At 38.3% G+C, this 144113-nt stretch overlaps 4 protein-coding genes across 8 annotated transcripts in view; 1 reads left to right on the forward strand and 3 right to left on the reverse strand.

The window, feature by feature from the left end:
* ctnnd2a (catenin (cadherin-associated protein), delta 2a) overlaps positions 1-38870 on the reverse strand; it is a 219696-nt gene extending 180826 nt beyond the window's left edge. For all 3 annotated transcript variants that reach the window (XM_046833632.1, XM_046833631.1, XM_046833630.1), the window contains exons 1-2: positions 38628-38870; positions 12309-12418 (exon numbers count right to left, since the gene is read on the reverse strand). In XM_046833632.1, coding sequence (XP_046689588.1) covers positions 12309-12410 — 102 coding nt within the window. In that variant the 5' untranslated portion in view covers positions 12411-12418; positions 38628-38870. The remainder of the gene's footprint in view (positions 1-12308; positions 12419-38627) is intronic.
* A 33210-nt stretch (positions 38871-72080) lies between these two features.
* LOC124403694 (flavin-containing monooxygenase 5-like) lies at positions 72081-85307 on the reverse strand. Its single transcript, XM_046877404.1, has 9 exons — positions 85176-85307; positions 84224-84412; positions 83969-84134; positions 83730-83872; positions 82718-82917; positions 82088-82443; positions 81070-81142; positions 80687-80958; positions 72081-72082 (listed from the first exon to the last, which is right to left on the reverse strand). Coding segments are annotated over exons 1-9 (1533 nt in total).
* Positions 85308-87840: 2533 nt separating this feature from the next.
* Positions 87841-96756, reverse strand: pkia (cAMP-dependent protein kinase inhibitor alpha). 3 transcript variants are annotated; one of them, XM_046877705.1, is made up of 3 exons: positions 96653-96756; positions 89009-89186; positions 87841-88517 (listed from the first exon to the last, which is right to left on the reverse strand). In XM_046877705.1, exons 2-3 carry the CDS (start codon positions 89157-89159, stop codon positions 88435-88437), a joined length of 234 nt encoding a protein of 77 aa, XP_046733661.1. In that variant the 5' UTR covers positions 89160-89186; positions 96653-96756; the 3' UTR covers positions 87841-88434. The 3 variants fall into 3 exon arrangements, with proteins under 3 accessions (XP_046733661.1, XP_046733662.1, XP_046733663.1); XM_046877706.1 differs by lacking the exon at positions 96653-96756 and adding an exon at positions 95197-95456; XM_046877707.1 differs by lacking the exon at positions 96653-96756 and adding an exon at positions 89393-89731.
* A 16-nt stretch (positions 96757-96772) lies between these two features.
* Positions 96773-104997, forward strand: zc2hc1a (zinc finger, C2HC-type containing 1A). The gene is made up of 9 exons (XM_046877704.1): positions 96773-96883; positions 99135-99205; positions 100319-100435; positions 101039-101180; positions 101279-101427; positions 101898-102003; positions 102848-102953; positions 103052-103156; positions 104106-104997. The coding sequence occupies exons 1-9, from the start codon at positions 96868-96870 to the stop codon at positions 104239-104241; spliced, it is 948 nt and encodes a 315-aa protein (XP_046733660.1). The 5' UTR covers positions 96773-96867; the 3' UTR covers positions 104242-104997.
* Positions 104998-144113: the final 39116 nt, after the last annotated feature.

Raw genomic sequence — 144113 nt, forward strand, 5'->3', positions numbered from 1 at the left:
TTGACATATCAATCCAAACCAGCGCTACGCTAATTCAGATGTACAAATAGACTCCTAATAAAAAGCCAGAAGGAATGAAGCCATGGGAAACTCTTTTTGAGAAGATCTGACGATCCACTCATGTGACATAGGCGTTAGACCATTTTAATGCTCTCTGCTTATTCAGGCTGTTATTCACCTCCATATCATGCATCCAGTAACGCTCACCTACATAGATGTGTATCATCACCTTACTTATTTTCAACTCTGTGAAACAGCAGTGATCTACAATCTTACAAATGGAAGCGTCCTGTATTTATTTACGGATGATGAGAATCACTGATTCGCATCGGAACAGTGTTATAAAAGTTAACGATGTGATGCAACGATTTAAAAAAGTGGTACCAGTTGGCATTTGTATCACAATGCGTCAGTAAAAAAAGCGTTCTCTCAGCACCGCTGCTGCTACGTGAATACGACGTATCGCAACACTACGGAGGCCGAGGCGTGTCCTGAGAGTCACGTAGAATACAGATTAACATGGCAGAGGTAGAGCTGTAACTTCCTGCACACACAACAGGAAAAGAACGTCTGTTTTTATCACTTTTTTTTTTTGCTCTACAAAGGCGTGTTTGTGAAAAGGGAAATGCGAAAGAAGTCAGAAGGCACTTAATAAAGTAAACTGATGATTTGCTGTATCTCCATATTAAATTGCAGAGCAATACATATTTTGCATTGTATCGTTTTGTGTTGAATGGAATCGTTATTGGACCGAACTGCATCGTAAAAGTGAATCGTATCGCATCTTATTGGTAGCTGCTTCATATGTAGCTTTAATGTATCGTATCAGTCGTGGACAGTAACAAATTAAATAAAATTCGTTACTGTACCTAAAAAGCTTTTTCACGTATCTGTACTTTACTGAAGTATTTCCATTTGGGGAAACTCTTACTTGAACTTCACAAGTCAAATTCCTCAATTTTTTTCTCAAATTTATTTAATGAAATCAGTCGTTTCTTTTAATTAATGAGGATAAAAACGTAACTGGTGAAACACGCAGCGAGTCACCAATCAGGATCGAGCGCACGCTCTGTTTTACACGTGTTCTGATCGGCGCTTGGTGCATCTACTGATCACCAACATACAGTTCAGCATCAGTTCAACATCAAGCAGAACATTTAGAGAGGAATAAATGATGAAGAAACTCCAGACTCGAACTCAACACCACACACGTGACCTCATTTACACGTTTTTTTTTTTTTTTTAAGTAATTGAAAAGAAGGTTTGGGTTCATGATCATTGTAATAGAAATCAATCAGTGTTTGAGTCATTAATATTAATATTCATTAATACATTCTATTAATAGATCAGTGTGCTGAGAGTCACATTCGAGTCTTTTCACATGAACTGAGGTGATTAAGTAAAGAGTATTGTGATAAAAATGCTAATAGGAACAATATAGTTATAATAAATCATAATATTTTGGATACTTAAGTACATTTGAAAGCAAAAACCTTTGTGCTTTTACTCAAGTGAAAGTTGAAAGCACTTTAACTGGAGTCATATTTTACAGAGTGCATCCCTACTGTACTTCTGACACGGTGATGGAGATCATCTACAGATAACGTCTACAGATGTATAAAATGTACTGCAATATGTATGTAATAGTTATTTGTATTACTGCTGCCATGTTTTTGCTTCTAAAACCATCGCCTAAAGAATTCACCAGCACACAGAGACGCAGAAGGGTGAGTGAACAGAGGACGACTGGACAAAGCCCAAAATCCTCTGTCTGTAAATGTGCTGACGATGTGGAAGTTTGAAAGGGCGTGTTGCAAAAGACTTTTAGCCCACACACACACAGACACAGACACACACACACACACACACACACACACACACACACACACACACACATTCAGGTGCAGTGTGGGAAGCTCTGGGAGGCAGCTCGGGTCGATTCAGTGCCTATTACAGTGTGCTCCATAACCTGGAGTACAGAAGCCAAGAAATTATGATGATGATGATGATGATGAATGATGATGATGATGATGATGAATGATGATGATGATGATGAGGTTGTTTCAAAAAGAAAAACGGAACGATTTGTCCTTCCTTAATCGACTGTGAAGGCAGGCAGGATGATTATACACCGTTTCGCTCTTTTAACTCGGTCAGTTTTAGGTTTCTGGAACACGCAGAGGCTGAAGAGACACAATAAAGCTTTGTCTGGAACGGTTTTGCCCATGTGATGTCTCATGTCCTCTATTAATCCAGGATAGTTATAGGATAAAAATAAATCAATAAATAAACAAAATCTTTACATTGTGTGAAGCCAGTAAATTATAGTGCGCAAAAAAATATGCAAAAGTGCAGCATTATAAAAAATAAATAAAAGGATAGAATTTGTGAAAAAAACTTTATCATACCATGTAAAGATGTACAGCGTTTTGCGTAAGTATTCACCATTCTTACTTTTTTTCACATTTTATACAACAGTGTTACAACCTGGAACTAAAATATGGAAAGCATGGTGGTGGTAGCATCACTCACTAATCATCTCTAGCCATCAAAAAGCCACAGAATATAGTACAGTACACAGTAAATAATCTCAGTTTAAACATTTCATATGGTTTTTTGGTTGTATTGTGAATAAAATACAAATTAATGAGATTTGTAAATCATTGCAATATGTTTTTGTTTACATTTTATACAGTGTCCCAATTTCTTATTTTATATTTTTTACTAAATACTAATGCAATTACAATCATAACAATTTATTGTATAAATTTTTGTTGTACATTTCTTCCTCCCGGTTTACTATTATGCAATAACTTGTGAAGGTTCATGGCATTAAATCCCATTAAAGTCTTTCATTTTCGTTTTAGTTTCATTTTTAGGCAGAAAAGTTCATGGAGGGTGAATATTTTTGCAGAGTAGGGATTTTTTACAGCATGATCCTCTGTAGATTCGGTTTCCTTCAGTACATCAAGATAAAAAAAACCTCAGCAGTTTGGGCGGGGTTTTCAACTCTCTTTTGAAATAAAACACGGCCATTAATATTCATTAGAGGAGTATTTCAATAAATAATGAAATAAATACGTAAGCAGCAGCAGCAGCAGCAGCAGGGGTTCGACTCGACTCGACAAAAGTGAAGGCCACATAAAATTTGAATGAGAAGAAAAAAAAACATGACAAAGTCACTCGCTTCCTCTTCGTTCCACAAACGTAAAGTTCTCGCTTACGCCGTAGCAGCTCCTTTACAGCTTCACTTTTGCCTGTTACACAGCGCTGAAACTGGAGACTCCTTACTTTCATGAAGACCAAACAATCAGCTCCTTTACACAAAACCTCCATACCGCACACCACAACGAGTCCCTGCGAACCAGCTGTTACCATGGCAACGAGAACCCATGGTTTTGAAATTGTGCAAAAAAATTGGAGAACATTATCAACCCGGGTCACATCCGAGAAAAATCGCAACCACAATCACAATATATACGATCCGACCAAAAGTATTAGGACGCCCGACTTTTCTTCCCCAAACTGTTACCACAAAGTGTAGTGTAAGACGTCTTTAGATGCTGGAGCATGCAATTTTTCCTTCACTTGAATGAAAAGATCCAAAACTGTTCCGGCATGACAATGCCCTCGTGTACAAAGCTGGCTCCATGAAGATCTGCTTTACATGGTTCGGAATAGAAGATCTCCTACTATAGAGTTCTAAAGCTATTGAATGTGAACGCTGACTGTACCCCAGGCCTCCTCACCTCCTCACATCAGTACCTGACTTTACTAACACCCTTGTAGATGAACGAATCTTCAAAAATCTCCACAAAACCTAAAGGAACATCTTCCCAGAAGAGTGGAGGTTCTTATAAGAACACATGGGGACTAATCTTGGAATGCAATCTTATCTTTGGGTGGCCACAAACATTTGGCTGTATGGAGTATCAATAATTGGATTATAGCTGTAGATGTCAAAATGCATCTTGACAAGTGTTTCTGGGAGAACGTCCAAATGGAAACGTGGAGGAGGTTCAGTGATGTGATTTGGGTCTGGTTTATTGCATGTGGTGTGGTGGGGAACCTTGAATCTGTGCTGGGATCAATGAAATCTGAAGACTAATAAGCCACTCTGGATCTCAGGAGTTGAGCTTCAGCTCAGGAGACCTTCAACAGGATAAAGACTCAAAACATAGAGCTAAAATACAGCACCAAAGATCAGCGAAGATCAGAACACTGGACTGAAGTGACCTTCTAGCTGTATCCAATCTTTTCACACTCCAACCCTGAGTGTTTTGTGTGTGTGTGTGTGTGTGTGTGTGTGTGTGTGTGTGTGTGTGTGTGTGCACGCTTTTGAAGAATGGAGACAGGTAAAAGAGGTCTCACTGAGGCCTACAGAGATATCACTGGGTTACACCAGGACGGATTTGCAGCCAAATATTCGTATCATTTCGTCTGTACCTTTTTCATTTGTTTTATTATTTTATTATACATTCTGTCAAAACAAAAATACGTAAATTAAATACACACACACACACATACACACACACAGACGAATACAAGAAACTTCTAGAAACTTATTGCTAGTAGAAAAAGAGGACTTGATGTACTCAGAAGGGAACACTGTGTGTGCACTGGGAAAATAGAGTGTGCATGTGTGTGTGTGTGTGTGTGTGTGTGTGTGTGTGTGTGTGTGTGTGTGAATTACAGCATGCTTCACAGGCAACTCTTTCTTCCTCTCTGTCTCTCTTTCTCTCTGTCTCTTTACACACACACACACACACACACACACACACACACACACACACACACATGCTCGCTTGTTTACATTCCCACCCCTGATTGATACCATAATCCATTAACCTCAGATGTGTGAGGTGTCAGAGGCATGCTGGGAGAGCAGAAGAGCAGAAGGCAGGACAGGAGACCAGGCTTCAGGTTCGACTTGCATAAATAACCTTCATGTCAGAGATACCCTCAAACCTGCCCCCCTCCCCAACACACACATTCGTCCCCTGAGTCTCCTGTCCTTCCTGTTCTTCCAGCATCCCCTCAGCTCTCCTGTCTCTGCCTCCAGCGCTGTTCCTGCACAGAAATCATTTCATATCGTCCCTGAGGAATCCCCCGTGCATCCTGCTGACTGATTCTTCTCTCAGCTGCCCGGGGGAGTGTGTGTGTCTGCGTTTGTGTGCGTTTGTGTGTGTGTGTGTGTGTGTGTGTGGTCCGTGTTGGGTTACCTGAGCCTCATTAGAGTCTGTGAGGATACACACCACGGGCGACTGGGCTGAAAAGCTCCCTGCATGCAGCGGTTTTTTTTACAACCTCACACATGCAATAATGCAGACAAGCAATGTGAAACTCATGATTTGTGTCTACGTGAGTATTAAAGTGCCCAAGTTTCGAATACCGTCTCTATATATTTTTTTTATTCGAAGCTGTGTTCCAAATTATTCTTCTTTACATTCGTCTTGCATTATAAAAAAAAACATTTAAATAATTATACGTTAACAAGTAATTTGTGTTCAAAACCTGAAACTATGTAGTCGTACATAAAACCAGGTTGTGTGTGTGTGTGTGTGTTGGGAAATAAAGTGGGTATCGTTTTATAATCGTTTGCCTGAGAAACGTAAAAATAAAATGTATAATTAGAGCTGGGATTAAATAAAGGTCTTGATGGTTTATTTGCCGGTCATTTTTATAAGGAAAAATTCCTCTCTTCAGCTCAGTCATCTTTCTAAAACATCACTACAAATACTAGTTTCGAGACTAGTTTTGTAACACACCAACAGATGGCAGCACAAGGCTGCACGCACAATCTCAAGGAGCACCGACCTTCATAGGTCAGGGTGCAAAAAGACATCGTCCTGTGTAGATCGAGAGCCGAACAACTGGTGCTGTTCTGACCACGTGCGTTACACCCTGTCACCAAACTCCTCACACGAGTTTCTCAACATGATCTCATTTCCGCACCCACCCTACTCGCCAGATTCGGCTCCTGCAGACTTCGCCCTCTTCCCAAAGAAGTAAGATCCAGTTTACTCTTTTCCTCCTGCCCGGTGGCTCCATCCTCAGCATTCTTCTACCGATATACCTGATATCCCTCCTCTGCACATGTCCAAACCATCTCAGTCACACCTCCCTCACCTCTTCTCCAAATATATAATATAACATATAAAAACATAATAGAAATCTCTAGAAATCTCAAATCTACAGAAGAACACAAAGAGAAAGATACAAACACAGAAGACCATCACAGGAGAGTTTCTGCTGTAATGCTCCTTGTGCCTGTCTGGATTTGAGTATTTCGTCATTTGTAGATACTCTCTTGCAATACTGTAGAAACGTGATCAGTGTGAATAGTGGATTGTGATTGGCTGGAAGGAGTTCAAGTGTGAATAGTGGATTGTGATTGGCTGGAAGGAGTTGAGGTGTGAATAGTGGATTGTGATTGGCTCTAAGGAGTTTACTCATGCTAAGGAGGCGGAGTTTGTGCAAGATTGAGGTCAAGTGTTAGCTTTTTTGAGGCTCTTTGGTGCTGCAGGATTCTTCTGATATCAAAGCTGTTCCACTTTCTCAAGTCCGCCATCTAGTGGTAAGTTTCCACCCTCTTTAAAAAAAGAGTCTTTTTTATGGTTAATGAGTTATTAGCACCTATACGATGTGCCACATTCAGTAGTGTAAGCGTTAACTAAACTCTGGATGTGTAAAATCCGCCCATAAACCGCTTTTATAGTGGTGTGTAAACGCGGCGTGTGAAAGAGAGAGATGTTTAATAGGGTTCCAGTTCGGTGCTAAAAATTTATTACATTGTATATTTAGTGTTGAGTGTTGAGCACTGAAGTGTCTGAGCTGGATGGAGCTGAGTGGAGCTAGATGGAGGTGGATGGAGGTGGGTGGAGCTGGATGGAGCTGGGTGGAGCATGAAGATAAATACCACTGTTCTTAAAACATGATTTAAAACACAACTCTCGCTGTCCATTACAGCACTATTTTAATTTTAGTGTGTGTGTGTGTGTGTGTGTGTGTGTGTGTGTGTGTGTGTTTGTGTGTGTGTTTGTATATTGATTGCCATTCTGCACTGTTTTACTGCATGACTCCAATCTATTGACTTTATTTCTGCACAATTTTCTCAGGTCTGTCATTATTACACACACACACACACACACACACACACACACACACACACACACACACACACACACACACACACACACACACAGGCAGGCAGGGACACTAACACACAGGCATGAACATGGACTTGAACACACACACACACACACACACACACACACACACGTGTGCTCACACACACAAACACAAAGGCATGGACACACAAATTTACACATATGCACACACACAGAGTGCACTCCATTCTCTCTAAAGCAAGTGTGTGTGTGTGTGTGTGTGTGTGTGTGTGTGTGTGTGTGTGTGTGTGTGTGTGTGTGTGCGTGTGTGTGTGTAGGAGGTGGCACAAGGAGTTCAGATTTAGCAGTAAATCATTACAACAGCAATGAATGTGCAGCTCATTTAATAAAAAACACTGCCTGAATCATATTTAATATACAACCACTGAGATTCCAGCTGTTTTATATAAACATTAAAATAGAGTTTGCAAAAACTCAACCAGTTGTTCTCGTGACCGACACGTGCACCTGAAATCCCTTTAACATTCGCTTCAGATTGGAAGGAAGCTATCTGAGAAAAGAGTCAGACATTTCACCTTGCCATGACCTTGATCCTTTTGGGCTTGATTCTACGCCAGTTACGGTTATCGATCCTACAACATCTGGATTGTACTTTCTCGGATGTGTGTCTGTTTTTTTCTACCAGCACTCGAAGTTACAGGATTTAAACACAGAACCTTCTGGACACTGAGCTGAGAAAAGCTTTCCTCGTGATGTCGCCTGTGTCGATTCATCTGTTTCAGCCGGAAAACACTTGAATTATTCACTGCTCGCGCTGACGGCTTTGTGACTCAGATGTTCCCAGGCTCTGATTTGTCACCTCGCTGATTTATTTTGCACTGAGACATATTGTATACTGCGTGTGAGCTCTGGAACACAATCTGGATGCTGCATGAGTGCATGTGGTCTTCGGAATACACTCGCTACACGATGTGGAGGTGAAGAAGGTCCCGAGGTAAAGCGGAGAAAATTAAAGTGATGTAAGTCCTCACACCTAGCCGTGGATTATCACCTTATTCCATGGTCACTTCAGAGTACTGAGAAGTTCAAACTAAATGGATCAAAATAACACCTAATTTTCTTAATTATTATAAATACGGCTTGTTACATATAGAACCCACTATTCACACCTGAACTCCTTCCAGCCAATCACCATCCACTATTCACACCTGAACTCCTTCCAGCCAATCACAATCCACTATTCACACCTGAACTCCTTCCAGCCAATCACCATCCACTACTCACACCTGAACTCCTTCCAGCAAATCACAATCCTCTATTCACACCTGAACTCCTTCCAGCAAATCACAATCCTCTATTCACACCTGAACTCCTTCCAGCCAATCACAATCCACTATTCACACCTGAACTCCTTCCAGCCAATCACCATCCACTATTCACACCTGAACTCCTTCCAGCGAATCACAATCCACTATTCACACCTGAACTCCTTCCAGCCAATCACAATCCACTATTCACACCTGAACTTCTTCCAGCCAATCACCATCCACTATTCACACCTGAACTCCTTCCAGCCAATCACAATCCACTATTCACACCTGAACTCCTTCCAGCCAATCACAATCCACTATTCACACCTGACTGTTTTTGTTCTGTTTTTTTGCTCATATTTACTATAAATGATATAAAAATAAAGACAAATTAAAATAATTTATTTTTAGAGCTGCTATGAGATATTCTGTGGGCGTTCCATAATGTTAAATATAACTAGAAATACATTTTAAATGTGTATAAAATATAATAAAAAATTTTTATCTGTAATTATTTTAATTTATTATTAATCTATTTTTTAACCATTTACAAATGAACTGGTAAAATATATATTTTTCTTTTACACTTAAACACTTAAAACTAATATAATAGGGTTTCTATATTAAATAAAAATTAAATATAAAAATAAAAATAGTAGTAAAAGTAAAAATTAAATATAAAAAACTTTTTTGCAGACATTATATAAATCATGAAGCAGTTTTCCTAAATGCTTCACTACGACTACAGTGTTCCTGTCAGTTTGTAAGAAAACCTGAATATATCGTGTAATGCACTAGTGATATGATATTTTTGCCGAATCACTCCACCTCTAACCCCATCTGGTCTGAGTTAGAGTCATGCAGATGATTTTTTCAAAGATCAAAAGCAAGCGGGACGAAAGAGGAAGCCGCCACCTGCATCCCATCAATATTTATAGCATGTGTCTTCATCTTTATTCATATTTAAAAATTCCCTGACCAGTTAGCTGGAGCGTGATGCCGCTGTGAGTTCACGGAAACTCCTGGGAAACACGCGACAACTGCGATTCATGAATCATGATTCAAACAGATGCTTGAAAGGTCCAGGATCAGCTCTTTGTAGGAGGACTATATGATAATAATGATGATGATGATAATGAGGCATTCTTGTCATTTGAACACAGGGAGGTCAGACAGGGGTCAAATCAGCAGTGTGTCCTAAATCTCAAGCATATTCATCCTAAGTCTCAAGACGTGTCTCATATCAAAACCTGCACACGATTTGGGTTACTGATCAGAAGGGTGTGGGTTCAAGCCCCAGCATCACAAACCTGCCACTGTTAGGCCTCTGAGCCAAAGTGGTAGCCCGATGGTTAAGACATTGGAACTCTGATTAAAAGGTTGCAAGTTTAAATCCCATCACCACCAAGGTCTGATCTGGCTTACTTAGATGGTTGTGGGTTCTAGACCCATCATCACTATGCTGCCATTGTTGGCTCTCTAAATCAAAGTGGTAGCCCAATAGTTAAGACATTGAACTTCTTCTCAGAAGGTTGCAAGTTTAAATCCTAGCACGACCAAGCTTCCAGTGAAGCGCCTTATGTGAAGAAAAGAATGAACATAATGATGAGGATGAGGATGATGATGAAGCCCCAGCATTACCAAGCTAAAACTGTTTAGCCCTCAGCTGAAAGTAATGGTTAAGATGTTGCATCAGAAGGTTTTAGGTTCATGTCCATGTCTATAGAAAATCTAATCTAAACCTGTTCTGTGACAGTACATCGGATTTCCAAACCAAGCTTAAATGCTGCGTGTGTTAAAAACGTGAGCTTGAAAATTTGAGAGTTTATTAATGATTTATTTAAAACTCAGCTCTCTGATTGCAGGCCGAATCCCAGAGCGAGTAAATCTGATTGTAGTCGCCTATGATAAAAGGCTTTCCAGAAAAAATGCATTACAGGTTTATTGATTGATTTTTTTGTGAAAGCCAAACACGTGCCTCAATTATAAAAGTGCTTTTTATTATAGAGCTCGACACGGTGTTGTGTGAGTCCGTGTAAAGGGCCCCCGAGAGCCCGAGAAACATGCTTTCATCCCGGTAATACGACCACACTTACCCAATAATAATGAGTTGTTTCACTCGATCAAAAACAAAAAAACAAAAAGTAAAGTGTTTTTGATGAAATGCTCACAATAAAAAAGAAACGACTGCCGCTTATATCAAGGACGAAACCTTTTCACTGCGTTGCGCTCCGTTGATTCGTTCGTTTTCTACGGGCGATAGAAAGCAAAAAAACGCCGCTATTTCTGTTGTGAACAATGGAAAAAAATCGAAGTGCGTGAATCAAGGACATTCAGCAGGGTGCGACGGTAGAACGTGAGCTCTATCATAGCTTACTCTAGGTGTACGGCAAATCTGCTGAATTTTACAGGTTTTAATGAAAATAATGAACTTTTTTATTACTTTCTTACCATTAACATGTGCACGGAAGCTTAAATGCCAGTCTGAATCGAGCGCATGAGACGAGAGACATCCATCTGCATTAATGAATGATATTAAATATTCGGTTTAACCATGCAGAACCATCCTCCTGCTGTCACGTCTCCGTCATTTATTATACCTTCGGAAAAAAATACTAAAATCCCTTCGCAATCTCTTATTGACCTTTTGCATGCAATCAGGGCCGAGCTTTTAATTAAAAACGGAAAAAGCCTCGAATATCACGTGTGCGTCGATCGAATCGCGGCAAAGTCATGACGGAGACGCCGCATCTGACGCCTCGTCTGCTTGAACGCTCGTCCTTATTAATGCTGCAGACTCAGCCATCTAACTGGCTAAATATATCTTCAGTGGTACCTGGTGCAGGAGGGCTTTTTTTGTGCGTGTGAGAATAAAACCAGCAGCTTGTGTTGTGAAGGAAGAGACGAAGTGTGATATGTAACAACCGGGTGTCGTAATAGAATAAAATCGGGTTGGCAGAGATTGAAACGAGAACGTGGCAGGAGATTAAGCTCGAACTTTTTAATCAGTCTTTCTCTGCTTCTCTGTTCTGGATAAATAAGTCGCTCTGCTGGATGAAGGAAACGATCTCCACTGCTACGATCTTTAATGCCAGTGCGAGTAGAGACGCCTTAAAAAAAAAATGAAATGCCAAGTTTGTGGACACCTGAGCATAAGATTTCTATGTGCTTCTTTTTGAACATCTCATTTCACATGGAGTTCCAGTTTGCTGTTATTATAAGCTCCACTCTTCTGGGAACATGTTCCACTAGATATTGTGGAGATTTTATGGAGATTCATTGAGCCACAGGGGTGAGGTGAGGAGGCCTGAGGTGCATTCAGCGTTCACATTCATCATGGTCGACAGAGTTGGAGCTGTACAGCAGGAGATCTTCATCATGCTGGAACAGGTTTGATAGGAAAAGAAACGAAAAAATTCATGCTTCAGCATCCAAAGACGTCCTGTATAAAGGTGTGTCTTCAATTTTGTGGTAACAGTTTGGGGAAGAAGAACATCTGGGAGAAAAATTTGGGTGTCCCAATACTTTTGTCTGCATAGTGTATTAATCTCAGTCACGTACTGCGTATAGAACCAAACCAATGTTCCTGTTTTAAGCAAGTCCATGCAGGGTTTTTTTCTCCAATGTTATCTCAGTTTATTAAACTGATCAAAGTAAAAGTTTCTTTCATCATTTTCTAATAATAATTTTTAAAAAAGATCAGAGCTTCAAGAACAGTCTTCTGCCCTCCATCATTACCCTTTAAATTTCTCTCTGTCTCTAAACTCTGACACTCATATTAAAACCAAGAACGTGCTCGGATCTCCTGCGTGACCTGCGAGCTGCTGACCCAGCTCAGAACCCGCTGATGAAAACCCTTGGTTCTTACCTGCTCCTTCACTGATGCCAGAATGGCTGAAGCAGCCTCTGATTCGGTTCGGTCCCCAGTGGAGGCGTTCTCGGATTCAGCAGGATGATCTGGAACTGGCATGTCTCAACCTTTAATGAAAATAGAATTACGTTTTATTAGTATATCGCTTCTATCCAATAACAGATGAAAAGCACTTTTACAGAAACCAGATGTACATTTGGATCTGTAATGAACAAATGGCACAAGGTGAGGAAACGTGAGAGGAACCATGAGAGGAACCGGACTCTGTGAATGTCCTAGCATGGTCCAGCCAAAGTCCTGGCTTTAACCCTATTGAACATCCCTGGATAGACCTAAAAGTGTTTGTCCAACTCTCCCCATTTAACCTGCCCCAGCTGGGGAGGATTTGCCCTGAAAAAAGGCAAAAAATCCCCCAGTCCAGGTGTGCAAAGCTTGTTACGTCAAACCCAAAAATCTTGAAGATGTAATTGCTGCAAAAGTTGCTTCAACTAAGTACTTAGTAACGTGTCTGAATACTTATAGATGTGATATTTCAGGATTGTATATTTAAAAAAGATTAACAGACATTTCTAGAATTCTGTTGTTACTTTGTCATCATGGGAGACTGAGTGTAGATCAATGAGAAGAAAAATCACACTGAATGATTTTAGTATCAAACTGAAACATTACATTAAAAAAAGTGAAGCGGATCTGAATACTTTCTGAATGCACTGTTACAATGAAGCACTTTATTTAGTTTCCTCACTATCACCTTCAAAATAGTCCCCTCGCACAGCAATACAGCAATCCCAGCGTTTTTCTGGAGCGTGTCCTGGAAGTCTACTTTTTAAAGCGTATCAAGCACCTACTAAGATTCACGCCGGATCTTAGCAACAGTGTCAAAACAGCGACCTTTGAGCTGCATCTTCATCTTTGGGAAGAAGGCAAAGTCCGCAGGAGCCAAATCTGGTGTATAGGGTGGCTGAGGAAGTGAGATGATGGAATCGCAGACGTGGTAACGCACGTGGTCAGGACAGCACCAGTTGCGCGGCTTCCGATGTACACAGGACGAGGTCTTATGATTCGGTGCTCCCTGTGACTGTGTGTGCAGCCTTGTGCTGCCATTTGTTGGAGTGTTACAAAACTAGTCAATCAAAACTGGTTTAAAATGTATAAAACTCTGTTCTGGACCAAACAGAATCCAGAATTCAACAGAAACGATTTTCAAAATACATTTTCCACAGTTTGCACTTTCAGATGAAAGGCTTTGTTTTTTTTAGCATTAATGTCCTTCATGTCACACATCCTCCATGTGTTTACGAAGATAACTGCAGGTCAATTATGGTGTATAAACAGACCGGTATACAAACAACTCTGCTATTAACTCTCTGCTGACCACAGCTTAAAAGCGTCCAGAGCCTCCGTGTTCTCCATCCATCGTCTTCCCTGTCTTTGTTTTTCTCCACAGCCCTCAACAGTGTGTTTATTACACCCGAACGTAGATGAGCAAGTGTCAGACTTTGTAAAATTATGATTGATAAAGGCAGAAGAGCATCTGTATCGATTAGACGCAAACTCCGCGTAATAAGGAAGGCATTAGCAGCACTCCCTCGACGTAAACACCGCACAGACCATGACAAATGGTCACGCAGGACGTTTCTGCACAGTTTTCCATCACGCTCGCCGGCTGAATCGGCTTCAGCCTGCCAACTTAGCGCCTCCCTTAATAAAGATGGCTTACCTCATCTCGCAGGTTGGTAGGCCTCCACCAAGCTCTGAGAAAAAAATCTAATTATCCCTACTTACAGTGCAATTTCCAAGGTGTTTATCCAGCACCATCCTCTCTTCCTGATAGAACTCCCCCTGCAGCCTTTCCACACACAGCAGAATTCAGCTCTGCTCTAATTCAACAGCTTCACCACCGTCCAGTTTGTAGTTTTTTTCTCTGATTACACACAAACACACACACCCCAGGAAATCATCTAACCCCGGTCTGAGATCGGGACCCTAAAGATCGAGGCATATGGGAAAAAAACTTTACGTACATAAATCTTTTTTGTTCATGAAATCAAGATAAAGGAATTCGCCTTCAAATATTCCATAACACATCACATCATGTATGACAAAAGTATTGAGACACCTGACTTTCCCACCAAGATGTGGTTCTTCCAACAAAAGTGGAGGCACACAATTGTGTAGGACGTCTTTGGATACTGAAGCAGGAAATTTTCCCTCCACTTCAACTTCAAACCTGTTCCAGCATGAAAAAGTCAGCTCTATGAAGCTATAGAGCTCTAAACCCTATTGAACCCCTTTGGGATGAATGTGAACGCTGACTGCAAACCAGGCCTCCTCACCTTCTCACCTACATCAGTACCTGACTTTACTCACACCCTTGTAGCTGAAAGAATCCCCTCAAAATCTAGTGGAACATCTTCCCAGAAGAGTGGAGCTCATTATAACAGCAAATGGAGATTAAATCTCATTAGAATGTTTTCTAATTTGAATATTCTATGAACAATGTACATCATTTACATAATTTATGCAAGTATTTACCAATAAATTGATTTGGCATCTTGTGTGATAAAGATTGAACCCTAACCCTAGAAAGGAAAAGTGGTGCAGGGCCATTATTTTCTTTATACCAACCTCATCATGGCCGAGACCCCTGAAGGCCCCGTGTCCTCTTTCTATCTTTGCGCTACAGATAATCTTCACATATACTCCTTTAAATACATTTGCGATATGTTGCGTACATTATCTCGTTTGCTTCTCTGTGACCTTTTCGGCGAAAGCGGCTTTAACGCACCGCTCATTTCTCCCTCGGGGACGTGCGCTTGTAAAGGTAAAGCGAGTAGCGGTGTCACGTGAACACACACGGCGGTGAAACAGAGCGTTCACGTCTCACAGGCCTTTATCAAGAACATTCATCTGTTTAAACCCCGGGCTTGGAAATCAGTCAGGAGAAAGGCGTCTGCTTGGACACATGATTTATGTAAGAGTTCCGAGGAACCGAGGGTCAGCAAGAAAACTCCTGAAAGGCTGATATTTGTTTTCTTTCAGAATAAATAGTCTACATGAGCTAATAATCCGGAGTAAATACTGGAGCTGGTGAGATTTATAACTTCAACAAAAAGCACAGGTAGATACCTGCCCGGTTTAATGCCAGACCAGGACCAAGGCCAAAGCTTGACACACCGCCTTGCCCTTCAGCTAGTAAACACATGAAGTGCACTTTTCTTTACATCTTTTTCTTCTTCTTCTACCCTTTTTAACCAGCACAGGTAACCAAGCAAGCCAAGAATGAAACAAAACACAAAATAGTAAACAAAAAAAATGAATCAGTCAAACAAATATCTCAATAAATCAGGGCCATGACCCAGAACATCCCAATAACACAGAAACAATATTAACAATTTCTTTTGCACATGATTTTATATCATTGTTCTACAGTGATGTAGAATTCTGGATGATAATAATATTAATAATAATAATAATAATAATAATAAAAGCTGACTGCAGTATTTTGGGGACAAGTACCCTTGTAGACCCTGTAAGCCATTTTGTTAATAATTAAACAAAATTTGTCTTTTCCAGCCATATTGGGTTCTTCCCCAAACTATTACCCCAATGTTGGAGACACACAGTTGTAAAGGACATCTTTGGATGCAGTAGCACGAAATTTCCTCTTTACTTGAACTAGCAGACCCAAACCCCTTCCAGCATGAAAGTCAGCTCCATGAAGATCTGCTTTACATGGGTTGGATTGAAAGATCTCGAGTTGGATAAATGTGACTGTTGACTGCACCCGAGGTCTCCTCACCTCATTATTATAACATTATTAACTATTTCAACTATTTCTTTTGCACATGATTTTATATCATTGTTCCACAGTGATGTAAAACTTTCTATTCTGATTGGCTAAAAAGGTGTTGATTAGGCAGTAGTTCTTCCCCAAACTGTAACACAAAGTACACAATTGTACAGGACGTCTTTGGATGCATTACATTTTATCTTCACTTGAACTTGGAGACCCAAACCTGTTCCAGCATGACAATGCCCCTGTGCAGATATGCTTTTTATGGGTTGGAGTGGAAGATCTCCTGCTATAAGGTCCTGACCTCAACCCTAATAAACACCTTTAGGGCAAATGTGACTGAACTCCAGGCCTCCTGACATCACCTTCATCAGTACCTCACTTTATAAATTCCTCTAATGTAAAATAATCCACAATTTCAGGGGTCTTGACTCGGCTTAACAGCTTTGACCCCTCCGTTGGTTGGTCCTCAAACAACAAACATCACTTGTTGACTCCGGAGTGGTGATTTGTATTTATTTATGCGTCCTGGAGTGTGAAGTGCAGGCGTGGTGTCTGGCTTGTCAGATAATAAGTTAATGTGATAAACAGTGCATTACATTTTAATGAGGCTACTGGGGAACTCTGCTTTGCATACTGACATGGTGAAGGATTGAACTCTGCACTTTTGCAATAACAAGTTTTCCTGCAGCACAGTTTGTGACATGACATTAAAAATTCCCAAAACAGATTTTTCTAATCCGTTATATTTATCTTCTTTTATTTGTATGTCATATATATGTTCTTCTTACATTATTATGAATACAAGGCCAAGCACCAGAGGTGTGCATTCACTTTATTGCTATTGTACCTTTTCTTATGTCTCTTATGTAATTTCTTATGTTATTTTTTTATGATTTTCATCCGGTGTTTCTTGTTGTGATTTATTACCTGCATTCAGGTTACAATAATTAGTTTTTTGTTATTTCTTTATTTCTTGTTTCTGTATTAAAAGAGTTCTGCATTTGCTCTTTCTTTGCATTACATCGTTTATAGAAAGATCTGGTAAAAAGTTGTAAAATTTAGTTTGGTGAGAAACTAAAAAACATCTTGACTAAATCTGGGCCAAGTTCTTTGAATGGGTGAAATTTGAACCTAATTTTGGAGGTACACTATATGGACAATAGCTTGTGGATGCCTGAGCTTTTTAAACATCCTATTTCACATTTGGTCCCCATTTGCTGCTATAAAAACGTTGACCCTTCTGGAAAGATGTTCCACTAGATTTTGTGAAGATTTATTCAACCAAATGGGTGATAGTAAAATCCGGTACTGATGTAGATGAGGTGAGGAGACCTGGGTTGCACAGTCATCCCAGTTGAGATCTTCCAATCCAACCCATGTAAAGCAGATCTTCATGGAGCTGACTTTCATGCTGGAAGGGGTTTGGGTCTGCTAGTTCAAGTGAAGGGCAAATTTTATGCTACTGCATCCAAAGACGTTCTTTACAACTGTGTGTCTCCAACATTGGGGTAATAGTTTGGGGAAGAACCCAATATGGCTGGAAAAGACAAATTTTGTTTAATTATTAACAAAATGGCTTACAGGGTCTACAAGGGTACTTGTCCCCAAAATACTGCAGTCAGCTTTAATTATTATTATTATTATTATTATTATTATTATTATTATTATTATCCAGAATTTTACATCACTGTAGAACAATGATATAAAATCATGTGCAAAGGAAATTGGTAATAATGTTTTTGTGTTATTGGGATGTTCTGGGTCTTGGCCCTGATTTATTGAGATATTTGTTTGATTGATTTTTATTTTTTTTTTCTATATTGGGTTTTGTTTTATTCTCGGCTTGCTTGGTTACCTGTGCTGGTTAAAAAGGCATGGTGAAGAACAAGAAGAAGAAGCTGTAAAGAAAAGTGCACTTCATGTGTTTACTAGCTGAAGAGCAAGACGGTGTGTTCCAGACACAACAATTACAGCAAAATGTTTGTCCATTTAACACTCGGGAAGCTTTGGCCTACTGATGTGATTCAATGCAATAAAATGAAATGGAAAAAAATATGATGCTCTGCAATTCAGTATGTTACAGATAGCTCACTTTTATTTCTTTGGTTCAGACCGACAACAAATAATCAATTTACTTAAGTGCCTTCTGACTTCTAACACTTGGCTCTTTCACAAGCACGCCTTTGTAGTGCAAAAAAAAAAAAGATGAAGTAAAACCAGACGTTCTTTTCCCGTTCTGTGTGCAGGAAGATGCAGCTCTACCTCTGCCATGTTAATCTGTATTCTATGTGACTCTTAGGACACGCCTCGGCCTAGGAGGACACGCCTCGGGACACGCCTCGGCCTAGGAGCTTTCAGGACACGCCTCGTAGTGTTGCGATACGTTATATTCATGTAGCAGAAGAAATCAATCTACATAGAAAACTTTAATCACAAACTATTGCTCACTTTCTTAATAGAGCCTCTAATAATAATTGTATATAAATAAATAGTTTTTTACCAATGCAAATATGTTAAAAATGATGCATCGTGATACAAATGCTAACTTGTATTTAATGCCATTATTTTTAATTGATGCATCACTTTTCTGCCAATGCACCAATGCGAATTGTTGAACCTTACAATCCTTAGTGCACTTCCCATACATTACATTGTGCACACAATTGGCTAAATGTGGTCATGTTTTTTTTTTTATAGAAAAGACAAGGATTTTATTTTAAAAATGCATACATGCCTTTTTTGCAAAAGAGTTCAAGCAAGTATTCACATCACAAAAATAACCTTTTATAAAAAAAAATAATATAAAAAAAATAATAACAATAATATATTTAATTTTCACAATAGCAGAAACAAGAAATTGCCAGGTAAGCCGAACACATTACTCTGCATAGGGTCCAGAGCGAGGATGGAGTGGACACCTGATTCGTGGTTCACAGTCAAGTTCAGGAAGACCAGGAAGTAAAAATTTTGACCAAACAGGGCCAGTCTTATATTATCACAGTAAATAAATTGGAGAAAAAAAATTAGAAACATGGTGGTGGGTGCATATGTTAGAAGCAACAATCGGTCTCAATGCTCCAAACCTTTTCCAAGGACTTGTTACACACACCACCTGTAGAAGCGCAGCAAGACTGCAACAGTAACGTCAGAATGAGAAATCTGAAAGCACTGTAGCACTACAGGTTTTATTGGCAAGCAGAGCTTTGGGGAGTTCCACCATGGCAATGCTACATCAGAGCAGAAATTTAACAAGACCTAAACTGGGCAGCATCGTGTCATGGCTACCATTCCTCGTGCACAGAGGAGATCCCGCTGTCTTGTCCAGAGCAGCCGTAACCTCATTGTCTTTGCCACAAAAAACAAAGCAAAACAAAGGAGCCAGCTAGCAGCATAGAAGAAGAGAATAGCATGGAGTGATTTCCCCACAGATTGCACATGTCGGAGCAGCGAATTGGAGAAGAAGGTCTGGCAAACATCGCTCTCCATCCTTCACTGAATGTCAGTTCCACCCCTGAGTTAATGCAGGGAGCCAGACGAGTGCCGGCTCACAACAATGCCGGGATAAATAAGTCAAGCAAGCCAAGCTGAACAAGGGCAGCTGATGCTGGAGAACATCGCTTAATACCCAGCTCTGTGAGGAGTCTGAGAGAACACACACACAGAGATTGAGAAAGAGAGAAATAAAGAGAGAAAGATACTGTAGTCAGCCTAAAGATTAATTGAAAATAAAGCGATGGCCACCTTGTTGCTTCTCCAGGGATCAAACGACTGATCTGGTGACACGAAGCATCGATGAACACCGATTTCACACCATGCAGACTTCTTTTTGTTCCAAGCGAAAGTCTAACGTAATTACTTTCGCTTTTGAAAAGCGAGCGGCGTATCGGTGCTGAGGCCTGACATTTCATTCCTGCAGCACAGATAAGACATGTAAAGCTCCGAAGCTCTCACAAACCTCGCATCGGAAGAAGTGAGCCAAATGTTTGGAGAATTACACCTCTGAATGCACGAGTAAACAAACAAACAAAAAATCTCCAATTTACTGAAATGCTTCAAAAAGCATGCAAGGATGTAACTGAGATAGAGACCATCTCAAAGAACAAGAGAGTAAAGGCCAGAGAGAAGAAAAAGTGTTAGCAATGCGTTTCAATTCAGCTGTAAAACCTGTAACACACTTCCAGGGTAGAAATGAAACCAAAGATCCAAAATCTCACAACTAACCTCTGCTGAAAGGAGAGATCTATACTGTATAACTATATTAATGGAAGGAGTCTCCAGTGTCAGAGGTAAAGCTGCAACTTATGTAATTCATCACGACAGAGATGTTTGTGGTTCTTTGCAAATTCTCAGGAAAAGCTGAGTTTTTTTTGTCTTATTATCTCATAGAAAGTAAATGTAATTTAAAGTACAGATACTTGAAAAAGTATCTGTACTTTAAATTACATTTACTAAATATTTTCATTTGAGGAGGCTTACTTAAACTTCACTACATTTTAAAGTCAAATATTTTACTTTTTACTCAACTACATTTAGTGAAATCAGTTGTTTCTTTTTATTTACGAGGGTAAAGATGTAACTGGTGAAACACGCAGCGAGTCACCAATCAGGGTCGAGCGCACGCTCTGTTTTAATTTTGATTGGCGCTTGGTGTATCTACTGATCACCAACATACAGTTCAGCATCAGTTCAACAGCAAGCAGAACATTTAAAAGAATGCACAATTGTTCTTCCTAAATCCTGGTGTAAGTCTACATGAACCGTCTGGACTAAGAAAGAAATCCTGCTCACTTTTCCTTTCAAAGTAAAAATAATGTCTAGGAGAAGCATTCGGCCAAAAGTCCACTGGCTGCAGTCTAGCCAGAGTGTCAGATCTGCCCTCTGCAGTGCCCTCAAGAGTTACACCAGACATTCTTCAGCCTGTCAATGAGCACAACTCCATAAATGTGACACCAGGTCGTGTTCCGAAATGCCTGCCTTCCTTCCTTCCTTCCTCTACTTTCTCCCGACTCCTGAGCCTAGCTGCAGGGAGGATAGGCTCTGATCCATGTCCGCCGTCCCTCCCCTGGAGCACTGAAGCGTCTCCTCCTCTTCATTCTGCAGGACCACTACAGAGCAGCTCTGCTGAACCAGTCCTGACATGGCTGTCAAACACTCACCCGCTGCACTCTCTCTCTCTCTCTCTCTCTCTCTCTCTCTCTCTCTCTGTGTCTCACTTTATACCTTTTTTTCCCCTTTTTTTGTATCATCATGCGCTCTCTTTCTCACGTCGTTTTTCTTACCCACATTCCAAAAATCCAATCCAAATTTGTCTTTGATAAATGTAATATAAAAAATTGGATAAACAGATGGAGAAAAAACAGTAATACCAAAGAGCTGCAGGAAATTTTCTAATCTGATTGGTCAGAATGGTTCCATAATCTTTTTATAACAAAACAGCGATCCTTATTTTTGTATACAGTTATAGCAGCTGTAAACACCCTTTTCTTCACTTTCCTTCTTTCTCTCGAAGTTATATCTGATAAAAAAAAAAAATCTGCTTTAAAATGCGATTACAACTATTTATGCCTCTCTAAACAAAATTAACTGTTGCTATAGAAACGATAACATTTTAGCATCTTCTGACCAATCAGCATTGAAAATACCTCAGCACTGTGGTATTACAGAAATAAATACTCCTCACTCTACAGAATATCTCTACATTCACTATATAGACAAAAGTAATGAGACACCTGACCTTTCCTGCCATATGTAGTTCTTCTCCAAACTGTTACCACAAAGTTGGAGGCACACAATTTTATCGGACGTATTTGGATGTGCTATAATAAAACTGTTTCACCATAGCAATGTGCCTGTGCACAAAGCAAGCTCCATGAAGATCTGCTTTACAAGGTTTGGTGAGGAAGATCTTGAGTGGCCTGCTATAGAGTGCTGAAATCTGCTATAGAGTGCTGAAACCTTAGGATGAATGTGAACGCTGACTGCACCCCAGGCCTCCTCACCTTCTCACCTTCTTCAGTACCTGACTTCACTTACACCTTTGTGGCTAAATACACACAAATGTCCGCAAGCACACTCCAAAATCTAGTAGAAGATTTTCCCAGAAGAGTTGAGGAAATTACGTGAGCAAACCGGGATTAATGCCGAATGCTTGAAAAGCACATACCATACTTATGCCCGGGTGTCCGCAAACTTTTGGAAAAATTCACATGAAAATAGAAATAAAAAAGTATTCCCAGAGAGAGAGCTGCCTGAGGGAAGAGGTTTTCCATCTGTGGTATGGACAAGACTCCGGCATCAGCTGGCATGAACAAAGGTGGAGGCGTTTGCTTTTAAATCAACAACAGATGGCATGCTGAAGTTAATGTGCTGTCTTAATCTTGGGCATAAAACTAGAATCTTCTTTTGACCACATGCAGCCATTTTCCCTCTGCATTACTTCATAAATGAATGACTGCGTACTAAAACTGTAGGCTGAAACAGAACTACTATACTTCTGATCCTGATTCACAGCTGCATGTTGGAGCATCACAGATTTGGGTTTTATTCAAATGTGGAGTACCTACTTTACATACTGTATAAGCTGTAAATCATACTACAGCATAGTGGAAGTGTTTATATATTATTAGCCTTTAACTATACTATACTTTTCCTACACTTTAATACACAATACTACAGTATGCAATGTTATAAGTATACTGTACTGCACTACTATACATAACTCTACTATATAACTTCACCACACAATACTTAACTATATACAATACTATATATTTTAATATTACAAGTCTACTACACTACACTCTACTACACAATACTGTACTATACAATACTGTACTACAGTATGCAATATACTACAATAAACTGTAATACACTATACAATACTTGTTTCAGTAATTTATTAGACCACGCTATGCTATACTAAAGCACACTTTACTACGCAATACAATAGTATATACAATACTATAAAATATGTGATACTATGAGTTTACTACACAATGCAAGACTACACTACACTACGATATACTATAGTACACAATACTGTACTACAATAAGATATACCATCATTATACTCAATTCAATTGAGTTCAATTTGTAAAGTGCTTTTAACATTGCACATAGGCAGCATTACAAAAATAAGCAAATTGCAAACAAACAGCATTGTAGCTTAGTCCCTACAGGTTTTTACCTAATGAGCAAGTATAAAACAAAATACTTCACTAAACCACACTATACTATACTACACAATAGTATACTACACTAACCTACTGTGTACTACACTATGCACTACTATAAGTACACTACATGATGCACTGCACTCTTTTTGATTTGATCAAATAAATGCAGGTTTGAATTATGAGCATCAAAAATTTGACCAGTACTTTAATTCTGTATGATTACAGAAAACTGGAAGCAAAAGGTAGAAGAAAGAGAAGAAAGCGCAGTACAGCTTGAGCTTGCAAGCCTCATAAATTGTCAATGAAATAGTGCTTACATTTAGACATTTTGGTATTTGCTAGTTAAACTTTAATACCATTGATAAAATATATTTCCCAAGTAATACCAAAATCTCTCACATAAATGGCACGGTGCCTGTAGGGGGCGTGGCCTCAGTAACCCTGCAGTACGTGTGCTGTGTGCATGTGATTGATGAATGTGCAGAAGAAAAATTCAATACAAATTTTTATTTTTAAACATACTTATGCTAAAAGATTTACTTTCAAGTTCCCCATTATGGGCTAACCTGCAATTCTGTAAATTCCCAGTTTATTCTTATTAATTACCTTCAATTCCCATATATTCCTGTTAATTCCTATGACTAGTTTTGAAAATTCCCAGAATTTTGCAACCCTAATACCCAAATTTTTCTGTAGCAACAACTCATTTACAGGGATTTGAAAGGAGGATGTGCCAAATAATCTAATAATAATAACAATAATAATATAAATAAGAGGGACATTGGAAAAAAAAAAAATTCTGTCAACAGAGTTTTATTTAACATTTACGGAATGAGTCTCCAGTTTCAGCTCTTTTTAAAAGTCAGATGTAAATCTGTGGGTTTTTTTTTTCAAAACAGATTTTCAAAGATAGATGTTATTAAATAATTACTTAATTATAGAAAGAAAGAAAGAAAGAAAGAAAGAAAGAAAGAAAAAGAAAGAAAGAAAGAAAGAAAGAAAGAAAGAAAGAAAGAAAGACACAGATATGAAAGGTTTTTACATCACTTTCTACAGCTTTTACATTCCAGAAATGCAGCTTTCAACACTCTATGGAGCAGATTTATCTTACCTCCTACAACATCACACACACACACACACACACACACACACACACACACACACACACACACACACGACAATTTTGTGGAGAAAACCCCACACTGTGTGCCTCACTGTGGAGCTTCAGTGATTTTTTTCTGTGAAATGATTCAGAACATGAGCATGTGTCTGGGTTTATGAATGAATTCGGCAAAGTGAAGATTTAATCGTATGCAATTTTGTCCAATTAATTATCTCTTTGCTCAGTGGAACTAACAACAGCAGCGTACAGAGCTGAGCTGTTTCATCACACCCATCATTAAAGTGATTAAATATGAACATTTTTTCTGAAAGGATGTTGTCAGTGCTGCAGATTTACTTAATAAATATCAAACTGTGACTTGATTTCTAAACGTTTCCCCACCACATATTTGACTAAGATCAATTATATCATGAGCCACGGGTCATGATTCAACACGGTACTGGATAAATATTACACAGGTAATAAAAAAAAACATTTCCCTTGATTAAAATCCAAAAAATAATTGCTGTCATTTATAAAAACCATCAAGCATCTAATTTGGTGTTCGGATCGCGCCTGACTGCTCGGCTTCTTAAAATTCAGCTCGAACGTCCGGCCGATCGCAGCTCCCTGACTGACTGATGACTCCAATTTACTTTAACCTAATGTCAAATATTAAATCCTGAATTATGCATTTTAGTCTCCTTCTATGGTGTGAAATAAAAACTGCAGAGGAACGAAAGATTTAAGAAATATTTATTTCTTTTTTCTGTCCTCAGTGATATTTGTATTTATGTACTTTACCTTTCTGAAAGTTGCTGTAAATGAATACTTAGTGCTAAATACTCCTGAATACTGAACACTAAGTACTGAATACTGAACACTAAGTACTGAATGCTGAACACTGAGCACTGAATAGTGAACACTTAGTACTGAATGAGGAACACTAAGCACCAAACACTAAGTACTGAATACTGAAAGTTTTGTATTGAACACTAAGTACTGGACATTGAATACTGAACACTATGTACATAAAAACTAACTCTGAGCATTAAATACTGAATACTAAACACTAAGTCCTGAATACTGAACACTAAGTACTAAATACTGAACACTAAGTACTGAATACTAAACACTAAGTCCTGAATACTGAACACTAAGTACTGAATACTGAACACTAAGTACTGAATGCTGAACATTGAGCACTGAATAGTGAACACTAAGCACCAAACACTAAGTACTGAATACTGAACACTAAGTACTGAATATTGAACACTAAGTACTGAATCCTGAACACTAAGTACTGAATACTAAAAGTTTTGTATTGAACACTGAGCACTGGACATTGGATACTGAACACTATGTACCTAATAACTCACTCTGAGCACTAAATACTGAACACTGATTCCTGAGTACTGAATACTGAGCACTCACTACTGAACACTGAAAACTGAGTTTTGAACACCATGCACTGGGCTTCACAATGAGAACTAATTACCGAGCACTGACTACTGAGACCTGAATGCTGAGCACTGAGTAGTTATTAATGAAAAATTGAGTATTGAACACAGAGCACTAAACAGCGACTACTGAGAACCTAATACTGAGTACTAAATACTGAAAACCGAGGACAGAGCACTAAACATTGAAACACTGAGTAGGTAATTAAATAGTGAAGTGCCTGGCAGACAGACGACTCGGGCTTCAGCCCAAACCCAGACGTCCCACGGCTCTCACTGCCGCCTCCGTTGATTTGTTTGTTTCAGAAAGAGCAGATGATTGTGATCTCCACATGCAGCCATTCAGGACTAAACGAGTAAAAAAATTATGCTGAAGCAAAGCCGAGCGGTGGCTAATAAAAAACGCACCGCTGAAGGTTCTGACAACTGACACTGAGAAACACCAGATAACTTCAAACCAACTGTCCTTTTTTACTCAATACATCACATCTCTACTGCTGCTGAGCACATGCGATCAGCTTCCTGTGGGAACAAATTTGTGTGTGTGTGTGTGTGTGTGTGTGTGTGTGTGTGTGTGTGTGTGTGTGTGTGTGTGTCAGAATGACAGAAGATGTTGTCTCAGTCTTCATCTGGAGGTACACAGTTGTATAAAATGTCTTTGAACTAGAAGATCCAAAACCTGTTTCAGCATGACAATGCCCTTGTGCACAAAGCCGGCTTTATGAAGATCTGCTTTCCATGTGTTTGGAAGTGTGTGGAAGATCTCCTGCTTAAAGAGCTCATCATTGACTGCACCTCAGGAACCTCCTCACCTCTTTGACTGAATGAATCTCCACAACATCTAGTGGAACATCTTCCCACAAGAGTAAAGCTTATTATAACAGCAAATAGGGACTACATGTGGAACGGAATGTTCAGGAAGAATCTTTTGTTCAGTTGTCCACAAACTTTAGGCCATATAGTGTATATGATCAAATGTATTTTTAAGGTGCAGGTAAAACACCAGCTCGAAAACTGACCTGTACATTTCAGATAAAATGTTCCTCATGGGAAAAATGTCTTCTTTTTAGCATCACAGAAGAACATTTTGAACGTACTTCATCCTGATGTTGCTAAGGATTTAAGAAAAGCTCCTCTGAGACAGTGAGGAAACGAAGACGTTTCTCATAACGAAGCACAGCTTCCCATCATCCACGCTATCTTAAGCAGCAGTAATTAGCCAAGAAGAGACGTGAAATCTCGGCGTTAGTTCCCCTGATTCTCACAGCGATTATTTTATTCCTCAGTGTTCCGAGTGTCGGCGCAAAACTGTCCATCGTGTGAAAGCTGTTGAGTAAACTTCGAGGTGAACTGTCAAGATCACAGCGTGCTGAAACTCAGTCAAGTAGGAAAGAAATATTTTTAAACATTTTGGGTTTAGATTTGTATTTTGTGTGTGTGTGTGTGTGTGTGTGTGTGTGTGTGTGTGTGTGTGTGTGTGTGTATCACCTCAAACATCATAGCATGTCTCGCATAGTATGCGAGATTAAATTACACATCCTAGATCATCTAATCCCAGTAATTATGTTCTGCCTAATTAGGTTCTTTGAACACAAGTGAGAACGTGATTAGTACAGCAGGATCTTTCGAGTTGTTCCAGATAATTGTGCGTTCACGTGTTGCTTGAAAAGACCATATAGTATATCCATGCTAGAAAATATGGGAGGTGGTAGATCAGTTATTCATTCAATGGACTTTAGATCTGAAGTTCAAATCCCAGACACACCAAGCTGCCACTCCTGGGCCCCTGAGCAAGGCCCCTAACCTCACAGTGCTGCCATCTGTTGCCGTGTTACAAAACTAATCTCGACAATTTTTGATACCACCTCATAAAGCCTGATCTAATCCAAAATGGTTCAGAATAAGCTCTGACGGCAAATCGGCTCGAAACCATGTCTTTTCCACGTAAGAACAGAACCGTAAACAGTCATGAGCAACAAACGCAGTACAAACAGTGAAAGAGTTTGCCACTCGTACATATGCTGATCAATTGTGAATGTGAAACAGGCGCAATGGTCATGTGGCTGGTGAGAAGGAAACTCTGGAAATTTCGCTAAACTGGAAAAAAATGTTTTCCTCTAAATATTTTTAGTGCATCTTAGTGGTAATATTTGTCAAATATTTACATAGGGCCAGCATCTTCTTTCTCTTCGCGAACTGTAAAACCTGCCTCATCACCGTTGGTCCCCTGTAGAACCCTACAGCGTGTCGTACAGCAGATATTCGGCATATGTGAGCTCCTGACTGAGTTTGATGGCGCCGTGGGCGAGAGGATGACAGCTCCAATATTCGGCCGAGCCTCTGGAGAATATAATCGGTTTGTCCTCGAATGTGACAAACAGGGACAAGGCCGTGTATTATCTCCAAGGTCGACCTGATTCCAGCACTGAAAAGAAGTGTCTCACCAAAGGAGCCTTTCTGCAGCTTATCGCTCCATGAACACACTCATTTAGACAAAGGCCACAAGAACAGTCCCAAATTTCGTTTCTCTGAGGCGCCGCAAAGGAGATAAATTCAATAATCGCGCCGTGCCGACCGTACAATATCACCACTCTGACAACAATAGTGCTTTCTTTCTCACATTCTCGGGAACACAGGAGGGGCAGAGGGGCGGGTCGCTGCTGGCAGGAGGCAGAAATTATTTTTTTTGTCATTTTTTTTTTTATCACACAATGAAATTAAGGGGCAAAGGTTAAATGCATTTTTTCTCCCCTGGTAATATCTTAATTTCACAGCTAAAAGGGTTTCACATTCTCATAAAAGCTTTGAAAGGAAGAAAATTAACACCAAACACCAACCTGAACCTGGTATTTAAAAAAACAACCTAATTTTAAAGTTCATCTATTTCTGCATCTGCGTGTCAGAGATGATTCGTCTTCTTGCTTTGTTTGTGAGGAACTCGTGGTCTTTATGACTTAAACCTGAAACATGATTTTATCTGAAACAATTACGATATAGGAGAATGTGTATTTTACAAAACAAAGATGATCAACTCAGAGTATAAGATAGATGGATGGCTGGATGGATGGATGGATATAATATTTATAAAAATGTCCCTGTCTCTATTGTTTCCCTTGTTTTAAATCAGTCCTATTCTTTTTCCAAACCATCATCCATGTTTGATCACACAGTGCTGGCTACGTCCATATCTTAGATATATATACAGGGAGTGCAGAATTATTAGGCAAGTTGTATTTTTGAGGATTAATTTTATTTGAGGATTTAATTTGAACAACAACCATGTTCTCAATGAACACAAAAAACTCATTAATATCAAAGCTGAATATTTTTGGAAGTAGTTTTTAGTTTTAGCTATTTTAGGGGGATATCTGTGTGTGCAGGTGACTATTACTGTGCATAATTATTAGGCAACTTAACAAAAAACAAATTCATACCCATTTCAATTATTTATTTTTACCAGTGAAACCAATATAACATCTCAACATTCACAAATATACATTTCTGACATTCAAAACCAAACAAAAACAAATCAGTGACCAATATAGCCACCTTTCTTTGCAAGGACACTCAAAAGCCTGCCATCCATGGATTCTGTCAGTGTTTTGATCTGTTCACCATCAACATTGCGTGCAGCAGCAACCACAGCCTCCCAGACACTGTTCAGAGAGGTGTACTGTTTTCCTCCTTGTAAATCGCACATTTGATGATGGACCACAGGTTCTCAATGGGGTTCAGATCAGGTGAACAAGGAGGCCATATCATTAGATTTTCTTCTTTTATACCCTTTCTTGCCAGCCACGCTGTGGAGTACTTGGACGTGTGTGATGGAGCATTGTCCTGCATGAAAATCATGTTTTTCTTGAAGGATGCAGACTTCTTCCTGTACCACTGCTTGAAGAAGGTGTCTTCCAGAAACTGGCAGTAGGACTGGGAGTTCAGCTTGACTCCATCCTCAACCCGAAAAGGCCCCACAAGCTCATCTTTGATGATACCAGCCCAAACCAGTACTCCACCTCCACCTTGCTGGCGTCTGAGTCGGACTGGAGCTCTCTGCCCTTTACCAATCCAGCCACGGGCCCATCCATCTGGCCCATCAAGACTCACTCTCATTTCATCAGTCCATAAAACCTTAGAAAATCAGTCTTGAGATATTTCTTGGCCCAGTCTTGACGTTTCAGCTTGTGTGTCTTGTTCAGTGGTGGTCGACTTTCTGCCTTTCTTACCTTGGCCATGTCTCTGAGTATTGCACACCTTGTGCTTTTGGGCACTCCAGTGATGTTGCAGCTCTGAAATATGGCCAAACTGGTGGCAAGTGGCATCTTGGCAGCTGCACGCTTGACTTTTCTCAGTTCACGGGCAGTTATTTTGCGCCTTGGTTTTCCACACGCTTCTTGCGACCCTGTCGACTATTTTGAATGAAACGCTTGATTGTTCGATGATCACGCTTCAGAAGCTTGGCTATTTTAAGACTGCTGCATCCCTCTGCAATATATCTCACTATTTTTGACTTTTCTGAGCCTGTCAAGTCCTTCTTTTGACCCATTTTGCCAAAGGAAAGGAAGTTGCCTAATAATTATGCACACCTGATATAGGGTGTTGATGTCATTAGACCACACCCCTTCTCATTACAGAGATGCACATCACCTAATATGCTTAATTGGTAGTAGGCTTTCCAGCCTATACAGCTTGGAGTAAGACAACATGCATAACGAGGATGATGTGGTCAAAATACTCATTTGCCTAATAATTCTGCACTCCCTGTATATATATATATATATATATATATATATATATATATATATATATATAAAAACTCTTACAATTCTTTGAAAGAGTTCAGTAAACACATTCTGAGAGAAAACCTTTCCTAGAAATCAGAATTTCAGCTCGGGTCACTGCCATATCCTTCAGATGTCCGTGTAAGGTTCCTCTTGGTTATCTGCTTTCCTGCAACCTTCCACAATCATGGTGGCAGAATAAAAGTATGTATGTTGTTCTTCCATGTTCTTCTTACTTCCTGATCGCTTCAGGAGTGGAAGAATCTGGAGTTCTGTAATGTGATCAAGATCACATCATCTGGAGATCTTTGATGGGATTGTGAACTGGCTAAAATATGGAAAAGGCTTTTATTTATTTATTTATTTATTTATTTATTTATTTATTATTATTTATTTTTTTTACTTATATCCTTTAGATAAAACTGCATTCTTTTTTGCACCAGTTTTGTCCTCGTCCTCGTCACCACGACGACGGCCACCCTCGACTCCCGGTGGAGCTCAGCAAGGAGCCCTGTAATCACAGACGGATCGATGTCATGGTAACGGCACTGCTAATGGTTGCCACAGTTTCGAGCTGCAGGGAGCCGGTGCTGTGATGCTCGAGCGGTGACCGTCACAGTGCTCCATGAAGCCTCCTTTAAAAAACTCAGCTGAGCTTCACCTGATCCGGGGTCAAACCTCCACACTGCTCCAGCGCTCGTTATTTACTCTGAACGAATTTCAGATTTTTTCTCTGTGGATCTCTTCTGTTGGTTTTACTTCTTTAAGCGAGTGTGGAAAAAAAACATCACTTTTCTCAGGTCTATGAAAATCCTCTCATGTTTTATGACATGAACATATTCTGAAAAAGTCAATATTTTAGGACTGGGCAAAGAAAAGATAATAAATTCCACAAATCTCATTTTCTTGGTCGTTTGGTTTTAATATATGCTTTTTTAACACAGAATGAATCTCAAAAAGCTTCTTATTACCTCTCCATGCTCACTACTGAGGTTGTAACCACCCTACATAGGGTTTCGGCTGGTGGTCTGCAAAAGTTTATGGACACTTCAGCATGAGATTAAATGTTTTATTTAAGAATGCTTGTTATGTCGTCACATATCAGAGTGATGTATAATGCTGGGGTCAGCCATGTTTCAATGCCCCTGAAGCACAAAGATTTAAGGGCCTTGCTCAAGGGTCCCAAAAGTGGCAGCTTGGCCATACCAGGGCTTGAGCGGCCAACCTTCTGATCACTGACCTAGAGCCTTAACCACGGAGTTACCACCTCTGGTTTTCGCATATCTTTAAAGAGCAGCGTCAGAAATGATACAGCACCTCCAGAGCAGATAGGGTGAAGTGCCTTGCTCAAGGGCCCAACAGTGGCAGCTTGACAGTGCTGGGACTTGAACCTACAACCTTCCAATCAGTAACACAGAGCCTTATCCATTGAACCACCATTGCTTATATGCCTCTTTTTGAACGCCCCATTCCACACTTAGTCCTCATTTGCTGTTATAATAAGCTTTATTCTTTTGGGGAGATGTTCTTCTGGAGATTCATTTAGCCACAAGGGTGTTAGTAAAGTCAGGTACTGATTACATTTATCTGAAAGGTGTTCAATAGGATTGGAGCTGGCTTTGTGCACAAGTGCATTGTCATGCTGAAACAGTTTCAGGTTTTCTAGTTTAAATTTAATGCTACCACACACAAAGTCGTTTGGAAAAGAACCGCATGTGGCAGGAAAAGTCGCAATACTTTTGTCCATTTATGTCAGCATACTGTTAATTGCACTCTGAAGCATTGCATTGCACTAGCAGGATGTGCTAATTTGACGATGTTCAACATGTTGCATGTCTCTTCCCTGAAGTCTTTTTCCCATGCAGACAGAAATAACCCAATCAGTGACCCCATGGGAGGAGGTGCTAAAAATAGACTCCTAAACATAGACAGGCTCGATACACATCTTTGTAATGTACCCGTATTTTCCCGAGGACACAGAATAGCACAAGGTTTAGTTGCGCACTGTAAAACTCAACGGCACAGGTCGAGTTATCTGACGCTTTATCTATAAAAAACAAATAAGAGAGAGCCGTCAAGTGAAAGGCAAAAAGAGAAGGGAAAGAGAAAAAAAAACACGTCCAGTATGATGGATCATGCATCTGTAATCAGTACATTTCCTGCATCGCTGCTCGTACAGCACACTGCTTATTCTTTAATTCTCATCTTTGTATCTCCTCATCGCACGCCACGAGTAAACACGGACAGACAGATGTGACTCAGCAGACGAGGATCAGACGCTTGGGTTCTGCCTTTTAACAGGCTGAAAATGGGATTAAAAAAAAAAAAAATCTTTTAAATGGGAACGAAAATACACGGCAATTCCAAAACGACTAAAGGTATTAAACTGTAACGGTAGATGTTTTTTGGGAGGTGCATCCGTAACGAACCAACCAGACACAAAACGCTGGGAGTCTGCTGAGAAAAAATACACTGAAGAACCGTGAGAGGAACCAGACGCAAGAAAGATCCGGGTCTGAAAATCATCTCCACTAAATGACTCTGCTTTCTCAGAAATCTCATCATTAGTTACATGGAGATGATCTGATCCGGCATGTGATATCTGGAAGGCCCCAGAGTTTATTCAAGAACATACTTAATTAAACATCATCATAAAGTGAGTAAGTTTAGTGAGTTCTTGAATGTAGAAAAGGGCAGACAGAGCTTTCCTAATCGTTTCTGTCTTGGAGAAAGAATGATAACATTCTCTCTGATTGGTAGATAGTTAATCTACAGTAACATCTACGTTACATTTACTATTAATCTGGATAAATTTGCGATTGCATCTTTTTCTCTAGGTTTTTGTTTTTCCCTCCACCCCAAGGTGGAATTTCTGGGCCAAAAAAAAAATGTAAATCTTTTTTCCAAAATGCTTATTCCAAAAACCTTCTTACAACCCCAATACCAAAAAAAGTTGGAACGCTGTGTAAAATGTACATTAAAACAGAATGCAATGAATTGCAAATCTCACATTTTATTGAACATAAAACAAAAAAACAAAAAAAACATATCAAATGTTTAAACTGAGGAAATGTACCATTTTAAGAAAAAAAATAAAGTAAATTCGATCTTGATGGCTGCAACACGTCTCAAAAGAGTTGGGACTGGGCAACGTTAGTCTGGAAAAAGAAATTGTTATTAAAATTTGATAGGTGAAGAAACATTCTTAGGTCAGTAGGATGATTGGGTATAAACAGTGTATCTTAGAGAGTCTCTAAAAAACGAATTAAATTTTAATTGAGTTTTGGAAACCATGGGCGCCAAGTCCTCCGGACTAAAGAGGAGAGGGACTATCTTGCTTGTTATCAGCACCCAGTTTAAAAAGCCGCATCTCTGGTGGTTGTTGTATTGTTGTAATTGTTAGTAGCTAAAGGAGATGAAACTATAATTCAGACTGAAGTAGACAACAGTGAGCTAAAAAGAAAAAAACTACAGATACTTGATACTTGTTGGATTAATCTAGAGCAATGGAAGCGATGAGATGACGGCTCTTAAACCAGATGCTGGTTGTGGGTCTGTATACAGTATCTGTCCACACAATCCTGAGTGTGCAAACTGAAGCATAAGCATCTGCATGTTGGCAAAGCAGGTTGGAAAGTCATAGAAAAATGAAATGTTGTCATAGTGATGTGCTATGAATATGATTTCCATTTCAAAGGGACTTTACACTAATAGCACCATGCCAACTCCCTGAAGCAAAACTTGGTAAACACCGGAGCAGTACTGGAGTCATAATTATGCTCTGAAAAAAAAAAAAAAACAGAGAGAGAGAAAGTTTCCTGTCTGAAAGTCAGGCGTATTACAGAACCAATTAGGTGCGAAGTAGATTATATAGCGTACGCTCTCGATACAGTGTATAAGCCCCAATTACGGCCGCTAATATAGCGGATTTACTCTTTGACTTTTCCAGTAACTGAATTAGATCGGGTTTGTCTCTCATCAAAGTTAATGAGATCGCAAAAGATGGTGCTAACGATCAAAAAAGATGGTTAGCGACGCTTAGGCGTGTTTGTCCCGGCCTTGAGGTCGGTTCTAACCTGCTCCTGTCGTTCGTCATGTCGAGATTGGCGCGTAAATTTCCCGAGCATGCATTCGGTGTCAAATTAACTGTCAAAAAAAATGGAGGCCGGGAAGAAAAGATATTACCAGTGGTTAGAAACGTGACATGACCTAAGATGAGATTAATCATGTGTAACAAAGAGGGGAGGGGCAGATGAGGACTGGTTTTAGAACAGCAGCTCTTTTATTTTATTCTTTATTTCTCCAATTTGATAGTCGGCTAATCGAGTCAGCTGATAAAATGCGAACAAAAATGTGTGGAATCTTCGTGGACACGCAGGTGAACAAGACGCAAGAGCATCACTCGTACTGTTTTTCATTTCAGTGTAGTTTGTTAAACACGAACGTTCTCCTGCCACTGCTTTACGCTGAGCGCAGACGAATGTACATGTAAACCAGGAGCTTGTTTGCATAAAGCATGCTTATTTGCATAAACCTCAGACCATTTGCATACAACATGAAATGCTTGTTTGGTTGTTTTTTTTTTCTTTTTCTTAACTTTACAAAATTTGCGTATTCAGAAAAATCTCGACCTAAAATATGCTCCTGTGCAAAAGTTTGTACAAGACAAAAAATCTTTAAGGTTTCTTAGTAAAGGCACAAATTGATACTGTTGTATATAATTTACGCTTTGTTGTATATGTTAAAATAAATAGCCCAGGATAAGATCCTTAGTTATATTATAAGCATAATAGATTTGATGATGACTTTCCTGATTAAGAAAACACAAAACTTTCTCTGGCATTTTCAGCTCATCAGGAAAGGGAATGCACTTTTTTTTATTTTTATGTGCAACATGTGTCATTTTGAAGCTCATCAGCATTACAGATACTAACAACCGACAATAAAAATTACAATTCAGTGCGAATGAGTTATCTTGTCTTCTAGCAGCATTGTGTACTCATGATGACCTGGCCACAAGTCGATTACTCTCCATCACAAACAGTCCTTGAGAAACATTCATAAAGTCCATCTGTTAAATTAGCACTGCTTCACAAACAAACCACCAAACAAACAAAAAAATCGCCTGTTCTGTTCTCTGCTATTAATCTTCGAACACATGGCATTATTCTAGCATGCTGCCTTGCAAAAAAAAAAAAAAAAAAAGGAATGGGAGAGAGAAAGAAAAGAAAGAAAGAAAGGAAGCAACAAAACAACGACAGTCTCAGAATGAACACGGGTGTGATGGCATGGAAGACAATCAAGAGAAATGCCTTCTGGCAGCTCGCTCTGCCGTACCAGAAGCTCCAGTGACAATTACCCAAAACACAATCTGACTGAATCATCTGATGGAAAACACACCAGAGAAAAGCACCATCCTGTGAGACACTGTGATTGAGGAAAGATGACTTTAAGTCTATTTTTTCAGTTGAAAATGATACCAAAGAAAAATTTGTACGTATTAGTTTGCTGCTGTTAGTACGTAAAAAAGGGGTGTGGTCACACTACGCTTTTCATTCTATTAACATTCATTAGACTGACACTGTTAGAATTTTAAAAAGGGGCGTGGTCATGCTACGTTTTTCGTTCTATTCACATTCATTAGACTGGTGGTGGTAGTACGTTGAAAAAGGGCGTGGTCACGCGACACTTGTCGTTTTATTGATGTTGAAGCGAACAATGGTGACAAAGACACGGAGCTGAGAAATTCTTCATTTAAGTTCAAGTTTGGTGACCTCTAAAGGCCAGAGAATTCGTCTCACTTGATCACAGAAAAGACCTTCAGAAAATACAAGATGGAGAAAGCACTGATGATGACGTATTGTCCTGTTTTACACAATCAGAATATAAACTCAGCATCTGAAAAGCAGCTGCCTGATTTGCTGTGTCTACAGGATCAGATGCTACATTTTACCATCAGGTTACCACCGTTTCAGCAGCAGGTGTCCGAAAAAGTCCTTGATTCGAAGTCTGAAATTCAGTTCAGAAACATGAAAAAAAAAAAAAAAAAAACTGACTCCAAGATCTGAGTATTACCTAAAAAACATGAGCTTGTTTTCTCTGGCTCAAAAGCAGATCTTGATATAATAATATCATCCGATGTAAAGATGGATGATATAAAACATGGTGACGTTAAAGTTTTCTCCTGGAAGTATTGTATTTCCAGGAGCAGCACATCCTGCAGTTTGGTATTCCTCCTATACTACTGCAATTTGGCCAACAATTACAATATTTATTAATGAAATTTATGATGCTCTGTAAGAAAGGTTACTCCTTATTTACATTATAGCAGCTGTAAACATCCTTTCCATCACCAGAAAAGTGCTGACATTTGCATAAATCAACCTCTTAGAGGAAACTCCACCCTATCAGCAATCACGTGTGTGTTCATCGTAATTGAACATATACATTTGTCATGAGGTTATGTGTTCGTCCACCACATAGGTCCCCGTGCACGAGCTGTCGCTATGGATACGATTACTTATTAGAACCAGCGCGATGGTATGAAACATGTCATCACACAGTCTGTTATAAACCTCGTTCGAGATATTATTAGGATCACGTCCTACGGCGAGTCATATTCGTAAAAAAGGCCGCTGAAACCTGGAACCATCCCGGGATGACCTTTGACCTGCATAGTCATTCACCGCAGCCGCCGAACTCCCACTCGAGCATGACTCATTAAACATTTAAGTGTTTGACTCGGTTTCAGCTGCAACACCAACAACTCATTAATCTCGTTTAGCTCAAAGAGCTGCAGGATGAACGTTCACGTCTTCAGTCTGATACCCATGTGAGAAACAGACAGAGCTTCGAAATATCGATGCACCACAAAGGATAAGCACTCGTGAGTCCCAGGTGAGACACTCCTGTGAGTCAACAACGTCCAGGAGATGCTTCCATGGCAGCAAACATGACCTGACACTGTAGTAATGTCAGCAAATTTTCACTGCTGACATACTGAACTTGAACTACTACTGTAACAAAGCGCTGGAGAGTTCAGCAGCATTTGCTGAATCCATGCTCAATCATGGAGTTTCCGGTGCCAGTGATCATGCTCACATCATGGGTGTAGTACCATTACATGTATCTCCTTTTACTTGTAATATGTACCTGCATGCACCTATATGGCATGTGACAGATGCAATTTATCATTCAAACATCTGAGCAGCTATGGGGTTGAAGGACTTGCTCCGATGTAAATGTAAACCACTATGTATACAGGAATGGTGCCTGTAGTATAATTTTCTCAGCTTGTACAAAGACCCAGTTATGTAGTAAATATATTATTAATGATATATATTATAGTCAATAGTGTGGTACACCTCATTATTGGTACCACCACAGGGACAAGGACGAGTACCTTTGATTATGCAAGTCTGTATTGCTCAGCTCTTTGGAATGAAACCTGGAATCTTCAAAAAATTCGGAAAGCAAAAAATTGCAGCAGCTCGCTTATCTAAATGATGGTACTTTTGGTACCTAGGCATCACCTGGGTGGTCCCATTCTCAAATGAAGGTTTATAAACTTTTTGATGCACGTTACATCAAAAGGACATCTGATGTACCTTTAAAGCTGGACTCCAAAAACCTGGACTTAAAATTACCCTTATTAAATTTATCAAAAACCTTGAGCTGGTTTAGATAAAAACAGATCTATCACGTGCGTGTGTGTGCGCGTGTGTGTGTGTGAGAGAGAGAGAAAGAGAGAGAGCGTGTGCGCTCATTTTGCTCCAAAACTCTCTAAGCGCATCGATCCAACATCGTTACATTGTTTCAAAAACACATTTTTCTCTTGCCAGAAATCCCAGACCGGAACATGCATCATGCAGTGAGTCTAGAAAGCCATGTAGCTTATCAGGCTCCCGACTTCCGCCCATCCACACTTCCTAGAGCATCAGATCATGATGCGAGCTGGAAGAAGAGGCGGAGAGAAGAAGCGGGATGGATGCTGCGCACTCACCAGACGAGGAGTAGAGGAAACGGCGCACTCCTCTCCGGTCCTCTCCTCCGCGCAGCTCTCTCCCTTCTTCCTCTTCTCCTCCTTCGCTCTAAGTCCTGGATTCACCAAAAGAAGGATGCTGTTCTCATTGGGGTGGATGGAGATGGATCAGTTTGGCCGGATAAGAGCGGAGAGAGCGCAGCGTGGATCACCGAGACGGAGGCAGAGCGAAGCGGCGGAGGCTTTTTCCCCCGTATCACACACACAAACGTCTCTCTCTCTCTCTCTCTCTCTCTCTCTCTCTCTCTCTCTCTGTCTCTCTCTCTTTTTCTTTCTCACTCACTCACTCACACACACGCGCGCATCCACAATTTGCAAGATCTTTGAGCGCCACCTGCTGTTGCTTGAAAAATGGATTTGCGCACTTGCTCTGGTGACGTGAGCGCAATTAAATGCCAGATTCCCTTCATCAACCTTGAGATTCTCCAAACGTAGATAAGAGTTTTGACATCTGTCATACACATGCTTTATTAGTCACTCCTAAAATGTGCCGTCACTTGGGGTTTTGTGCGATATTTCATGTCACATCGGGTTACACCACATTGTTGTTTTGTTGTGTTGTGTATCTGTGTGTGTGTCACTTCATACTGTACCATGTGTCTATATATCCTTATAAAATTGTGGGGGAACCATCAAGTCATCTTTATTAACAAGCGTTAATACGTACATGCTGGTTTGATGATCAGGTTAAACATTTGGCGCATTTCTGCTGAATCCTGGCACCTTCTCTGAGTCGCACCATCTGCTCCCGAGTCCAGGAAATGCCCAGAAAGTGTTAAGAAATGATTTTGGATGGAATTAAAACTGAAATTCCTGTGTGGTTAGAATTAAGGGTTGTCTTGTTAGTGTGCTGGTGAAGTGGGAAAGTTTCTGCTTGGGAGCTCTAATTAATAATCACAATATTTATACAAACCAGATTAAAATTTCCCAGAATCCTGGTCATGCAATGGAACACCTGATAATGATGTAAACATTCTGTGATATACCGAAGTCTTATTATGCTAATATTTAATATTCCGGACAAAAACATGAGGACTGAATGTTTCCCTGGGTTTTTACGGAAGTCCTAAAAGGCCATGCATTAGAATATATTTCTCTTTCTTGTGTTCTCGTGATCACAACTTAATTTCCCACGTGATCTTCACATAACAAACATTGTTTTGTTCAAGAGGAAGCAGCAGCATCACAGCATCATGGATTATAACCATAAACATTTATTTATAACATTTATTTATTATCCATGATGCTGCCTTTGGACATGATCTTATGCCAAATACACAGAAAAATCAAGATCGTGATCACGAGGAAACAATGTTTACGTAACGAAGAAACAACTTTTTGTTATGTTGAGATTTTATACATTTGTGCACCTCAACCTTTCTATTTGAAAACATTCAGAATAATATTTTTAAACGAATAATATTACGCATATGATGTTTTATAGATTACTAGTATAAACGAAGACAGGCGATTATAATAGGAAATTATAATCGAATTATAATAGAATTAATTATAAGAATTAAAGTGTGACAAACTGTTAAATATTCTATATGATGATTTACCTGCTGGCTTGCTGGAGCTTTGAATCCATGTTTGCAATGTTGAACTGCCTTCAGCAGCCTTCCTTTATTCTTCAGTCTCTCTCTCTCTCTCTCTCTCTCTCTCTCTCTCTCTATCCATCTTTTTTTTTGTAAACACTTTTTTTTTTTTATAAAAAAAACAAGTGTGAATAAAGAGAACGACAGTAAGAGGTGAGTGATGCTGGATGTGACGCTACACACCCTGCAGGTCAAAGGTCAGGTGTTGGTCTATGTGATTACACGTGATGATGAAAATCAGCAGAAGAATGAAATCGATATTCCAGAAACCAAAGGAGAAGCTTCTATTTTCTGGTATTATTGGTATTTTCTGTCTACAACATTTAGTTATATTAGATCTGATCAGATACAATAATTCAATCAATCAATTAGAAGACAGGGAGCAATGTAGTAGCGACAGAAATGCAAAAACAAACTACCAAATTTCTAAGTCAGCGGATAGGGTGACCATACGTCCTCTTTTTGGGATTGGGATTTCTAAATCTCCTAAAATGTCTGCGATTTGGCCTTTACTTTCTATAGGCATCATTAATTGTATAAGTTTTTGCATTGCTTTTACATTTCTCTTTAGGCCACGCCTTGTTGCACGCCACCATTTTTCGGTCACGTACGTACGCACACAGCGCATAGCTGGTACTTTTAACATGATCAAGGACTTGATTTTTAAACTGCACGATGTCTAAGTGATGCTTTAAAAAGACAATGAGGGTTTAAAGATATTTATGGTGAGTTTGAGACACTCTGACCTACTGAAGTCTTCTGACCTGAGAATCTTCACCAGATTTCTGATCACCATATGCATTGTGTGCTCAAATCATTCCTAGCAGTCAGCTCTGCATTTGTACTTGTGGTTGCACTTTATGCTTTTTAAACTCCTGGTTCACACACATGCATTAATTCATACATTTTTTTAAAAGCTTTTATACTGTGCATTTTTTCTCGGTTCCTTCTCAAGGTCTTGAGGTTCTTTCTTGATGCCATTTACTTTTGGCGATTTTCTAGACAAGGATTTTGTTTGGTTTTCACAAGTCTTTCGCTCGAGTTTTTCCATGAGGGCTTCTATTCTGGGTTTTTAAAGTTTTATCTGGGTCATGGTTTTAAGGTTCTTTCTCAGGGGCACTCGCTGGGTTTCTAATTAAAACACTTTCCATGGATTCCTATTTAAGGTTGTGGTTTGGTTTTTATAGGACTTTCTCTTGGGTTTCTAAAGTTGTGTTTGGGTTCCTCTTTACAGTATTAAGGTTCCTTCTAAAGAGCATTCTTTAGGATTCCCCTTGAGAGTCTGTCTCTGGACATTCATCCTCAAGGTTTTTGTTTGGTTATCATATGCCTTTCTCCTGGGTTTCTCCATGAAGACATTTTCAGTGTTTAAAAAGATGAATCATGCTTCTTATGGTTCCTTCTTAAGGGCATTCTCTAGGTTTTCACCATGAGACACTTTTTTCTAGACATTCTTCCTCATGGTTTTTCTCTTGGGTTCCTCTGTGAGGGTTCTTCACTGGGTTTCAAGGGTCTTGGTTCCTTTAAGAAAACTTTGAAGATACTCCTCTTAAAGATCTTCCTATAATTTTTTTTCCTGCCACTTGCTCATTAGTGTGCAATTTAATTTTCTGCTAGTTGGAGAGGTTTGACACACATTTGTTCCTACTCAGGTTCTCATAAAGAACTACCAAACTAGCATTGATCCTCAAAAAAATCTGGTTCAAACCATGAAATCACTGCACATCTGCACAGACATCAGTTTTTTTCAGACTTCTCCACTATTACATGTTCTTTACCTTGCTCCTTGACTTCTGTGCACATGCACACATTACAGAAGTGACCAGGTCTGACACTGGAGACTCCTTCTGCCAATGTCAAACAACTTCTAACAGATAAATGTTTATCGCTACAGAACTGATAATGTGTTAGAGGGAGCGTGTTTAATATAAACCTCTCTGCTTCTGCTATTGAAAATTAAATCTGACTTTGTGCTCAAACATGCAGCAGTGGTGTAACTGTATTTCTCAGTTCACTGATCAGTGAAGGAACGTCTTTATGGAGCTCCATGACTGAGGTAAATGTTTGCACTCAGTCAACAGCATGAGGCTCTGTGTCTGTCTGCTCCTCACAAAAACCTCAACACATCATTTTAAGCAGTTTTCTTTCTCTACTTTGCTTTTCACATCTCATCAGAGCAGTCTATAAGCACAAGCTCCGATGCACTCCGAGTCTGTCTGATCTGCAGCTCGGCTTCAGGGAACACGGCGTCGCTGAGACACGGCGCTCTGTAATAACAGAAATGAGGAAACTTGAAGCTGCAGTGGATGCTTTTTTTTTTGTGTAGCTCAGACGGTGAGCAGGAGATTGAAATTCATTTCTAGGCATCGTAATGAATTTTGGAAAATGTCAGCCTGATCTGATCAACTATAACGAGTTTTTGAAGATTTCGGTGAATAGAAATTAGTGTTTTTGTATCACACATCATACAAAAGCAATTACAGTAACACCTAAAAAATGTTCTTAAGTTTTGCTTGTTGTGTGTAATTTCATGCCTGAAACTTCTAGAAAAGAAATATTTTCTGACGGAATCTCCAGCACTTTTTTTGGAAGAACAATAAAATAAGTGTGTGTGTGTGTGTGTGTGTGTGTGTGTGTGTGTGTGTGTGTGTGTGAAGGAGGGAGAACTTTGATAAAAATTAAGGTTAGCAAGCAAATAAAGACATGCTGCGAAAAATATGGCAATAAATATAAAGCAAAACATGAATAATCCCTGCGCATCACATATCTAAAGCAGTAGACTGTCTACTGTACACTAACGTCCTCCATTCCAAACACACAGTTAGAAAGAAAACAAAACCTCTTTCTTCATTTGATTATAATCAAGTCATCAACTGTTAATCGTATCAAATCGTCTCGGATATAAAACATGCAGAGTAAACAGTTCGCATGCCTTCGGGGCCAAAACGGAAAAAAGATAAATGAATTTTTTAAGAAGGGACGTTTAGCGTTTCAGGTTTTGATGGATGTTCTTCGATTATCAGAGAAATTTGCATACCCTCAGGGATTAAAAAAATGAGTAAAAAAGATGACATACATTTCTAAAAGACATTTAATATCTTAGGTTTGATAGATTTCTCTTTATGATCATTCACACTGCCATAAAACATTTGTTTTCCTTTTTTGTGTATATAAGTAAAATAAATTAATGTACAAATTGCACATTGAGATGCAATTTCTCACACTGTTTATCCATGTTCAGATGTAGCTTGTCATTACATATGTGTATTTCTATAGTTTTCTGTAGTGAGAAATAAGAGTATCATTTCAAAAATGTCCCTGCGACAGTGCTGCCATGGAACGGCATGAAAAGCACCTCATCTGATCTTAAAAGCAAAGTATAAGACACGTAATTTCACCAGAAAAGGCTGTGGTCTGACGGGTCAGTTTTGTTAATAACAGGTTCATTGGGAATTGAGATTTTTTTTACTCGTTTGTAAATTTGGTGTTTTTTAGGAGCGATTCTGTGCCATTTGCTCTCCAACAATACTTCTGTTTCCTGTTGACAAAATTACCTTCATTTGACAAATCAGAGATCAGATCAGTAATCTAATCTGAGCACAAAAGAGTAAAATTACAAGCAATTTATGCTGGAAATGGCCAAAACAATATTGTCAAAAGTTTGCGGACACCTGGTCTTAAGTATGACGTGTTTTTTAAGCATCACATTCCACATTTAGTCCCAGTTTTCTCTGTGTGTTCATCAGCCACAAAGGTGTTAGTGAAGTCAGGTGCTGATGAGGGTGAGAAGGTGAGGAGGCCTGGGGTGCAGTCAGTGTTCACATTCATCCCAAATGTGTTCAGTAGGGTTTTGTGCACAAGTGCATTGCCATGCTGGAACAGTTTGGGTTTTCCAAGTTCAAGTGAACACAAAATTTTATATATATATATATATATATATATATATATATATATATATATATATATATATATATATATATATATACAGTATATACACACAAACATACTCACAGCGGGTAAAATAAGTATTGAACACGTCACAATTTTTCTCAGTAAATATATTTCTAAAGGTTTTATTAACATGAAATCTTTACCAGATGTTAGTAACAACCAATGCAATCCACAGATTTTCCCACTGTATATATATATATATATTGCAACTATATAAATATAAACTAAATGCCAACATCGAGGATGCATACAAAGCCACGCCCCTTCCCCCTCTCGACAAATCAGATCACATACTGATCTCTCTACATCCCAGGTACACACCCCTGGTGAGAAGAGAGCCTCCATCAACCAGAATAGTAAGGAGGTGGACACCAGAGGCGGAGGAGGAGCTTAGAGACTGTTTTGACAGCACAGACTGGAGCGTGCTATTGGACCACCACGGTGAGGACATCGAGCAGGCGTCACAGTGTCTGACAGACTATATCCATTTCTGTTTAGATATTGTGATGCCCACAAGGGCTGTGTGTTGTTATGTAAATAACAAACCTTGGATCACCAGAGAGACGAAGGAGGTCCTGAACAGGAAAAAAAGAGCCTACAAAGAAAAGAATCTGGAAAAGAAAAAGCTGTTCAAGCTGAGTTGAGGTGCTGTCTGAGAAGCTCTAGAGAAAACTACAAAGCTAAGATAGAGGGGAAATTGAAAACAAACAATATAAAAGAAGTGTGGGATGGAATGAAAACAATTACTGGGTGTAAAAAAGGGGCTGCATCGGGAGGAGACAGTGTGAGCGAGCCAATAATCTGAATGATCATTTCAATAGGTTTAATTCATCCGCAAAGCCCCACCCACCTCATCTCATTCCCTCTATTTCCTCCTTATTCTACAAATGAACCTGCACTGGTGGAATCAGCTCTCCCTCATTACACCTCTCTTACTGAACATCAGGTAAGGAGAGAGCTGAAGAAACTGAAGACCAGGAAAGCAGCAGGCCCAGATGGGTTGTGCCCCAGGCTCCTGAAGACATGTGCAGATGAGCTAGGAGGTCCTCTCCAGCACCTCTTTAACCTGAGCCTGCGCCTTGGAATAATACCAACACTCTGGAAGACCTCATGCATCATTCCTTTGCCCAAGGCCAAGCAGCCTAGGGACAATAAAGATTACAGACCAATTGCACTGACCTCTCACATAATGAAAACTTTGGAGAGGTTAGTGCTGCAGTTGCTGAAGCCCCAGGTGCAACATGCCCAGGATCCACTGCAGTTTGCGTATAGGGAGAGGGTGGGAGTGGAGGATGCTGTCCTGCATCTCCTCCACCGCACTTTGTCTTACCTTGATGAAGGGGGATGTGCAGTGAGAATGTTGTTTTTTGATTTCTCCAGCGCATTTGACACAATCCAACCCCCAATTCTGCAGGAAAAACTCAGGAGTATGGCAGTCGAGCCATACTTAATATCCTGGATCATGGACTATCTGAAGGACAGACCCCAGTTTGTCAGAATGGGGGCCAGCCTTTCCAGAACACTTTGCAGCAGTGTGGGAGTACCTCAAGGTACAGTTCTTTCTCCAATGTTGTTTGCTCTGTACGACCGACTTCCAACACAACACAGAGGCTTGCCACATACAGAAATTCTCAGATGATACCGTCATTGTGGCCTGCATTAAGGAAGACAAGGAGGTGGAGTACAGGCAGCTGGTGCAGGATTTTGTTCTTTGGTCCAAGCAGAACCAGCTACTGCTAAATATTAGAAAAACGAAAGAACTAATTCTGGACTTCAGAAGACAACCCCCCCTCTCCCAGCCAATATGCATTAATGGTGACCTGGTGGAGACGGTCACGTCTTATAAATATTTGGGAGTGGTGTTGGACAAGAAACTGGACTGGAACGAGAACACCACCCTGCTCAGTAAAAAATGTCAAACCAGGATGTACTTCCTGCGAAGGCTGGCATCTTTTAATATTTCCACCAAGCTTCTTAGTATGTTTTATCAATCAGTCATTGAAAGTGCTCTGCTGTACGCTGTGGTGTGCTGGTGCGGCACAAGCAAGAAAAACCTGACCCGACTAAATAAGATCATCAGGAGGGCTAGCTCTGTTGTGGGACTGAAGCTGGCCTCAGTGGAGGAGGTGGCCGAACAACGGACATTGTTGAGACTTCAGGCAATCATGGACAATGTGACACACCCTATGCATGAGGCCTTCAGTAAGAGGAAGAGCAGCTTCAGCAGCAGACTTTTATCCCAACGCTGCACCACAGACAGACTTAGGAAGTCTTTTGTCCCACGAGCCATCAGACTGCACAACACTCTGTGTTGAGAGCTTTTACTTTATCTTTTTGATTAGGCTGGAATTCTGGGAAACTTGGCTTGATTTTGATTTTGGGTGATTGTTTATGTTTATATTTGCTTGTACCTTTTTATCATTTTATTTTTTATCTATTTATTGTGTTTTATTTTATTTTTTTAGGAATGATTGTGTTTTTATGTGTGGGCAGCTGGCCACTTAAAAATTTCCTTCGGGATCATTAAAGTTTATCTTATCTTATCTTATCTTATCTTATCTTAAAAGGTTTAAAGTAAACTAATTGCATACATTTACTGTTGTTGATGAATTTTTCCCCTCTGTCACCACATGCACACATTACAAAAGTCACCAGGAGCTGGAGGACACGGGAGACTCCCTCTGATAATGTGTTAGAGGGAGCGTGTTTAATATAAACCTCTCGGCTTCTGCTATTGAAAATTAAATCTGACTTTGTGCTCAAACATGCAGCAGTGGTGTAACTGTATTTTAGTTCACTGATCAGTGAAGGAACGTCTTTATGGAGCTCCATGACTGAGGTAAATGTTTGCACTCAGTCAACAGCATGAGGCTCGGTGTCTGTCTGCTCCTCACAAAAACCTCAACACATCATTTTAAGCAGTTTTCTTTCTACTTTGCTTCACGCATCTCATCAGAGCAGTTTATAAACACAATTCCGATGCACTCCGAGTCTGTCTGATCTGCAGCTCGGCTTCAGGGAACACGGCGTCGCTGAGACACGGCGCTCGGTTTTTCTTCTAAATGGTTGATGTAGAAATCTGCCACACTGTGTTTCTCTCAGAATCCTTTATTATCTAAAAACACTTTCCCCATATGTATTGTATTGATCTATTGTATTGCCGTCTTATGTGCCAGTCATACAGAAAAATAATTGTATATATTCGCATGTATGCTGTGAAATTTTCTATTTACTGCTCAGAAGCTGCAATGGAAAAGGAAAGAACCTGCTCAAGAACTAGTGACATTTTATTTTACTGAAAACGTGTATTAAATTACGTAACATAACATCTTATTAGGGCTGTCAAATTAATTAATAACTTTATAATAACATGCATTTAATGCAGCGCCTTTCTGTTTGAGTAATTTTTGTATAAGTTGGAACAAGTAAATGTAGTAAGGTTTCTGGTTATGTGGATGGATTCTAAATTAAATTTTAGAATACATATTCAGAAATTGAAAGAAAAATGCAAATAAATGTGTTAAGGTGCTTGTCAGGAGCAGAATGGGGGGCAACATGTCAGTCATTGAAAAGAATTCATTCAATGTCTAATATACAGTTCTGCGAACAAAACAAAACTTTAAAAGATTGAGGTAATACAAAATCAGAAGAAGTTCAACATTACATTACACAAGAGTACTATGTTGTACTACAGGTATTTACTGATGGTTCTAAGGATCCAGAGTCTGAAAGAACTGCAGCAGCAGTATATATTCCTGCTTTTAAGACAAAGATTGCAAAAAGACTATCAGATCGAGTGTCAGTTGCTCTCACTAGTCTAAAAAGTGGAAAATCTTAGGCAAGGCAAGACTTAATATTTAAAATCTTACTAAGTCTGTTTAGAATTAGGCAACTAAGGGGAGAGGTAACTTTCCTTTGGGTACCTGCTCATGTTGGTGTGGATGGAAATGAAGTAGTAGATTTGCTAGCAAAGAAAGCATTAAATCATAAACAAATAGATATTAAGGTAGCGTTAAATAAAGCTGAAGTAAGTAAAAATTAAGAATTATGGAATAGTGGGTCTAAAGGAAGACATCTCTTTCCGGTACAGGAGTATGTTGGAAATGAGAGGAAGAGATTTGAAAATAGAAGGATGTCATTATCTTAAGATTAAGAATTGGACATACAGCATTAAACTGTAGTCTGTTTTAAATCGGTAAACATGAATCCGGAGAATGTGACAAGTGTGGAGAATTAAAACAGTTAGGCATATTCTTAATGAGTATGAAAGGGACAGATTCCAATTCATTCAAGATTTAGGATGGATAGAAACAATATTTCTTTAAAAGTACTGTTAGGAAATGAGTGTAAGCAATCAAGAATTTAATAATTATTATTGAAATACCTCAAAACACAGGAACAATAGATAGAATTTAGGTTTTAATTTCTTTTTTTTAAATGTATTTCTTTCTTCCAAATCTATGCTCACTTCACACTCCAGATCAGTAGGTGGCGGTAATGCACCTTTCCGTTTGCCAAACCGCCATAAAACACGATAGAAAAAGAAATGTTGAGTCGCAGCTCTGATGACGTCAAAATGTTTACGGAAGCGGTTTTGGGATTCATCGGGAAACTAGCGGATGATTCGGTACAGAAAACCATCATCAGAACGTTTCCACAACCAGAAGCCGTGGGTGGATAAAACCATCAGCGATGCTCTGAGATCCCGTTCCGCTGCCTACAACACGGGGCTCGACACCGGGGACATGGACGAGTACAAGGCTGCGTCTTACCGTGTGCGTAGAGCGGTAAAGGAAGCATTTTGCCAGAGATCCACTAGAGGGCACTCACCGAATCAGTGGCCTCATGAATCCCACACACAGATTCGGCTGATTCACTACACGCCAGCGCCACGGTTCAGGTGGTTCAGGTTGATCAGTCGGGTTGCCAACTTCAGCAAAGGAAAATAAAGGACAAACTTTGTTCTTTCTAAGAAATTGGAGGGCATTATATAAGATACTCTTGTATTGTACCACCTAGTTTGTCATTTCAGTGTTTGTACGTTAGTATGTGTATAAAAAAATGTTTTTATTAAATGCTAAAATTAATCTCTGAAATCGTTATTCTTTTTTATTTTATTTGTAATATTTACATTTAAAATTGTAATAGGCAAAATGAAATCAGAAATCATGCAGTTTAAGTTCACTACATGTTGAATGCACATTATTTCAATGTATTAATTTGTATGGAAATAAAAAAAAAAAAATCTTGTATATTGTATGATCTAATAAAGTCCTGAATAATTGGACCAGCTACTTGTTGCTACAGTTACTTGCTAACAAACAACTTGCTAAGAACAACTGAATGTCGTAATGTACCGTTTGTATTCAGTCCTTGGGTTAGTTGAGAAACTCGGCATTGCTTTGCCTTAAGTCGCATGAGTGAAAGACAAATATTTCTCAGCTGTTTCTATGGTAACAATAAATTGAAAACACATTTAACAATATTTTTGGTACAACGTTAAATAAAGCAGATTAGAGAACATTACATCCAATCTTGGAAAAGTAAAACAGCTGCAGTTTGTCATTCTGCCTGCCTTTGCCATAGTTCTTCCACTAGAGGGAGCTCTCTGAATCCTTAGAATACAATGCAAGCTATTTTAATCAGGTTTATCATAAACGATATGTAAGAACTGTGCAGCATATACATCACAAACATTTCTGAGAACATTCTAGAACATGCAGTATGCACGTGTTTCAAGTATAAAAGAACAAGCTGTAGCCTATGTGTTAGGATAGTTTTGTTTAGTAATTTGTAAGTTTCTCATTTTGCATATAATTTTGGGGACTTAAATTCAATGAAATGAACATTCAACGAAAAATCACACACACTACAGAGGAGTTATCACAGGTACACTTTATTCTTTATATACACGCACAGTTCTGCACACAAGACTGTGAGGGTCTGGGCGAATTCTTTGACTGTGCTTTTGTTTTTCGCCACCAGATGCCGCCATTGAGCTCCAATCCTATTGCCTTTCCCCTTGTCCCTAACCATGTCTTAATGTTTTTCACCTGCTCCTTGTTAGTCCTCTGTGGATTTAAGTTACCTCTTCTGTGTTAGTTTTGTTGGTTCATTGTCATTTTGTTTGGATGTATTGCTGGTTACTGTTTGGGGTTACAGACTTGATGTCTGTGTTTTGTATTTTGAGTCCCCTGTTGTTTTCAAGTTCTTTGTTTAACCCCTGTTTTTTGAGCAGAGGAGGAAAGTAACAAAGTACAAATACTTGTTTACTTGACTCAAGTAGATTTTACTGGTATCAGTATTTGACTTAACTATTTATTTTCGGACAACGTTTTACTTTCACGCACTGTGCGTTATTTTAAGAGAGAGATAAGATAAGATAAACCTTTATTTGTCCCACAGTGGGGAAATTTCTGTTACAGCAGCAAGACAGAAATAAAAATAGATGCAAATATATAAAAAAGAATATACAAAAAATAAAACAGAGAAATAAAACTAATAATAATAATAGCAAACAAAGAAATAAAAATAAATGCAAATATATGAAAAAGAGAATATACATGTACTACAATAACAGTATATACACAGTAAAATGTATAAATACAAATAGGGGGAGAAAAAAGTACGCGTTTCAAGTTATATTTCAAGGTGGTATTGCACGTAATTGTGGGTAATATTGCACATAATATTGTACATGATTCATGTAATATTGCACACAGATAATGTTATTGCATAGCTGAAAAGTAATAGCAGTGTTGTATTTTGGTGACTGGTTTTTACCTGGAACAGCTTTGGTTGTAAAGTCTAATAGCAAAGTCTAAAAGCAGTTTTCTTTCTCTACTTTGCTTTTCACATCTCATCAGAGCAGTCTATAAGCACAAGCTCCGATGCACTCCGAGTCTGTCTGATCTGCAGCTCGGCTTCAGGGAACACGGCGTCGCTGAGACACGGCGCCGGTTTTTCTTCTAAATGGTTGATGTAGAAATCTGCCACACTGTGTTTCTCTCAGAATCCTTTATTATCTAAAAACACTTTCCCCATATGTATTGTATTGATCTATTGTATTGCCGTCTTATGTGCCAGTCATACAGAAAATAATTGTATATATTCGCATGTATGCTGTGAAATTTTCTATTTACTGCTCAGAAGCTGCAATGGAAAAGGAAAGAACCTGCTCAAGAACTAGTGACATTTTATTTTACTGAAAACGTGTATTAAATTACGTAACATAACATCTTATTAGGGCTGTCAAATTAATTAATAACTTTATAATAACATGCATTTAATGCAGCGCCTTTCTGTTTGAGTAATTTTGTATAAGTTGGAACAAGTAAATGTAGTAAGGTTTCTGGTTATGTGGATGGATTCTAAATTAAATTTTAGAATACATATTCAGAAATTGAAAGAAAAATGCAAATAAATGTGTTAAGGTGCTTGTCAGGAGCAGAATGGGGGGCAACATGTCAGTCATTGAAAAGAATTCATTCAATGTCTAATATACAGTTCTGCGAACAAAACAAAACTTTAAAAGATTGAGGTAATACAAAATCAGAAGAAGTTCAACATTACATTACACAAGAGTACTATGTTGTACTACAGGTATTTACTGATGGTTCTAAGGATCCAGAGTCTGAAAGAACTGCAGCAGCAGTATATATTCCTGCTTTTAAGACAAAGATTGCAAAAAGACTATCAGATCGAGTGTCAGTTGCTCTCACTAGTCTAAAAAGTGGAAAATCTTAGGCAAGGCAAGACTTAATATTTAAAATCTTACTAAGTCTGTTTAGAATTAGGCAACTAAGGGGAGAGGTAACTTTCCTTTGGGTACCTGCTCATGTTGGTGTGGATGGAAATGAAGTAGTAGATTTGCTAGCAAAGAAAGCATTAAATCATAAACAAATAGATATTAAGGTAGCGTTAAATAAAGCTGAAGTAAGTAAAAAATTAAGAATTATGGAATAGTGGGTCTAAAGGAAGACATCTCTTTCCGGTACAGGAGTATGTTGGAAATGAGAGGAAGAGATTTGAAAATAGAAGGATGTCATTATCTTAAGATTAAGAATTGGACATACAGCATTAAACTGTAGTCTGTTTTAAATCGGTAAACATGAATCCGGAGAATGTGACAAGTGTGGAGAATTAAAAACAGTTAGGCATATTCTTAATGAGTATGAAAGGGACAGATTCCAATTCATTCAAGATTTAGGATGGATAGAAACAATATTTCTTTAAAAGTACTGTTAGGAAATGAGTGTAAGCAATCAAGAATTTAATAATTATTATTGAAATACCTCAAAAACACAGGAACAATAGATAGAATTTAGGTTTTAATTTCTTTTTTTTAAATGTATTTCTTTCTTCCAAATCTATGCTCACTTCACACTCCAGATCAGTAGGTGGCGGTAATGCACCTTTCCGTTTGCCAAACCGCCATAAAACACGATAGAAAAGAAATGTTGAGTCGCAGCTCTGATGACGTCAAAATGTTTACGGAAGCGGTTTTGGGATTCATCGGGAAACTAGCGGATGATTCGGTACAGAAAACCATCATCAGAACGTTTCCACAACCAGAAGCCGTGGGTGGATAAAACCATCAGCGATGCTCTGAGATCCCGTTCCGCTGCCTACAACACGGGGCTCGACACCGGGGACATGGACGAGTACAAGGCTGCGTCTTACCGTGTGCGTAGAGCGGTAAAGGAAGCATTTTGCCAGAGATCCACTAGAGGGCACTCACCGAATCAGTGGCCTCATGAATCCCACACACAGATTCGGCTGATTCACTACACGCCAGCGCCACGGTTCAGGTGGTTCAGGTTGATCAGTCGGGTTGCCAACTTCAGCAAAGGAAAATAAAGGACAAACTTTGTTCTTTCTAAGAAATTGGAGGGCATTATATAAGATACTCTTGTATTGTACCACCTAGTTTGTCATTTCAGTGTTTGTACGTTAGTATGTGTATAAAAAAAATGTTTTTATTAAATGCTAAAATTAATCTCTGAAATCGTTATTCTTTTTTATTTTATTTGTAATATTTACATTTAAAATTGTAATAGGCAAAATGAAATCAGAAATCATGCAGTTTAAGTTCACTACATGTTGAATGCACATTATTTCAATGTATTAATTTGTATGGAAATAAAAAAAAAAAATCTTGTATATTGTATGATCTAATAAAGTCCTGAATAATTGGACCAGCTACTTGTTGCTACAGTTACTTGCTAACAAACAACTTGCTAAGAACAACTGAATGTCGTAATGTACCGTTTGTATTCAGTCCTTGGGTTAGTTGAGAAACTCGGCATTGCTTTGCCTTAAGTCGCATGAGTGAAAGACAAATATTTCTCAGCTGTTTCTATGGTAACAATAAATTGAAAACACATTTAACAATATTTTTGGTACAACGTTAAATAAAGCAGATTAGAGAACATTACATCCAATCTTGGAAAAGTAAAACAGCTGCAGTTTGTCATTCTGCCTGCCTTTGCCATAGTTCTTCCACTAGAGGGAGCTCTCTGAATCCTTAGAATACAATGCAAGCTATTTTAATCAGGTTTATCATAAACGATATGTAAGAACTGTGCAGCATATACATCACAAACATTTCTGAGAACATTCTAGAACATGCAGTATGCACGTGTTTCAAGTATAAAAGAACAAGCTGTAGCCTATGTGTTAGGATAGTTTTGTTTAGTAATTTGTAAGTTTCTCATTTTGCATATAATTTTGGGGACTTAAATTCAATGAAATGAACATTCAACGAAAAATCACACACACTACAGAGGAGTTATCACAGGTACACTTTATTCTTTATATACACGCACAGTTCTGCACACAAGACTGTGAGGGTCTGGGCGAATTCTTTGACTGTGCTTTTGTTTTTCGCCACCAGATGCCGCCATTGAGCTCCAATCCTATTGCCTTTCCCTTGTCCCTAACCATGTCTTAATGTTTTCACCTGCTCCTTGTTAGTCCTCTGTGGATTTAAGTTACCTCTTCTGTGTTAGTTTTGTTGGTTCATTGTCATTTTGTTTGGATGTATTGCTGGTTACTGTTTGGGGTTACAGACTTGATGTCTGTGTTTTGTATTTTGAGTCCCCTGTTGTTTTTCAAGTTCTTTGTTTAACCCCTGTTTTTTGAGCAGAGGAGGAAAGTAACAAAGTACAAATACTTGTTTACTTGACTCAAGTAGATTTTACTGGTATCAGTATTTGACTTAACTATTTATTTTTCGGACAACGTTTTACTTTCACGCACTGTGCGTTATTTTAAGAGAGAGATAAGATAAGATAAACCTTTATTTGTCCCACAGTGGGGAAATTTCTGTTACAGCAGCAAGACAGAAATAAAAATAGATGCAAATATATAAAAAAGAATATACAAAAAAATAAAAACAGAGAAATAAAAACTAATAATAATAATAGCAAACAAAGAAATAAAAATAAATGCAAATATATGAAAAAGAGAATATACATGTACTACAATAACAGTATATACACAGTAAAATGTATAAATACAAATAGGGGGAGAAAAAAGTACGCGTTTCAAGTTATATTTCAAGGTGGTATTGCACGTAATTGTGGGTAATATTGCACATAATATTGTACATGATTCATGTAATATTGCACACAGATAATGTTATTGCATAGCTGAAAAAGTAATAGCAGTGTTGTATTTTGGTGACTGGTTTTTACCTGGAACAGCTTTGGTTGTAAAGTCTAATAGCAAAGTCTAAAAGCAGTTTTCTTTCTCTACTTTGCTTTTCACATCTCATCAGAGCAGTCTATAAGCACAAGCTCCGATGCACTCCGAGTCTGTCTGATCTGCAGCTCGGCTTCAGGGAACACGGCGTCGCTGAGACACGGCGCTCTGTAATAACAGAAATGAGGAAACTTGAAGCTGCAGTGGATGCTTTTTTTTTTGTGTAGCTCAGACGGTGAGCAGGAGATTGAAATTCATTTCTAGGCATCGTAATGAATTTTGGAAAATGTCAGCCTGATCTGATCAACTATAACGAGTTTTTGAAGATTTCGGTGAATAGAAATTAGTGTTTTTGTATCACACATCATACAAAAGCAATTACAGTAACACCTAAAAATTTTCTTAAGTTTTGCTTGTTGTGTGTAATTTCATGCCTGAAACTTCTAGAAAAGAAATATTTTCTGACGGAATCTCCAGCACTTTTTTTGGAAGAACAATAAAATAAGTATGTGTGTGTGTGTGTGTGTGTGTGTGTGTGTGTGTGTGTGAAGGAGGAGAACTTTGATAAAATTAAGGTTAGCAAGCAAATAAAGACATGCTGCGAAAAATATGGCAATAAATATAAAGCAAAACATGAATAATCCCTGCGCATCACATATCTAAAGCAGTAGACTGTCTACTGTACACTAACGTCCTCCATTCCAAACACACAGTTAGAAAGAAAACAAAACCTCTTTCTTCATTTGATTATAATCAAGTCATCAACTGTTAATCGTATCAAATCGTCTCGGATATAAAACATGCAGAGTAAACAGTTCGCATGCCTTCGGGGCCAAAACGGAAAAAAGATAAATGAATTTTTTAAGAAGGGACGTTTAGCGTTTCAGGTTTTGATGGATGTTCTTCGATTATCAGAGAAATTTGCATACCCTCAGGGATTAAAAAAATGAGTAAAAAAGATGACATACATTTCTAAAAGACATTTAATATCTTAGGTTTGATAGATTTCTCTTTATGATCATTCACACTGCCATAAAACATTTGTTTTCCTTTTTTGTGTATATAAGTAAAATAAATTAATGTACAAATTGCACATTGAGATGCAATTTCTCACACTGTTTATCCATGTTCAGATGTAGCTTGTCATTACATATGTGTATTTCTATAGTTTTCTGTAGTGAGAAATAAGAGTATCATTTCAAAAATGTCCCTGCGACAGTGCTGCCATGGAACGGCATGAAAAGCACCTCATCTGATCTTAAAAGCAAAGTATAAGACACGTAATTTCACCAGAAAAGGCTGTGGTCTGACGGGTCAGTTTTGTTAATAACAGGTTCATTGGGAATTGAGATTTTTTTTACTCGTTTGTAAATTTGGTGTTTTAGAGCGATTCTGTGCCATTTGCTCTCCAACAATACTTCTGTTTCCTGTTGACAAAATTACCTTCATTTGACAAATCAGAGATCAGATCAGTAATCTAATCTGAGCACAAAAGAGTAAAATTACAAGCAATTTATGCTGGAAATGGCCAAAACAATATTGTCAAAAGTTTGCGGACACCTGGTCTTAAGTATGACGTGTTTTTTAAGCATCACATTCCACATTTAGTCCCAGTTTTCTCTGTGTGTTCATCAGCCACAAAGGTGTTAGTGAAGTCAGGTGCTGATGAGGGTGAGAAGGTGAGGAGGCCTGGGGTGCAGTCAGTGTTCACATTCATCCCAAATGTGTTCAGTAGGGTTTTGTGCACAAGTGCATTGCCATGCTGGAACAGTTTGGGTTTTCAAGTTCAAGTGAACACAAAATTGTATATATATATATATATATATATATATATATATATATATATATATATATATATATATATATATATATATATATATTTATATATATATATACAGTATATACACACAAACATACTCACAGCGGTAAAATAAGTATTGAACACGTCACAATTTTTCTCAGTAAATATATTTCTAAAGGTTTTATTAACATGAAATCTTTACCAGATGTTAGTAACAACCAATGCAATCCACAGATTTTCCCACTGTATATATATATATATATATTGCAACTATATAAATATAAACTAAAAGGTTTAAAGTAAACTAATTGCATACATTTACTGTTGTTGATGAATTTTTCCCCTCTGTCACCACATGCACACATTACAAAAGTCACCAGGAGCTGGAGGACACGGGAGACTCCCTCTGATAATGTGTTAGAGGGAGCGTGTTTAATATAAACCTCTCGGCTTCTGCTATTGAAAATTAAATCTGACTTTGTGCTCAAACATGCAGCAGTGGTGTAACTGTATTTTAGTTCACTGATCAGTGAAGGAACGTCTTTATGGAGCTCCATGACTGAGGTAAATGTTTGCACTCAGTCAACAGCATGAGGCTCGGTGTCTGTCTGCTCCTCACAAAAACCTCAACACATCATTTTAAGCAGTTTTCTTTCTCTACTTTGCTTCACGCATCTCATCAGAGCAGTTTATAAACACAATTCCGATGCACTCCGAGTCTGTCTGATCTGCAGCTCGGCTTCAGGAACACGGCGTCGCTGAGACACGGCGCTCGGTTTTTCTTCTAAATGGTTGATGTAGAAATCTGCCACACTGTGTTTCTCTCAGAATCCTTTATTATCTAAAAACACTTTCCCCATATGTATTGTATTGATCTATTGTATTGCCGTCTTATGTGCCAGTCATACAGAAAAATAATTGTATATATTCGCATGTATGCTGTGAAATTTTCTATTTACTGCTCAGAAGCTGCAATGGAAAAGGAAAGAACCTGCTCAAGAACTAGTGACATTTTATTTTACTGAAAACGTGTATTAAATTACGTAACATAACATCTTATTAGGGCTGTCAAATTAATTAATAACTTTATAATAACATGCATTTAATGCAGCGCCTTTCTGTTTGAGTAATTTTTGTATAAGTTGGAACAAGTAAATGTAGTAAGGTTTCTGGTTATGTGGATGGATTCTAAATTAAATTTTAGAATACATATTCAGAAATTGAAAGAAAAATGCAAAAAAGGAATAAATGTGTTAAGGTGCTTGTCAGGAGCAGAATGGGGGGCAACATGTCAGTCATTGAAAATAATTCATTCAATGTCTAATATACAGTTCTGCGAACAAAACAAAACTTTAAAAGATTGAGGTAATACAAAATCAGAAGAAGTTCAACATTACATTACACAAGAGTACTATGTTGTACTACAGGTATTTACTGATGGTTCTAAGGATCCAGAGTCTGAAAGAACTGCAGCAGCAGTATATATTCCTGCTTTTAAGACAAAGATTGCAAAAAGACTATCAGATCGAGTGTCAGTTATTGCTACCGAACTTTTAGCGATCGTGCTAGCCCTACAGTGGATTGAAGAAGTCCAACCAGAAAGAATTGTGATTTGCAGTGATTCAATGGCTGCTCTCACTAGTCTAAAAAGTGGAAAATCTTAGGCAAGGCAAGACTTAATATTTAAAATCTTACTAAGTCTGTTTAGAATTAGGCAACTAAGGGGAGAGGTAACTTTCCCTTGGGTACCTGCTCATGTTGGTGTGGATGGAAATGAAGTAGTAGATTTGCTAGCAAAGAAAGCATTAAATCATAAACAAATAGATATTAAGGTAGCGTTAAATAAAGCTGAAGTAAGTAAAAAATGAAGAATTATGGAATAGTGGGTCTAAAGGAAGACATCTCTTTCAGGTACAGGAGTATGTTGGAAATGAGAGGAAGAGATTTGAAAATAGAAGGATGTCATTATCTTAAGATTAAGAATTGGACATACAGCATTAAACTGTAGTCTGTTTCAAATAGGTAAACATGAATCCGGAGAATGTGACAAGTGTGGAGAATTAAAAACAGTTAGGCATATTCTTAATGAGTATAAAAGGGACAGATTCCAATTAATTCAAGATTTAGGATGGATAGAAACAATATTTCTTTAAAAGTACTGTTAGGAAATGAGTGTAAGCAATCAAGAATTTAATAATTATTATTGAAATACCTCAAAAACACAGGAACAATAGATAGAATTTAGGTTTTAATTTCCTTTTTTTTAATGTATTTCTTTCTTCCAAATCGATGTTCACTTCACACTCCAGATCAGTAGGTGGCGGTAATGCACCTTTCCGTTTGCCAAACCGCCATAAAACACGATAGAAAAAGAAATGTTGAGTCGCAGCTCTGATGACGTCAACATGTTTACGGAAGCGGTTTTGGGATCCATCGGGAAACTAGCGGATGATTCGGTACAGAAAACCATCATCAGAACGTTTCCACAACCAGAAGCCGTGGGTGGATAAAACCATCAGCGATGCTCTGAGATCCCGTTCCGCTGCCTACAACACGGGGCTCGACACCGGGGACATGGACGAGTACAAGGCTGCGTCTTACCGTGTGCGTAGAGCGGTAAAGGAAGCATTTTGCCAGAGATCCACTAGAGGGCACTCACCGAATCAGTGGCCTCATGAATCCCACACACAGATTCGGCTGATTCACTACACGCCAGCGCCACGGTTCAGGTGGTTCAGGTTGATCAGTCGGGTTGCCAACTTCAGCAAAGGAAAATAAAGGACAAACTTTGTTCTTTCTAAGAAATTGGAGGGCATTATATAAGATACTCTTGTATTGTACCACCTAGTTTGTCATTTCAGTGTTTGTACGTTAGTATGTGTATAAAAAAAAAAAAATGAAATCAGAAATCATGCAGTTTAAGTTCACTACATGTTGAATGCACATTATTTCAATGTATTAATTTGTATGGAAAAAAAAAAAAAAAAATCTTGTATATTGTATGATCTAATAAAGTCCTGAATAATTGGACCAGCTACTTGTTGCTACAGTTACTTGCTAACAAACAACTTGCTAAGAACAACTGAATGTCGTAATGTACCGTTTGTATTCAGTCCTTGGGTTAGTTGAGAAACTCGGCATTGCTTTGCCTTAAGTCGCATGAGTGAAAGACAAATATTTCTCAGCTGTTTCTATGGTAACAATAAATTGAAAACACATTTAACAATATTTTTGGTACAACGTTAAATAAAGCAGATTAGAGAACATTACATCCAATCTTGGAAAAGTAAAACAGCTGCAGTTTGTCATTCTGCCTGCCTTTGCCATAGTTCTTCCACTAGAGGGAGCTCTCTGAATCCTTAGAATACAATGCAAGCTATTTTAATCAGGTTTATCATAAACGATATGTAAGAACTGTGCAGCATATACATCACAAACATTTCTGAGAACATTCTAGAACATGCAGTATGCACGTGTTTCAAGTATAAAAGAACAAGCTGTAGCCTATGTGTTAGGATAGTTTTTGTTTAGTAATTTGTAAGTTTCTCATTTTGCATATAATTTTGGGGACTTAAATTCAATGAAATGAACATTCAACGAAAAATCACACACACTACAGAGGAGTTATCACAGGTACACTTTATTCTTTATATACACGCACAGTTCTGCACACAAGACTGTGAGGGTCTGGGCGAATTCTTTGACTGTGCTTTTGTTTTTCGCCACCAGATGCCGCCATTGAGCTCCAATCCTATTGCCTTTCCCCTTGTCCCTAACCATGTCTTAATGTTTTTCACCTGCTCCTTGTTAGTCCTCTGTGGATTTAAGTTACCTCTTCTGTGTTAGTTTTTGTTGGTTCATTGTCATTTTGTTTGGATGTATTGCTGGTTACTGTTTGGGGGTTACAGACTTGATGTCTGTGTTTTGTATTTTGAGTCCCCTGTTGTTTTTCAAGTTCTTTGTTTAACCCCTGTTTTTTGAGCAGAGGAGGAAAGTAACAAAGTACAAATACTTGTTTACTTGACTCAAGTAGATTTTACTGGTATCAGTATTTGACTTAACTATTTATTTTTCGGACAACGTTTTACTTTCACGCACTGTGCGTTATTTTAAGAGAGAGATAAGATAAGATAAACCTTTATTTGTCCCACAGTGGGGAAATTTCTGTTACAGCAGCAAGACAGAAATAAAAATAGATGCAAATATATAAAAAAGAATATACAAAAAAATAAAAACAGAGAAATAAAAACTAATAATAATAATAGCAAACAAAGAAATAAAAATAAATGCAAATATATGAAAAAGAGAATATACATGTACTACAATAACAGTATATACACAGTAAAATGTATAAATACAAATAGGGGGAGAAAAAAGTACGCGTTTCAAGTAATATTTCAAGGTGGTATTGCACGTAATTGTGGGTAATATTGCACATAATATTGTACATGATTCATGTAATATTGCACACAGATAATGTTATTGCATAGCTTAAAAAGTAATAGCAGTGTTGTATGTTGGTGACTGGTTTTTACTGGGAACAGCTTTGGTTGTAAAGTCTAATAGCAGCAGGGAGAAAAGACCTTCTGTAACGCTCCTTCAGACACTTAGGATGTATCAGTCTGTCACTAAAAGAGCTGCTCAGCGATGTAACGGTTACATACAGGGGGTGAGAGGGGTTCTGCAGCAATGATGATAGTTTTCCTACCATCCTCCTTTCTCCCACCTCCTGTACAGTGTCTAGGGGAATCCCCAGGACTGAGCTGGCCTTCCTGATCAGCTTCTCTAGTCTCTTCCTGTCTGCAGTAGATATGCTGCTGCCCCAGCAGACCACTCCATAGAATATGGCTGAGGCCACCACAGAGTCAAAAAAGGTCTTCAGTAGCTTTCCCTGCACTCCAAATGACCTTAGTCTCCTCAGCAGAAAGAGTCTGCTCTGCCCTTTCTTGTAAACGGATTTTCATCCGTTTACAAAGCTCACTGTTACACTCCTCTATTAAAGACTTTAATTTCTCCATATTCACTCAGTGATGCCCAACAGTCTCTGTTTTATATCCTGAAAAAGCATTTGGGTCCCATTTGAACTTAAACAGACTTACAGCAGGGTCACCAGATATGGTATGGAGAACATGAAAGTCATTTAAAAGAGAGGGTATGATGGATTTCAGTATTTTATTTGTCACTTTATTACCTATTAACAATATTTCAAATATTTTCCAAATTCCTTTATTTGTAATAACAATAATATCCTTATTGTTGATTATTATATCGTATATATTAGGGCTTTCATAATGAACGCGTTTATTAACGCAAATTCATTTCAATGACTAATTTTATTATAGAGCGATTAATGCAACACACATTTCTGTTTAAACATTTTTAATAAAAATATGATTACAAAGTATAATTAAAAATGCAACACATTTATTCATACTTTCTTTAATTATATATATATATATATATATATATATATATATATATATATATATATATATATATATATATATATATACACACACAATATACACATGTATGTGACCTCTGGCTCTTTCTGACTCTTTTCACACCGTTGATTATAAAATGTATTTGGTGCCTGCACAGCAGTAGGAGACAAAATAGTGGGGTCAATCATGCTATAGCTCCACCCACAGAAAATAAAACATGAGTCGGAAATGTGTGAACCTCTCCGAAACAATAAAATTGTTTCATATTTCCTACAATTCAGTCCGCACTTTCCTTAAACTTATTTCTTAGTGATTGTATTGAATAAATTATTGATCTAGTGGTTAGGATGCGGCGCTCTCACCGATGTGGCCCGGGTTCGTTTCCCAGTCAGGGAACCGACCCCAGCCACTCTTAGTGCCGGTCCCAAGCCCGGATAAATGGGGAGGGTTGCATTGAACAATTTGACTTGACCGTTTAACTTGACCTTAAGTCCTCTATGTTGGTAACGCAAATTTCATCTAAACCAAGTCAGCTCTGTAGGCCACATTTTTACTACCAAAGGCTTAAACGCAGACTCTGCACAAAATAAGGGCGATCTCTGAAATGCCACCTCCGAACGATGTAGCAGCATTGCAGCTATTCATTAGAATAGCAAACTACCTGGGGAAGTTCAGTGATTTTTCAGTGCCAAAACTTTAGTGACTTTGCAGCACCCTTAAAGAAGCTAATGCACAAAGAAACTGCATGGTGCTGGTATCAGCAACACCAACAAGCATTTGATACTCTAAAATCATGTTGGACCACCACCTGTCTTGTGATACTATCTTCCACTTCTTTTGGCTTCTCCCATTAGGGGGCGCCACAGCGGATCATCTGTCTCCATTCCCCCCGTCCCCTTTCCTCTACCTGCATGTCTCACCTCACCACATGTCTTGTCATACTATGATGTTAAAAAAAGCCTAATGTGCCATGCTTCATGTTATGGACTCGTGCTGCCTGTATGCAGGATGGCAAACCAGTTGCATTGCGCACTTTCACAGACACAGAGACACGAGAAGGAGTTACTGGCTGTTGCATGCACCAAATACAGAGATCATGCGTACGGAAAACTTTCATGTCATGTTTGTCAGTTATATTTCCACCGCTCGCATGCTGCTATGGATGAGGTGCTGCAAGCAACAACATGCCAGTTGACTGTGCGAAGACCGAAGCTGCCCTTCAATCTGTTTCTGCTTAATTCTGAGGGGTCTGCACAGAACTGACAGCACTCTGATCACACTCTGCTGCTCTTCAAACACACACAACACAGTCCCGCATCACAATCAATGTATGGTATTAATTAATTATCAGTAATTCATAATGTAGGGCAGTCGTATCCAAATAAAAACTTTTTTTCAAGGAATTTTTTTTCTTTTTCTAAGTTAAAAAAGGTGAAGTACCTGCTGCTCTGACCTATGAACTCTGTGCAGGAACCAGTGGGGAGTTGGAAAAGAGCAAATCTGTGGAAATATACACTGTAAGGAGAAATCTAACGCTTTTATGACTCTTCATTTACAAGTGTTATGTTTATACACGACTTACCGAGTTGTCTTTGGAAGTATCTCCGTCGTGGATTATACGTGGTCTGGGGGGATTCTGGTCGTCTAGGCTTATATTTAACACCGGCAGTGTTTGGGACCTGAATTACATTGGGTTTACAGAACATTTTGCATCATCAGTACAAGCACAGATGTGGGAGTAAATACTAAACTCTTCATGAGTAAATAATTGCACTGACCTTCTCCAGCTGAGTTTGCCTTTTCTGCTCATCTCTGTGCCTCTGTGCCTCCCTAGCGTTCTGCTTTATTTCCTCCTTTTCCCCTCTGTGCTGATCTTGAAGAAGCATCTTCTGGTTTTGGGTGTTTTGCTGCAAAAAAAGTATAATAATCAAAATAGTACTTTAAACCACAGCAGCACCTTTATACATATAATATACAGTAGCAAGAAATACTATGAACTTTTTGGAATTTCATGGGTTTCTGCATAAATTCTCCATGGTCTATATAATGTTGACATTCTCCCCTACCCAATGTTTCCCTGGTAAAACACTTTTAAGACTCTTTCTTCACAAGTGTTGTGTTTGTACATGACTTACAATGGCGTCTATGAAGAACCGTTGACCTTCGCCTGAAGAGGGTCTAAAAGAACTTTGCTGTAGTTTCTTTTGTAATGCAGGGACGGGCGGTGATTTAGACCTTAATTTCTTTGAGTTAAAAAAAAACAAAAAACAAAGGTGCATTTTAAAATGCAGTACTACAATTTGTAATGAACTACATATATTATATAGAAGGTAAGATGATAAGATAATATCGTAGATAATAAGATTGGCTCATAATTCAACATCACATGTAATAGACGCAGTTCAGATTTGGTAAATATGTGTAGGGAAGTGCTCCATACCTGTCGTTTCAGACTTTCAGCGTATTCTTCCTGCTTGCGGAGTTGCTGGGGCGTCAGGATCTCACTGGCCTTCTTTTTAAAGGCGTATGGCGAGGGTTGGACAAAAGAGGAATCTATTGAAGGAAATAAGGGCATGACTTTGCACTTTATTTTTACTTAAGGCATTGTTAAATACAGAAAACAATAAACTTTACATCACCTGGAAATGGACAAAAAAGTAATCGTGTAACTTCTTAAATTTATAAAGAACAAAACTGGCCACATGCAGGTCTGTGAGGGTTTTATACCATTTAACAACAGAATCTTGAGGCAATCTGGGATCAGACTAAATGGCTGCATAAAATATTAATAACAAAAATCATAACATGAGAGTATGCGTAGAGTTAAACCGATGGGAAAAATGTAACATATCGACAAGACACTTCAAAAATATACATATATAAAGAGACATTGGGAAACAATATGGAATTGGTATAGCTATACTGATGAAGTTTCTGTGGTTATTCTAAGTGGCCTACCAGCTTCTCCTTGTCCACACGACTCATATGCTTTCCTCTCTGCCTCCAATTCAGCCTCGAACCTTTTATTCTCCACCCTCTCTGTTGCTCTCCATCTCTTTCTCTCTTCAATCTGTGACTAACAAAAACACCGGATCAGTATCCAAATGACGCAATATTAACAAATGATAAATATTCTGACAGGGTATGTTCATTGTGCAGGTCTTGTTATGCATCTGGGTTCCCTTTCAGGAACTCGAGTGTCGCAACACTTTGGGGAACGTGACTGGCCACGTTTTGCAAATAATGTGTGTAATCAGTCAATAATTGCACTGACCGTCTCCAGCTGAGCTTGCCTTTCCTGCTCATTTCTGTGCCTCTGTGCCTCCTGCTTCATTTCTTTTTTTTCCTCTCTGTGCTGATCTTCAGCATGAAGAAGCATCTCCTGGTTTTGGGTGTTTTGCTGCGAAATAATCAAAAAAGTCAAAATAGTACTTTAAACCACAGCAGCACCTTTATACATGCGCGATATAATATACAGTGGCAAGAAATAGTATAAACCTTTTGGAATTTCATGGGTTTCTGCATAAATTCTCCATGGTCTAAAATGTTGACATTCTCCCCTACCCGATGTCTCCCTGTTAAAACACTTTTAAGTCTCTTTCTTCACAAGTGTTGTGTTTGTACATGACTTACAATGGCATCTATGAAGAACCGTTGACCTTCGCCTGAAGGGGGTCGGAAAGAACTTTGCTGTAGTTTCTTTTGTAATGCAGGGACGGGCGGTGATTTAGACCTTAATTTCTTTGAGTTCAAAAAAACAAAAAATAAAAACAAAGGTGCATTTTAAAATGCAGTACTACAATTTGTAATGAACTACATATATTATATAGAAGGTAAGATGATAAGATAATATCATAGATAATAAGATTATGATGGAGTTTTTCCCATCCTGGTGGAAACCGAGCAGGCTCTGGTCATGGAACAGGAAGTGAGCACTTTACTGAGGTAGGAAGCCATCAAGGTGGTGGTCCCTACATCAGACAGAGAGTCCGGGTTCTACAGCCGGTACTTTATAGATCCCAAAAAGGATGGTGGGTTGCATCCTATTTTAGATTTACGTCAGCTGAACCGCTCACTAATGAGATGAGAGGTAGATCTAAAGGATGCATACTTTCATGTATCCGGCCTCCTGTGTGACCTAGAGTGCCTGGGTGGGACCTGCCCGTTGTGTTGGAGGCTCTGTCTGAGCCCCCATTCGAGCCTCTGGCCGAGGCTTCATTAAGGCATCTCGCAGACAAGACTGTGTTTTTGCTAGCTATCTGCCCTTGGACATCCATGACCTACAGGCATTCTATCCTCCTCTTTTAAAGGCTCTAGACCAGGAGAAGCTACGTCCAAAGGACCAGTCCATGGAGGAAGTCAGATCAACTGCTCGTCTGCTACTGCCCTCCAGGGAGAGGTCTCTCTGCAGAAAAAGCAGACCTTGAGCAGGGGGATTATTGATGCTATTGCTCCCTGATATGAGTCCTCTGGTCTCCCCGCTCCATTCGTGGTCAGAGCTCACTCGACCCGGAGTGTGGCAGCCTGTAAGGTTTGGTCCTCTGGAGTGTCCCCTCCAAGACATCTGCAAAGCTCCGGGCTGGTCCACCCCGCTGACCTTTGTCAGGTTCTATAACCTTGACCTCAGTGCCACTCCTGTCCTTCGACCTAGCTGTGCCCATGCACACTAGTCAGGGACTGGTCAGTCTGGCGGTATTGGACTCTCGTTCCCAAAGCATTGCGGCACAGCTCGAGTTCCTGAAAGGGAACGTTTTTAGGTTACGTATGTAACCCTAGTTCCCTAAGAGAACGAGATGCTGCATCTCCATGCCACACTACTGGCGTCTCTGCAGCGCTTCCTTTATGTGCTTTTTAAAGCTTCCTGGTCATGATGTCACCGTGCCGGTGATGCAGCGCCTACAATTTGACTGATTACACACATTATTTCAGGGCGTGGACAACGCAGTCACGTTCCCAAAATGTTGCGACGCAGCGTCTTGTTCCCTCAGGGAGGTAGGGTTACATACGTAACCTAGAGACGTTTTATGTTATAGTACTAAAATGCTGATATTCTCTCTTCCCTGCTCTCTTCCTGTCAAACCCCTGAAATCATTAGACTGAATGGCTGGTTTCATTTCTTCTGCCACCACAGTACACCAAACGTGCTTGCATTTACAAATGTAGTACAAAAATTTGTAATGAACTACATCCCTTCTATATAATATATAATATATGATATAGATAACAAGATTATAATAAAATAAAGGTCTTTTTTTATGTAGAAGTGCTAAGTTTAGTTGAAGAAATATAAGGAACATACCTCCATTTTATTTTGGTTTTCAATCCCTTTTTTCTTCTCCTCAAGCGTACTCTGCATATACCATTCAGCCATATTCATCTCCTCCTTTTCCTGTTCCAGCATCAGCGTTTTTTTCATCTCTGCCTTCTCTCTCTGCCTCTCCTCCATCTGTTTTTTTATTAGACAGAAATCAACACATGCATCAGACGCAGTTCAGATTTGGTGAATATGTGTAGGGAAGTGCTCCATACCTGTCGTTTCAGACTTTCGGCATATTCTTCCTGCTTGTGGAGTTGCTGGGGCGTCAGGATCTCACTGGCCTTCTTTTTAAAGGCGTATGGCGAGGGTTGGACAAAAGAGGAATCTATTGAAAGAAACAAGGGCATGACTTTGCACTTTTTACTTAAGGCATTGTTAAATACAGAAAACAATAAACTTTACATCACCTAGAAATGGACAAAGAAAGTAATTGTGTAACTTCTTAGATTTATAAAGAACAAAACTGGCCACATGCAGGTCTGTGAGGGTTTTATACAATTTAACAACAGAATCTTGAGGCAATCTGGGATCAGACTAAATGGCTACACAAAATATTAATGGAAAATCACAACATGAGAGTATGCGTAGAGTTAAAGCGATGGGAAAAATGTAACATATCGACAAGACACTTCAAAAATATACATATATAAAGAGCCATTGGGAAACAATAAGGAATTGGTATAGCTATACAGATGAAGTTTCTGTGGTTATTCTAAGTGGCCTACCAGCTTCTCCTTGTCCACACGACTCATATGCTTTCCTCTCTGCCTCCAATTCAGCCTCGAACCTTTTATTCTCCACCCTCTCTGTTGCCCTCCATCTCTTTCTCTCTTCAATCTGTGACTAACAAAAACACCTAATTAGTTTCCAAATGACGTAATATTAACAAAAGGTAAATATTCCGACGTTCATTGTGCAGGTCTTGTTATGCATTTGGGTTTTCTGTCAAACCCTTGAAATCATCTGACTGACTGGCTGCTTCCATTTCTCCTGCCACCACAGTACACCAAAGGCGCTCACATTTACAAATGTGATACAACAATTTGTAATAAACTAAATGCTTTCTATATAATATATAATATATGATAATAAAATTATAATAAAATAAAGGTCATATTTTTAGTTGCATGTGGAAGTGCTTAGTGTTAGTTAAAGAAAAATAAGGAACATACCTCCATTTTATTTTGGTTTTCAATCATTTTTTTTCCCTCCTCAAGCTTCTTTTGCTGCCGTGTATGCCATTGAGTTAAATTCTTTTCCTCCTTCTCCTGTTCCAGCATTAGCTTTTTTTTCTCCTCTGCCTTTTCTCTCTGCTTCTCCTCCATCTGTATTTTATTGACCCAGAATTCAACACATGCATCAGAGGCAGTTCAGATTTGGTGAATATGTGAGGGGAAGTGCTCCATACCTGCTGTTTCAGACTTTCAGCATATTCTGCCTGCTTGTGGAGTTGCTGGGGCGTCAGGATCTCACTGGCCTTTTTTTTAAAGGCGTATGGCGAGGGTTGGACAAAAAAGGAATCTGCAGAAGGAAATAAGGGCATGACTTTGCACTTTATTTTTACTTAAGGCATTGTTAAATACAGAAAACAATAAACTTTACATCACCTAGAAATGCACAAAGAAATTTATTGTTTAACTTCTTAGATTTATAAAGAACAAAACTGGCCACTTGCAGGTCTGTGAGGGTTTTATAACATTTAACAACAGAATCTTGAGGTGATCTGGGATCAGACCAAAAGGCTGCACAAAATATTAATGGAAAATCATAACATGAGAGTATGCGTAGAGTTAAACCTATGGGAAAAAATTTACATATCGACAAGACACTTCAAAAATATACATATATAAAGAGACATTGGGAAACAATAAGGTATTGGTATAGCTATACAGATGAAGTTTCTGTGGTTATCCTAAGTGGCCTACCAGCTTCTCCTTGTCCACACGACTCATATGCTTTCCTCTCTGCCTCCAATTCAGCCTCGAACCTTTTATTCTCCACCCTCTCTGTTGCCCTCCATCTCTCTCTCTCTTCAATTTGTGACTAACAAATACACAGAATCAGTTTCCAAATGACATAATATTACCAAATTATAAATATTCCGACGTTCATTGTGCAGGTCTTGTTATGCATCTGGGTTTCCTGTCAAACCCTTGAAATCATTAGACTGACTGGCTGGTTCCATTTCTCCAGCCACCAAAGGCACTCACATTTACAAATGTGGTAAAACAATTTGTAATTAACTACATCCTTTCTATATAATATATAATATATAATATAGATAATAAAATGATAATAAAATAAAGGTCATATTTTTGGTTTCATGTGGTAGTTCTAGGTGTTAGTTATAGAAATATAAGGAACATACCTCCATTTTATTTTGGTTTTCAATCACTTTTTTCTTCTCCTCAATCTTCCTTGGCTGCTGTGTATACCAGTCAGCTATATAGTTCATCCCATCCTGTTCCAGCATTAGCTTTTTTTTCATCTCTGCCTTTTCCTCAATCTGTTTTTTATTTACACAGAATTCAACACATGCATCAGAGGCAGTTCAGATTTGGTAAATATGTGTAGGGAAGTGCTCCATACCTGCTGTTTCAGACTTTCAGCATATTCCTCCTGCTTGCGGAGTTGCTGGGGCGTCAGGATCTCACTGGCCTTCTTTTTAAAGGCGTATGGCGAGGGTTGGACAAAAGAGTACCCTATTGAAAAAAAAAAACAAGGACATGACTTTGCACTTTATTTTTTACTTAAGGCATTGTTAAATACAGAAAACTATAAACTTTACATCACCTAGAAATGGACACAAAAATGTATTGTTTAACTTCTTAGATTTATAAAGAACAAAACTGGCCACATGCAGGTCTGTGAGGGTTTTATACAATTTAACAACAGAATCTTGAGGCAATCTGGGATCAGACTAAATGGCTACACAAAATATTAATGGAAAATCACAACATGAGAGTATGCGTAGAGTTAAAGCGATGGGAAAAATGTAACATATCGACAAGACACTTCAAAAATATACATATATAAAGAGCCATTGGGAAACAATAAGGAATTGGTATAGCTATACAGATGAAGTTTCTGTGGTTATTCTAAGTGGCCTACCAGCTTCTCCTTGTCCACACGACTCATAGGCTTTCCTCTCTGCCTCCAAGTCAGCCTCGAACCTTTTATTCTCCACGCTCTCTGTTGCCCTCCATCTCTTTCTCTCTTCAATCTGTGGCTAACAAAAACACAGAATCAGTTTCCAAATGACGTAATATTACCAAATTATAAATATTCCGACGTTTATTGTGCAGGTCTGTTATAGTAATAAAATGCTGAAATACTCTTTTGCCTGCTTTCTTCCTGTAAAACCCCTGGATTCATTAGACTGACTGGCTGGTTTTATTTCTCCTGCCACCACAGTACACCAAAGGTCCTCACATTTAAAAATGCAGTACTACAATTTGTAAGGAACTACATCCTTTCTATATCAGTTACAAAGAAATAAGATATATAACTATAAAAACTAAGTTTACTAACAAATGTACAGGTAAACAGTTCAGATGTTAATATACTTTCACATTTTACCTGTTGTTTGGCCTCATCCGTGTATCTTGGAAAATGGTCATTGGGATCTTGGTGTTTACCAGAGGGATATGCTCCGGTCCCAGTCACAGTAGTAGAAAAGCCATACTGCAAGGGTGGTCTATAGAAAGATTAGAGATTGGTTTCAAACACAAAACAGAGGGGAAAATCTTAAACCGACATACAACTGAAACCATCTGCTGAACCACAACCATAGAGAAATAATTCAATATTTGCCTTGTGCTTAAACTACAGAAAATATAGCAGTAAGAAATGATATTATTTGATTACTAGTAAACTCATAGAAATAAAAGTAAACTAATACTTTACTAATAATATTTAAATCCTATTTTACACTCTGCTATGTTTGTGCAAATAATCCCACACATTGGTCTCACATCAAATAAGAAGTCCAGTGCTTTACAGTGAATTATTCTGAACTTATATTCATGTGGAGGACCCCTGCTGAAAGTGTAATTTATCAAGACCAGGAGAAGTGAAACTTTCATCAAAATTTGCCTGTAACAGTAACTCAATTCTAGTTCATTTTCCTCACGAAATAACATAATAAATTGGGAAAGTTTACTTTTTCAATGAGACTGTTATAATGCGTTAATGCACGTCCAGTTTAACCGTGTAAATAGATTCTTGTACAATCTGGATGACTCACCCTTATCAAGAGGAACAAAAAGCCTGACTGAAATCTATACTGAAAAACCAGACAAAACCATTTCCAAGCTATTTTTTTATACCACAAAAAATTGAAATAAAAAAGGATTTATTTCTGTAATTGCCTCATTGACTGTAATGCACTTTAATTTCACTTAAACCGCAACGGTCAAAAATCTAATAATTGTAATAGTTTTAAATCAGTACCTGGCATTAATCGGAGGTCGTCGAGTCCATCTGTGCTCTTCATGCCCCCTCCTTTGAGCACCAAACTGATTAACTTCATCAGTCTCTGGGGGGCAGGGCAGATACCTGCTCATATACTGAAACAAAAAGCATGTTGTATAAATACGATTCTATAATCAGGTATATGTAACATACTTTCTACAGTACACCAGAGGCACAACAAAGACTTCATAGAAAGTAAGATGACTTGAATACCTCAGTCTTTAGGTCAAGGGCTCCTGGAGGAACAACTTTCCATTTAAGCTCATTTTCCCTACAAAAGAACATCAGAAATTTACCATTTTTATTTTGCAGTGAAAGAGTTACATTGTGTTAATGCACGTACAGTTTAACCGTGTAGCTACAAGCAAGTGAATATAATATTTAAGCAAACATGATTGTGTGAATAAGAAAATAATTGCACGAGGGGAAGATAACAGTGTTAATAATCCTCACTCGCTGAAACCCACTTTTGCTTAATTTTTTGCCTTTCAGCGATTTGGTCCAGTAGGTCCTGTCTGTAGCGTTCAATCTTCACCTGAGCAGCCTCCTTGTCCACAGAAGCCCCTATTAAATTGGAGAAAACCCACAAAAACATTATGGAAAATACATACAGAAAATGTACAGGTTTTAAAATTGAAATCCCAGCACTGCATTTCAGCTATAGCCAATCAAAGGCTCTATACAGTCTGTATAATCAGGTAGGCCTTTATTAAGAGGTGATAAAGCTACTTACCAATTCTAAGTCCTGTAGCAAATTCTGTCTGGCTATTCCTGTTGGTATCTCTGCTTCGTGCCCGTAGTGGTAATAAACTGCATGACAATCAGGAAGCAAATTTCAATTCAGTACACCACTGCAAACCCCGATTCTAACTGCACCATGGCTCTACATCCCACACCAAGCTGATCACAAACACTTTGCAAACGTCTGATCTACAGCAATATAGTACCTGGCGTTGATTGGTGGCAGTTGAGTCCATCTGTGCTCTTCATGATGGTCCTCATTAACTGTTGGAACCCTTTCCTTTCTGCTCTCCAGATTAAACCTTTTCAGCAGGAACACAATCAGTTTAATGACATGTTTGGGAAGCTCTTGTCTACAGCAGTGCAAATCAACTGCAATCATTTGTGTTTATTAGTGTAACACACCTATCAGTGCTATGTTGGGGTGTTCCGTGTCCCCTGTCAACAACTGCAACCTCTGGTTTCTCCTCATAAGGGTTCAGCTCCTCCTTTGTGCCATAAAGCTGACTCCCGTGCCTACTGTGAAAGCGTCTACGCATGTCCTCTAAACTTTTGCGTGTTGGTGTCGGGGCAGTGCTGAGCACAGGATCATTCCGGTTGGTCCCTGTGGAATACTGCACCTTCTCGAGACTCTTCTGTACCTGTGATTTGGGAGAAAACAAAACTTTTCATCCTCTTTTTCTGTCCCCTTCTCTTCCCTGTGCTGACCTGCAACAAGTGCTTCATCATAACACCAGAAAAATGAAGAGAGAGATTCAAATATTGAAAATTTAAATATGTCATTTTTTTACTTTGTTTGAACTTTTAACATGCTTTTACAACCTTTTATTTTTTCTACAGTACACCAGAGGCACAACATAGGCTTAATAGAAAGTAAAATGACTTGAATACCTCAGTCTTTAGGTCAAGGGCTCTTGGAGAAACAACTTTCCATTTAAGCTCATTTTCCCTACAAAAAGAACATCAGAAATTTACCATTTTTATTTTGCAATGAAAGAGTTATAATGTGTTAATGCATGTACAGTTTAACCGTGTAGCTACAAGCAAGTGAATATAATATTTAAGCAAACATGATTGTGTGAATAAGAAAATAATTGCACGAGGGAAGATAACAGTGTTAATAATCCTCACTCGCTGAAACCCACTTTTGCTTAATTCTTTGCCTTTCAGCGATTTGGTCCAGTAGGTCCTGTCTGTAGCGTTCAATCTTCAACTGAGCAGCCTCCTTGTCCACAGAAGCCCCTATTGAATTGGAAAAAACCCACAACAACATTATGGAAAATACATACAGAAACTGTACAGGTTCTAAAATCGTAATCCCAGCACTGCATTTCAGCTATAGCCAATCAAAGGCTCTATACAGTCTGTATAATCAGGTACGCCTTTATTAAGAGGTGATGAAGCTACTTACCAATTCTAAGTCCTGTAGCAAATTCTGTCTGGCTATTCCTGTTGGTACCTCTGCTTTGTGCCCGTAGTGGTAATAAACTGCAGGACAATCAGGAAGCAAATTTCAATTCAGTACACCACTGCAAACCCCAATTCTAACTGCACCATGGCTCTACATCCCACACCAAGCTGATCACAAACACTTTGCAAACATCTGATCTACAGCAATATAGTACCTGGCGTTGATTGGTGGCAGTTGAGTCCATCTGTGCTCTTCATGATGGTCCTCATTAACTGTTGGAACCCTTTCCTTTCTGCTCTCCAGATTAAACCTTTTCAGCAGGAACACAATCAGTTTAATGACATGTTTGGGAAGCTCTTGTCTACAGCAGTGCAAATCAACTGCAATCATTTGTGTTTATTAGTGTAACACACCTATCAGTGCTATGTTGGGGTGTTCCGTGTCCCCTGTCATCAACTGCAACCTCTGGTTTCTCCTCATAAGGGTTCAGCTCCTCCTTCGTGCCATAAAGCTGACTCCCGTGCCTACTGTGAAAGCGTCTACGCATGTCCTCTAAACTTCTGCGTGTTGGTGTCGGGGCAGTGCTGAGCACAGGATCATTCCGGTTGGTCCCTGTGGAATACTGCACCTTCTCGAGACTCTTCTGTACCTGTGATTTGGGAGAAAACAAAACTTTTATCCTCTTTTCTGTCCCCTTCTCTTCCCTGTGCTGACCTGCAACAAGTGCTTCATCATAACACCAGAAAAATGAAGAGAGAGATTCAAATATTGAAAATTTAAATATGTCATTTTTTTACTTTGTTTGAACTTTTAACATGCTTTTACAACCTTTTATTTTTTCTACAGTACACCAGAGGCACAACATAGGCTTAATAGAAAGTAAAATGACTTGAATACCTCAGTATTTAGGTCAAGGGCTCTTGGAGAAACAACTTTCCATTTAAGCTCATTTTCCCTACAAAAGAACATCAGAAATTTACCATTTTTATTTTGCAATGAAAGAGTTATAATGTGTTAATGCATGTACAGTTTAACCGTGTAGCTACAAGCAAGTGAATATAATATTTAAGCAAACATGATTGTGTGAATAAGAAAATAATTGCACGAGAGGAAGATAACAGTGTTAATAATCCTCACTCGCTGAAACCCACTTTTGCTTAATTCTTTGCCTTTCAGCGATTTGGTCCAGTAGGTCCTGTCTGTAGCGTTCAATCTTCAACTGAGCAGCCTCCTTGTCAACAGAAGCCCCTATTAATTTGGAAAAAACCCACAACAACATTATGGAAAATACACCCAGAAACTGTACAGGTTCTAAAATCGAAATCCCAGCACTGCATTTCAGCTATAGCCAATCAAAGGCTCTATACAGTCTGTATAATCAGGTACGCCTTTATTAAGAGGTGATGAAGCTACTAACCAATTCTAAGTCCTGTAGCAAATTCTGTCTGGCTATTCCTGTTGGTACCTCTGCTTTGTGCCCGTAGTGGTAATAAACTGCAGGACAATCAGGAAGCAAATTTCAATTCAGTACACCACTGCATCCCGATTCTAACTGCACCATGGTTCTACATCCCACACCAAGCTGATCACAAACACTTTGCAAACGTCTGATCTACAGCAATATAGTACCTGGCGTTGATTGGTGGCAGTTGAGTCCATCTGTGCTCTTCATGATGGTCCTCATTAACTGTTGGAACCCTTTCCTTTCTGCTCTCCAGATTAAACCTTTTCAGCAGGAACACAATCAGTTTAATGACATGTTTGGGAAGCTCTTGTCTACAGCAGTGCAAATCAACTGCAGTCATTTGTGTTTATTAGTGTAACACACCTATCAGTGCTATGTTGGGGTGTTCCGTGTCCCCTGTCATCAACTGCAACCTCTGGTTTCTCCTCATAAGGGTTCAGCTCCTCCTTTGTGTCGTAAAGCTGACTCCCGTGCCTACTGTGAAAGCGTCTACGCATGTCCTCTAAACTTTTGCGTGTTGGTGTCGGGGCAGTGCTGAGCACAGGATCATTCCGGTTGGTCCCTGTGGAATACTGCACCTTCTCGAGACTCTTCTGTACCTGTGATTTGGAAGAAAACAAAACTTTTCATCCTCTTTTTCTGTCCCCTTCTCTTCCCTGTGCTGACCTGCAACAAGTGCTTCATCATAACACCAGAATAATTAAGAGAGAGATTCAAATATTGAAAATTTAAATATGTAATTTTTTTACTTTGTTTGAACTTTTAACATGCTTTTACAACCTTTTATTTTTTCTAAAGTACACCAGAGGCACAACTTAGGCTTAATAGAAAGTAAAATGACTTGAATACCTCAGTCTTTAGGTCAAGGACTCTTGGAGAAACAACTTTCCATTTAAGCTCATTTTCCCTACAAAAGAACATCAGAAATTGACCATTTTTATTTAGCAATGAAAGAGTTATAATGTGTTAATGCATGTACAGTTTAACCGTGTAGCTACAAGCAAGTGAATATAATATTTAAGCAAACATGATTGTGTGAATAGGAAAATAATTGCACGAGGGGAAGATAACAGTGTTAATAATCCTCACTCGCTGAAACCCACTTTTGCTTAATTCTTTGCCTTTCAGCGATTTGGTCCAGTAGGTCCTGTCTGTAGCGTTCAATCTTCAACTGAGCAGCCTCCTTGTCCACAGAAGCCCCTATTGAATTGGAAAAAACCCACAACAACATTATGAAAAATACACCCAGAAACTGTACAGGTTCTAAAATCGTAATCCCAGCACTGCATTTCAGCTATAGCCAATCAAAGGCTCTATACAGTCTGTATAATCAGGTACGCCTTTATTAAGAGGTGATGAAGCTACTTACCAATTCTAAGTCCTGTAGCAAATTCTGTTTGGCTATTCCTGTTGGTATCTCTGCTTCGTGCCCGTAGTGGTAATAAACTGCAGGACAATCAGAAAGCAAATTTCAATTCAGTACACCACTGCAAACCCCAATTCTAACTGCACCATGGCTCTACATCCCACACCAAGCTGATCACAAACACTTTGCAAACGTCTGATCTACAGCACTGCCCATTTTGTATATATATATATATATATATATATATATATATATCAATGCTTGTAAGGAGCAAGCTGCGTAAAAAATCTTATGCATTCTTTTACAAACTGGCGTTTCTTTCTCTTACAGATACCCTGATTTAGAGGAACAAAAAACCTGACTAAAATGTAAACTGAAAAACCCGACTAAACTATTTCCTAGATATTTTTGTATACCACAAGCAATTCAAACAGAAAAATAATTTATTTCTGCAATTGCGTTATTAACTGTTTAATGCACTTTCATTTGATTATTATCCCAACATTAAACAATCCAATTACTGTAATTGTTTTATATCAGTACCTGGGCTTAATTGGGGGCAGTCGAGTCTGTCTGTGTTCCTCATTAACAGCAGGAAACCTTTCCTTTCTCGTCTCCAGATTAAACCTTTCCAGCGGGAATACAATCAGTTTAATGACATGTTTGGGGGGGGGCTTTTGTCTACACCAGTGCAAATTAACGCAATGACTTGTGTTTATTAGTGTAACACACCTATCAGCGCTATATTGGGGTGTTCTGTATCTCCTGTCAGCTACTGCAGACGCAGTTTGGGTCTTAAGCTCCTCTGGTGTTTTACCGAGACTCTTCAGTCCCTGTGATTTGGGAGAAAACTAAGAATCATATAAAGTTGTAAAGATTATATTATTCCACAGGGCCGGGGACAGAAAGATACATTAATTATTACTTAATATAGAAGTAATTCTACTTTTTCAGTCCCCTCCTCTGCCCTGTGCTGATCTGCAATATGTGCTTCATTTTAACACCAGAAAATGTAAGAGAAAGATTCAAGATACACAAAACACATTTTTGCACCTTCATTTGCATATAAGGCATAACGCGACTTCCCATCGTTATTTTCAGCGCTCAATGAGAACGCATCGTTGGGTATATTAACTGAACTGAGCGAGAGTCTTGGTTGTTGGGCTTTATAAACGTAAATAGGGTCACGTGAGCAGCATGCGAGCCAATCAGATTCCTCCAAATTGCTCGCGCAAAAACGTCACAAAGGTGGACGCCAGATACAGGATTCGACTCATGAATCACTTGAGTGAACGGATCCGAGTGAATAAACGTGTGTTGCGTTGCTATGGTTATCATTCTGCCTCTTTTTTATTTATTCGTTTACATTTTTAATAAAAATGGTGAAAAAGAAAAGCGCACAGGCTCAAAATGTTTGGATGTCAGCAATTCCATGGAAAAAGAAGTCAATCAAATGACTCGTGAGAGTCGGATCCGTTCACTCGGCGATTCAAATCCAGAATCATTTACATTCAAATCCTGAATCATTCCGGATTTTGGAATTTGAATTTGATTGGCTATAGCTGAAATGCAATGCTAGGATTTAGATTTTAAAACCTGTACATTTTCTGTATTTTCCATAATGTTGTTGTGGGTTTTTCTCCAATTCAATAGGGGTTTTTGTGGACGAGGAGGCTGCACATGTGAAGATTGAACGCTACAGACAGGACCTACTGGACCAAATCTCTGAAAAACAAAGAATTAAGCAAAAGTGGGTTTCAGCGAGTGAGGATTATTAACACTGTTATCTTCCTCTCGTGCAATTATTTTCTTCTTCACACAATCATGTTTGCTCAAATATTATATTCACTTGCTTGTAGCTACACGGTTAAACTGTACATGCATTAACACATTATAACTCTTTCATTGCAAAAATAGAAATTGTCAATTTCTGATGTTCTTTTGTAGGGAAAATGAACTGGAATTGAGTTACTGTTACGTGTAAATTTTAATGAAAGTTTCACTTCTCCTGTTCTTGATAAATGACATTTTCAGCAGGGGTCCTCCATGTGAATATAAGCTCAGAATAATCCACTGTAAAGCACTGGACTTCTTATTTGATGTAAAACCAATGTGTGGGATTATTTGTGTAAAAGTAGCAGAGTGTAAAATAGGATTGAAATATTTATAAAAGTAAAGTATTAGTTAAATCTCTCTAGTTAGCTTACTCTGTAGACATTTTTCTTACCTATGTAGTGTTTGCTGCAGTGTTGATTGCTGTTAGTATTGAGCTCCTTTTGCTAAGTTTTCTATCATATATGTTTATTTAGTTGCTTGTATTACAGAAAGCCATAAAAATGCATTATTTTGTCATCTGCTCATTAACATGTCATCATATACTTGAATTGTATCACATAGGATCACTTGGTGAAAGATTTGAACTGAGCCATTTCTTTTTAAATAATATTTTAACTTATTGCTATATTTTCTGCAGTGTCAGCACAAGGCTATTATTTAATTATTTCTCCATGGTTGTGGTTCAGCAGATGGTCAACTATTGTATGTAAAATGAGAATTGTCAGATGTGTGCATCATGGTGGAATTTGGTGCTTGATTTGAGACTTGTGCACTGCATTAATCGCGCGTTAATAAAATCAGGAAAAATGGGCAATTGTAAAGATTTAAACGAGTTTGACGAGGGCCAAATTGTTATGGCTAGACGACTGGGTCAGAGCATCTTCAAAACTGCAGCTCTTGTGGGATGTTATCGGTCAGCAGTAGTCAGAATTTATCAAAAGCGCTCCAAGGAAGGAACAGTGGTGAACCTGTGCCATGGTCATGGGCAGCCGAGGCTCATGGATGCATGTGAGGAGCAAAGGCTGGTCCGTGTGGTCCGATCCAGCAAACGAGCTCCTGTAGTTTGAACTGCTGAAGAAGTTACCACTTTTAATACTCGATGGGTCAGAACTGTTTTTCGCAGCCAAAGGGGGACCATCACAATTTTAGGCAGGTGCTCATAATGGTATGCCTGATCGGAATAGATACAGTATCTCACAAAAATGAGTACACCCTTCACATTTTGGCAGCCATTTTATTATATGTTTTGAAGGAACAATACCAAAGAAATCATTAGAACACAGGTTTTCTGATTTTCAGTAGTAAAATGTGACTTGACTGTCTGCACTCGTGTCCTGTTTTTTTGTAAATGCGCAATAGTATTTCATTATCTTTATTGGTAATTTGTGTTTTGTTTCAGTGTCTTTCTTTGTATTTGTGCAGTATAAATCAAATTTCGCATCTTTGCATAAATTAACACATATAACACTGCCCTACTGACTAAAGATAACTGCACCTACTAACCTAATTGTTACATATAATTGATTGGATGATGTAGGGCAGTTGTACTGAAGTAATATTTAGCCTAAAAGGAGTGGCTACTTTATTAGGTATACCCACCATAGTCCTACAATTATTGGATAAATTTTATGATTCACCAATAGATCATTTTGTACATTTACTACTACTACTACTTAAATTCTGTCAGAGTATTACTTTGGTTATGTGACAGTCTCAGGACAGCATATATCTTTAAAATCAGCAACTTTATATAATATTTTAGAATAATCAGTTAAAGCATATACTTCAATCAAGCATGTGGTAAGATAAACAATTTGAATTTCACCAGATTGGTAAAACATTCACATGCAGTTCAAAGAGAGCAAAAATCAGCACCATTCCTCCTGCCAGACTCAGCCAGTAGTGGAATCCACACGATTTGTGCTCCTGAATGGGGCGTGTCTTAAATGGCTCGGCTACACGCTCCCATTGGCTGAAAATAGCCTGTCGAGCCCCTGCCCACTTTCCTGGTCCACACAGCCGAAACTGGTACGGCGTGCAGGGACCGAACAGAACCCTGAAACCCAAACCAGGATCAGTCAAGAACAGCCAAAAAAGGTTGGGACGCACACCGATTTCCTGTGCAATGGAATCCAAGTAAGGGATAAAGTCCACCAGCAAAGCATCTGTCTTTGCACAAGAGTATCTGTGAAAGATTAAGAGATAACGTGAGAAATGTGACATTGTTAGAACTACAAACATCTGAGGAAAAATATGATATTAAAAATGTAGATGAAAACATTGTAACCAAAATCACCTTTTCATATTTGCTTTCCAGGTTTTCTTAGTGATCTTTTGCATTTCTGATACAGGAGGAAGATGGTTTAAACCTTGGCAAAGAGAGTGAACATGTGTGATGCTTTACCATGAATCATCCATACACATTTTTGCACTCTACATCTCAAAAACCATTAAAATATATACATTTCTTAATATATATATATATATATATATATATATATATATATATATATATATATATATATATATATATATATATATTTGATTATATGTTATATTTATGTGTAGTGAAAATGGCTGTAGCCAAAAATTTGATGTGGTTTATTCAGGACTGGTATGTCTTATTTTTATTTGAAAAAAAAAAAAAAAGGTCAATAAAAAATTCTTAAAAAAAGATTTTTGCAAAGCTACATGGCAAAAGTACCCTAATTATAATTCTTAACCTATCAGTAGCAACTGGTAGTTTGTACTAATACACAGAGGTCGAGTGTAACGAATTAAATTTACTTGTGTTACTGTATTGAGTAGTTTTTTCTGGGGTACTTTCTACATTTAAAGTAGTTTTTAAAAATCTGTAATTTTACGTAAGTATGTTTTGTTTGAAGTAGTGTACTTGGTAGAAAATAAAGTCATATACTGCTACAGATAAAAACAAACGAAGAACTATTTATACATTTGTTAAATAATTTTTACAAATTCGAAAATAAAAACTTTTCATTTTTGAATTCCTCACTCAATCGCTGTAAAAAATAAATAAAAATGGTAAATGTAAAAAGTACATTTTCAGTTATATACTTTTTACTTTCACTTAAGTAGAACTTTTACTTGAGTAGAATATTTTATTAGTATTTTTTCCACCTCTGCTCATATACAGTGTAGTAAGTGACGTTCTTCATTTATAATGTTTCCATCTAAAAGGCAAAAATCCGCTACATGACCACTGTCTTGCTATGTTCACTAAAACTATGCATGAGAGACTTTATGAAAGACCTTTACCCGTGTTTTTGTTAAACTGTCTCCTTGTGCTGTAATACCTGAAAAGACTCGAGTGGCCCATCGTGCCTGCATTTCCATTATGGGCATTAAAGGTCCTGTTGGATTGAGAAACCCTACGAAGGCCAGTGAGGGGTGCTCAAGGTACAGAGGGAAGACTCTTTTGTAAAGGCTAATTTCTTCGTCAGGATTGATGATCTTCGATTGTAGTAAAAACGGGAAGCTTGGCTTGTATCCTGTACAGAAGACAACTGCATCGATTCCATCTTCGATCACCTGGTCATCAAATACAACATTCGAACCTTGGAACTCTTGCAGGTTTGGTTTTAGCTGCACTGCCCCCTGAAGGATGCGTCCTGGTAGGTCGTCATTAACAATGTGTAGTTGGTTAAGTATCCTACAAGTTTAATAATATATAACAAAATAATAAATAATAAAAAGCTAATTATAAATAATTATTGGGTACTATAGAGCAGCAAGCAATATGCTGCATTAATAAATGGTAACTACTGTATAATAGTCTGTTTTTTTCAGTCCTTTAAGTTTGTTAATAAACGTCATTGTATATAAATCTAGTTTTCTGGGATATAATAGTTATCTATTAGAATGAAACCTTTAATAAACCCTTTGTAGTGTGAATTGTAATGCTGTGCTGCTTCGCTCCACTGCACCTGTGTCTTGGCTGCAGTCCATACAATCTGTGGTTATAATTCTGATTGTAAAATCTCTCCAGTGCCCATTTAAGCAGAGATTTAGGAAGCACTCGAAGTAGGAGGTTGTTTAGACGTGTCAAAGTGTTCATGTCGAAAGGCAGGCCACCGGTTGATGAACGGCTTACAACCCATTTTCCTTCACGCATGCTCAGAAAAGTCTTTTAAGTAAACAGGAAATAAGATGTTAATGTAGGAACAGAATGGGTGCATTTGTCAGCACACTTAAAGAGCACTAATATAAAAACATATTAGTCAAAACATTATTATGATCTGCCTAACATACTAATGATCTTCCACATGTAATGAATGGACATTCGGTGCCACCCAGTTGAGGATGAGGTTCCCTTTTGAGCCTGGTTCCTCTCATGCTTTCTTCCTCATGTCATCTCAGAAAATTTTTTATCACCACACTTACCATTGGCTCACTTGTTAGAGAAAAACTTATAATTATATATATATTTTTTATAATGGCTTTATTTCTGTAAAGCTGCTTTGTGACAATGTCTATTGTTATAAGTGCTATTCAAATTAACTCGAAAATATTAAATGACATGATGTTTACGTAAGAAAATATTCCCTATAAAACCCAGTGCTCAGAATATCACACTCTAACAAGCTCGTCTCTTCTTTACAGTGCATCACTTCTGCAAATGCCACAAATGTACCCAGATGTTCATGACATGATAAAGAAAACAGGACTCAGGACTCAATGGCCATATTCTTCTATATTTTTTTTCCAGACTTCAACAAAAGAACATCCCATAAGCCTTCCTCTTTTCCACCTTACTTGTGGCTCCATCCTCAGCAGACAGATACGGTTTGGACATCATATGAAGCTTGCTTTTTTGGATTTGATATGAAAGACTGCTTGAATTCATTTGCTTTTGTCTGCTCATGTAAATCAAAAGATTTTGTCTGTGAACCAGGTGAGTACAGAAGTGTGTGTTGATCTGTTCCCTACTGTGCTTACTCTTTCTGCCACTCTGCTGATCTCCACAGCAATATCTCCAGCAGAGTTGCCATTGCCAATTACCACCACCCTCTTCCCCTGGAATGAATTTGAATCCTTATATTCCCAACTGTGGCAGAACTTCCCTGGGAATGTGTCTATTCCTAAAGTGGAAAAAGAAAACAAAATCAAAATTAAACCAATTTAGAAGTTTGTTACATGCTTTACAGGTATGAAGATAGTGTTAGCATGACTAATACCAGGAAACGCAGAGAGGGGTGTAACAGGGTGTGTGAAGATTCCCGAACATACAAGCACCCCATTAAACACCTGTTTTTCTTTGTGTCCATCTCTGTTCTCAATCTCCACCTCCCACTCCCCTGTGTGAGAGAAGTCATGCCCCTGTCTCACACTGAGCACTGTTGTCTGAAACGTAAACATGTTACCTTTTGTATATGCATATCAACATCTGGTACAAAAAAAACAAAACAAAAAAAGAAATAACTAATGATAACCTGGAAGTGAATGTACTTGAGCAGATCAAAGTGCTCAGCATACAACCGTAAGTAGTTCATCAGCTTAGAGTGGTGCATGTAGTTTGGGTAATGTGCTGGAATGGGGAAATCACTAAAGCACATCATCTCTTTTGAGGTATTTACAACCAGTGAGCGGTACATGCTGGAGCGTTCAGCCTCTGGTGTCTCCTGCACAGAAAAAAAGAAGCCCAGTAAGAAAAAGCACATGTAGGACTAGCAATGAATTAAATGGGTACTTATTTTAGCATTCTGGTTGTACTCTTACACTATGAAAGGTGATATTTAAATCAATATTACACTATTAATATTCTAAGACCCCCAGGACCACAAATTTCTCAGTTTCATCTTAACCCTGGTTGTTACTTTAGACAACAAGTCCTTGTCAAAGTCTCTCAGATCCTTTGCTTGTCTATTTTTCCTGCTTCCAACACGTCAAATGTCAAGAACTGACTGTTTACTTGCTATGTGATGTATCCCACTCCTTGATAGGTGCCACTGTAACAAGATAATCAATGCTATTGACTTCACCTGTCAGTGTTTTTAATGTTATGGTTGATCACTGTAAATGCCCTATAAAAAAATCTGTTTTATGGAACATTTACCACTTATGTTTTCGACTGCAGTTCTAAAATGTGTTTATTCTCAATTTTCTTGATTTCTTGTGTTGTTTTCAAGTCTTGATAATGCTGGGAAGACAGTTTGTACATTATCTCAGCATTTGCCTGTACTGTACTCTGAACAAATGTTGCTTAAAGCAAACATTATTAACTTATATTCACAAATCTGTTGCCACATTATTAGCATTTCTCTACTTTACAGAAGATCTTTTTAGTTTTATAGTTCTTTCAAGTCTAATTCGCCTTGTTAATCTCTTGCAAAACCAAATAATTACATAAACAAATAAACACAATTCCACCAGCAAAAACAACACCTTAAACCTCCAGAGTCCTCCAATGTCATCACTGCTCTCAAAGCACACTGGCTCCAGACCTTCATCCAAACAACACTTTATACAAGTCAGTCCAGAGCACCCGGCTCCGATCACAGCAACACGGCGAGCCATATTGTGGATCTATAAATCATGAAAATCATTTATACATACAATGTAACTGCTTTGTGCAACATTCAGCATAATTCACACCGATTTTTAGACATAATGTATTATAACTATTAAATAAATAAAGGTTCAATTAAGAACAATAGTTTGGTTGGTGACGGCTGTATTCTTTATATTCTTTTAAATAATTATTAATTGGCAGACTCTACTGGTATATTTGACAGGCCCTGGAAAACAGTCTGAGGAAAGATATACAAAATATGTTTACAAAGATACATTTTTTTTTTAAATTGATAACATGGTATTTTTTTTCTGGATCACCAAAGAAACCCACTATTCAAGTTTCAACTGCTAACGTTTAACTTCATCTGCTGAGAACTGTGACTGGTCATCATTAACAGTATACTTACCAGTTAACAACTTAATGGATAAAGAGGCAGAATGCCAATTTTCAGGGCAATCAGACTTTCAGTGCCTGAGAAACAAACAATCATAAATTGTATATGTTTAATTACAATGGCTTGGCCTGATTGGTATACAACAATCAGGCATAACATTATGACATTATACAGTGCATTTGGAAAGTATTCACAGCGCTTTTAGCATTTTGTTATGTTACAGTCTTTTTCCTAAATAGATTCAATTCATTAGTTTCCTCAAAATTTTAAAGACAATACCCCGTAATGACAACGTGAAAGAAGTGTGATTTTAAAATATTTGCAAATTTATAATACACATGTACACAAGTATTCCCAGCCTTTAGAGCTATATTTAGATGAATCAAGTTTGGCAACAATTACACTGTATATCTCTTCTCTGATCAATGGGAGTTTTCTTCTTTGTGATATTCTGTAGATGCAGTATTTCTGAAATGATATACTGTACAGCAACCAGGCAAAACATTGACGTTATAACATTATGACTGCTGGATTAATGAATAATAATAAATTGCTGGATTAGATAAAGGCAGAAAAAAAAGAATTAATGAAACAAACCAATGATAACTATATACTCACGCTTTCCATTGTTCATCCTAATAACCATAAACACCTTAATGATGTCTTTTGAGTTAGAAAATAGTGTAAATTTATTTAAATAACAAATTTGATTTATTTGCAAAAGTGTGTGCAAAACTGTGTGAATTAATGAATAATGGATTTACATTTGTAGAAAGATTTATAACTATTAGTAAGTGAGGTGTCATTTCCTACCTTTTGCCTGGTATGTTCTGTTCTGTTCTGTCGCAAAACTTACATCTAGCAAACCTTTACATGATTCAACTGCTTGAACTTTGCTCTCTTTTAACCACTGATTTGAGACAGACCAATAGAAAAAGTTTGACATGCTGGACCAGCATTGCTGAAGATTGCTTGTCAATTAAGGAACATATATTAATTAAGTTCTACACATCAGAAATAAATATTTTTGTTATTTAATATTACACTGGGTACGAGGAAAAAGGGGAAGGTAACATTAATTATCTACCTCAAAGCTACATACCCGCACTGTCTCCAGATAGCACAGAATATTTATATTCTCAGAATGAAGCATGAGCTATATGGCACACTGCTTTGCAAAATGAAATACAATCAAGTTTGAATATAAAAATTTGGTCTAATGTAAAAAAGAAACTTTTTAAAATCACAGTAAGGATAGTAGCTGCAATTACTGCATTTAGAAATGTTTTTTTTCCACTCTAAAACTTTACTCAAAAATTTACATTTTGGGAATTTACATCAAAAATAATTCCCTTTTTTGTATTGTTACAATACATAGAAATACTGTAATCCTCCAAGCCTGACCTTAATAACGCGTTAACGCAAATCATTTTAATGGCACTCATTTTATTAATGCACGATTAATGCAGCACGCATTTCGGTTTGACCATTTTTATTAAAACTATAAATAAATATAAAAAGGTGAAATTAAAACCTTCAACACACCAAATATTTATTCATGACATACTTTATTTACTCAGATATATGAAATAATTTAATCAATTAATCATTTAACGTTTTTTTACAGATGTGCCAAGTTTCAAGTCAAGCACCAAAATCTGCTATGACGCACACATCTGGCAATTACAACCGTATTTGCTTTTTTTTTTGACAACCCTGAAAAAAAAAACAATGATGAAAACAGAGAAGGCAAAAGAATTTAAAGAGCTTGATAAGTACTTTAGGTGTTTTGCCATTAGGTGAAGGGGCGTGTCCCTAATTTGCATATAGGTATAAATACAAGTTCAGGGTAAAATTTTAGGTGCTCAATTGTTTTTTTTTTTTGCCTATAAAAAAAATCTAATGGTATTTTAGAAAGAATGCAATTATTTTATAAAATAATTATTTATTTAAAAAATGTATATCATCGCATAGTCCATTACACATATATGAAATTATTTTATTAATGATGAAATATCATCTGTTATGTTTATATGTTTAATATTAAATCTGTCACACCAAGCAACCAAATGAACAAATTTGGAAGATATAAATATTTAAAAGTGAGTTAAAAAATTTTACAGGGCAGTTTTGCTCAGGAATTAAATGATTATTATTTTATTAAAAATAATGAATAAAATCACGAATAAAAAAATGCATACTTTGGAACATGTTCTCTGGATGTACTGAATATATTTAGGTGTCATGCATCACATTTCAGTAAACAGCTGAAAGGTTAAGTGGAAAAACAAAACCTGTTTAGAATACAGAATGAATATTAAAATATTTAAAAACTATTACGACAATAAAACTACTACTCATACATATTAGAAATACCAAAATATTTGAGCAAGGCTAACTTGGCAGTGGATCAAAAAAACGTATGCCTTTATGACTCCGTCTAAGGAGATCTGAGAAGATCCTACACTTATCTCCAGGTATGTCTATAGCAGCTTTGCGATGGAAGGTCTGGAGGAGGTTTTAGTTCCATTTCAACAGCTGACAGCTAACAGTGATTAAAGCTTTATCCTGTGCTATAACTACATTTCCAGGCTTTCCCGCTGAACGTTTTGAAGGCAGAGCCTCGGATGTGCCTGGAGAATGCCAGCAGGGCGTCGTTGCGTCAGCTCGGCCATGCCCAATCTGGATAGGTCTGATTGAGGAGATGTCTCTCTTCTCTTTGACACATGAGGCCGTTAGGTTCCCTCCGCTTTGTTCTCCTCTGGTTTGGGATCAGAGTCTGAAGAGCTCGAACTTTTCCCTCCGTCATTCCCATCACCTTAATTGAAAAAGATTATATAAAGAGAGATTGAGTAGAAAGACATTTTTAAAAGCACTGATCCACCCAATAGTTCATACCTACAACCTATTGAAAGTTCTGCTGAAGTTTGTAATAAATACACTTTAAGGTGCTTATTTGTGGTTTTGATTTAATTTGGATGATTTGCTTTAAAACTAAATATGGGAAGATGGTAAATGTTTAGTTTTTTAGCTAACATCATAAACACAATCCACAAGCAACCTTCATCCAAATCTATTACAATGTGCAACCCTGGGAACCCTGGCTGCACCTCGCACCATCTATTTAAATGGGTTGCAAGTTTACTATAAATCCACCTAAAGATTATAAAGAATCTGCAGCATAGTTAATAAAAATAAAAATAAAAACTGTGGAAAACAGTGGATGTGGTCTTAAAAATAACCATAAGCTCTACTAACCCTGGAGCATCAGGACCAGAACAGTAGGTTGAGATTGTTGAGATCACTTGCCTGTTTTGTTGACATTGATCTGAGAAAGCGTCTGCGAGAGTCCACTCACGTCCAGTCCTCCTGATTCCCCCAGGATGTCATGCACTGCATTCCTTCTGCCCGTCCTTCCAGAGGCTATGAAGTTTTCATAGGTTGCCTCACCATCAGTCATATCTAATTTATTTTAACATAGCAGTGGCTGTGGGATAAAGAGAGAGAGTAAGCCAGATCAACTAAACAAAGACAAATTCAGAAGAACAATTTTGGAAAACGAGTCTGGAAAATTATGAAGACTCTTTCCATAAATAGGAACATTATTACAAATGAATGAATGAATTACTATGAGATCACACGCTCTCTGATTCTGTACTGAAACATGTTAGCAAATTTTACCCAAACACTCACACAATCACTGTTAGGAAGTTTTACTCTCTAGCTCGAAGGACTAATTGTAAGGGAGTTTCACTATCTGTTGTGCGCTGATCAGGAGATCGTACTCGTCCCAGCGGGTCAGTAAAAAACACGGTACAGGATTCAGAACACTAAACTTTAGTGGGTTTAGAATTGATCGTGTGTGATTCTTGCTGTCAATTGCTACTGTTCGGTAGGTTGCGTGATGTCGAATGACCACTGCTGCTCAGTGTTTTGGCCTTTTATACTCTTGATGTGGAACGGTGCACTGTATGGTGGCCGAGAAGTGCAAAACACATTAACAAAACCCAAAAACAAAAAAACAAATGCAAAAACAAAAAACAAATCCGAAAAGAAAATAACAAATACAAAACCGAAATAACAAATGCAAAAACAAATTAAAAAACTAAAAAAACAATTAACAAATCCAAAAAAAATAAAAAATTCAAAGCCACCGTAGCACTGTGATGTCAGAGGTAACTTCTCAGTCATTATGTCAGTGGTAAACTGTGTCTCCCTCTAGTGGTGAAGCGTGGAAATACAACTGAATGGGAATCCTTTACTACAATCACAATCAACCTGACCAACACTATAGTGCACTAAGACACCGCTCTAATCCACTGGAGTTGGATTTACAGGGATTAGAAGTATCTCACACTGTGACCTTTGTAATTTCTTCCTTCGATACTGTCTCCCAATTGGGGTCTGTATCTGCACCAGTGCTGATGTTTACAGCTCGGCTCTGTATTTCATAGCGACTTTTTCCACACCCAAATACAATTGCTTCCATTCTGTGTTTAAAAAAAATAAAAAGAAAAAGAAAATAATTAAATTTACAATCCTGCCTTCTTCATATTCATCTCTACTGTACCTGTAGTGTGTGTGATTACCCTGAACAAGAATTCCAACACATTCAATAATACAAGTCTAAGGCCAGATGTGTGTAGTTAAAGATAATTACAAATTCGATATTTCATAGTGTAACACACTCAGGTACAACATTTTAAACCCTTTTTTTCTTAGTTGTTTGTTTGTTTACTTCCCACTTGCACCTATTTAAAATCTGTTTATTCTGTATGTATGTTATTATGAATGTACACTGTATGGCCAAAAGTATTGGGACACCCACCCTTTCAATTCATATGTGCTTTTTCCCCAAACTGTTAGAAATAAGTTTGAGGCACACAGCAGTACAGGACATCTTTCCAATACGAAAGAATTTCATTTTCAATTGAACTAGGAGACCACAAACCTGTTCCAACATGACAACGTCCCTGTGCACCAAGCCAGTGGAAGATCTAACAACCCTATTGAACACCACTAGGATGAATGTGAACGCTGACTGCACCCCAGGCGTCCTCTCCTAACCTACATCAGTACCTGACCTTACTAACACCTTTTGATCAGAAGGTCATGAGTTCAAATCCTACCACTGCTGAGCCATTGAGCAAGGCCTTTAACCCTCAACTGCTCAGTTGCATGAGCTCTGGAAAAGCACTTCTACCAATTGCTGTAAATGTATTGGAACATCTTCCCAGAAGAGGGGAGATCATTAATGTGAATTTTTAATGGCATTTAGACATTAAAACCAATTCTCATCCCGATTCTAAACATTAAATATCCAGTGACAAATATTATATTATATTATTAATTACATGATATTATATATATTTAGACTGAAGATCACAGTGGCAATGAGAGAAAAAGGTCTGGTTTGTTTCTGCAGTATCTTCTTGTCTTTATGAGAAGCTCTGAGCTGCAGCAGTGCCGCACCCAGACAAACTCAGCCGCTATAATTAGCGCCTGTCACCATCATCATCGCCGGCGACGCGATCAGTCTCAGCTGTCGAGTTGGAAACGGTGTCACAGGGCAGATAAACAGTCTGAAGGAGGTCAGCAGTGTGGATCAGCGAGAGTACTGACGAGAAGAAAAGTGTTGGACTTTACTCATAAATGAAACAGATGCTATGAAAATATTCATCCTACTTTTTCCACTGCTGCTGAAGTTTCATTCTGTAATATCTGTCTTAGCGTTAGCGTTAGACGCTAAACAGGGTGCACATGCGTGCTAATTTGCTAATCCAGAGTCCCAAACATCCATAAGTATTTTAATTTTAACATTAAAACTTCAAAAATACATAAGATATTACAAATGTATATTTGGAAAGAGTCTCCCTTCCAGGGCAGGGATTTGTAACAGGCTGAGGTAAATGTAAAAGTTCTGAAATTTATTGTTCATTGTTATTGGAAATATTGATTATTTCACAAAAAAAGACATCTAGAGACAGTGTTTCATTTATATATAAAGCAGCTCTTCAATTATTAGACCAAAATTTAACCTCAAGCTGATTTCACACGATCCGACAAAATGAACCCGTCTGATACAGCATTCACCTGAACTGAGCCAGATACAAACTATAAACACCACAGTTTCTTCTCTCGACATCTGTTCTTCTCTCTACCGCTACACTAAATAAACAAAAGTATTAGGACACCTGAATTTTACAGACATATGAGCTGCTTCTTCTTCGATATATCTGAATTCTGTCTGTGAAAACTGTACAAAAGGCTCTATTTATTAGTAATTACCAAAATGTAAATAATTAATTTAAAGCTGGATTGTTATAACTGAGCAAGTCCAAGATTTTAAACCATTTTTGACACAATAAAGTGTTTTTAATGTTTTTCTTTATACTTCTGTATTTCACAGACATGATCTGGGACATTCAATTCCACCCAGAAAGTTTTAAATGATCATCGAAAAATCACATATTTTTGTTACTGAGTTGAATTATTAATCCACCAATCATCACCTTAGTGCTTCTTATCGTTATCTTTATTACTCATTTTTCTACCAGTGGTACCTCAGTGGTCAAGGCTACAGATTACTGATCAGGAGCTTAGGGGAGGAGGCATGATTACATTTCTTCATTATGATCTTGAACACATTCAGTTATCTGAAAATCTGTGTGAAATAATGCAACTGCAGAAAATAATCCTCTCAGAACATCACAACATGGACAGAAGAGAAAAATAATCCACAGTCAGATACTGGATGATCTGCTTTATAATCACATTGGAGTTTTGAAGGAATTCAGTATTGTTTTGAAGGAAACTGCAGCACTGTGATGAGGTCAAATCCAGAGCTGAGGGATCTGACAGACAAAAATCATACATTCGTATGAACAATGTCCTAAATATATGGACCATGAAGCGATCTGTTGACTGTCGCCAGCAAAATCTTTAAAAAAATTTCCTCATCTTTTAAAACTGTTCAAGAGTCACGCAGATGTCGACCGATGGTGAATTTTACCGATATCGATATCGAGGTTTGATAATAAAACTAAATACAATACTGATTTATAAAAATATGCTAAATGAAATGAATATGAATATATTAGTTAATAAATATATTTATATAATTAATAAACTATAAATATAATGTATAGGGCTGCAACGACTAATTGAGTTGAGTTTGTGTGGGATGGAAGAACGATGGATGAAGGTGAAACATCAGCACGGTAAGCAAAAACTGTAAATACTCATCATGTGAAAAATGGGATAGTTTAATAAAGTGCTACTGCGTAAACTGTTGTAACTTCGGGACAGTCGCACTGGATTTGTTTTGTCATGACTTGCGAGCATCAGGTTGCGCACTCAGCTCACGAGCGACATCGTGATGATTCAATTCAAACGGTGCAACCAGGACTTCCAGAAATCCGTGTTCTTCCTGCTCTCATTGTCCTGACTGAATGAAACCAATCAGACGCCTTCCTGATGGTACTACATGATGGATAAGTATCTGCCCGTATTTAACATCATTAATCCCTGACTAAATCTTCAAATCATTAATCCAACCATCTACAAACTCACAGGAAACCTCCACCATGCTTCACTGTTGGCTGCAGACACTCATTATTGTACCACTCTCCAGCCTTTCAGCAAACAAACTGCCTCCTGCTACAGACAGATATTTCTGATATATTCTCATCAGTCCAAATCACTGCTGCCATTTTTCTGCACCCGTTTCCATCTTCATGCACAGCTGAGTTGCTTAGACTTGTTTTCATGTAGAATGTATGGCTTTTTTTGCCACAGTTCTTCTATAAAGACCACTTCTGGCCAAACTTCTCCACACAATAGATGGTGTACTTGGACATCGTCTGACGTTGAAGGGAAGTAAGCATGATATCTCTTTCATCCACTGCATTAAGTTTCCTTTGGCCAATCACCATGTCTACAGTCCTCAACATTGCAGTTTCTTTGTGATTTTTCAAAATACCTTGAAGAGCACATGTTAAAACCTCAGTCTCCTTTAAAATTTTTGCCTGAGAAAGAGATTACTGATGCAGTAGAACTACCTTGTGTCTTATTGCTGTGCTCAGTCTTGCCATGACGTAGGACTTGTGACATGAATCTGTTTTCCACACCCTCACCCAAGCCTCCTCTACACAGCTGTTTCTGTTTCACTTAGCATTAGCACCTGCTTGGTAGAACTGGTGAATCTTACACCTGCTCCTACAAAATTAGATTTCTCTTCTGTTCATTTGCTTTCTATTTTATTAATTTATAACGAAATTAATAATTATGAATGATGAATATTATATATATATATATGCTGAAAATATACAGTGGTGAGGTTTTCTATATAACATTTATGAAAGGAGTTTCCAGTGTCAGGGTGAAGCTGTGACTTTATATTTTCTGACATAAACATAACACCTCCGTCTCACCGGCAGCTTCTTTCTACTCAGTCTATCGTGATACATATCGTAATGTCAAGTATCGTAGAATACTTTTATCGTATCGCCCAGCTCTACTAGAGATCGCATGACACGACATCATTTATTTCCCGATACGATACTGAAATCTTGACTGTCTGATACCCGTACGCATTTGATCTCTTTCTATCTCTAAACCACTAAAGAGTTCACAGATTATAAATAAAATAAAATCTTAACAAATAAAAATACTCCAGGTCCAAAAATACAGTAGACTATAAGACTACAATGTAAGCCTTTTTTCGCAATAAATTTATTTAATAGTTGAAAGGGAAGTGATGAGGTTACAGCAGCTCCATTCCCTTTGGCACATGAAGGCTTATGCCAGGCCTGTGCCCAAGGCAGCATCATTACTGGTACCACCTTCTCTCAGAATGAGAAGTAAGTACACTTCAAGGCTCTTCTCTGTTCTGGCACCGAGGTGGTGGAATGAACTTCCCCTAGATGTCCGTACAGCAGAGTCCCTGACTATCTTCAAGCGACGATTCAAGACTTACCTCTTCCTGAAACACTTAAATTAGCACTTTCCAAGTTTGCGTTGTAGAATTCAAGAGTTATATTTATATTAAGTTTGTAATCTTGCGTACCAGTGTAGATTATTCATTGCTAGAGACTCAAAAGCACTTTTGTACGTCGCTCTGGATAAGGGCTTCTGCTAAATGCAGCAAATGTAAATGTAAATTACAAAGCACTTTTTATGAAGCTGTTATGTAAACCGTTATAGCGCTTCATGGCACGCAGAACAGCACACAGAGCATGCATGTGTTTATCCTGGAGTATAAGCTCATTGTCTGAATCTCAGAAAGCATTGATGGCTGATGAAGGATCTCACACAGAATAAACCGGAGAGCAGGCGCATGACATGTCCAATCATCTGCACAGTACAGTCTCTCACTCACACACATACACTCTCTCACACCCTCAACCACTCTCTCTGTCTCTCTCTTACTCACACACACACTCACACACACCGCACACACACACCGCACACCGTTCCTAGGCTCATGTCATACCTACCTGCCTACCCTTTAGTCTCTGCTTGATCTCCTTTAAGCTTCTCTCTTTACAAAAGCTCAGCGCCTACAGTGGGCTGCCTGCACTGGGATGCCAGATTGAATGGATTCACCCTTTACTGGTGTCTATTTTTATCCTGTACCCTGTAGAATTCCCCTAAGCCGGATAAAAGATCCAGCCTGAACTGTTTGCATACTAATCTTATAATCATGTAATATAATATAACCAGCACATGCTCTCCAACATCCGTGAGTAATTCTATCAAGAGGGCGTGTCACATTTTGCTTTGATTGTTCCCTACATTACCCACAATGCCATGCTAAGAGAGGTGCAGTGGGATTTAACCCTTGCTTCATCTCGAGCTAAAGAGAAATATGTGGGGGTGTTTTTATTCTCTTAACCGCTTTTCGCCTCGTTAGTGTTGATCACTTTCCAAAATTTCCAGCCAATTCCAACCTAAATAGAGTCTCTGCTGTAACATAATGGGCTGCAGTGCATTCTGGGAGTTCACTTCCAGTATGTTGCAGCACACCGACATCTTGCCACACCCTAAATATGATGCTTTATTAATTAGATTATGCAGTTAACTGTTTGATTTAACGATATATGAACTTTGTATTGTGTTTAGAGGAACAGGTGGCGTGCCGAACGAGTTCTTCCTACAGACACTTGAGCTTTTGTTGCGTCCTTCCTTCTGCATGACTGAAGAGCTTAACAATAGTGCCACGTCACTCAATAACTTACTTGTATCCTCAAACAAACACTGACGCTTCTTCAGCGCCTGCAGAGAGCATGTGTGCTCAATACGGTGACTGAAAAAGAGGCGTCAGCTGGAGCGAGGCCAGTAATATTCCTGCGTTCAACTTAAAGGGACTTCAGATGGTCTGAACTCCCTGTGAATTGTGTAACAAGGTTAAAAGAGGAGGAAGAACATGGACACCCACAGAAACGTGTTTTCTTCACAGCAAGCAAAAAGGCTGCTCTTAAGTATATAATGTTCCTGTATAAAAGAGCACTGCATCACAGACAGGAATCACATACAGTGAGAATGAATTTCATTACTAAAATATGAAACGCAGTAAACACAATCCAACACATCTACTTTCACTGCAGCCAAAGCAGCAGAAGCATCGATATGATGATAATTTGATATGATGATAACTCGATATGATGATAATGATAACATTTAACTGCTAACACCTTTACTAGCCCAAAACTTTATATATAAAAAAAGTATTTTTTTTTCAACTTCCCCTTAGACTTTCAGAATAAATAAGTGGAATGTATTTGAGTAGTTTTCTCAGGAAACACCCCCCCCCATTGAAAAGCGAGATTAATCATTAATCAGTTTTAACCAAACACATTTAGAGTTCGTTTAATAGTGCATTAATATTCATTAATCATAGCCAATCATGTATCGAGTTTCTTTAATAGATCATTAATATTCACGAATATTCACCAGATTCTCCATTGATTTGATCTTTGACTTCCGGTTCCTCTTCCATACTTTTTACCAATACGTCCTTGCTCTGGGAACGACCAATCGTATAACAGGATATTAACAAAAACCGGGAATGACCAATCAGAGATGAGGATATTGGAGCGTGGGGCGTGGTTTAGGGGAGGCTAGTGGAGACCCGTTGCTACAGCAGCATCTCCTGTTATCAGTGAGAGATGGAGGATTTTGACGGTAAATAAAAAAAGAATAAATTCCGAGTTATTTCGTAAAGGATAGTATTTAGATTGTTAACTAATCCAGTGTTCGGAAAACGTCGCGTGTCTGCTGTTTTCTGCTCGCTATCTTTTGTTTGGAGAACGAAACGGTCCTTCTATAAAAAAAAATACGCGTCGCGTTCTAATTGGTTTAAGACTCACTCGTTAAGTGCACTACATAGGCGACAGACACAGCGCGTGCACGCCCTATGTAGTGTCTATGTCTACGCTTTCTGAAAGTGTATTTGGAATCCGGGCAAGATTTCATCGTTTTGCTTTGATCATTTATGGGGGCGTGGCAGATTTTTGTGCAGTTTTTGAGCTACTAATTTATTATTATTATTATTATTATTTATTTATTTTTTTTAATTTACACAAATAAACAAAAGAGTAAATTAACTGCACTGTTTTTTTTTAAATCACGTGATACGTATACCTTTAAAGGGGTGAGTGCAAAAGTTTATGCACCCCAGAGACAGAACGAGGGTGTTATAATTTCTTTTGCATCTAGAAAACAAGGGGGGTACAAACCTTTGCACCATAAAGATCCATATGGTTCCTCAAGTATGGAACAAATTAAAAAAATACTTTCTGATATTTTGAGGGTTCTGGAGTTGACGTGTGCTTCTTCTTCTTTTGGCTTCTCCCATTAGGGGGCGCCACAGCGGATCATCCGCTCCATACCCCCCTGTCCTTTACATCTGCCTCTTTCACACCAACTACCTGCTTGTCTTTACTCACCACATCCATAAACCTCTTCCTTGGTCTTCCTCTTTTCCTCCTTCCTCATCTAATTTACTCATATGCTTGCATTTGACATCAAATCAGCAAAATATACAAATAATTACTACTAATAATAATATATTGTAAAAACAACAACAAAAAACAAAACACTGAATTTGTTGGGAAAATGTGCCACGCCCGGAAAATCACAGATTCTCAGTTTTGCATCTGTGTTTGTATAAAAATCTGAAAGCCTGATGGAATGCATCCTGGAGAACTGAAGTTAGTGCCTGGCGGTATACCGGTTCATATTGAATACTGGTGTTTATTTTGTTATGCTGTTATTAGAGTGTATGTCGCTTGCACAGCGTTCGGACGTGGCGTGGCGTGACACTGTTTGAGAGGGGTCTCTTTTTACTGTTGCACTGGTGAGGGTATGTGTTACTAAGCCTGACTGTAGTATAGAACATTGAAAGTTCCGAAACTGAAGCTGTAGAACGTGATGACAGAAGAACTTGTGCTAAAAAGAGGAGCTGTGTCTGTAGTCTGGAGGTTTTTCTGTTTTAAAATATCTGATAAAATAAAAAAATACTGTCATATGTTGTAAAGTTTTCCTCGATCCTCTGACCAACGGTTTCCTGCTCGCAACTTCCTCTCTGCTTTCAGTTCCGATTTACTGCAACCACAGTTTCAGTTATTATCCTGTCATATACAGCAGATGATCTGAGGATCTTTCCTGGCAACCTAACGCCTAAATTCATATTAGAAAAGGCACAACAGCATCTTTAAATCCTGAGGAGAATGTAGAAAGATCTTTTTAGACCTCAACAAGCTTTTATCACTGCATCATGAGTAGCTCCATCTCACATTGTTGTAGCAACTCCATGGTGTCTGAAAGAAAGGGTTTGCACGTCAGTGGGGGCCGAATGCCCCAGGAACTAAACATCTTCAGCAATGGAGATGTCTTCACGGATTCCTTTCATCCCAATACAAACTCCTCCAGCCAGGAGGAGATACAGGAACGTTTACACTTCTGTTAGATGTGCAACTGCACTTTATTATCTGTCTATCTATCTGTCTATGCATTGATCTGTCTGTCTGTCTGTCTGTCTGTCTGTCTGTCTGTCTGTCTATGCATTGATCTGTCTGTCTGTCTGTCTGCATGTGCATCTGCCTCTCTGGGTGTCTGTCTATCTGATCTATTTATCTGCCTGCCTGCCTTCCTCTTTGCCTGTCTGTCTGTCTGTCTGTCTGTCTGTCTGTCTGTCTGTCTGTCTGTCTGTCTGTCTGTCTATCACAGAGGAATAGAGTGTGCAGACTTTTTACTGTAAAGTACCTGTGTGCAGTGTGACTCGTCTGTGTAAATAATTTTATTCTCAACATGTCGATACTTTCCCGAAAGGAAACTCTGTGACGTGTACAGGTTTTGTGTCTGTGGTTTTGCTTTGAAGCGCAGTTTGTCATTAATCACTTTTTTCCTGAACCCGTCTATTTCTACATTACAGAATCTGTGGCCGTCAGCGAGGATCTGCTGCCATGCAAAGTGTGCGGGAGACGTTTTTTCTCAAGCGTCCTTGTGAGTATCATTCAGGGTGAAATCAGAGCCCAAAGCTGTTTTTTTTTTTTTTTTTCCTTCGATCTCTTCCTCATGATACAAGTTGCGGCACGGATGGATTCTGGCAACCGATTAGAAATCCCTGTACAGAAAAACACTCTAATCAAAATGCTCTTTGTCTTCAGTGTTCCTGTTTGATCGAAATCTTTGCACGATGCACACATCAGAGCCACTGAAAAGTAACTGTAAATGTAGAAAACAGATGCATTGTGATGAAGGACAGTTACCTGGAAGCTGATCCTTTTGTCTTTTAATAGAACTCTCTTTATTGCTCAAGCATATACTTTTCACAAATTCTCGCTCTATTAGAGCGTGACAGATCTTCACTAACATCAACAGTGTCAAACATTGAAACCGTGAGCCCTTAGGCGCTTTTAAAGCAATAACATTATGTGGACAAATATTGTGGACACCTGAGCATAAGATTTAGATATGCTTTTGAACATCCCATACCACGTGTTCCCATTTGCTGTTATAATAAGCTCCAGTCTTCTGGGAAGAGATTCCACAAGATTGAGAAGTGTGTTTGTGGAGATTCATTCAGCCAGAAGGTTGTTAGTAAAGTCAGGTACTGATGTAGGTGAGGGGTTGAAGAGGTTTCTGGTGTGCCATCAGTGTTTAGATTCATCCCAAAGGTGTTCAATAGGGTTGAAACTCTATAACAGGAGATCTTCCACTCCAAAGCATGTGAAGCAGATCTTGATGGAACTGACTTTGTGCACATGGGCATTATCATGCTGGAACGGGTTTGGGTCTCCTAGTTCAAGTGAAGGGAAAAATTCATGCTCCAGCATCCAAAGTCCTTGTGTGCCTCCGACTTTGTAAAGAACCACATACGGCTGTAAAAGTCAGGTGTCCCGAAACGTTTGTGTATGCAGTGTTTGCATCACGGTAGAACATGCTGAAAAGCTAGAACAACAAAATGTTTTAGTGCACCATGAACAAGAACCTTCTGGGGAACTTTGAGAAGGGGTGCTAGAAGCGTAGCACCCTGAAACAGAGAATGGAAACTTTTTCTTTTTAACTCAGATTTCACACACTTTTTGAAAATAATATATTTTTCTCTGTCTGTAGAAGAAGCACATGACCATCTGCCAGAAAAGTGCAGTGAAGAAAAGGAAGGTGTTCGACTCGAGCAGACAGAGAGCCGAGGGCACCGACATATCGACTGTGAAACCGCTCAAGCCAAGGGTGAGGACAAAACCTTCTTTTTTTTAAACATCCCATTCCACATTTAGATCCCATTTGCAGTTAAAATAACATCCACACCATGGGAAGATGTTCTACAAGATTTTTGAATGTGTTTGAGATTCAAGAGTAAAGTCAGGTACTGATGTCGGTGAAGTGAGGAGGCCTGGAGTGCAGCCAGTGTACACATTCAATACGTTCAATAGGAGTTGAGGTCTATAGCCGGAGATCTTCCACTACAACACATGTAAAGCAGATCTTCATAGAGCTTGCTTTATTTACAGGGGCATCGTCCTGCTGGAGCAGAGTCTCCTATTTCTAATGAAAATTCAATGTCGCTACATCCAAAGACGTCCTATTCAATTTTGTGCCTCCAAATTTTTAGGGGAGAACCACATATGGCTGGAGAAGTCACAGGCGTCCCAATACTTTTGTCCATAGAGTATAGATTTTAGATTTTTTTTTAAGCAGCATGAAATTAATTGTAGAGTAAATGTCATGGACATTCTTTCTGCCGTTCTTTGCTTCACCACATTGACGTCAGGAGTAATCCCCACAGGCACTGTTTGTACTGGTCCCTGTCCTTAAACATGTTTCTTCAAACAGCCTGAACCACCCAAGAAACAGTCCAACTGGCGCAGAAAGCATGAGGAATTCGTCGCCACCATCCGTGCTGCCAAAGGCCTGAGCCAAGTGATGAAAGACGGCGGCCCTCTTCCCCCGCCCCCACCTCCATCCTACGATCCAGGTAGAAAAAAAAACGCTTCTGAACCCGGGGGCTGAACCTGATCAGTAGTAGTAGCAATGCGTTTTAAAATTATTGAGGTTATAATCCTCTTGTTCTAGATTATATCCAGTGCCCATATTGCCAAAGGCGGTTTAGTGAGAACGCAGCCGAGCGGCACATCAAATTCTGCAAGGAGCAAGCGTCCCGCATTCCCAACAAGGAGAAATTCGTGGGAAATGACAAAGCCAAACCTCCAGCCAGGACACAGGTGAGTGTGTGTCCAGACTGTGTCCAGACTGTGTCCAGACTGTGTCTCACAGCAGTCAAAGGATATAAACAATCAATCAGACTTTTTTGTTTTCAGGAATATTTGGGAAACCTATTCGGAATCAAAGCGTGACCTGACATGAAAACTTTTTACTCACATGGTCATTAGTTGCATTTCAGCAGTGAGGTGCACCAGACAAGGCAGTCAGATCAGCAGTGATTAGCAAAAAACTGTTGTTACAATCTAAAAATGCATATGAAATGACATTAGATTTTTTATTAAATTCAATAAGAATGTCTGTCTGTTATGTCTGCTAGAGCAACTCTGAATGAACACACAAATTAATTAACTAATTAATTAACACAGCGAATAATTTGAATCGATTCTGAGGCCTGCTTCGATCGTATTTGCAGAATAAATAAACGTTTTGTACTATTCTGAAATAATAACTATAATCTCTCTATCTGCAGTGCAAGCCTGCCCTGGTGAAAAAAGCAACTTCTGTAACTCCCACATCTTCCGTGTCTTCCACTCGCCTACCTCAGCGTCCAACCTACGGACAGGCCAGAGGAAGCGGTATGGACCGAACCTTTCAAACCAGTCTAACAGCAGAGCATTGTAAAAGTTTACAAGCCACACACACACTGGCGTGTTTGATAAACGGCAGTATAAAGGCAGGCAGCAACATGATACGGGGCATTCATTTCCTAACATCATCCAAACAGCAGCTTAACTGTATCAAACGTTTCATAAAGCAAACCTGGCAACCTTTTTTTCTTTGTTGTCATGGCAACATCTGCAGGCTTTGTTTTTCTTCTTTCCTACATGTAAACTTTTTACACTTACCTACATGTGATTTTTCGACTTTACTACATTAGATTTTCTACAACTTTTCTCTAAATGTCAGTTTTCCTACTTACAGGTAAACTTTTCTACTTTCATATATGTGAACTTTTCTCCTTTTCAGCATGCAAACATTTAAAGCTTCGACATTTTTAAATATCTATTGAGTTTTTGCATCAAAAGTGACGTGTAAAACAATTTACGATAATCACTGTTTATTATATTGATGATCTTCAGTTTTAAAACTGGCTGAAAATTTGCTTTTCCAGGGCATCAGACAAAAAAAATTAGGCAGAGTTGGACAGAGATAGAGACTGTTTGGAAAAAGTCTGATATAAATTTTTTAATGATGCGGAATTTAATTTAATTTAAGCGGCGCATGCGTCTCAATTTATTACATCAACAAATGATGTGATTGGCCAATCCTCACAGAACACGCACATAAAAAGTCATGTTTTGCAAATTATTCTGTCACGACATGAGCAGGTGGCGATCTCGGCAAAAATATTACACGCAATTTATTATTTATTTTAATCGAATGAAAGCCCTGCTTTCATTTTTCATGAACTTTCTTCAGGAATTTCTGGCACCAAAAGTCCTGCAGGCTCAATGAAGAATGTAAATGCTTCAGCTTCTTTTTCTCCGTCTCGCCCAGTCTCTGGTGGAGTGACCGTACCTCCTGGGTAAGGCCTGGCTCACACTCCAGATGTGACTACAAACCTGCATCTGTGAGCTCGTTATTGTTTTTGTGTTGTTTTAACCCTGACCCCCATGTGTTTAGGGACAAACCTAAAGGCGTGGTTGCTCCCAGTTCCTTGAAGAGCACGACCTACGGAGGAGGAACGAATAAAAAGATGATGTACAGTGCTAACAGCTATAATTCAAGGTAGCACCATCAATAAGAGATTATTTAAAATGCATATGAATGCGGCGTGATCTGGAAATCGTACAGTGTTGATCACTTTTCTATAATTACTTGCCGTTGTTATAGGAAATGTTTTATTGCTTAGTTATTGTTTTATAAAAACCACAAACACTGATTTATGATCTGAGAGATACAGTATATGAGCAAAAGTTTTGGGACACCTGATTTAAATTTTTACCACAAAGTTAGAGGCTTTTATACAATTCTATATGATGCTTACATTTTCCCTTCACTTCAAGTTAGAGATCCAAACCTGTTCCAGCGTAACAATGTGCACAAAGCCAGCTCCATGATATGCTTTACATGGGTTAGAGAGGAAGATCTCCACCTATAGAGCTATAAACCCTATTAAGCACCTTTAGGATGAAACTCTGACTGTACCCCAGGCCTCCTCAGCTCACTAACATCAGTACCTGCCATTGTGGATGAATGAGCACAAATCTCCAGAACCACACTCCAAAATCTACCCAGAAGAGAGCAGGTTATTATAACAGCAAATGGAGACAAAATGAAATGGAATCTTTTAAAAAAACAAAAACAATAATGCTCTTACGCTCAGGTGTCCACATGATCGTTTAACATCATCTTGTCATCAGCTCAGCCCTAGAAAGGCATCATGGTCATGTTCGTTGACTTTTAGAAGAAAACGTGTCCAGTGACATTTGGTGTAACTGAGCATAATTTCTGCTTTTCCCTGCACTACAAACTAAAAGCCTTAAAAAAACAAAACAAAGGCATCTCGGGTGCAGGCTGGAAACTTGAAGGGGTGAATTAGAAGATTGATTGTTCTACTACTCGAGTTAAAGCGCTGAATGTTAATTGCAGTGTTAAAGTGCAGCTTTTGTGCTCAGTTCACACTCCACCGACTGTTCCCTCACTTCCTATTCCTTTTCGTTTTTATTTTTTTTAGGAATGAGGTGAAAAATGACAATGGGATGGACTATTCCACAAAGGGGAACAAGTTCTGTCATGAGTGTGGAACCAAGTACCCAGTGGAGTCGGCCAAATTCTGCTGTGAATGCGGAGTGAGGAGGATGTGCTTTTAGAGACACAGAGAGAGACACAGATAGAGAGACACAGATAGAGAGACACATCTTTTAATGCTGAATCTCCCACTTTCCCAACTGTTACAATCTTGCCCATGAATTCCAGCCTTTCTATATTTATCAATATGCTTATATCTATATTTTTGCCTTGTTTTTATTCCAATTTGTGTTTATTATCGAAGTGCAATATGATGAGCTACTGATCTTTTTTCTTTTCTTTAAGAATTAGCCCTTTTCTGAATTGATAAAAAAACAATGTATGTATTTCAAACCCGATATCACCACCTCCATTTCAAAGCAGGAACAATCTGACATGGTATTGTGAAATTTAATTTGTATTTTTTTTTTTTTATTATGCGGTTGCAATTAGATTTTTTTATATTGTTTATTTTGTTTTATTAGTAATTCTTATTTAGTTCCTCAGTCGCAGCTTGATGACGATTCGTAAGAATTCATATTCGGATGAATACGCTTGAAATCGCATAGCAAAGCTTTTTTCACTCTATGCAGAAAATCGCTTCACAGCCCTTGAAGACCTCTATAAGCCCGTCTTCTGCTGCTCCTCAGCTGGTACATAATGTAAGATGAAGCACCCGTATATAATCCCCTCCTGATTAATGACCCTGTTGTGCTGATAAAGCGGAATACTACAGCTGGTTTATGCTTATGATCATATGAGACAGAGCGGGTACGAGGCCTGCTGACCGAGTGCGTGCGTCACAGTAATGTAACACGAATAAACGTTCATCCACGTGAGACTGGTGTGTGTGGAGTATTTGTTTACTCTTATACCACAGCAATCTTTTGTCCATGTACCCCGTATAGCCACATTTCATATCTTGGAATGCTGCAGATGTCACCACAACTGTCTTTTCTTTCCTAAAGACCTCCATTTGAGATACTGAAGATAACTAGATTTTTTTTTTTACATTCGTAATTTATAAGCTTTATCAGGAAAATGATCCAAAACAGCACAAGTGTCTGTGGTTATGTGAAGACACTGACTAGTCTTCCCATTCACGACAGATCTTCATGAAGATCCGCCTCCCAGAAGCTACCGCAGCATAATTGTGTGTCTACAGCAAAACTGATCGAATGGAAAACACTACTGGGTTGTGTATCTGTTTAAACCCTGATTTCCCCCAATAATTTGTCTTGGTAGTGCAACTTGTTCAGAGAAAAAAAAAAAAGTGCTGTCTGCCCTCTTCCACATACTCAAGCTGGTTGCTATGGTGATTCCACACAACCGAGCCAGAGCTAACTTTGGGATTTGCAGGGTTTTGATGTCAGGTCTTTTTTGCTCGCAACCTCACCATGCTTATTTTTATGTCAAAACGCCAAGATAAACCCAAAGATTTTATATAAAAATATATTTATTCACAGAAAAGATGCGTAATACATAATAAAGAAGCTCTTGGAGTGTCCAAAACAAATGTGTTCTATCTAGGAACTGACAGAACTCTCGGTGTAAGTGGCAATAGTTCCTGTCTTAAACCGAGATGATTCGCCATAGCGAGAAAAACAGGGTGGATATCCACGGTTGGGGAAAAGAAAAACATGTCCATAGCTGCGTTCGGCCGATCAGCGGGAACGGATCGCTCTCCATTTCATTATGAATGTATGTCCTCTCGTATACAAGGTGCTGTCCAAAGCCTTGGAAGGAAGCCATGCTTCTCAGTTTTACTTATTATTGATAGAGTAATATATTATAAAATTATAATGATCACTCTGTAATCCTGTTGCCCCGTGCTTACTAAGCCGAATTATGTTGTTCGTACGCATTCTGGATCGTCGTGAGCAAACGTTTCAGTTTGCAATACTTCTTGTGTAAAGACTGCGAATCGGGCCACTTCACTTCCTGCTTGAAGAAGAAAAAAAAAGAATTAAAACCAAACAAAACAGAGTAAAGACTGCACATGCTACTCGTCAGAGAATGTCTCACCTGATGTCTGGAACATGGACATCCCAGAGACTCGCCTATGACCTTCACAAGTTTCTGCAACTCGTTTTGCAGATGACCGTGTATGTCCTTCGGCAGACGGGTGCAGGACACGGTGCTGATGCACTCGATCGGCTGTAACTGCATCCATATGGTGGAGGAAAAGGCATTGATTAATCGTCTATAACAGCAGATATGACCACAGTGCAACAGGAATTTGCAAGCTTATGAATTAATCAAGGCGATCGCTCTGATTGGCTGAATTACAATTTATTCGTTTGCTGGGATGTTCAAGTTTAAGAGACTAAAATCTTGTGTAACTGTCGCAATTTTATTGCTCTTGTATATCACAAAACCACAACCTTGTGCATCATATGACAGAAATTCCAACAAATAGTATTTTAATTCTGATTTTTGATTGTAACACGTATTACTTTCAGACACTAGGGGGAAGCAGACATCAACTCACTTCTCAGAAGGCCTGTAATAAAACTCCTATGTTGATAAAATAGTAAATGCTGAAGTCTTGTAAGTGTCTAAAAAGAATTGAAACATGCTGTGATGTGGTTGTAGTGATGCCATACACAGATTTAGCTCTGAGTCATCTTAGTGTTTCCTAATTTCCATGATTTCAGTTGTTATGATGACGATTCCATGGGAATCGGTGAAATTGTTTTCCTTGGTTTTTTAATGTTTTTTTTAAACGATTTATCAGTTTCGTTCATAATTTAAGAAATATTCACATGTAAACTTCCTGAAAAAGCATTGAAATCAAGTTTTGTAAACCATGTCATACTTACACTCTGACACACATGTTTTCTTTCTCGGCTTTTCCTGACACACGGGTTTTCTTTTACCTGTTTCTGAATACTCAAGTTCTGTGAAAAGGAAACAAGCTGATTTTAATAGTTTAATATTGTTACTTATGTCTTTAATACATGAAATGTCTGCAGCTCTAAATCTTACAATGTTCTCTAGCTGCAGCTGAATGATATGCTGATAATTCTGAATGATTTCCTCTTTGGTCTTGGTGCTTTTGCAGGACAGGACGAGAGGTAGAAGGAGAAACACCAAAACAGGAGTGCCAAGAAGATGCTAGAAATGAAATCGAAAACAAAAAAAATCAGTAACTATCTCCAGGCTCCAATGCTAATTCATCGCGTAGTACCACTGTACGTTTTCCTCAAAATTGTGTGAGTACCTTCTTTCAGCATTTAAGCTTAATTTAAGATCCTATTAGAAGTCAATTAAAAATGTAAAGATACAGTACACACTCAGGATGCGTATAAAATAACATTCAGTGTATTTCCAAACAAAATTAATTCGATTTTTTTACACATCATTTTAAACAAATCATATACAATCCTGGTGAAGTGGAGCCAAAATGAACTCTCTTCTTCAAAACACACGTTTGCCCAAAGATAAAATGCACGCTTGCTTGACAGATAATATCCAGGAACTTTATTATTAATATCCTTGTTATAGCTCCTTTACTAATGAATCATACTAGTTTCATTTTAGACTTCCTTTGTTGTGTTCACTGAGTCACCAATCCGTGTACCACTTTACTGCAGAACCAAATATTTTACCTGATCAATCTACCTGGGTGGAGTTGGGTCTAAAAAAAATCCAGCGTGTTTCAGCCTGGAGAAAAATGTGTCGTGGACCAGGGTTATCAAAACAGTTGAATCAGGTTCTAGACTTTTGTTTTTGTGGAAGTGGTAGCTCAATGGGTTCGGCCCCCTGTTACTGGTTGGAAGGTCAGGGTTCAAGACGTAGTATCTACAAGCTGCCACTGTTGGGCCTTTGAGCAACACCCTTAACCCTCTCTGCTCCAGGGGTTCTGAATCATGGCTGACCCTGCCCTCTGACCCCAGCCTCCTAATAATCTTGAGTATGTGAAGGAAGAATTTCACTGTGTAATAGTGTATACAGTATGTGACAAGTCTCTTTCTGTCTCTTCTCTTTTCCTCCATTAGAATCTCATAAAATAACCTTGAGATGATCTCAGCTTGGTTCGTTTGGTCAGACCACTTCATTTGTGGTAAGATCTCGAGGCTGGTTGTTACTAACCTGCACAGCAGCTTCATCAGCAATGGAAAAAAGTGAAGAAAATATTGAATTGGTTGCTAGTGGAGAAGTACGTATTGTTGTGTAGCAACAGGACGGACCTGATAGAAGCTGATAGAAGCATCGTACGTTTAAACTTGCCATGCTTTCAAGCTTCAGTAGTAATAACAGTAAAGCAGCAGTACTGAACAAGAGTTACTATGTGTAACTACTGCACTTGAAATCATGTCAGCATTTCAGTTTGTCCTTCCAACCTCTGACTTATGTGAGGGTGAAGTGTTGGCCTTTGGCAAGAAGCATGCGTTTGATGAGGTTTTTTGATTCTGCACCAAAAATTCCTTTTCTTTCATTATTTTGTGTTTTCTTTCTTTCCCTCCTCCAGTCCTTCCTGCAATTTCCACTTTCACTACAATTCCATTTCTGCTCTCTCTCTTTCTCTCTCTCTTCACTCACTCTCTCTGCTTTTTCATCCACCATCACCAAATCACTGCATGCGTGACATTCTCCAATTCACTGATGATCCTAAACATGTACAACCCAAAAGAAGTATTTAAACATGTCTCGAAAGGTTATCAGGTGCCTCCTTATTCCTAAGCCTGGAGCTGTTATTGAATCCAGTAGATGATTCGATGAGATTTACACATCATCACTTTTATTTTCACAATGAATGCGCAGTAGCCCCACTGTCGCTCTCAAACTCCAGGATTATTTGGAAAAGCAAATCACAGCACCGCATTCATTCGCTTTCGTTATTACTTTCCTTTCTTGTAAACCCTCTTTCCTTCTAACTGTAATAATTACTGATAACTCACTGGGATTTCCCCAAAATGGTAGTATAAATAGGCTACAACCTGTTCCCTTTCCGTTTCGCACTTTATATGGTATGGCACACACGCATGCACACACCGTGTTCACACTCTTACACACGCGCACTTTCCTATAGAGGTAGGCGCGCGCTCCTCCACGGCAGTAATACAGGTAAGGTTATTACGCATCACTTTTATTTAATTTTTATTATTATTATTTTTTTATGTCGAGACAAAACTCTGACTTGCGACTTACCATTTGTCATTTTTGGTCCATGTTCACACTCCTGAATGATTCGTACCGAAGTGCTCTCCAACTGGACAATCCAAATCCATGCATGGAGACTACATTTTCTCACTTTCTTTATCTTAATTTGCGTTATTTAAATTCCTCCTTCGGTGGATGTTTTGTATATTATTGATGCGCTGTTTCTGTGCGTATTGTCCCCAGGTAGAGAGAAAGAGAGAGAGGGAGAGAGAGAGAGAGAGAGAGATCAACTCGCTTCGGTTTTACTTGCGCGTTTTAGAGTCGCGCGTTTCGGCGCTGTTATTAAGTTTCCGCCCCTACAGCGTTGCCAGGTACTAAAATTAAAAGTGTTCCCCAAAAAAGTGTCGGATTTCAGACGGAACGGTCGTGATTTCATAATCTAACCGCGACCAAGAAAAAAAGGAGAAGAAGTAAAAGAAGAAGAAGCCGATCGGACGCCGCGTTCAGGGGAAAAAAAAACAAAAACAAAACACCAAACCGAAACGCACCGTGTAATGTGACGTGCCAAACTATGACGTCAGCACAGGTGGTTGATTAGTGGCATCGAAGTGCTAGCGCGCGCGCGCGCTCGGACCGCGACCGACCTGCGCCACGTGCACGCGTGTAGCGCGCCTCCGGTTCCACCGAATTCCTCGGGTGTCTGAGCGCGGATTGTAAAGTCGTGCATGAATGAATTTAGCCTGGTCCAAATCCTATACACCCTGCTCTATATAGTGCACTATTTTGAGCTTTCACATTCAATTGGCTAGCAAGACCTCCATAACAGCCAGCCCATAACGCATTATAATGTACAGGGAACACGAACAGCATTACAGACAGGAGAATTTATTAGTTCTCTGGAAAGGCTTCAAAAACCTCTTTCCCAGCCACTACTACCCCAGCCATGATAATTCACCTGCCCCAAACTAATGTTTCTTTCATTTTCTCATTAATGACGCGTATGCAGGGATTTCGATTCACTGAATCGATTCTTTCGAACAGCACATCAGAAGTTGTCTGATTCGAGTTAGAGTCGTTTGATTTGATTCACCGCCCAGAGCGTCTTACAGAAATATTATTTTCTCACTGTTTTGATTTACTGTAAACTAAACATTCTGCTGTCATTTGTGATTAATTTTTATATGAATAATATTTATGACTGAACAAGAGACTCTAATGATGTCTGGCTAAAAGTATTGTCAGGAACAAACAAAAAAAAATATGAAACGCTTCAAACAAACACCTGGTAGAATTAGGTAAATTAATTAGAAATGAAAGCAAACTTTGCCAAGAACGTTAACCAAGTAGTTTAATATAAGTCTTTAATATAATAAATTTAGTTTTACATCATTTGCTCTTGAGGAAACATTTGTACATTTGACTCCTTCTAGGTGTTTGTATTTATAGGAAATTAATTGTTGAGATTTGCATTGCTGCATGAAAATAGCAAACTATCCAGCTTGTAATGTTCCAATGAGAAATTATTGGTAAGAAAATAAACAAGAATTAAATAAACATGTCACTATTTGCTATCATTTCCTTTTAACCTGAGGGAAAAGGCCAGGGTCAGGTACATTTACTAACTCGGTCTTATTGTACACAAGGGTCCAGTCATATTCATAATTGAGATGTTTGATGTAAAATGAATGCATACAGGTCTAACACATCTCTGGGTGTACAAAAGGTTCCAAAAATGTAGTTTTTTTCTCCATAATAAAAATGAGTCATCATTTGGTTATGTGCCACACCTGATGAAGTCCATCAAGGGCCTGATAACAACGTTTAAATGGAAGCAGAACTGACTAAGAAGGGAGAGATCTAACAGCATTTATTTAATTCGCGCTAATTTTCTGACAAACAATTTATCACTAGAGAATTTAAATATTTAGTAATTTAGTCTTTAATACTGCTCACCATGGCTATTACAGCAATGTCTGGTCAGTCTGGCCGTTCTCCTCTTACTGACCTCGCTTAATTATTATTTATTAATTATTGTTAAGATGCCCATGGAACTGATGCCACAGGATGTTTTTTGTTTTATGCACCATTCTATGTGAATTCTACAGACGACTGTGGATAAAAATCCATGTTATTAACATAAACAGTAACATAAACACAGTGGCAGTAGTAAGAAGGATGGTTCTGGAAAACCAGAGCAAGTTGTAAAGACCGAGTGTAAGGGGATAATTAAAATCCTCATACATCAAAATTTTGGATAGGTATATGGCACTGGACCATTAATATGTGTCAGTTTTAGAAATGCAAATATGAAACATTTCCTGAACAACTCGAAACAAACAAGACTACACTTGTCTCAAAGTCTCATTATGATTCATTGGGCAAATATTTTCCCACATTTACAGACAGTTTTTTTTAAATGAGTTGGTTTTTGTACACTGGCGAAAAAGAATCACGTTTTGCACGTTTAAAGATAAGATTGGATGCAGACACGGGTACCTTTTAGGATGAAATTCTGTTTCAACAAAAGCTGCATAAATTAAAAATGATAATTTTGTACATACAAAAGGTGTGCAAACTTTTGCACATATCTTTATATCTGTTTCCTATATAGTAATTAGGTAATTAGTAATTAATTGTGCTGCATCGATTGCCAGATAGATACTCTGAATGGCAATTTTCTACTGAATAGTATCTACAGTTCTAGAGAAAAAGAACATTATCAGTTATTACTTTTTTATTCACAAAACAGAAAATTATATGAGAAAATTTTCAAGAATAATTAATAATAATAAATATTAGTTTAATAATGTAATAGATAGATAGATTGATCGATCGATCGATAGATAAAGATATATATTCAGTATAAATTTATCTGCACAGTACTGAAAGTAATATCTACACATTTTGTGTATAACTTCCACTTTGTCCATGACTTTTTGTTTGTCTGCATACACACTAAGAATTTGGCCTTTTCAACACAAGTCACTTCTTTCTTTTGGATGAGAACATGGCCTTTACAGTCTCTCACTCATGAGCTAACACTCACATTTATTTTATCCAATGCATCTGGTAGAAAGAAAGAATTTGGTCCATGTACTCAGCTCGGGGTCGAGGTTCAAACTCATATAAGGCCAAAGAATTATAATTACAGCATTTATCGTAAAGCAGAACATAGTCTTCATTCAGGACTCAATGAGGACTCAAGGAGAAAAGTTCAGTTGAATAAGAGCTATATGATGTACAACATCTGTATTATTATTATTATTATTATTATTATTATTATTATTATTATTATATAATCTGTAGGTGGCAATATTATTATTATATAAAATTCTATTATTATTGCTGTCAATTTTTACAGTAAGACAGAAAGAGACAGAGTGTGTGTGTGTGTGTGTGTGGGGGGTGCGTGGGCGTGTGCCTGTGTAATACAGTATACACTCAGTACACCTCAGTACTAATGACAAAGTGGATCAGCAGTTTTTTGTAGCTTTCCCCAGAGATGTGCAGCAATCCTGACTCTAATCTCTACAGTCCCTTTTACCTCATTGCTCAGTTTCTGCTCTGATATGCATTGTCAGCTGTGACGTCATCTATAGAAAAGTGTGTAATTTACCACATGTGGACTCTAATCAAGGTTTAGAAACATCTCAGCAAAGAAAAATGTATTTGTTCACATTTATATATATTTATACACATACACATATGATGGTCATTATAAAGGCAGTTTAAATACTTCTCCTCAGTGTGGGTCCAATATTGTTTGTGAATTGATCACGTTATTTATGATTCAGCGAGACTTTATATATATTGTTTGTTTTTTTAATGCTAAAATTGTTCGTCAGAGACTTCTTTACGCTCTTGATGATAAGGACTCAAGAGGTGGAATAAAGGATGAGGATGTGTGTGTGTGTGTGTGTGTGTGTGTGTGTGTGTGTGTGTGTGTGTGCGCATTTGTGTGTTTAAATTACTGCAGCTGGGAGTCTTGAATCTTCTTACATTTTTGATTAAGTGTTCCAGCTTTCTGAGGGAGAACTGCTCAGAGGAGAGGAGAGGGAGAAGTGAGGAAAGGTTTTATTGCAGGGTTGAACAAAGAATTGGTATGTGCTTTTTGAACATCATCTTCAACATTTAATTTGCTGTTATAATAATCTCCACTCTTCTGGGGAGATGTTCCACTAGATTTTGGAGAGTGCTTGTGGTATGTGAAGATTTTAGTAAAGTCAGGTAGTGATGTAGGTGAGGAGAAAAGGCCTGGGGTGCAGTCAGCAAGAGTTCATTCCAGAAGAGTTCATTTACTAGCATTGCTCTCAGATTAGATTAGTGAAGCAAGATGACCTAAATACACCCACTAGAAGCACACATGGAATTACAGTTTACAGGAAATAGAAGAAGAATTTGAGTGTCATTAAATCACTGCTAGAATACATTCAAGACCAAATTTGCAGAGAAGTAAGAAAAATCTAAATTCCCTAAGTTGTTAGTAACTAGGGGTGTAACGGGACGTATTTGTACCGATCCGTTTCGGTACAGGGCTTTCGGTATGGTGCACATGCGTACCAAATGTTTGCTTTGTTTTACGTGTGTTAAAATCTGAGTTCCGTTTGTAGCGCGCATGTACGGAAACTCTTCCTGTCAACATTTAAACTGCAATCTAGCGATATGCATTCTTTTGTGCTTTTTCTCTCGAAAGGATAAAATACTGACAATTCCACACATCGAGGGAGTGAATAAGTGAAGGATGGAAGGAAGGAAGACATTTGTTAAAATATGTAGAAATAAGTAAAACGGTTAAGTTGATTTAAGTTATTTATTTATTATTTTATCATTTTTTTCAATTGTATATATTTATTTATTAAATATTATTAATTTATTACATTTTTTTGAATTCAAACCAAGCAGGCATTTTATTTAAAATTATTTTAAAGTGCAAACGGTTGATGTTCACAAATGTTAATAATAATAATAATAATAATAAACTGCATTAATAAAAAATTAGACTATACCGAAATTGAACCGAACTGTGACATAAAAACTGAGGTATGTACCGAACTGAGAATTGTGTGCACCATTACACCCCTATTATTAACAAAACTGACAAGTTGTGCTTTCACCTGTTGCACCTGACACCCTTTTCTGCTGAAACTACGTCATTAATAACCTTATAAGGAAAATTAATTGAAGTAAAACTGCCGGGTTTAAGATCAGATGGCGTTACATGGCACTATTGCAGACATTAACCTTTATGACAGTTTGCATGATTGTAAAGAAAAAAACCTGAAATGCTGTATGTCCTCTATTAAAAAATGTATTAATGACTCGATTTTTATCAGATGACAAAAGAGTTTTGTTTCTTTTCGATGTCCTGTTTGAAGCACGGGGATTCTGTGTGTGTGTGTGTGTGTGTGTGTGACTTTTGATTCGAAACGTGTGTTTAGAATGGAGGATTTTAGTGAACAGTGTTTATTATAGTGAACAGTGTATTTCTTTAATTATGTGATGTGCAGGAATTACTCATGTTTTGCTTTGTATTTTATCAATTTCCTTGTTAACCTTGACTTTATAAACGTCCTCCCACACACACACACACACACACACACACACACACACACATATTCTTCCTAAATTGGTAGTTCACACTGAACAGTCTGTTCTCATGGGAAAACCATTCAAACATGTGCTTTATCTGAAACATGTGATAATATTAGTATATTAGTTCATGGTACCTCACAGTACACTCGAATTAAAGAGAAAGCAATTTCAATGTAATTGCAAAAGAATTTTCCAGAAATTCTTTGTTTGGACCATGAGTGCCATAGAATTAGTTGTAAGGAACGACAAATTAGTTCTGAGAACGACAAAACGCACATAACTTATTACTAACTTACATAAATGCATTCCAAGGTTGCTGAAATGTATCTGGATTAACTCGCTATTAACCAAATGAAATGAGAATCGATTGGGGTTCCTCTGCTGCTTGACACATCGCAATTCCAACAAAACCAAAAGTGTGGGCTGTGTTATTTTTTCGCCCACATCAGATTACCCTTTACATGGAAAAGACATCACCGTTAGTTTAACCAGTAGTGCTTTCACTTGAAAATGAACTTTATCATAAAAGAAGATCACGATTACAAAATTCACTGAGCATCAGATAAAAAAAATAAAAAGTTCCAAGACGGTGAGATCGGCTGCTGTCACGTCTGATCCGACTGCACTTTGTGTATTTGTGTTTATTTTCTGACCTGCAGGACATCTACAGCAAGCAGTGCCTGATTGGTGGGCCTTGGTGGACGCTGGGGTCTGGGGTCACACTCAGGGCTTCGGTTGTGATACTTTTGAGGGACGATGTTTTATGATGGATCTGAGTTTTTGTGTGAAATTCCAGCTCATCCTGAAATACCGATTTATTACCGTTAATCACAGTTTTAAGACTGTCAGGTCGACATGCAGACGCTCACGAACGACAAGTTTTAAAGCACTTTTTCTGCCCTGTTTTCTGTTTACATTTTTACTCAAAAGCGTATCATCTAAACAGAACTGTAGAAGAGATTAAAAACAGATTATTCCTTCAGGAATGCTTCAAGTGCTTGTTCTTGAGTATTAAAAATGTATACACTGTAACAGGTTTTTCTGAGACCAAAAGCCATCAGAGTTCTTTGATTATAGCCATTATCCTGTTAGCTTGCTAGAATTAATATTGTTTTATTTGCACCTGCCCATAATATAAAATTTTTTTAATAATATTTATAATTTGAAATAATTCGAACAAATTGTAGATAGTTTTACTTCCTGAAATATAAAGAATCCAGCAGGATAATGACCCTGCCCAGGCGGTTACTAAGGATGAATTACTGAACGCTGTGAACGCATCAAGCAGCTCAACAAAATTTATTATACTTTTTTTTTAATCATGTGTCTCTGACGAGTTTGGAATCTGCCTGCTGACTCACATCTGAAGGAAGTAAAAGTTCGCATGAATTTTTTTTTTTTTTTTGGTTGTTGCATTCCAGGGGAAACATCTCAATTAAGATAGAATCAAAAGAACCTTCCGGCCAAGTTTTCTAAAAATAAAAAATCATATCTGTTAAGAGACACAAACACACACTTTATTCACACGTGGAATCCGAACAGATTTAATAGGAAATCTGTTTGTATAGAATCTGTTGGAAAAATCTTGTGAGATGAAACCAGTGTCACTATGCCGTGTTATTGAGCAATGAAATGAGAAGAATGAGAAGAGTGCATCCTCTCCTGCTCTCTCTCTCTCTCTCTCTCTCTCTCTCTCTCTCTCTCTCTCTCTCTCATTCTCTCCTTCTTAATTTCTCTCAATCTTTCTTTCTCCCCTCTTTCAGTGATGCCAAGAATTCATTGAAATGAAGTAATAATGTAATAAAAGGAAGTGACTTTGGGAAGTGAATGTAAAGCTCTGCCCACAACCACACACACACACACACACACACACACTTTACATTCACTGCATAATCTTTTTCATATTTTATAATTTTACTAAATAACACCAGGCTCGAGTTTATTCACACTGCTTGTCTGATTTTAGTGATTCATTTGAATACTTGATTTATTTATTACTATAAACACTGTTTATACACTGTTTATACACTATTGACTAATACATTGTGTAACGCAAACAGAGAATGGCAAAAATACAAGAAATACGAAATTTCCAGAGAATCTCCCAATCTTCTCTTCAACAAATAGATATTTTGTGTGATAATGAACTTTAAATAGGCCATAGTCTTTTTTTTTCACTCTCCTGGCATGCTGACAAATCTTCCCATCCTTCTACCTGCTAAACAAACGTTTTAGGTTTCTAGTAAATATTAAATGCTTTTCCACAAACATTACTGCATATGTTTTGTGTACCAGCGTTCTGGATTTTCTAGGTTGGTGAAGACTTTTCAATATTATAAGTTCGATCGTGACAACAATCACGACGACAGTGGAAATTTCCATGCAGTCTAGTGGATGTAGCTTCCACATGCCTACAAACTTGAGCATTAAATATTTCATACCACTTCCATATCATTTCCACAGTTTTTCCAAATGTTTGTGGGAACCTCACCATAAGATTTTGTCAAGATTCATTTAGCTACAGGTGTGTTAGCAAAATTCAGGTACTGATGTAGGATAAGGAAGCCTGGGGTGCAGTCCAACTCATGTGAAACGTATCTTCATGAAGCTGCACAGGGGCACTGTGATGCTCGATCAGGTTTGATCTCTTAGTTGAAGTGAAAATTTCATGCCACCTCATCCAAAGACCTTCCACACAATAGTGTGCCTCCAACCCTGTAGTCACAGTTCGATATACATAAATACATTTTCTCTGGACTGGCTCTGCAGATGAAGATGAAGTTACTGAAAATTAACGTGGACCAGAAGTGACCTATAATGACAAACAGTATGGAGTGTTAAAGTTTATTGTCTCATTATCTCTAAAATGGTGTGTGTGTGTGTGTGTGTGTGTGTGTGTGTGTGTGTGTGTGTGTGTGTGTGTGTGTTGGGGGGATTGTCTGGGTGTGTATTGTATCTGTTACTCTTTTGGCTGTGGGATTACAGGAAATGGTTCTCCACCCTCCATTAGGAAACACCTCATTTCACCCATATTATTTTTACACCCATTAGGAAATAGCTTATGTGGGTATTAAATTATTCAACGGTTTTACTTGCTTTACATTACGGCTTAATTTCGAGTGAAACCCGATTTGTCCTAAGCTTGCAATCCATTTATTTCCTTTATATGTGAAACTCACACAGGTCTGTCCCTGTAACGTGTAATAAAGTACACAACAAAAAAACGTACTATTGAGGCTGCCATGAGACTTCAGCAACATTAAAGGAGCTGCAGGAATATCTGATATGTACTGATTACTCTCTGCATGTGAAAAGTATCTTGTGTTCTTCACATGTCTGGGCGATGTGGTAGGGCGGCTAGACGGAAGTTTTTTCTCACAAAAAAAATCTCCAAGCTCAAATTAATCTCATCAAAACGTGGCTTAATGTAATGATCTGATGAGGGTTGACAATAACATATATTTAGTACAAAAAGAACATCAACCAAAGTGTTCATGGTGAAGCATGGTGATGGTTGCATCATGACCGGAGGCTGCTTTTTTTCAGCCTGGGGTTTTATCGCTGTGAAGGAGACAATCATGAAGAACTCTAAGCACCAAACAGTATTAATGAAAAGTCTTCAGGTGTCTGCTAGTGCGCTGAAGAGGAACAGGAACTACCTTTTAGGATGATGACGACCCAATACTTGAATCCACATCAACAAAACCATGATTTTGTATGAGCGAGTCTGAGTTTAGACCTGAAATGAAGTAATGATCAGTGTAGAGTGAGCTGAAGGAGAAGTGTACAGGAGAATGTCCTATGAGTTGATAAATTCAGAATAATGTAGGGAAATAACTTAATGTAAGGAAATATTTGATGCTAATACACTCCATGTTTATATGAATTATTATTTATAATTATTATTATTATCTGATTTATACCACATATATCACATTTTGCTTATTTTTACATAATTTTCTTTTATATGTTTTTCCAAAATGTGACTTTTTTCTTTCTTTTTTTACATGTTTTAGTTCTTGTTATATGAAATGTACAAATTACTGCATGTTTTTTCCTCTAAATTCTTAATTAATTTTTAGAAATTTTACCAGTATTGTGGATGACCACACACACACACACACACACACACACACACACACACACACACACACACACACAATTTTCACCTTCTTGCTATCTAAAAGAGGTATTCAGGTCCACACAGCCAGACTCTGTAACTTTCCACAAGCCATCAGACTCCTCAGTAAAAGATTGATCTTTCACTCTTTCACACAAACACACACACACACACACACACACACACACACACCATTCGCTTCACCTTCAAATAAAAAAATAAAAAAGGTGAGTGTTTTTTTTACACAGTGTTTTTATATATATATATATATATATATATATATATATATATATATATATATATATATATAAATTCCCATAATATCCTAAAGAACCATTGTGTACACTTTGGAAAAAAAAATGTTTGAATTGTCCATGATCATGTCCCTTGTGACTTCTCCTCAGCTCACATGCTTCTGCACGGTTCTACAACACGCTTCGTTGATCGTTTGCTTTCTCAGGAACTCGATATCCTTCCTGTCAGCAAACAGAAAGTGAGAGTGTGTCTCCATATCCTGCTTCTCCTGAGCACTGAGAACTCCTGAGCTACGGCCAAAGTTCACTGGATGGAATTCCCGACACACACACTCGGCAATAAAACAGCAACAGCCAAGTTTCAGCAGTGAAATTAAGTCTAGTGTGACTTTGATAAAACAATTTCCCATCAGAGGAGAATTAAAGAGAAACTGAAAATGTTTAGAGAAGCAGTAAAAAAAAGAAAAAAGAAAAGAAAAGAAAAAAGAAAGAAACTGTTACATGAGGGCTGAACCGTGGAGAAATGGGTCACTGCAGATTTCAGATTTATAACATGATGACGCCATCTCGTGGCAGTCAGGACATGCATTTCACTGCTTTGATTTTAGTTTTATGATAGTTAATGAGACAGTGAAACTCTGAACACAATAATTTTTTTTATTTAATATTATGTCTCAAATGCTCTAGAATTACATTAAAATGTTTTATCTTATTTTCTTATTTAATTTATTATAATCATGTTATATAGATCTAATATTTTTATAATTATTGATCATATTATTAATGTGAACATATTACTGTCATTTAAACAATTAATTATAAGTAACATTAACAAATTAGTTATTTATTTGTGTATTTAATAATAATAAAACAAATAAATATAGGAATGTCCAGCAAAAGTGTCTCAGGGAGAAACGTAGAGAATGCCAATGAGAAAAAAGGAAATGTCATTTACTGTATAGCGATAAAAATGGTATAAATGTTTTCGGTTGTACAGCATCTAAATGTGATCAAATCTCTCCAGTAAGATCCAGTAGATCCCAGAGCTAGTGAACCATTGAAGAACTTGCACCATTCTCCAACAGGTTCTATATTTACAGTTTGGAGTTGGGGAAATCATCCAAATGATTGACTGAATAAGTCCTGAACTGAGTTCAGACAGATCAGTCACACAGTTTTGTGTGTGTGTGTGTGTGTGTGTGTGTGTGTGTGTGTGTGTGTATATATGCATGAGTGAGTTCAGTTCAGTTCTGTGTTGAGAAGTCTGATGGCTTGAGGGAAGAAACTTTACACAGTCTGGATGTGGCAGCCCGAATGCTTCGGAACCGCTTCCCTGATAGCAGGAGAGTGAAAAGTGTGTGTTACAGGTGTGTGTGTGTGTGTGTGTGTGTGTGTGTGTGTGTGTGTGTGTGTGTGTGTGTGTTTGTGTGTGGGGTCGTCCACAATGCTGTTGGCTGCGGATGCAGCGTGTGGTGTAAATGTCCATAATAGAGGGGAGAGAGACTCCGATTATCTTCTCAGCTGTCTCACTATCCTCTGTAGGGTCTTGCGATCCGAGACGGTGCAGTTCCCAAACCAGGCAGTGATGCAGCTGCTCAAGATGCTCTCAATGGTCCCTCTGTAGAACATGGTCAGGATGGGGGGAGAGAGATGAGCTTTCCTCAGCCTTCTCAGGAAGTAGAGACGCTGCTGGGCTTTTTTGGTGATAAAGCTGGTGTTGAGTGACCAGGTGAGATTATCTGCCAAGTGAACACCAAGGAATTTGGTCTATAAGGAACACCAAGGAATTTGGTGCTCTGGACGATCTCTACTGAGGATCCGTTGATGTTCAGTGGAGAATGGTCACTCTGTGCTCTCCTGAAGTCAACAACCATCTCTTTAGTTTTGTCAATGTTCAGAGACAGGTTTATGACTCCACACCAGGCTGTTAACTGTTGCACCTCCTCTAGGTATGCTGACTCATTGTTCTTGCTGATGAGATCCACCACGGTCGTGTCATCCGCAAACTTGATGATGTGATTTGAGCTGTGCATTGCTACACAGTCGTGAGTCAGCAGAGTGAACAGCAGTGGACTGAGCACACAGCCCTGAGGTGCCCCAGTGCTCAGTGTGGTGATGCTGGAGATTATGTTTCCGATCCAGACTGACTGAGGTCTCCCAGTCAAGAAGTCCAGGATCCAGTTACAGAGAGAGGTGTTCAGGCCCAGTAGGATTAGCTTCTCAATCAAGTGCTGAGGGATGATCGTGTTGAATGCTGAGCTAAAGTCTATGAATAGCCTTTGGTGATAATAGTGTATGACTCCTTTACCTTTTGCACGTTTCTAAATACTTATATAAAATATTCCTGAATTCAGCTCCTGAGATTTTCGACCTTTCAGTGCTCCTTGATGACGTGACGTCACCCAACCCGCCTCTCTTTTCTGAGTGTATGAGTGAGGGAACTTCTCCGGGTGGTGACCAGGTTCATTCACTGTCACGTAATATAATAATTGATGTGACCGTGCAAATAAGCAGTAAATTTATTGTGCGTGAACGCCCCCTGCCATGATGCCCATGTCGTCTAAACCCACCACTGCCAAGCAGCAATCAAAACAACAAGGCGCGCGCTCGACTCTGATTGGTGGCTTGCTGCTTGATCGACCAGTTATGTTTTTATCTGCTCATAAATAAAAGGAACGACTGATTTTGCGGAATGTATTTAATGTAGTGAAAGTTAAAGTGAAAGTCTCCCCAAATAGAAATACTTCAACATACAAAAATACAAACACGTGTGCTCACGTATCGAATTGAGCTAAACAAGATGCTCTATGATCAGACATTTCTTAGTGATTTCTCATATTGCATATGTGTGTGAAACTTAAGAAGGTTGCCTGTGCTGTTAGCTGTGTAGGACTGCCTTCACTTCTGTTGTTCTTTATGGCATGCATGGTGAGCTGTTTTGCATGTTCCTTGAAGTTCTGCAAGATATTAGCTCACGGTACTCATCTATAATATTCAGCATTATAAACTTAAAAAAACAAATGAAAAAACTTTTTATGCTCAAACTAATTTAGGCCATAAATTTATCCTTATTTGAATCTTTTCCTAAGCCTGGTTGAAGAGCTGCTAATGGAGATCAGGTCAGCTGTATAAATAAATAAATAAATGAATAAAGAGATAGATAAATAAATAGTTGTTACACTTGGCACAGCTGATGAGGTCTGAAGTCACATAATGTCCTGATTCATTTGACATTGCAGTAAATTGGGCCCTCGTGTGGCCATGAGGAGCAACTGCACACCCTTTAATAATGTTCATTCCTCTCTTTAAAACAAATAATATAGAAAACATATTGAACTAAATACAGTTCAATAATTACTGCAAACTAAGCTGCTCAAGGACATGCCGTTTACGTGTTTCTGTCACTTTCAGCATGTTACAGTATTTTACAGGACTTCCACATCTAATATAAATGTTAAATCATTCTCATGCGTCATCTGTTTTTTAATTTTTTATTATTTATTCTCTCCTTTGTTTAAATAGGAGATATAGGAGAGATTCTATTTTCCACAGAAGCTGGTAAATAAGCTTTATAACGATTATTATTATTTTTTTTAATCTGTTTACTAATATGGAAAGATGGATCACTTAATTTATCCGAGAGGGAAGTATACAAATATAAATCAATATATAAAAATAAATTAATTATACTTAATCATTACAAATTAAAAAGCATGAACAAACAACATACAGGGGAACAGTAAAGTAGAAATATTTTGTGGAATTTTTTATATGCATTCGAACAAAGTTCTTGTCTGAAACGATTTTTCTCTCTTTTTTTATGTAAAATATGTTTTACACCGATTTATTTTAACTATTAATAGTTTATAAATAGTTAAAATAGAAAATAAACCTATTAAAGATTCACAGAATTACAATGATAGACAGGGAGGATAAATTAATAAGTAAATATTTATTTTTATATATAAAATTGTATATAATATATATATTTTTTCACATTTATTTTGCCTTTTTACGTATTTTTAATTAATTAATTAATTAATTGGACTATTAAATAAGTACAGCATTTAACACTGGATGGACAAATGTATGTGTACACCTTACTATAATCTCCACTTTTCTGGGAAGATGATTTTGGAGTGTGTTTGTGGAGATTTTGTGGGATTCATTCATCCACAAGTGTGTTAATAAAGTCAGATAGTGAGGTGAGAAGGTGAGGAGGCCTGGGGTGCAGTCAGCATTCACATTCATCAAGTTTAATAGGGTTGAGATCTATAGCAGGAGATCTTTTAATCCAGCCCATGGAAAGCAGATCTTCATGAAGCTGGCTTTGTGCACAGGAGCATCGTCATACTGGAACAGGTTTTGGGTCTCCTAGTTGAAGTGAAGGGAAAATGTAATTATAAAGACGTCCTATACAGTTGTAGTGATGTGACGAACATTTTAAACGATGTGTTAAAAATAAATACAGCACAGCGTGCAGATTTTCTTCCAGGAGGCGTTTTGTGTTCGCTGAGGTTATAAAGTTATCCGGCACTTTCCACCGTGTGACATTTATCATCAGGTTTAACTGTAACACTCAGAATGCCTGACCTTTTCACAGCCAGACGGACAGAAGAAGCCATACATTAATCATTCATCAGCACCTCGTGCTGCATTCCTCCACCCCCCTCATTACTTCAGATGAATATTAAACTGAATTTTATTCATTTATTTATTTTCTTCTTCTTTTGCATGATCGAACACTCTAATAGTATTGAATTGGATATAAGGATCACTCTCATCACTCTCAGCTGCTAATCGATTGTAGATTTTATTCATTTTATTTTCTCAGGCTGTTCTTTAGAAAATTCTACTATTTAACTGTATAATAAAGAAACAGTGATATGTAGTGTCATGCTGTTATAGGAACATAATCCATGTCTCAGTGCTCAGTAAAAATGCAGAGTCTCTCCGGTTATTTGTCTTCTAAAAGCACATCTCCTTCAGAATCGCTTCAAAATCGTAATCTAATATTTTTTGTTATAATTTTTTAACCTTTAATAGTTGCATTTAACATTCCCGGTACCTATGATTTTAGGATCTTCTCAAAGGACAATACTATAGAAATGAAACTTGGATTTATTTTAGAGTATCAACTGCTGTTTGGACCAGTTTCTGAAGGGAGGGCATCATGTTCTGCTTCAGAATGTCACAGTACATGTTGGAATTCATGCTCCTCAGCTCCTCAGTACCAGCAGCACTCATGCAGCCTCAGATCATGATGTTGCCACCACCATGCTTAACTGTAGGCAAGACACAATTTTCTTGGTTCTCCTCACCAGGGCGTCACCACACATGCTGGACATCATCTGAGCCAAACATGTTTATCTTAGTCTCATCAGACCACAGGACATGGTTCCAGTAATTCATGCTTTTGGACAGGTTGTTCTTCAGCAGTTTGCGGGTTTTCTTGTGAGCAGCTTCAGAAAAGGCTCATTCTGGAACAACGGCCATGCAAATGACTTCAGCTTCTGCAGCTGACGCACAGCACGAGCACTTAACTTCTTCGATGGACCCTTGTGAGGTCTGTTCCGTGTGAAACCCGTCTCGGAAAACCTCTGCATGACCGCTGTACTGTAACTCAGTCTCAGGGTGATACTGATCTTCTTACAGCCTCAGCATCTTTGTGGAGAGCAACAATTCTAATTCCCACATCCTCAGAGATTATATGTATGAGAGAATTGAACTAAAAGCACAGAATTTTATCTGCTCTAATACAAGATACACAAATTTGTATGGTTCTGTCAAGCAGACAAAAACATGAACATGATGAATAGGACGTGTGGCTTTACAGATGTTATCACTGAGGGTGTACTCACTTTTGTGGATAGTTGTTTATAGAATAATGGCTGTATGTTAAGTTATTTTTAGAGGACAGTAAACCAGTACTGATATACAAACTGCACACTGACTATTCTCAAATAAATCCAAGTTTAATTTCTATAGTATGATCCCACAGTGTTTCTGGTTTTTATTTATTTATTTATTTATTTATTTATTTATTTATTTATTTATTTATTTATTTATTTATTTATAATTAAACTTGAAAACATACACAACAATGGCAGGTGTATAAACAATGAGCTAGAGTTAGCACAGTGTCACTGCGGCTATGCACACTGTACCGAAAATAAGATTTGTTTCGCTCTTGTGCAAAATCGCTGCCACTTTCTGGTTGTGCCAACATGAGATATGGGTTCTGTCGCATTTTATGTCCAGCTTCAAGAATTTCTCTTAAAAGCAGAAAATCCTGACAATTCTGCATATCGTGAAGGTGAATGATTGAAGGATGGAAGGAATGAAGACGTGTTAAAGTCTGCTGGAATAAGCAGAAGAGTTAAGTAGAACATATCTTTAGAAAACTAATTATTAAATGTAAAAAAACACACATTTATACACATCCGTATTACCCACACGGAGTCTAACAAAAATTAATTTACCAATTATTACATTTTATTTAATCAATGTATTATTTGCCAATTTAATCTATTACTCAATTTACTCAATATAATATTTTATTTGTATAAAATATTATAAAATATTATTTTATATATTATTTAACCAGGCAGGATTTTTTTTTTATTGTTTTCAAAATGTAAACTGTTTACAAATGTTAATAATAAACAGTGTTTATATAAAAAAAAAAAAGACAAGTAATTTTATATTTTGCATCTCTTCCCCCTAACCGTATGAAATTGAACCACGAGTGTATGAAGGACCTGTGTGTATGAATCCTCCAGTGGGCCCGGTTCGGATGGACGGTGACGGTTCAGTTGGAACGCCGTGTCCGTGTCTCTTCGTGAACACTCCGGGGAGGATGGAGAGACTCTGGGGAGTGAAATTGAGCTCCACTAACACTCCACTCCTCCACCTCCTGCATGACAGTGATGAATCGGGTCCGGACAGGACAGTGTCATGCCATCTTTTCTAATCTCACCTCAGTCTTCTCCCTTTTATATTCACGCAGATACACTCATGCACACGTGCCATCGTGTCTCATTACTTTCTCCTTCTGTCACTTGGCTTCAGAGGTCTTACAGTTTCATTAGTAATTTTTTATATCTCTATTAAAAAAAACTTCATTTTGCAACATAATAAGCGTTCAGTACGCATGTTACAGCGTTCTCGAATGCTTGAATCTGATTGGCTAGAATATAACGTTTATTCTCCATGTTACGTAAGTGATGACTTGAGACAAACTTGATTTGATAAAAATTCGACAAAAATGAAGGTATGACAAGTATGACGTCATTCTTTAATTTAAAAATCTCTTGTCAGATTTTCTTTTTTTTTTTATGATCACCACATTTCGAGTATAAGTGCTCCACTGATTCTACAACAAAATGTGTTCCTATCTTTAATTATTTATATGTATTTTTTGGTAATTGATAAATAAGGGCCATTATTATGTCCTAAACGGTTTACTGGGTTCTAAAAGCTTATTAAAGTATAGTCATTTGTAGAGATTATTAATAATTGGATAATAAAAAAACAAACAAACAAATGTTTAATGGTTGATGTGGTGATGTTTTCTATAAGGAAGGAGTCTCCAGTGCCAGGGGTAAGTCTTTATGGTTTCTCTGTAAATGAATGAACTATTTATTTGTCTTATTATCATAAAGAGTAGGTGCTGTTTGTAACTGCTGTAATGCAAGCGATAATTGGGAACGCTCTTTCATGAACAGCATTAAATGCACCTTCAAATGGACAAAACAAACATCGTGATCATTCTGTTCTATTCAACACTTCAAACTCTCGCACTTCCTGCACCAACGTGAGTCACAGGAAGTGGGGGATTAGTGTTTTTGCCGTTTGCTCGTTAACAGCTGGATGAATAATGATCCAGCTGCTAAAAGAGCAAAAGCAGCGTGAGGGCTCTTCATCATCAAACCTAGGGCTCTTCAGCCTGCAGAAATGATAAGCGGCAGCGAACAGGCCTCTCCTCGGGTGGTAATTGGGCTGCGAAGTCCGGTGACCTCAAGATAAGTGTAACGAGGAAAAGCAGGAAGTGACGTTTACAAGGGAACCGAAACAGAAAACCCAAACAATTAAATAGACAAAGCAGGATTTTTTTTTTTGGTTAAAATTATAACTCATTTCTCCTTTCTGGAAAAGAAAAATCATGTTTAATTCAAAATAACTTCTGATCTTTCGATCTCTCAAATTTAGCTTCTTTCAGGTTCTGAACATTTCTATCAACAGTTTTTGACCCTTTTTTTAACCACAAGATATAATAATAATAATATATATAATAAACATAATAATACCGAGGTTAAATGCATTTCTAATAAATACACTATTTATAAATCTTATATAAAAGTTTGTGGACACTTGAGCAGATGGTAAATGCTTTTTTAACATCCCATTCCACATTTATTCCCCATTTGCTGCCATATCAACCTCCACTCTTCCGAGATGTTCCACTAGATTTTGGAGTGTGCTTGTGGAGATTCATTCAGCTACAAGGATGTTAGTAAAGTCAGGTACTGATGTAGGTGAGAAGGTGGAAAGGCCTTTCAGTCAGCATTCACATTCATCCTAAAGGTGTCCAATAGAATTGGAGCTCTATAGCAGGTGATCTAAGGTGATCCTTCACGGAGCTGGCTTTGTGCACAGGGTCATCGTCATGCTGGTACAGGTTTAAGTCTCCTAGTTCCGGAGGAGGATTTTAAGATAACGCATCCAAAGGCCTCCTATACAATTGTGAATGATCTCAAATGATTTGTGAAAAAGTAGTTTTTAAGCAATATTTTGTGTGCATTTTTTGGGTTGTTTGTGTTTCTTTGTAGGGGATTGTGACTGGACTTTACTGCACACACAGGCAAATAAATTCAGTCCACAGTATAATTCTGAATAGAGCATCTCTAAAAACGATCAAAAGAAAATAATCGAAAGAAATCGAGAGTTGTTGCGTGAGAGCAGGTGCACTGCCAGGGTAAAAACGTCCTCGCTTTGATCGAGAGCTTCTTCAGAAGCGCAGCGTCGCATCGTGCTGAAACAGAGCCATGGGTTCAGGCCAGCGCCTCGAAACATTACAATATTATTTCTGGGCAGATTGAGTAATAATTCATATTTATTGCTGTTTAATACACCATTTTTTCTTATTTATCTGTCACAGAGCACAAAAATACATAAATCAGAGATACGTGGATGCAGACTGTAACTATATGTAATTACCACAGCGTCTGGCTGAGCTGCTAATAAATGCAATTATCATGAAGCATATTGTTCATATTAGGTCACACTTCATGGTGTGGCAGATTTTTATGATTTTCACACAGAGTCTGAGTCTCAGATTCTTTTCACTGACATTCCCGGTGTTATGGAGCCATCACAAGGCGTTTTTAGCCTCAATTTTATTCAGTTTTATGATAACTTGTCTGAGAATGGAAACACATATTGTATAGAATATGGGCAACTCCACCAAGCAATGTGTGTACAATAGTGAACAGAGACAAAACACTACACAACAGTCTACACAGCACTGAGGAACCATGGGATTGTGTTGTGAATTGTGAGGTTTCTGGATAGAAACCATGAGGCAGCTGGTGACATTAAACAGATATGAAACCACAACAGGGTCTGACTACTCCGTCTGTCTGTCTGTCTGTCTGTCTGTCTGTCTGTCTGTCTGTCCGTCCGTCAAATCCGTCCGTCTGTCTGTCTTTTTTTTTCATTTCAGATTCTTTATTGGCATGACAAAAATACATTTCATATTTCCAAACCATTTAGAACAACACAGAGAATTTAGAACATCTGAGCATTTAGCAATGTATAGAAATAAAAAAAAAAATACTATTAGAAATAATTTAAAAAAATCTTGTCACTATATTTGCACATTTGGCTTCTTCACCAAGAGAGAAGCAAAGTTTTTCGGTTGCACTGTCTCTATGACTCCTCTCTGTCTGTCTGTCTGTCTGTCTCTCTCTGACTCCTCTCTGTCTCTCTGTCTCTCTCTGACACCTCTTTGTCTCTCTCCAACTCCTCTCTGTCTGTCTGTCTATCTCTGACTCCTCCCTGTCTGCCTGTCTCTCTCTGACTCCTCTCTGTCTCTCTGACTCCTCCCTGTCTGCCTGTGTCTCTCTGACTCCTCTCTGTCTGTCTCTCTCTGACTTCTCTCTGTCTGTCTCTCTGACTCCTGTCTGTCTGTCTCCCTCTGACTCCTGTCTGTCTGACCGTCTTTCTGTCTGTCTCGTTTGACTCCTTTCTATCTACCTCTCTCTATCTGTCTGCCTCTGTCTGTCTTTCTCTCTCTCTCTTTCTCTCTCTGTTCGTCTGTCTGTCTCTTTCTCTTTTTCTGCCTGTCGGTCTCTCTCTGATGCCGCACTGTCAATCTGTTAATATGTCTGTCTCTAATTGACCTCTCTCTGACTGTTTGTCTCACTTTACATCTGTTTGTTTCTCTCTTTCTTTGTCTGTCTGTCTGTTTGTCTCCCAGTCTTTTTGCTGTTTTTTTCCACCTTTTATTCACTGCCTTTCTCTCTGTCTCTCATTCTTTCTTCCTTTTTCTCTCTCTCGCTTTCTCTCTATTTCTCTCTATTTCTCTCTCTCTCTCTCTCTCTCTCTCTCTCTGGATTTCAAAGGTCATTTTATGCAATTAACCTCTGCTCTGGAAGAAAATTTAGCCGGCCGTGTGATGGAAATGCTCCTCATGGTGAAGGTTCCGTATGCCTCGTCCCGAAGCTCACGTTCTCATTCACCTCGATCGTTTCTGTAATATTCTTCAGCACGTCCGCACAGGAAACACAGGAAAAGCACATAGAGATGGAGATTCTTTTCAGGTTCACTAATAAAAAATAAAAGTGAATTTATAAGGAATGTTTGTGTGTGAATCAAGTCATCAGAGTTCACACGATGAAAATTTCTGGGTTGTGGCTTTTTTATTAGGTTTATTATGAGGAAGATGAGCCGAAGACGTGTTCTCACTGCCTTTGGTGAAGCAAGTTCAAATATCTTGTGTGGTTATACACAGTAGTGTCCTGAACCTCAGCTGCTGTAGAAGAGTTCTTTAAAAGCTAAATTGAAAGGCGGTTAAATAGAAAGGTGGATGTAGAGAAAAGAAAATAGTTCTTTCTAAGAAATGCAAAGAAATAATTTCGTGCTTTTTTCATAGTGAAAAAATAATAAATAAATCACTTAAAAAGGAAAAGGACTAAAAAAATTAATAGAAAAATATTGTAAAAGTAAATACTAAAATAAAATAAAAACTACAGCTAAAAACATCAAACACCTGAACTACTGAATTAACATTCAGAAACGTTTCAGGTATATAAAAAATATAAAATATATAAAAATATTAAAAAAAAACCGCACTACTGCTGTGATAACCTGACCCACAACTGCATTTACACTGGGCTTATGATGATGATGATGATTATGTTGATGATGATGATGATGATGATGATGATTGGTAAAAGATTGTCTCTTCATCTCTTTCTTTTATTTAATTTTTTTGCCTGCTCTCTCTGTCTCTGCATCTTTTTCTTTTTGTCTTTCTTTCTTTCTGTCTTTTGTTTCTGTTTTGTTTCTCTCTCTCAGATTTCCAAAATCCCTTTCAAATGGGCATGACAAATACCTCAGTGTATATTTATATTAAGTACAAAAGGCAGAAAAAAGGAAAAGAATGCAGGAGAAATAAAAAAAGACAAAATAAAAGCAAATAAAATACTAATATCTAAAAATATTTCTGTATTATTAATATAATAATAATGTACTAATATATTTCTTTATTTCTCTCTCTCTCTCTCTCTCTCTCTCTCTCTCTCTCTCTCTCTCTCTCTCCCCTCTCTTTGTGATGTAAATGTTGTGATACTTTGGGGAAACTGGCACGTGTGAGATCCTCAGTAACAGAACACGCAGTGCCGCGTCATTCCACCAGGTGGCACTGTTGCACAAGGTAAATCACTTTTTTTAGTGCTCCCTGTGCGAGTCCCATCTTCCAACCACAGCTGGATGTTTTACATTTCCAATGCCACAACACATGTACACATGGTTTAAAGCACAAATCGGATCTGACCGGGTGCACCGCCGAATTTATTCCGTCTCTTCAAACATGGTGTTCACGAGTCTTTCTGCATGCTTACGTTCCCTGTTTATATGTGGATTTTTCACATTAGAGCACCGATTTGTAAACCATGTGTAGATGTAGCACAATTACTGTAAATGAGGGTCACTGAAATTCAACGTGTTTTCGACTCTGCTCTCTCCCCCTGTCTCTCGGGCAGACTCCATATAATTTCTCAAAATAATCAGTTTCGGATTGATGAATCCAGACAACGGAGATTCTACAGCAATGTGTGTAACAGAACTCGACTGTAAACACACACAAGCTTTTCAATCGTCATGTCCTTCAACATTTAGTGAAAACTACCATAAAACTTTTAGCATCTAATTTTGCAGTTAGACACGAATATATTACCATATTAAACCCTTGACATGTCTATAATTCCAATGTTTAACATGGCCAAAGCTCTCCAGGCCTTCCAATAATATACTGCAGCCATTCTGTTCGCCGCCACTTAAGTGTTTGTGTTCATAAGAAAAAAAAAAATCGCTCTCGTCTGCTGGATTTTTGTTTTCAACCGCACGCATTATGATAATTGGTTGCTTTTTAAAGAGAAACTCGATCCAGTGCGTGTAGATAATTACACAGAACTTGGTTTCCAAGAAGAAGAATTTCCTCTCTCTTGTTCTCTCTCTCTCTCTCTTTTTCTCTCTGAACTTTTTAAGATCCTCCATTTTTGCACATACCCACACACGCTGAAACAGAAAAGCGAAAAATAGAGCAAGAAACACAGAAAAAGAGCGAGCAGACCGTCTACGCATCATTTCAAATCTAAAATGTGATAATGAAAGACAGGGGGAAAAAACCAACAACAATAAGGCTATAAAAGTTAACCTCAGACAGAGTAGAGCCTGACTTTAACACATCATAACATTGTTTATTGGCCTACATCGTTTAGCTTGTTTGGATAGCTAGCAGTCTCGGGTAACCGCCGCTAATTAGTTCCCATAAAGCTGCGCTGGTGCAAACAGCCCACGGAAGCCGAGCCTTAAATTAACACTCACAGTGTGCTGAAAAGGACATAAATTACATTTTAATTGCTCCGTCTAATTCCAGGAGATGCATGTTTGCTGAGATCAAACCTATCATAATTAAAAATGTTCCATTTCATTTCTTTTCTGTTTTTCTGCACCCCCACATCCCCCGTCCCCACCCTCCTGCTCATGCAGAGTTAATGAGAAAAGCTCAAATATTCCTCGTATGAAGAAGACCGCTCTTTGCCACACTTTGATTAAGGTATGATTAAACCAGTTTATGGAAATTATTGCATACATAAATAAATAAATACTCTCACCAATCAATTCAGATGAAGAATGAGATTGGCGTTTGGGGTAATGTGAGTTACTGGGCTGACATGACATGAAGTTTTTATTTGCACAGGAATTACTGAACTAGTGTCTAGTTTGACATCAAGCTTCTTAAATATAGATTCTGCATTCACTGAATCTGGGGCCTGACAGAGAACTTGGGAGAACATCATATTACTCAAGTGGGCCTAAACCAAAACCTTGAAGAACACCATGTTGTTCATCAAGTGGGCTTAATACCAAACTATGTATAACACCATATTTTTTACTTTAGGGACCTGGAAACAGAACCTTGAGGGCCACTCTTGTTCTTTTAGGGAGCATAAACAAGAACTTTGAAGGCGACACCTGCTTTTTTTTAGTGGGCCTAAAGCAGAACCTTGTAGAACATCGTATTTCATTTTCTAGAGGGCTTAAACTAGAACCTTGAAGGACACTATATTTCTCCTTTAGAGACCTGAAAAAAAAACTGTATACTTTTAGGAGCTTAAATTAGTTTGTAGGAAAACTAAGGTGAAACATTAGATTTGTTTAGTAAATCTCTCTAAGCCATCTGTGTTTTCAGTTTTGTCTTTTAACATCATGATCATAAATGCTGCGCTCAAAGAACTATCCGTAAAGTAAAGGACATTCATTTATATGGGGACACTTTTATCTAAAAGACCCTACAGCTAATACAGAATCCAGTGGAAGCTTATAGCTGAGCACTTAATGGTTTTCTTCTGGGATTTGAACTCAAAACCTTTTGGTTGCTGGTGCGGAACCGTAATCTCTGAACTTCGATGCCCCAAGACAAGACAATATGTATTTGAAACGAAAGCGTTTACTGTAAAATATGAAATTGGCCGTAATCAAACATCTGTGGTGAATTTACAAAAAAAAAAAAAGGATAAACAATCCACCACCGCCAAGAAGACTTGCTACAGTAACATGGTCTTGAAGGTAACAAGGCATCGTTGGAGGAAAACAGGCCTGGGGTTGGAAACTCTGATAAACAGATGAAGCGTTCCAGAAATGTTGAATATCTTAGCTGAAATAGGCAATTATAGAGTTCAGGCCTCGCGCAGCCTCAAGCCACAGCCAACCACAGGGAGCAGGCTGGAGCCATTTCATGTCTGAATTCACAAGGAGGTTCTTGGCCAAGCCTCAAGTCTGTAAACCCTGTATTCATTGCACTAGCTCATGCAGATACACATGTTCAGCAAGATGTAGACACACACATGCTTGAGCAGGGCAAATAAGCAAGTGCATATAGATAACAAACCACGTAACGTTTCGATACTTAGTACAATCCTTTCCTTTTTCTGCTCGTTCTTTTTCATCCTTTACTTCTTATTCTTCTTTCACTACTACTTCTACTGATGATAAGCTTTAAAAGTAAATAGTATCTGTTTGGCCTCTGTAGCATCTCAAGACTAGCGGACGACAATTATTCAGCACTGATAGTTGATTGCTGAAACAAAATCCATACGGATAGTTTTTCCGAGTCTCTGGAACGTCTGAGAAGGTCCTCAAAAAAGTTCCCCTACAGTACGAGAGTGGCTTCTAGAGAAGAATCACTGACGCAATGTGCTATTTCTTAATATTTAATTTTTTTTCAATTCATTTTGGATGTAATTGTTAAAACATTTTTTTGTGATACTTGTTTTAGTGATGCAGGTTTTTTCTTTTTCTTGATATTAAATGATATAATTAATATATTCATATTTATTTCATGATTCAGTATTGTTTGTTAATTTTTTTAAATTCATTTCAGTACTATTTTACATGGTGTTTTTTTTTTTTTTTTTTTTTAATGTGGAATCCTTTTTAAAAACTCTTGGTTGACCTGTAATCAAGACAGAATAAACATTGGGTTACTTACAAAAACATTTAACCAATTAAATTTAGCTCCGCCTCGTTCACTGGGATTCAAGCTTTTTGCACAGTTTTGAGGGCGTGGCTTTATAAGGTAACAGTGCAGGAAGAGTGTAGCTAGTGCTAACTTTTTTATTTTTGTTTGTATTTTTTTTTTTTAAATGCACTACAAAAGCGACTACAAATTTTTTGTTTTGAATCAAACGGGTCATGTGACTAAAACCACCATTGCTTTTGAATGGCATCATTTTCTCGGTCCACACTACAACGATAAAAAGCCGCCATTTTTAAATCCTTTCTTTGAAGAACATTAAGATCTGTTTTTACGGTGTGGACGGAAGAACTAAAACAAAAAGAAATACGATTGTGATTTGCCATGGACAACGCCTGGACTTGTATGATCATTTGATGATCAGTTTGATCTGCATGGTCTCTCATTTATATATATCTTATATGTTAATCGTCAACCACATCGGTGACCATCTGTAGGAGTTTGAGTGTCGGAATATTGGAATATTCACGTTGAGAAAACACGAGCGAAGTAAGAGTCAAGAGATGCAATAAAAATGAAGCAGTGAAAGAAAGAGCGAGAAAGAGGGAGAGATTAAGAGAGGGGCTCAGCTGTGAGCAATGCCTGCCCAGATGACAGTAAATTGAAGAAAGCACAATATGAGCAGGTTTGAAAGCTCTTGAGTGACTTGCAGAGACGGGACGAGGTGTGTGTGTGCTCGGGAGCCTGCATGCTTCCCTTCTCCTCCTCAGCATCAGACTGTAACCACTGACAGATCGCTGATTAGACTCGGACATTAGTCAAGAAATCATCAGCACAACCGTGACTCTGATCGCATTCGAACCTGTTTGCAAACCGAGCCATATATCTATAAAATAATTCAGGGTTAAACAGCTTTAACAGTTAATTAATGCACATTCCATTAATAGAGCGGGTTTGAAATTCAGGAAGCGGAAAAAATTCAGCTTCAGCGCTTGTGTTTAGCTAATTCCCTCCTGACAGCGCTGCCGAGGAACTCGCAGAAGATTACGGTTTTCTCTTTAATTATGGCAGCTCATTTGCATATCTTTATAAATCGTGATGTATGGTAATGCGCACGTTCTGTAGCGTCTCGCGACTCGGATGCGTCGTTTGCCCTGAAAATGTCAGCAAATATTAGTTTTTCTGTCGTAGCTCTAGGTTTAAAAAAAAAAGGAGAAAAAAAAGGATTTATTGTCATCTTTTACATTTTCAGTATCGGGAATCAGGCGGTGCTCATTTTTTTAGATGATCCCAGATATTATAAATACACTCAATGGAATATATAGATTGCTATGTGCTTTGTGAACATCCCATTCCACATATAGTCCCAATTTGCTGTTATAATAACCTCCATTCTTCTGGGAAGATGTTTGACAAGATTTTGGAGGGTTCTTGTGAGGATTTGTGCTCATTTAGACACAAGGGTGTGAGTAAAGTCAGGTACTGATGTAGGTAAGAAGGTGAGGAGGCCTGGAGTGCAGTCAGCCTTCACATTCAACCCAATGATCTTAACTGAGCTGGCTTTGTGCACAGGAGCATTGTCATGCTGGAACAGGTTTGGGTTTCCTCATTCAAGTAAAGGGAAAATGTAGACATATTTAATTCTATGCTTATTGTATGGAAAGGAATCAAATATGGGTGGAAAAGTCGGGTGTCTCAACACTTTCATCAATCTAGCAAGGGTCCCAAACGACCGGACTGTGGATCGGTACCTGGCCATGGATCATTTGGTACTAGGCCACATAGAAAGAACAAAAAATGTTTAACTTATTATTTTATTTCCATTTTATTGACTTTTGTGGTCTGTAAAGTGTTTTATTAAAAAAACCAAAACTTTCACCTATGCCAAGTTTCTGCACTTGTTTCAGTCGCAAATGTTTTTGAAACTGGTCTGTGGTGCAAGAATAATTGGAAACCAGTTGCCATAGAGTGTATTAAAACGGATGTTCTGAAATGTTTGGAAGTACAAATGAAATCACACACTGTTAATAAAAATTAAACTCACAGAAAGGCTTTTTTTATAAGGTAAAAATTGGTTACTCTTTGAAGAACTCTTGAAGAACTTTGTTTCCTCCTTTATGTATGTTTGTTGTAGTTTCCTTCTAATTAATACAAGTGTGGCACTAATTCCAAATTGCTCAATCATTTTCCGTCAGAAGATTAAAATTTGGCTCTTAATTGGTTCTTTGTGGGTTTTTAGAATGATTATGGGTTCTCTTCTGAGGTTTTATCTGCACAAGGTTCGTGCACAAGTGCAAATGACATTTAAGGAACATATTGACAGAAGGAGTGAATCCAAACCAAAAATCAACAACTTCAATGCTACATGTGATGTTTTTAACCTTCACAAAATGTGGCCAAAGTAAGTTACTTCTTGTACTTAATAGCATTATAAAATTTATTTTTAAAAAGTATTAAAAACTATAGAAATTTTCCATAATGGGGTGTAGGTGTGTGTGTGTGTGTGTGTGTGTGTGTGTGTGTGTGTGTGTGTGTGTGTGTGTGTGTGTGTGTGTGGTAAAATTCTAACTCTAAAGAGTTTGTAAAAAAAAACATGCATCTACACTAATCTATACACATTTGTAAATATAAATTGTAAAAATAAATAAATAAATAAATATATACATTTTTGTGTTCTGTCTACAGCACAAGTTTGTCCAAGAGGTACTGTGTTACAACAGAAATTAATTAGAATGATATGATTTGTGATTTGTGATTTGCAGTTGCACTACTGTCTGACCAATTAATGGAGAATTCTAATGTGGGATAAATGGGATTTACTTGAATGGTTTTTACTCTTATTAGATTTTCCACATTTTCAAAGTGTCAATTTATGTATAGTGTTTTTTTCCCACTAATTTTCGATTAGCAATGTGTACTTTATTATAATAATTAGCGCCATGGTTGTCAGAGTTTGATTACAATAATTACCATAAAGCATCCTACATGGCAAGTGGCACTCAGCCACATGCGCCTTTTCATTACAAAGCATCGTGAGTGAGTAAAAACCGAGTCGAGGCGAATGAAAAGAAGCGGCTCGTATATCAGCTTTCATCAGTCCTGCTCCTTTTTGTGCATGACTCCCGTCTTCAGGGTGAGTATTAGTCTCTGTCACTTTCAAAGGAAAGCAATGAATCAAACAACAACCAAAAGAAAACGCTCTTAAAGCTAAACAGGAAGCTTGAAATGTATCTGAAAACACGGCTTTGATCCTTGCATTATACTCCATATTCACGTCTTTATAAATGATATTATTCCATAAGAGGACGACGGAGTGGAAAATATCTTTAGATCAAGCGATTGCTCAGGATTGCTCTCCTCATTATGCATATCAAGTGCATCAATCTCAGCGAAGGCGCACTTCACATGGGAGATGTTTGAGAGGACATTTTAGTGCTGCCGGCCTCCATCGCACTTCCACCCATCACAATAGGGCTTTGAGATATAAAGGCAGGTCCGTACCTGACCACGGTGGGCTAAGAACCCAGATTTCATTAGCAGGAGCCTAGGAGAAGGGCCGTGCACACGCTAGAGCACGTGATTTTGCACTCCAGTGCACTCTCTGTAATTTTGTTTTGTTTTGAGTTTTTTGTTCTTTCCTGCTATGTTTCATGTGACCCATCTGCTGTGTTGCTGTAAGTAAATGCACCTCAGGCTTTGGAGTGGTCAGGTTTATTTTCTACATTGCTGGTAAAAAGGCCATCTTCAAAAAAATTGTTGTTAATAGAGATGGTCTGTTTGCTGATGTTTCCTCAAGTGAAGGAGAAGTGTGTTTTTTGTATATTAATTTCTACATAATGAATTTTATGGGTATGTTTTAATTTTTGTGAATGTTTCTTATCATCTTCCTAGCTAATCAGTGTGGTCGAGATGACTTCTAAATCTCTGTAGTGAACATGAGAATCCGGGCAGTGTCTGGTTAAAAAAAGAAATTTGGACCTCTGAGTCACCAGGGGGTGCTATAATAATGTAGGATTTATTACTATAAAGATCTGAAAGACGGAAGTAAGTGTTTGAAGAAAAACACATTTTGTCCACGAGCTTGTTACAAAGCAAAGCACGCGGGGAAAATGATTTTGTAGCTGAAACTCGAACATAAAAAAAACGTCTGTGTTGCTCAAAGCCAATTAGCAATCGTTGACATTTAGCCCCGCCCATAAAACTTGCAGAGAAACGAAAGAGTCGGTTAGGCGATTTTATTCTTGTGAAAACTTAACTAGGTTCAAACGAATAAACATATAATAATTCCAACATCCAGTGTATAATAATGTAACATAGTTTAGAGCTCCTGAGCTGCACACAACATAAGACCCTAAATGCTCACGGCCACACAATCCTGCAGCTCTCTAGAGGGCAGCAGACCAGCGAAGCTATCGATCGGCGTGTCAGGGGCAAAGAGCGCGTTTTCTAGCAGCCGCCGTGCCGGCCGAATCAGCGGAGACGCGAGCGTTATCTGTGGTGCAGACAGTGGCCTGAAGCGGACCTGAAAAATCCCAGCGCGCCAGAGCTATCATCGAGACAGATATGTGCACGAGAACTTCATCTGCTGAAAATGAACATTGGAACATGGAGTCATCAGCCTTGCATGCTAATCTGTTCCAGCTAGTTGTTAGCACGAAGAAATATGAATGATAACATCGTACCAAAATTTTAACACATTTTGAATCTCCATCCTGTCACACTGTGTTACTGTATGGTTAAAGAAAATCCTTCACTTTCTGTCTAATTCAAAAATGTTTTTTTTTTTTTATATCTTCTTCTTCTTTCGGCTTCTCCCATTAGGGGGCGCCACAGTGGATCATCCGTCTCCATACCCCTCTGTCCTCTACATCTGCCTCTTTCAAACCAACTACCTGCATGTCTTCTCTCACCACATCTCTCAACCTGCTCCTTGGTCTTCCTCTTTTCCTTCTTCCTGGTGGCTCCATCCTCAGCATTCTCCTACTGATATACCCCATGTCCCTTCTCTGCACATGTCCAAATCATCTCAATCTCACCTCCCTCACCTTGTCTCCAAAACGTCCTGCATGTGCTGTCCCTCTAATAAACTCATTTATAATCCTGTCCATCGTCATCACTCCCAACAAACATCTCAACATCTTCAGCTCTGCTACCTCCAGCTCCACCTCCTGTCTTTTACTCAATGCCACTGTCTCTAAACCATACAACATCTCAGGTCTCACCACATAATTTCGTTTTTAATACTTCAGTTTGAGTTGAAATACGTTTAAATGCTTTTACGGACTATAAATCACAGCGCTAACGGGATTGTAAACAATGACAAGTTAAAAAAATTATGAGAGAATGGATTCTGATCCAGATGGTCCATGTCTTGTCACCTCACAGGGTTTGAAGCTTGTTTTTATCATCATGTTTTAGGTTCTCCTAAGAGTTCATAGGCTCAAAAATATAGACTTAATGATAATCAACTGGTTCGCTGCTCCTTTTTTTAACCATAACGTACGTTTTTTATGATCTCGCTCATCAGCTGTCTAGATGAGGCTCGGTTCCTTTTTGAGTCTCAGGGCTTCTACCTCTTCTACCCCTTAACACAGTATTTATTTTATGTAAAGCTGTTTGTGAAAATAAATATAAAATACGGTCAAGAATCTAGAAGTCAGCCGAGGCGACATGACCATAATAGCATCAGTCTTTTACACTGTACACATTTCAGAGAATTCACAGCTATACCAGATTTAAGAATTTCTATTTAGATTAAAAAAACACAGTCTGAAATCTTGTCTCCAGAAAAGTTACCCAATGGGAAAAATACAGTTATAAGTGTAAATTTTTTTTATCCCTTTCATAAACATTTCATGCATGTGTAGGGATCATACTGTCAGCTTATGAACTCCATATGAAGAATGTATGAAGGATGTGTGAGGGTGAGCGAACCTGTATTACGAGCATGGATGTGGGCGCAAATGGAAAGAGTACGATTATGAGAAAATGATGGTGTAAAAGCGAGAATCGGAGGGATGGAGTCAGGGCCAAGCTCATTATCAGTCTGCAGCAAAGTCACAGTTCGGCCCTGGCCACAGTGGCACTGCTGATTATCTACACACCGAGCTGCAGGCTGGACATCACTGCTCCAAAATGACTCTCTTAATAAGCCAAGCGGCTCATCAACCCGGCCGAGGGGCTAATGGCGTCCCACTGGTGGTGTGCTTTTATCACATGTGATTTTCTTCATCTTTCTCTCTTCCTCCTCTTCCTCCTTTTCTTTTTCCTTCTATTCCGAACTTATGGATAAACAAACCCCGGACCTCATCTTGTCTCCATATCATTATAAAGCTCCTAAAACGGGTTCTCGTGAGCTGACCAACACGTGAAGTGTTAACCGAGCACGCAGGTTAATTGCGTGTGTGTGTGTGTGTGTGTGTGTGTGTGTATGTGCACACAAAATGCTTTCACACTGAGTAATGGAATATTTTTTATTTCTTAACTGAATACACATTCCTCCCCGGATACGGATGAAAAGAGTCTGAGGGAACATGAAGCCCAGGGTCGTTTTTAGGGGTCATGCAACAAATATCTGTCGCTATTCATCCACGTCGTCTCTCTGACAGGACACTGGCGATGCCACCAATTCTTAGTGTCACTGGGACGCAAGCTCAGAGTTTTGTGGGATTATAATTGGTGAGCAGATGAATGTTAATAAATAATAATAAAAACAGATGCCGCTCAGGACGTGGCAGGAATTTTCACTCTTTGGCAACATTTTAACAAACAAAGAATTCACGATCTTTTATTTCTGCTGCATATTCAGTTTATGGAAAACCACAAATAAAATGAGTATCGTGCAAAGCTTGACCCATCGCTTACTAATTTTTACGCTCCATGATATAAAAGCAATGTAGCAGGATCAAAGAGATAAAAAAAAAAAAAAAAGAAACGTTTATTGGTGGAGTGTTAATAAAAAAAAAAAAGCATAGACAATTCCTCGCAACGTTACGCTGTAAAGCAATAAACAAAATTGTCTATACATAAAGGCACGTACAATGTAATTACGCCATAATTTGGCGAACTGTTTCGACGATGATGATGATGGTGATGGTGCGCCTCTTTGGATCTGACTTCCTTTCCTACACTGCCAACCATTCCATGCTGCATAAATCTACGTCTGTGTTCTGTTTATTTGCAATTATGCACACAATTATGGCCTGTCATCACCACGGCTCCTTATCGAGACTCGAACCCCGTCGCCTCTTCACTAAACGCCACTAAAACCTCCCCGCCAGACGGCCGATTCCTTATTAAATTCATCTTTTTGCCATTTTTCCCGAGTGCCGTTTGATGATTTAGAGTAGGAAGAAGATTTAAACCAGTTTCTGTCTGCAATTAGGCAGCGTAATTAAGTTTAATTTGTACTTCCCATTAAAAAAGCGGAGGAGTTGCTGGGTGTAATTAACGCATCTCTCCGGTTTTAATCCTTCTCTCAGTAATACAGACGTATTGGTGGCCATGTTGAGGCAAACAGAACATGACAACATGCACCCGAGAGTAAAGAGGGCCGAGGTTGCGTCTCGTCTCTACACCGACGTTAATTATTTTCGCATGGTGTTTAAGAACATCAAGGCCCTCAAGCTTTCCAGATCCTTCTCTCAATCCCTGTATCGACTTCATCGTTTGTTCAAACAATGTTCTCTTCAGTTCAAACATCGTGTGATCGCAAAACCAAACAGCGGTGTTTGATTACTGTTGTTTTATTGTGTTATTAATTAAAGTGTGAATGTCATACTTTTTATCTGTTTATTGTTCGTATTTTTGTCCATTAAATTTATTGCTCCTCTCATTGATTTGATATTTTCTAGCGTTTGTGAAGTTTTTAATGTTTTTAATAGGAATTTGTTTTAGATTTTATTTAGCGCGTGTTAGCTTCGCATTGTATTTGGTTTAGCTTTTTATATATACTTTTTGATTGTTTGCAATTTGAGTTTTTATTAGCTATAATAACTTTATTTTTATATAATAGCTTTGAATTCGATTTAAAGTACAGATATTAAAACAGAAAATGTAATTTGCATGAAACCAGTGGAGGTGAACTATCTTGCTATGGCAAAATTGTTTCAGTTTTTGTTATTATCTCAGTTATTTCCCTTTCATTTGCAAGTAATTATATTTAACACAAATCTATCCACGCAAGCTTATTTGCTTGTTAGCCTGCTACGCAAGAGCAGCAAATAAACAGATTTGTTATTGAGCTAGATGGTGTAAAGGGAGGTTAAGTGTACCAGGCGGGTGAACGGGTGAGTGTTAGTCTCTCAGATCCGTGTGTAAAGCTGAGCATTGACTGAGGCGACTCCCGGAGGACCCTGGGGTCATCTGTAAGCACTGGTATACCACTTCCTGCTCTGAACCAATAACGGTTGCTGTTCAGAAACAGTAGAGGCTTTTTACAGCTCTGTTTTGTTTAATCTCCGGAAAACGCTGTCCCGCATGCCATCATCGGGAAGATACTCTGTAAATAGATCATTAATGATTCGAGTGAAACAAGCAAACCCGCGGCTCTCGTCATGGCCCACACGACCGATAGCTTTACATCGATCGGCTCCAAAGGTCAGCAGCTGCCCGGCTCACGTAATCCGGTTATCCATGCACTCTCCGTGCTCGGTTTGTTCGTGCTAACTCGAGCTCACGCACAGGATTTTTCCAAAGTCCCTCTCATTCTCTTGCTCTGCTTTGAACCCGTTCTTTGGAGAAACGCAGACCAAACATCACATCTGGACAAGATGCTGAGGCTATCAGCCGTCTCAGCATCCCTTTCTATATGTACAGTACAGAGAATCTATGAAGAAGTGGAGACACTCTCGTCTTGGTGGCAAACAACCAGGTTCTTCTAACCAATATTCAGCGTTTCTGATTCCTTATACAATCGAGTCTCTTATCTTTGTACATTCATTAAATAAAAATGGCCATAATACTTAATTTACTTCATTGACCTGAACTCTGGATATATGCATATGCATTAAATTACCAAACAATCATCTCATTTTGTCTATTGCCTTTACTGTACTATACTATACTCTATTATACCATACAGTTATATTCTGTACTCTACCATACTTTACTATACCTATACAGTTCTACACTCTACAGAACTATACTCTATAATACTGTAATCTTTTGTATATATTTGTATTGTGGTGAAAAATATTACAATGTAATGGAAAAACTTCACATGGAATGCTGGGACGGGTATGAGTGTTGGTATGGTTTATTTAAATTCCTAAAGTCCACATATTTAATCTGATGTACAAAAATCCCCCCGACATTTTGTAGGGTCTCTCAGATTTGGACTTTACAAACAGAACAAAGTAACTCCATTGGCGGAGATGACCCTGGTACAGGAAGTGAAGCACAGGAGAAGCGTTTTAGCGAGTCGGCGAACGCCACCTCTTCGGGTTCTGTTTGTGTATGCGAGTTTCGCAGCGAAAGGACAAATTCTTTCTCGCTTTACATTTCAGAACACTTTGAGTGAGTCCATTAAACAGCAGACGGCTTCTCTGATGGGCTTCAGCACAGAGTGATTCGGCCACACGCTTTTACAGCCTCATACACACGCTCTGAGGCGAGGCGGGT

Source organism: Silurus meridionalis, chromosome 21 (assembly GCF_014805685.1).
Source record: "Silurus meridionalis isolate SWU-2019-XX chromosome 21, ASM1480568v1, whole genome shotgun sequence".
Taxonomy (NCBI): domain Eukaryota; kingdom Metazoa; phylum Chordata; class Actinopteri; order Siluriformes; family Siluridae; genus Silurus; species Silurus meridionalis.

Coding starts and splice junctions, on each gene's coding strand:
- LOC124403694 (XM_046877404.1), bottom strand. CDS start 85,307: ATGGCTCGCCGTGTTGCTGTGATCGGAGCCGGGTGCTCTGGACTGACT. Junction 83,873..83,968: donor ACCCCTCTCTGCGTTTCCTG/GTATTAGTCATG, acceptor TTTCCACTTTAG/GAATAGACACATTCCCAGGG. Junction 81,143..82,087: donor GGCCACTCGAGTCTTTTCAG/GTATTACAGCAC, acceptor CTCTTTGCCAAG/GTTTAAACCATCTTCCTCCT.
- zc2hc1a (XM_046877704.1), top strand. Junction 100,436..101,038: donor TGAAACCGCTCAAGCCAAGG/GTGAGGACAAAA, acceptor TTCTTCAAACAG/CCTGAACCACCCAAGAAACA. Junction 103,157..104,105: donor GCTAACAGCTATAATTCAAG/GTAGCACCATCA, acceptor TATTTTTTTTAG/GAATGAGGTGAAAAATGACA.
- pkia (XM_046877705.1), bottom strand. CDS start 89,159: ATGACTGATGGTGAGGCAACCTATGAAAACTTCATAGCCTCTGGAAGG. Junction 88,518..89,008: donor GATCAATGTCAACAAAACAG/GCAAGTGATCTC, acceptor TTTTCAATTAAG/GTGATGGGAATGACGGAGGG.